The sequence below is a fragment of the Colius striatus genome, chromosome 1 (assembly GCF_028858725.1).
Source record: "Colius striatus isolate bColStr4 chromosome 1, bColStr4.1.hap1, whole genome shotgun sequence".
In the NCBI taxonomy this organism is placed as follows: domain Eukaryota; kingdom Metazoa; phylum Chordata; class Aves; order Coliiformes; family Coliidae; genus Colius; species Colius striatus.
The window spans coordinates 108,815,479-108,942,009 of record NC_084759.1 but is presented as its reverse complement, the minus strand read 5'-3'; the positions used below and the strand labels follow the sequence as shown (position 1 = coordinate 108,942,009).

The window sequence follows — 126,531 nt, the reverse complement described above, 5'->3', positions numbered from 1 at the left end:
CCTCTGTCAGCTCTGTGTAGCCTGGCGTGTTTCTCTGTTTCTCTCCCCGCCACGCAGCCCTCCCTCTGTGCAGCTCTCTCCATGAAATGGAGCTGAACAATTGCACCGGAGCAGCTTTTTCTGTTCCTGCCATATGTCCGTGTGCCGAGGCACCATTTCTCTTGCGGTAGTTTGAATGCATTCGTGCTGGAAATACTAGGACAATAACAAAACTCTGAATTCCTGCCTGTGCCTTTTTGAATTGTAATGAGATTTGAAATCCAGTGTGAATGAGACATGATGGATGGCTGTACTGATATTTTGAGCTGGTTTAGTTTACTGTCTTCTGAGATGCCCGGGTTGGATACTGACGGGAGGCCCTTGAGGGAGGAAAGGCAAGCATCCCCCTGAATGTTACCTGCCACCCAAACACCCAAGAGGACATACCAAGTCACTGAAGTGGCATCATTCTTTTTTTTCTTTTGAAGAATGATATGGTTCTACAGTCAAAGAACCTCTAGTAATTGCTCAAATCCTTAAGTAGGAAAAGATGATGCCTGCTTATGTCTGCAGGGTACCAGAAACAACAGTAACTGTGATCAGTGTACACTTCCTCATTCATCTAAATAAGGTTTTAGCTGAGGCTGCCTCTGTAGCACAGAACTCTCTCCTTTTATCACCTAATCTGCCCCCTCAAAATCCCTGCTTGAGCTCCTCATAGGTCTGACCCCTGTCATGCATGAGGGACACACAGCCCTGCATCCCTCCTGGTAAAAAAAAAAAAAAAGAGCTTTGAGACTGGGAGCCGTACTGCCCTGTAATTAATGCACGCTCAGCCTCAAATACACAGTGACAACAACTTAAATGTCAACATTCCTAGTTAATCTCTTGCTAACAAAATATGCCTGGAAAGAGATGGCTCTGTGTAATCTCCAGTGAATAAGATCTTATTTTAGCAGTACAAGCATTTGGAAGACTTCCTCAGTTTGACCAATGAAACTGAAAGATTGGCTTTGATAATCGCAGCTGTAAATGATGTGTTTGATCCCCTTGGTGAAGAAACCCACTGCATGTGGCAGAGCTTAGAAGCCCTCCTCTGCCCAAGCCCTCCTCCAGAGCAGCAGCAGGCTGGTCTTCCTGGGTGGTGTCTGTATGACACAGAATGTGATTTCTGCTCTCTGATGTTTGCAGCCCTCCTCTCAGCTCAGCAAGATGTCCACAGACTCTTCCTGAGTCACATTTTCCAGCCCAAACATCTAGTGATATGAAAAACGAAGTTATAGGGAGGGGAAATTTATTTTAGTACTCTCTCACAAGCATTGGAGTGGGGACCATGGACAAGTGGTGTTTGGCTTCCTTTCTCTATGTGTTGAGGCCAGACTTGTGCTTCTCCTGGGGAGCTCAGGTAGACCCTGAGTGGTGTTACGTTTTCTCCCTGCAGCTGTTTCAAGCCTTCAACGTAGGTGAAAGGCAGAGCTCCCAAGGTGAGGAGAAGCAGCTTCTTGCTGTTCAAAGCAGTCTGATGTGTCAGCACCCTGGGTCCCCACAGGCAAGATACCTGCGCTTCTGGGGCTGGCATGCTCAGACACAAGACATCAGCACCCCCTCCCCAGCAGGCTGCAGAGCCTTGGCAGCACTGATAGAGTTTCTTACCTGGGGTGGATTGGTGCCTGAGCTCTAGGCCCAGTACAAGACAATACAAAAGGTGGTGGGCCATTCTTCTGAAGGTCACCCTGATTTAACACGCATCCTTTACACCCCTGGCTATTTTTGTCTGTGGCGTGCAAGCATGTGTTGGGAAATTTCAGCATTCTGCCTATTCCATGGTTTTCAATCCCTGCATTCCTGCATGCCAGCATCGCCTTGCACTCTATGATAAAGTGATATCCACTTCCTTCCCTTGCATGTTACAAGGTTTTTCTTTTCTTTTCTTTTCTTTTTTCTTTTTGTCCCTTCCTTTCTGAGGGGTGCTCTTCCCCTCTGTTATTTCAGTCTCTCATTTCAGCCTGACTCTGTTCACACTCTCTTTCTCACACCACCTCTTTTTTATTCTGCTTTGTTCTTCTGCCACCACCTGTCACCAAAGCCTTTTCCTTCCCTAATGTGTTATCTGGTAGAGCTGTATCGATCTTCTTTTACTCCATGCCTAATATCTCCCTTCCATTGTTTTCTAAAACATCCTCTCCATCTTCCTCTTCTTTCCCCATTGCCCAATACTTGCCCATGCCTTAGCCATCCCTCACCAGCTCCCTGTCACCCTTCACCGCGGTCGTTCCATGCCTGTTGTAGGCCAGGGCAGCAGTTGTTGCCCCTCTCCACCTCCCTTACCCACAGCTGCTTTCCTCTGCCTTCCCTGCTCCTCGCCCTCCAGGCCCCAAGCCTTGCTAGAGTTCCGTGCTGGTGGCACGGAAATGAGAAGACCTTCTTCAGCTTAAGACAGTGTGGAAAGATGTGACTTCTGGGCTAGGATGGCCCTCCTAATTATTTAGTAATTAGTCTAAAGTGCTTGAATCCCAATAACTGCTTGAAATGGCTTCATGTAGCCCTGAGCCACCCTCTTTACCATCTTGCTGTGTCAAAACTAGCATGCAGCACACTCAGGCTCTGAAGATAATTGGATATTTTCGAAGCCTCCATTCTTTTGCAGGACTTATAGTGCTTCCACCTTTCCCTGTCTTCACCTTATTCCTGACTCTCTCTTCCCATCTACTGTGACTGTTTTCTATTTTTACTCTTGACAAAAGGTTGTGGGCTTAGAGGCTGCTCTTGTAGCTGTAGATGTAAAATGCCTGCTGTGTGGTGTTTGTAATGAAAAAAACGCTCCTGGAAGTTAACTAATTCTCTGACCTGACTAATTAACTCTGCAGCCACGTGGAGCTGTGGAAGAGTGTCAGTGTGGTTTCATTGCCAAGGGTGCTGGGCTGGGCAGGAGGGAGAGAAGGGAAACAGAGGCACTAATTTCTGTGATCCCAGCTCTTCCCCCGGCTCCTGCCATCATAAGCAAGTTGTTTCCCATCCCCATCTCCCTTCCTCATGCCCTCACTCTCTTCTTCAGTCAAGCTGCTCAGGGCAGGAGCTGTTTCTCATTAGGCCTATTCAGTGCCTTGTACAGGGGAGGCCTTGACATTGGCGGGAGCACTAATCGCTGTTGTTGTACAAACAATAAATGCTGGAGAGACAAAGAATTATGGAGCCAGATAACTCCAGATGATAGTTTGTCCCTTTCTGAATTTTTTCCCTTTGCTATCTCTGCCTCCAGGAGAATAGCTGCATGGCTTTGACAAGGGCAGATTGATTCCTCCATGGTGATACCACAATCCCATCTCTTCTCCTTCTCTCAGGCCCAAACCCAGTCTTCCCTGGATCCAGTGAAAAGATTCCTGCAGAAATACATTGGAAGTAGTCCAGGCTCTTCTCCCCTAAGCAGCATGGTTTTGACATCAACCCACCAGTGTTTAGAGTACACTGAGAGCCAGATGAGGTTGCCTGTACTATTTCAAGGCTAGATGTTTGATAGGAGAGATTTTCCTCCATACATCCTCCCACAGAGGTTTGGTATATCCATGCTCTTTGCCCTGGCTCACTCTGCCCATCACACATGCCACTGGAGCTCCTTAGGGAGCTCTGTTGGGCACCTGTGAAGTGATTGCCAGCAGCACATGCTTTCTAGGGACTTGCTGGGAGACTATCAGGAGCTTCCCTTACCCATGGGAGCATCACCCCTTCCTTCTGCCCATCGCCTGCCTCCAAGTAGGCAGCACAGTAACCACAGCTTTTCCTTGCTGGGATGGTGGTTAAGAGTAGGGCTTGCTGAGTAATTCACAGCTCGGATGGGTTTCTGAGGCTCCAGGTGGCCAAGAACACACTAACTAGAAAAATCCCATTCCACTGAGTCCCAGCAGGTTGAGGTGGTGACAGCTGGTGCTGTTTGGGATCAGAGATCCCGGCTGATGCTGCGGCTGCATGCACTCCCAGTTGACACACAGGGCTGAGCGCTGCTGGGACTACATCCAGCATGCAAGAAGGCAGAGGCACTCAGGCTGGGGACCTAGAATATGAAGAGGAAGCAAAATAATTGCTGAATGAAGGAAGAGATATGTTCAGCTGCTCGACTGAAGTATGCCTTCCCACAGGATTGCTGGGCTGTGCCTGCCGAATGTGAGCTCTGGCCACCAGGGGCAACAAAACTGGAGCTTTTCTGGCAGTTGACAGAAACTCGAGGAGGAGACACAGAGCCAAGCAGTGCTCACTGAGGGGACATGACAATGACTGCAAGGCTGGGAGTATGTGAGTGTGCGTGTTGAGGCATACCTGGCACTGGGGCAGGTGTATCTGAGATCACTTTGGGATGAGCCTTCTGGATTCCCCCGAAATAAACAAATCTCCTGATGTCACTCCTTCCTCCTTTTGCTCCCCATGGTACTTGCAAACATCTTGACACTGTGACACAAAAGGTGGTGCAAGGATGTTTGTGCCAGTGAAGACCCAAGTCACTATGCCTGTGCAGCACCATGAAGCCCTGTAGACTTCAAAGCTCTGGTCTTGATCCCGTGGAGCCGTGATAGCTTTTTGAAGCTGTGCACAGAGCAATAAGGATAAGGGTTGTTACAGAAGGTACACTGAAGAACTGAGGAAGCTAGACTAGTACTGAACCCAAGCCAACTCATGTTGCTCCAGCTCTGCTATGGCGGTGTGCTGTGGTACAGTTAGCAGCAGCAGAGCTAACTCTCTGTACTGCATAAGTGTCAGTGTCACCAAGGTGGCAAACACTGCAGAACCATGCAGATTGGCTCTTTAGGGCATTGGCTGACCTGCCAGATGAACGAAGTGTAGCTTTCACAAGGATTGCCTTCTTACCAGATGTCATCCCTACCGCTGTAGAGGTGTATCCAACTGTGACTTCCAAGTACCTTTGGACCTCCCCCTGGCTTCACAACCCTGCCTTGCTTCATGAGAATCACTTTAGTTATTGCTCTGGTTGGTGACTGGGAGCCTGTAGAGAACCCAAAGAGAAACAGAAGTAACTGCAGTGTTGAAAGCCTCTGCTTCATAATTCCATTCTGCAGGACTTTACGTGTATGTCAGAGCAGGTGGTCAAAAGTCATCTCCGAGGGCAGAGCCAGAACTGAGGAGAACTAAGGATTAGAGCCTAGCTAAACCACTATCTGTGGTTCAAGACTACTTGTGTCTTCAAGTTCTGCTGAATCACCTAGGCTGGAGGTGATGTTGGTCTTCTGTACCCAGGTCACACATGACTTGGAGGATTTGCTTCTTTTCACACCAGATCTGCCAGAGGTCTGAAGAACTAACTACCGTTCTAGTCCTTACACTGCCCACGCAGGTAGCTGGCTCACTCTTTTGACCTAGCAGTGCTCAGCATTGTGCGTTACGCCACTCTGGGCTTGTACCCCGGCAACTCTGCAGCCTCTTAGATGATCTACATACCAGCTCATGCTGAATCCAGAGCAAGTAGCTCAGGCTAAAAACAGCAGAGTGCCATTACTGCAGCAGAGGAGGTTTTTTTCCAGCAACAGTGGTTGTTAATTTGCCTGATAATAGCAATGTCTATTTGGGCAGGAAAAAAATCAGCAGCAAAACACCAGTTAGCAACTTGAAGTTTTAATTCTCTTACTGTCCCCACTTGTGGCACCCAGCTTCTGGGTCCTAGATATGTGCTCCAGCTTTGCTAGGTTTCTTTGTGCCACCACACACACACAGGTACATGCCATTCTTCTGCCTCATCCCAGCCCCGATCTGTTGTCCTGCCTGATGCGTGCCCCTGCTTGTCCTGCAGCACAGTACCATCTCAGGGCTTCCTGGGTGAAGGCTTGGGCTGGGGATCATTGGGGCTGGCAAGAGGGGACACAAGGGACCCTCCTACAGCACAAACTGTTCACTTGCAGATGTCTTTGGAGCACTCTGCCCCACCTCTGGGAGCAAGTGGCTTAAGACTTGAGCACGATTGTTGGGAAACTTGTCTCTGGTTACTAGCTGTAACCTAGGTTCATCCACTTGAACCTGAACACGGACCTCTTTGCCCATTGTTTAACTGCTGCTGTGTGAGACAAGGGACCAGCATGCTGCCAGCACCCAGGCTCAGCACCTGGAGGGTGCACAGCCCTGCCTGAAGCCCAGTGAGCCCCTGCTGTGCAGCACTGGTGCCAGTGGCCTGCTGCCAGGGCTGGGTGCAGGCAGGGGAAGGTGGCTGCTGGGTCCCACTGAACCAAGGGCATGGCCCTGCTGAGCCAAGGGCTGAATCCCACTGAGCTGAGAGTTGGGCCCTTTTGAGCCAAGGGCCACCCCCTCTGAGCCGAGGGCTGAAACCCACTGAACTGAGGGCCTGGCCCCACTGAGTTGAGGGCCGGACCCCACAGAGCAGAGAGCTGGGAGCAGGATGGCTCTCAGCTCCAGCCAGGGCCTCACCAGCACAGGGAGGAGAGTGTGCGCAGCTGCAGCGTTGGGCAAGATTTGCTAATGGGAAACAGAAACAATTCAAACTGCATGGTAGTGGGAGAAACACTAACAAAATTATGAGCTTGGAGCTTGTAACAGTCCTGCTAGTGAACTCACTGCCGGTGAAATCACGTTTTTTCTTTCCTTTTCTTTTTTTTCATTAGGACACAGAAGTTTTCCAGTTTGTTATAGCAGGGACAACAATACTCTTCAGTGTGAACAGGGTCTTGGGCAAGCCAACATTTTTTCTGCTAAGTACTAGCAAAGAAGAGCAGTACTTTGTATTGCCTTCCCATGCACTAGTCACTAGGAACATACACTGTCTCCTTGGTCCTTGGGTAGGCAGAAGGTGCAGAGGGGTCCTTGGAAGAGCAGCAATAGCTCTCAGAGATGTGCTCTTCCTCTTTCCTGGCAGAAATCCACAGCGCAAGCATGCTGCAAATGGCAACCTTTGTAGAGAGAGGCTGGAAGGGCTGGAGCAAGACTTTTTTCTTCCTCTGGGAGGTGGCAGAGCACATTCTGGATAATTGTTTCATGCTGCTTGGGAGTGGTGTGTAGCTTGGTTTCTCCTTAGTTGCGTTAATTGTGTGGTAAGGTGCCTAGAGCCTTCTATTGGCATCTTTATTTATTTAAATACAAATGAAGAAAGCATTAAATCAATTGTTCCTTTTTCTTTGCTCTCTCTTGTCTTATCATCCTTTCTATCACCTACTCTTAGCTGTACCAGGCTTTCGCTTTTTCAGCTGAAACAAGTACACCAAGTAAGAGTCTCAGGCTGAATTTCCTGCCAACTCAGGGAGGCTGCACTGAAGAAGCACACTTTAACATTGCTGGCTTTCCCCTACTGCTATTTCACGTAAGTTTCAGGGTGCTTCCTAAGCTTATTTGCTGGCCAAGGCTTCAGTCTGTGACCCTTTGCGTGCCCAACCCTGTCACACTGCAAAAATAAAACACCTACACAGTATGGCATTCATTGAGACTAGCATACAGTTCTCTGACCCCTTCAGCTACTCTGCCTTTCATCTCGATGGGTTAAATTGAGACACATATGTCTCGGGTGGACCCTCTGCTATTTTAACCTATTTAGATCCTATAGCTAGGAGCAGAACCCAGGATTCCTGGATTTGATCATTCCTCTGCTATTAGGCAAATAGTTTGTAACCAAATGGCAAACTATGAGTCGAGGCCCTCTCCCCTCGCCAAACTCCATAAAAGATAATTGCTCCTGGAGTTCAAGTGGTGGCATGTTTTGCAAGAGATCTGAAAGCCTAGTATGCAGCTCTCAGATAGACATTTTAATTGTGCCTATGATTACCCATTCCCCTTCCCCCCCCCTTTTCTTTTTTGTTCCCAATGATTCAGTAAATTTGTACACTGAAAACTTGCTGGAAAACTATGACATCTGTCAACAATCTGCTCATCGTTGTGTGCCAGAGGTCGAAATACCTGCATTGTGCTTTGGGGGCACTTGTTACACGTACAGATTGGTGAAGTCAGAAGCTCATGGTCCTGAGGGCTGAGGAGTCTGCACCTACCATTATGTGCCATTAGCAAGATGAAGGCAGACTTGGTCCTCTCCAGTGGTACAACTCTATATGTCTGCACCATGCAGGGGTCAGAATAAAGGATGCTCTTAATTAGGGACTGGATCCCTCTGCTTGGGAGTCTACACGTTTTCTTTTAAACTTTGCCTCCTCTTTTTCTCTGGTGTTATCTCCTGCAGATGGATGCTGGCCTCTTTGCTTGCCCTAAATTCTGTTGTACTTACCTCATTACTCTCCTAATGACGAATTGACAAATGCTCTTGCTTGATTTACTGGCAGTGTTACAGGTGTGCAGAACACTTGTCAGTACCTTGCTACTACATGCCTAATTTTTCAAACGGCTGGGTGTGCTAGCTTCCTTTGCAAAACATCCCTGCACGTTCACCTGGTATTATTCCCCTGCCATGGGCTTTGCCACATACTTCCACCCAAAGCTTCCAGAGCTATGCCCCAGGATTTCCTCCCCTGCTCCAAAGCAAAATCAGGCCCTACATGCAGGCATTGATGTAGCCAGACCTCTGATCAGGAGAAGCGAGCAGAGAAATGACATGACACAGCAGCCCTCCAGCTGGTTGTGGGTACTCTGGACCAAGTATGATTGTCTGTTGCTCACCATGCGACAGGCAGCAGGGTAGCATGCATGCCAGCTCCTCCTGCCCTTCGAGTTGCTCCTGGCTGCTGCGACCCATGGCACAGGTTTGCGCCCCATCTGTTGCTTCTCATCTGTTTGTCTTTTTTAAATCAGAAAAGAACATTTTCACTGATCAAATCCCAGATCACAGATCTTGCCACCACCTGAAAGAGTGCATTGCTGAGATTAAATAGAGGCTTTGGAATGCAGGAGCAGGACAAGTGAGAGGTCTTGAAGCATTCCAGAGCGATGGAGCGCAAACTGCACGGGAAGGGAGGAACATCAACATTGTGTGCACACATTTCTTCACCAGTTGGGCAGAGCTCTTGTGCTCTTCTTCTGGTTGTGTTGCTAGGAGAGGAGTGCTCTGCCCTCTTCATGGCTATGAATAGCTCACCCTTGTTTATTCAGCTCAGCTCCGCCTGCTGGTTACAACCACAAGCGGCACCATCTCATTGCATGACACCACCATAAAACAATGTGACTGCAAGAGGAACGGTTCCCCCTACACCTGAGAAAACTTCAAAGTACCTCTGTAGTGCATTGCTCCAGCACTCCTTTTCTCCTTCTATCACCACTATTCACTGCACATCTTCTGCCTCCATCAGAGAGGTCTAAAACCAGCCAAACAGCACACTGTCACCCCCAGAAAGCAATGCTGAGAGGCAAATCAGGGCATGAGCTCAGAAATCTGTCCTGAAAATACATGCACAACCACTTCACCGTCCTTTCTGCTGTTCCAGTGTAAGAGCCTTTCATGAGCTAGAAAAGTTACTTTTGCTTTTTAGAGAAGGCTGAAATTCTTGCTTAAGCCCATGAATCCCAGATCAGGGACTTCAAGAAAGTAACAGATGGCTTAAAAAAATTGGCAATAATGAGATTCCTGAGATTTTCTTAATAATATTTTGTCTGAGATCTGACGGGGAATGAGGCATTTATGGCAATGGAATTAAATGGGCTGTATTGACAATGGAAAAAACTAATGGGGCTGAGCAAAAGACTCTCCAAAGTGCTGCAAAATGTGACCAAGCACAGCATTTCACAACATCTACTGCAAAGGACAGAGGGAGGGACAGCAATGACAAATCAGCCTACACATTTATGAGATGGGATGTGTGTGTACGGGCAACCACAGAAAGCCATACAAGTACAGAATAGCAGAGTAGATAGAAAAGTCCCAGCTTTTGGAGCAGCATGGACACTCAAGGCAGAGCAGCATAGATTGAAAGAGTTATGGATGGCTGCTGCACAGCTACAGAGAAACCTCCCCTTCTTTTTCAACATCACGAGCTTCCACGTGTGCATATTTCCCTGGACATCTTGTCTTTCTCCACCTGGGAATTTTGTTTGGATGAAATCTCAGTACTGCATACATTTATTCAGAATTTCCACATGCCCATCTTTCAGATAGCTGGGCTGCTGAATATCCAGAAATTCAGGATGGACTGACTGCACACAGGAGGTGAACTGTATAGCATGCACACACCATGTCTAACGAATCCAAAAATTGTCAGACCTGCCATGCATATGCTGCGCAGACAATCTGCATATGTACAGTATGCCCAGGGTGCTCTAAAGGTGTCTGATCTACCCTGCATGAGCAGAAAATCTACATGCTTGGGAAACAGGACAAACACAGGTTTGGGGTGTTTTTACACCTTCTTGATGTATTCGTAGAGGAGTGAACAGATGAATGCTTCAGTGCAGTAGACGGGGAAACTTAGGTACATTCATACATATGGAGGCTATATGTCCTAATACACACTACTTGTTTTACAGCAGCCACCTAAACAATAAACCCTAGTGGGCTGGGGTCCTATTGCACAAGACATTGTACACGCAAAGCTTTATTTCCCCACTCTCCCCAGAAAACCCCCAACATATAATCTAAATTAATAGAAGTGTAAGAAAGGTGCATCATAATTTCTGCTTGGACAGACAATGAGTGAAATAAAAGGAAGCTCTTACTCCCCTAAAGCAGGACACGGGTGAATTTTAGACATCTGAATACAAATTATGATCCTGCAAACCCTCTTTCAGCTTAAGCCTGGTGCTGGGGATGCCCAGAGCCCTCAGGTCCACCAGATTTGACAGTGAGGCCCCACGGCTTCAGCAGCTCTGCTCCGTGCCTAATCTGGGATAGCCTCCCACTTGACAAGGCTAAGCAAAACAGCAGCAGGAGGAGCTGGACATGAAACACTTTTTTGCCTAGAGGTACATCCCTCCAGGATGATGTCTGTGCAAGCCCTCAGAGAGGATGATACTTCTTTTTAAGGTGCAGTGTCCAGAGGGGTTAAAACACTCATGGAGGATATGGAAGACCAAGACTTCACTGTCTCCTCTGCCCCAGGGCTTTCCTGTCTGCATCTCCCATGGATGTGCTCCAGCTCCCAAGCTGTCGGCTGTTTTGGAGACAGAGGGCACGTTCATCTCTTCTGCCAAAGGCAGAAGATTTACTTAAAAGACTTGTGGCTTCCCTGGGCACACATGCATACTGGAGAGGAAGTATCTGTAGGAGTCTCCACCCTGGCTGTTTGGGGTTTTGGTGCAGAGGAGGGGTTAGCCTGTGGACCGGTCAACTCTTGAGCAACCACTTCTGACTTTTACCTCTTGTTTCTAACATAAACCTCATAAACAGGTGCTGGGCAAAGGGACTCGTGTTTTCCCTCGTTCATGGAGTGCCACGAGATCAATGAGATTAAACATGTGCTTACATGCTGTCCTGAATTGGGGCCATGAAGAGAGCAATGGGAAAGTAAACAGGAGAGAAACGTTATGGAAATGAAGGAAGAGGGAAAATCCACCCTGCCAAGAGAAGCAGCTCTCAGCAGTTGCAAGAAGATAGATTCACCCAGAGCTGATTAGCCATTAGGAAGTCCAGGGACTAGAAAAAGAAGACTAAGTCATTTTCACCAAGGTTCAAAAATGATCTGAAAGAGCGAGACTTGGGCCAGTTGAGAAAGGCTATCTATTGGGTGCAGTCGTTCCCAGAGGAGGTAAGTTTCGCCCTGGGCTGTTTTTCCCCATTAGCGGAATGCAGGTATTTGAAATGATCAGGCTTCAAACCATCCAATACAAGTAGCTCTTGTTCTCCCTTAAAAGACTCAGAAATCTTATGCTGAATGTTAGGCTCTGGAGCCTTGTGCAGACCCTCTACACTTGTAGGCAGGGCTGCTGCCCTACATCTTATTGCAGGAGACTGCAGAAGATTATGCTGGACACGGTGACCACTCTGCATACAATCTGATTTTGCTTTCAACAGGTAGAGTGTATCAGTCATCCTCTCCTGTGGACCTGCAGTGCAGCTCCCTGTGCTCACCGGGGTGAAGGTCCTGTTGAGGACCTGGGCAGCCTGCTTATGGGGGTTGGCTGACAGGTTTGGCCAAGGCTCTGTCTGGTCAAAGCACACTCTGCTCAATCCCAAGTGCTTGACTGATTTGGTTTTCCTGCCTGTCAAATTCTAGGCTGTATGTTCTTCCACCTTTTTATATTCTCCACATTGCCTTCAGTCCTTTCACCCAGATCTCTTGGTGCTAACCTGCCCTTCCAGTTGGGAAATTGGTAAGAGTGTCTCTGATTTTCCATCCTTCTCTCCTGCTCTTCCCCTTCTCGTTTTGCTCCCCAGTCATTCTTGGTTTCAGTCTTCCTTCCCTGCTTGACCTCTATTTCTCTTTGCTGGGAAGAACCTCATTTGCATCTGTCCCAGTATCCAAGCTACAAATTAGACCTGGTTAAAATTTCACACAGTGAAACCCTGACTCGTAAAAAACTCTTGAGTTTTGGGAGGAGTGTAGGAGCTCTATTTGGTGTGGCTTTTCTGTTGAGCACTTGGGTTCAGAAATGTGCATTCTCCCTTCTGCAACAGGTTCAGAAAATGACCTTGGGTAGGTCACTTCATCTATCTGGGTCTCTTTTACTTGTTAAATTTAGATAAAAATACGTGCCTGGGTCAGTAAAAATGTCTTTGAGATCATAGGGGAAAAAACTATCCAAGTGGTGATTACTACGATTAGAATAATTATTTTTATTAAATGAATCCAGCTGATGCTTGTGCAACACTGTTCTGGGCTCAACAAGACCTTTTCTGCTGAGACTCACGGGAAAAAAAAAACTCCAACTTTTGTTGTCCCTGGACAGAGATGTGTTTTTTGAGATTGAGTTTTGTGGTTTTGTTATGAAATGTATGACAGTCGGTCATGTGGTTTGCTTTTTGGGCTGACTGAACCCTGCTGAACCCATACGTAAGGCAGCACTGAGTTTAATGATTCACGCCGGTCGTGTTTTGGTTTAGCTTTTCCTGGATGGAGGGCGTATAAACCTGCAAGTCCGGGGAACTCTCTCAGCTGACGCCACTAAAAAAAAAACTGCCCAAATGTTTGCAAGCCAGACTCAACACGGCCTCTCTGTTGGGCCAGACCCTTTTCTGGTGTCTTGGGTTGCAACTGCTGGGCATGCCTGGGGACACCCAGACTGGAGAACTAGGCTCCCTTGCCCCTGCCATTTACAGTGCCGTGGGCTGCAAGAGTTTCCGGGAGCCCACCCGAGCTTGTTTTTCATGATTCCTTGCTCTTCTTCTCCTGCCACCACATTGCCACAAAGTGGACTCATGGCTGCAGGATGAAGTTGACCCGAGACCGTTTGGTGTGTGCAGTTGTTATTTGTTTGACCTTGGGGTAATCGGGCAAATTCCCTGCCAGCTCCTCTATTGTTAAGGACCTCCGAGGAGCGGTTTGGCTGGAAGACATGGCTAGCGGTCAGGGGTACTTGAGAGGGAGGGATGCTGCAGACCCGTGCTACTGACTTCGCGGGTTTACCGCTCGCTTTTCAGCAGGCGGCTCACATGCGAGCTGAGGGAGGCTGCAAGTCCCCCACCCTCCCGGCTCGGCCCGGGCCCGGCTCGGCAGGGGAACACGGCCGCCCGGCGCCTGCCATTTTCCTGGGGAGGCGGCGGCCGGCCTTCTCCCTTCCCCCGCGTCCCGGCGGGTGCGGGGCGAGGCGGCGGCCAGGCCCGGCCCGCCCGTCACTGGAGTTGGAGTTCGCGTGGAGGAGGCCGGAGGAGGAGGGAGGAGGCAGGAGGAGGAGGGAGGGGGACGTCTTGTTTGTGGCTTGTCAGCAGCCGTAGGAGACAAGCCTCCATGTGTGAAAGCCGCTTGGCATGAATGCCTGGGCCGTACCAAGCGCCGCGGCGCCCGCGGGGGGAGGCCGCCCCGCCGCCCCGCCGCCCCGCGCAGACAATAGGCCCCGCAAGGGTTCCCCCTAAGTTGCCTTGATGCTGCCCTAGCGCCCGGCGAGCGCAGGCCGCGCCGCCGGCAGCCTCCCGCTCCCCGCCGCCGCCCCCCGCCCGGCATGCCGCTCCGAGCCTTCACCGCCTGAGGCAGGTAAGCGCCGGCCACGCCGCCCGCCCTGGCCCGGCTCGGCCCGGCCCGGCGTGGCCCCGCCGCCCGCGGGCAGCCTGCGCGCCGCGCTGCCGGCGGGGGGCCGATGGCTGGCGCCGCCGCCCCCGGGGCCGCCTCCCCGCCGCCGGCTCCCCTGGCTCGGCGCGGCGCGGCCCGGCTGCCAGCAGCGGGGGGCGGCGTGTGCGCGCCGGTATGTGTGCGTGCGGGCAGGCGGCAGCCTCTGCCGCAGTCAGCCCCGACACGCTGCCCGGCTCCCCCGGCTCGGCTTGGCTCGGCTCGGCTCGGCGGGGGGGCGGAAACTTTTGCAGCGGTCGGTTGTCCGCCGTGCCCGCCGCGCCGTGCCTCAGTTTCCCCGCGGCGGCAGCGCGCGGGGAGGGACCCGGTGGCCGGGGGAATGGGTGCCGGGACCACAGCCGGGGAGGGGGAAAGAGAACCGGGACTGCGCTCGAAAAGGACAAAAAGCGCCTTCCACCTGTTGGCTTCTGTCCCGGCGGCTTTCGGGGAACGGCGGGCCGAGGATGGGGTGGGGGGCAGCGCCGGGGGCGGCCGCCCTCCCCGCTGCCCTGCGCCGGGGTAAAGCCCGGGCAAGGGAGGAAAGCCGGGGTCTTTTGTCACTCTTCCATCCCTCTGCCTCCGGAGCCTTGCAGAGCCGGGAAGTCTGCCGCGGGGATGAGAGAGATTTTTTTTTTCCCTCCTGGATGCTGGGAGATTAAACGAGATGTATTTACAATTGCCATTTATCAGCAAGTAAATATCTAGCTCGGCGTGAGAGCGGCAATGTGAAGCCTTCTTGCTTGCTGGAGGTTTTGTGGCTGTTAACCTACTGTTGGTGAGGTGATAATGTGCAAGAGCAAAAAAAAAAAAACCGAACCCAACCGAAAACCAAGGCAGAGAGAAACCCCGATCCTCACACCCGGCCTCATTACAACATCGGCACTGCGTTTGGTTAAAATTCAAAGGGGTATTTTTACCTTTTGGCGTGAGACACAGGAAGCCTCCCAGTACGCTGGGTGCATCCTCATGTGGTCTTTTAAGTTTGTCATCTGCCATCATTCAGGTTTCACTGATTCTACTTGGTTTTTTTTTTTTTTTAAATAACCTACAAGAACCTGAGCTGCACAAATGTTTGTCATCCTAATGTCCTGACACAACCTATGTGAGGCAGGAGCTGAAAGAGGGGGAGAGAGTGAGGATATGTGCTTTCCCAGTCAAGGCTGGAAGGAAAGCATCATGTGTTGAAGAATATGAGCAGGAATGGGAGATGGGGGAGGGAGTCTAAATTGTCCTGAGACCCTATTCAATCCAGCAAGGAAGATGGAGGATCTTGCTGCTGCAAAAAAATGTACGGCAGAAATCTCTGCCAGCTTCTCTCTGACTTGTTACCTCCCCTCAAAAAATAAATAAATAAGCACAAAAAGAATCAAAGCAAAACCCCATGATTTGTTGTAATGTTTTGCCTGATACCTTTATCCCGCAAGCTTTACAGTCAGAGAGTCCAGTGATGGAGGTATATGAGAAGCAGGAAGAAAGACTATGAGGTTTATCGTCACAGGAGGGGGAGAAGTATCATGTTTGAAAGGAGACTTGTCAGGCAGTGAGGTAGGGAAAAAAAATATCTGTTCCAAGCAGCTGGACCTGGGGAGGAGGAAGAGGAGGTGGCTCTGGCACCTACAGTTCTGATGCTGGGTGGAAAACCTGCAGAGAGGAAGGATGTCCAAGGAAGATCCTGGATTATCTCTTTGGAGGGCTTTAGAAACGGGGGAATTTTGAACTGAATCAGGACATGAGCAAGGATGGAGCATAGCTAAGCTGAATGTGATGTAGCAGGACTTTTTAGCATGGAAGCAAACAGAGGCAGAGTTTTCTGTCTTGGCAGAGTTTGGGGCAGTTGGTAGGGGGAAGAGATCTTTGTAGCCAGGTCAAGGGGTGGTAGTGACTTGGGCAAGGGCTGCAGCTGAGGGGATGAGGACGAAATGTGTGGTTTGCCTTTTCCATAGGAGGTTTCTGTGGTAGGAGGACCCCCTTTTAAAATGTCTTTGTAAATTTCTGTTAATTATATTGGAATCTGGCAACAGCAGGGACTAAATATCTATCCCTTGTGAAAATACGTGTGGGGATGAAATGAAGCTTTATGGTGAACTCTCCCTCACACCCAGACCCACTGCATCCACGGAAACAGCAAGTTTGTGCACACACCTGCTTGTGTAGCACATTCTTCCTCCTGAGGGGCAACGTGCACACATTGTAAATATGGTTCCTGTGCAGACACGGCACAATCCTTGTATTTTCCTCAGTTTACATAATAGCTTATTCTATCAGCCTGGTAGCAGTAGTATTTGACAGCCAACTTTGCAATATCACGAATTACGATGTGAGGCAGCTCAGACTAAAACCAGTATGTGCCATGTTTTAGCTTTTCCTCTCCCGGCAGTGTTCCTGTGATGGAGGAGGCACATACCACAGACATCGCATATGTGAGCGATGCCATAAAGATGTGATGCACATACATATGCTGAGGACTGATCTTGGGTCCGACATCCTTAAAGTTGCTCTCTTTGGGAAGAAGCTGAAGCAGTGCCTGCTTGTTGAGTAGCCCACATGCTGCTCCTGTGCATGCAGATCACACATGTGCATGCTCCACTTTTCCTCTCCAGCATCACCTGTTTGAATCCCAGCAGCGCTGGCAGCTCAGGGAAGTTTGGCACCCCCCTCGAGGGGGATTTGATGCCCTTTCTGTTCCAGCTTGGCTTTGGATGGGCTTGATCCACAAAAGCTTGACAACAGGGAACACTAATGAGCCCCAGCTTGGCATGCTGTGAAGAAAAGCCAAGGGCTGAGCAGGCTTAAAAAGAGTGGTGTGGAGCCCCCCAGCCAGAGCCTGAGCCTTGGCATGAAGGCTGGAAGGAAGTGGAGTGGCTCAAGTCGGGAACAAGACGGCAGTGCTGCAGCAAAGGCGCGAGGGGAGACCATCTTGGGGGGGAGGAGAGCAGGCTGCTGTTTCCACATCATCTGAAAACTCAACCTGCTGTCAGGACAGCAGGAAGGCTTGTGCATATTTTATGTCACTTTTCTCCTTCTAGAACAAACTGCTGATCTGATGGGCTATGCACTTTAAAACCCTTGACGCGCCCGCCGATCAGCGAGTATGACTCGAGGCCAATAACTGGCCTCGGCCTCCTGCCTCTGCTCCTTTGTGGACAGTCCGTCGCATCCCGTGCCGCCCTTCCCCGGAGAGCATGTGCACGGTTAAACCCTGCATGCCACTCCTCAACTACAGCATGGGATGTGACTAGCTGCATGGAGACAGGGACACAGAAAATGGCAACGTGTCAGGGCCGGGGGGCGGAGGGGGAGGCGGGGAGGGGAGTTGGCCATTTCTTAACGCTGTTTGCTGATGTCTAGAAGGAGGCTGAACGGGTATATCGGTTTTCCTTTGAACTGGTTGTGTGCATTGCTCCAGTCGGCTGCACTCGCCTGTGAGATCGTCTGCAGCAGCTCAGGAGTTGGTGGGGCTGGCAGTAAACAAAATGTGTTTTACTCCTTCAGCCTCGATTTCGTGGTGTTGAGGGCTGTCAGGCAAGAGGATTTCTCCTCAGCAGTTGTTTGGTGCTGCTTCTGCGTGGCAGAGCCACTTTGAGCCACCAACAATGCTTCTCCTCACTGGAGATGGGAGCACTGCTCCCTGATGCTCCCTGCCCTACACTTAAGGGTGCAGGCATCTCAGGTATCAGAGTCTTGATAACAGTCTCGCACACACAGACACGTTATTCCTGTGTCCTGTAAGCAAACTCATTGTCCTAAACACCATTTTGGGACACCCGGGGAAGCAAATATTTATACTATGTCACGTGGACTTTCATACGTAACTGATCATCCTTGCTTTATTTTTCACTGGTCCTGTTTGAGAAACAGTGGTCTCAGACACGGAGATCTCACAGAACTTGAGATCTGGACACGGTTTTGATGATCAGCCTTAGGCAAATCTCTCTAAAGCTGGGGCAGATCTTCCTGCTGAAACCTGTAAAATGGGAGCACTGCTTGCCCACCTTCCAGGGAAGGAGCAGCACACCCAATTGCTCGTGTGGGGTTGTGAAGTGCTGCACGCTCCTGTGCAGACACTACGGTGGACTCGCAGGAACACCATCAGAGGAACAAAGCATGCAGTTTTGCACCAAGTGTGACTCATGCTACGATAAATTTTGCTAGAAGTATGTGCACACTCGGGTGCTCTGTTGGACGGTGAATTCTGTTTTGTCCTCCCAGCAGAAAACAGCACGACTTGCCAGTGACATGGACTGTACATGTATTCCCATAACAACAGTATTATAAACATATGGTAAACCTGGTATAACAACTGTTGTCCGTGTCTCCACACAAAACAAGGAGCCGATTAACAAAAACTTGAGGCTGTCTGAGGTTGTATCTCCCCTAGACTGTGATCTCATCAGCTTTCTCAAGCTAACCGCAACCTGGTTGCTGCTCGGATTGTAAACTTGGGGTACGGGGGGAGGAGAGCGGTTTGCAGGAATGGCTATTTGTGATTCAATCTGCTTCCCTCTGACTCAGTACTGAACTATCCCTCGGTAGGGTATTTGGGCATAGTACGCTTAGGACATTGCGCATCAGTTTAGTTCTTGGAATAAATTCTACAGTGCCTGGCCTTGCTTACAACTGAGTTTTGTCTCGGCATCTTTTGTGAAAACAAAACCCCAAAAGCTACTTCTGACTATTAAAAGACGCCATGGTAATTTTTGCCAAAAGAAGGGGGCGGGGGGGGGGGGGGGGGGTGGTCTTAGCCCTAGGCACTTTGCCAGACTCAGCTCAGGAAATTGCAGTCTATCTAGGTAAAAAACTCCCCTATAGTTTAAATGAAAAAAGGTATTCATCTCTTACTGTCTTAAAGGGTTAGCACTGTATTTCTGTAGAGCCTTAAACAGACAGTACATTCTAGCTGGAGAGGTGGCTACAGTTGCTTGCTGGGAGAAGAATTTTTTAATGCAAAAACTGGTGCCTTTTTGCATTTTTGGGACGCTTCTAATTGCAAAATGCTATATATGTTTCAGGTTGTTGCAGGGCTTGAATGGATATGTGGATCAACATACAAATACAAGTGCAGGGAAATACGCTGGTGTGGTTTTTGTGCAGGAGGGCAGGCAGCTAGCAAATACATGTTTTCTTTCTGTAGCAGAAAAATAAAGACCTTTTTTTTTAGTCTTGTGCGTATGCATCTGAGGGCTGGATTTTGTATGTTTAGCAGCAATTGCTTTTGTAAGCTGCTGCTAAGGCACGTAACTGGCCGTGTGCAATTGCAGTAATGGAATGTGAAAATGCAACTACACACAGACCTGTAATCTTGCATGCAAAATACTGCTGGTCTAGTTCTCCAGGTACAAAAAATGGCCTGATATTGTCCTTGCCTTTCCTTTTAACTGTGTTCACCTGCATTTTTCAGGTGACAGCTGTGTGTGTGGAGTGCTGAATGATTATCCTTGCTATTTTTGCTCCAAGAAGGAGGAGGAAATGAAATCATTACTAGGGGCTGGGGTAGTACATGTGTTGTGGTAAGCACAGGATGAAGTTGAGTGGGGGATCGCATTGTTAATTTCATAACTCTTTAAAGTCCTGGGGAAATGCATGGTTGAGGAAGGAGAGAAAGGAGGTGAGCTTCTGTTCCTGCTGCAGACGAGGAGTATTGAACCATTTTGCTCGTCACCGGTGTCAGGATCTGACTTCGCCTTCTGCCAAATCTGGTACTTAGAGGGCCCCCAAAACAGAACGTGCATTTGGGCACAGATGGATGCAGGACTGGATATTGACGACAGTGAGAGTATATTTGGATATTCAAGTCCAGGGCACTGCAGACCTCCAAAGTGTGAAACAGGTTTCCTCTTCTTCACTCAATGAGTGGGTCTCAGCCCTGCCCTGGAGAGGTAGAGGTAGCCGAGGGCAATGGAGGAATAACTCACTTTCTCTGCCACTTCAGTCTCCAGCTTCTCTGGTGACAGCGATAACAAAGGGCTTCTCGGCATTAGGTGATACAGATCTCTCTCAGCCAGCTAAACCTGAGTCCCTCAGGCTTCTCACTAGCCTTGGGGCTTGGATGTCACTGTCCGCTCACTGCCCAGGGTGGCCTGGGACAATCCCCCTGAGACTGAAGGCTGCACCTTCTCTGTAAGGTCTGGAAGCACGGATTTCTTCCTACTGAAAACCGTGATTACGTTTCGAGGTTATTTCTTGCCATCCAGGGTCCTTGTCTGCAGTCACTTCCATTTTGCATGCTGCTCTTTGTAATTGAATCTATCGATGTATATTTAATCCACTTGGCACCATGGTTTGTAACTAGGCACTGCTTCCCAGCCTTCTGTCACTTGTTTTCACAATTGCCATCTTTAAGTTAGGATGGGTGCCTGGCACTCAGCTTTTTGCCCGATTGCTCTACTGTCTTGAAGGACCTGTGCTTGACAGTCAGGTCCAGTCAGCACAGCTCCCATCCTTTGATCTGGACATCAGCCAGGTATGTAGGACTTGGGTAACGGAAGCTAAGTCCGTTGGGTTTAATTCTCCTCTCTGCCACCGATTTGCTACGTGTGATCATGGGCAAGTCCTTTAACCTCAGGTGGCCTCAGCTGACTTATCTATTCCAGAAAGGAGTTGTAATGCTTAATTATTGCCAGCTCTTCAGAAACCCCTGGGAGAAAAAAAATGCATTTTATTCAGAAATGTCTCTGACCTCCCTGGCCTTTCTAAGCCATCTTGGTGGTGTTAGGAGATATTCTCATTCCTCCCTTAATAATGTTTCTTCAATTTTTCATCTGTACATTCACCCACTCTTTCAGCTGCATGTAAAAATGCCAAGCTGTCTGAAGTCATGGAAATATTTTTGCAAACTTGACAGCCATGACAAACATTCCTCCTCAGCAATAAACAAACAAGGTACACAACCTGTCATTAACATCAGTTTATAGCAGAGACCTTTGTCACTCATTGATGAGGGAATCCTAGACAATTCCTGCTCTAGCAAGCCATAGTGTTGTTTGAGGATAGGAAAATACCACATCCTTTGAGTTCCTGTGTGCAGTGAGTAACTGGGAAGCTCTGTTTGCCCATGTGTGTACGAGAGTGCAAGCAGGCACCAGGTATTTGGTTTATTCAGAGCCCTTACAAACTATATTTGGCTCAGGTATATGTGACATCGGGGGCTTGGTGTTTGCTTGTACGCACAAAAAAACTGTTTTCCATACCAATGGTTGAAACATAAATGTGGTACGAGTTAAACTGTGTAAAAATATTAGGCACCTGAAAAAAAACCAAAAGAAGCTGCAAATGCAAGATGTTAGTGAGTGTTGCAGGAGGAGAACCCCCATTTTGCAGCCTGGCACGCACCCCTCTTCTCTGTGTTCCTTGAAGCTGATTGTCAGCTGGTAGGGTTGGCAAGTACCTGAACCTATACTGCAACATCTTCTCCAAGCGGCTAATTCACCACGTTAAGCACTCACACAGTGCTTGTTTTGGTGCTTTCTTGGTTCATTCACACTGAATATGTCTAAATCTAGATCTCCAGAGTCTTTGGTACAGGTGCTGCTCTTTTTCCTGTATGTTTTTTTAGGTTACCTCTTGTTCTTCTGGCAGGCTCTTTTCTTACCATCTTTGGTAGTGGGCTCTCTGGTGTGCTCAGGAGAAAAAAGTTAAGACTGTTCACCTGTGTCTTTGACATAAGACTCTAAGTATGGGGCTAAGCTCCATTCTACCATTTCACTCATTCACTGCCTCTCTGTCTTTGCACCTTAGTTCCTCCCTTCTTAAAATGAGGACAACAACTCTTCGCTCTGCTTCCACAAAACCTTTGAAAGCTAAGGAGAAAAACATGCAGGGTTTTCATCTTCCTTCTCTGGGAGACTATAAATCCCTTTCCTCTCCTCATTTTAAGAGTTCTTATTATATTCTGTCCCTTCAGGTCTCCTCTACTTCCACCGCTCTTGCAATCTGTCTCTTTCTGCTGTTTCCACATCCCCTTCTATTTGCAGCTCCCTTCCTTCTGTTCATGTCATTTTCTTCTCTCACCCTGTATCTTCTACCCTCCCCCACTATTCATGCTCCGTAGTCTTCCTATCGCCTCTCTCCAGTTTATCCTCCAAATTCCTCCCTTGTGTGTCTCTGCCGTGGACTGCTTTCTGTTGTCCCGGCTGTGTGTGTTGAGGCCAGCTGGCCGGGAGCTGCCGTGGGGGCTGGCTGGACAGCCGGCCAGGGCCTGAGTGAGAAGGACGTGGTGTGGGATTGGATGGACAGCCCCTGTGGCTGTGGCCTGGCCGGCTGGGGTGGAGCTTGCCCTCCAACAGGACAAGGTGAGGCTCTCTCTGCCTGTGCACCGCTGGATTTGGATGGGGCTGCCACAGTCTTGTTCTCAGCTGCAGCACAACTGTCACTTCAATGTCCGAGTACTTTATTTCTGTCTGGGAGCCTGATGGGGTCTATAGTCTCAAATTTTGTCTCCTGATGTCACTTTACCTCCTTGGATGTGGCCTTGTGAATTGTTCTGGTCCTGGCCCATTGTCTTTCTCCGGTTACCCCAACTTGCCCCTGGCTCCAGATACTCTGCCACATGTGGATGGTGTTCTGCCTGGCTGCTTGGAGACACCTGTGGCTGTCAAGAGGAGGTCGACTGTCCCTGAGTGTCATTCACAGCTGAGTTTAGAGTCCTACACTCTGTCAGGGAAAGAGGAGGGAGAGGACTAGCACCAAAGGTCTGAGGAGGCCTCTGCATCTTGTCAGAGGGTTGCACTGAGCCCCTAAGCCAGTGCCTAGCAGGTCAGGACAGCTGCACTTTGTTCCTGGGAGACCTGTGCATAGCCAGGGAACAGAGTTTCTCTTCCTACAGGACAGGAACACCAGTGTGTTAGAGAGAACCCCTCTCACATCTGCCCAAGAGAGTCACCTTATCTCATGAAGAGGCTTTCACACTATCTGAGACGGGATAGAGTTTCCTCCAAGTCAGCTAAAGTGGATGCAGCCTATTTAACCACCTCCCTGCAGGGACAGGATTTTGGCTACGACAGTGATTGCTGGAGTTGCAAGGTGACCTTTTTTTTGGATATCCCTTCATGAATTCTGTTTTGCCTCTCACAATGGGGACATATGGCGTGGAGAAGTCCTTTCCCCAGGGCCGGGAGAGGTGGCTGCTGCTAGACTGGTGAGAGAGCCTGCCAAATCAGGGCTCATCAGGTGTTCCTGTCAGCAAAGCACAAAGAGGTCACGCAGATGGCCGTGCGTTGAAGTTTATCCAGTGTCCTACAGAACAGGGCATGGTGATTTTCTGGCCTCCAGTGGAGTTGAGCTCCATTTCTGGGTAACACCGCATTTGCCCCTGCCAGGCATGACTCAGTCCCGTGCTCATGAAAGCCGTGAGCCACAGCTCTCTTAACCAGGCAGTCCCCAGTTTTTCCCTTTTGTCTCTGCAACAGACTGACCCTTCCTTAGCATGCTGAGATGGCATCCCTCACCATATACCTTTTCCTATTTTTCCCACAGCTGTCTTTCTCTCTCTCTCCATACCTGCTTCACCTGTTTTACCTGCTCTTTCCTTCCTGCTTTGCCTCTGGACTAGGTCTCTCACCACACTCTTTCCAAAATGGTGTTCCTCTGCCTCATTTGCCCTCCTATGTGGCTTCCTTGTCTCTCCGGTCATGCTGTGAGCTGTCAGCAGCTAGGGCAGAAGGACCATTGCAAAAACAGGGCAAAGACCAGAGGGTTTCTGGTAGAGCAGAGGGACAAAGCAGAGTATTACTGGATCAGGGTCCATTGTTTGCTGGCATATTTGACCTCTCCTAGGTATTGTTAGCAACATGACAGAAGTCCTCTTCCCCCAGAAGAGTGATTTTGTCATTGCTTCTACTTCACTGTTGGCAAGTTTCTGAAAGGTTAATGAAATCATTCACCGCAAAAGAAAAAGCACATCTTCCCGTGTTTTGCATAAATTAATCTTGAAGATTATGGAACAGTCTATGTACGGGGCACAGGACATGCAGTTATGTCCTGAGTCTTGTCACCCAAAGTGCAGCTCTGGGAGTATCATGTAGGTGACACTGTCTACTCCAGTCCTTGAGATCAGCTTACGTTAAAATTTAGTAAAAAGCTGTGGCCTCCCCACCCATCTTTATTCATGTTTCGTTGTGTGTAATGGGGACTGAGGAGGAAGTACCCAGGAATGCCCACAAACCTCCCCTTCCTCTCGTTGTGGTGGATCCTTGTTTCCCACAGATCCTCTTTAGAAAATGCCCTGTATCAAGTTTCATTCCCAGTGGATTTTTTCTCTCTGAGAAGTGTGGAAAAAAATAATTCAATTGGTTTTGGATCACATGATTGGGAACAGGAACCAACCCCAGAAGATAAGTGTTCTGACCTTTACCACACTCAGGTAACTGAAAATAATAACAAATAAATACCTCTTGTTTCTAAACCTCAGACTTAGAGATGCATCCTTGCTTTATGCAACAAGAGCCTGAGCTAGGGCTCTTGCTCTTAGGAGGGTTGAAGATATGAACTTTGCATCTGCCTATGGTAAGAAGCAGCCCCTTTCCTTTCTGTTAGGAAATGCAGCTGGTACCAACCCAGACTTTGAGGAAGGAAGAGTCCCCACTCTCCTGCCATCTTGCTTCCAGGATCCTGGATATTTTCCCATGGCTAGTGCTCCTAGAGAAGGAGATTTTGATTATTCTTGGCCTAAGTCCATTTCCTTATATTTTCTGCCTCTTCACATATAGAGCCATACAGGGTTGGCCACAAACTAGACTTCTGCATGTAGGCAGGCCCTGGATAAGAGTATGGTGTTTGCTCTGGAAAAAAAAAAAAAAATTCAACAGTGTTAAGACTCCCAAATCACTGAGTTTTTGAAGGTGAGAAAACCTGTCTGAAAGGAGGATGTATTGAGCTGTGACTCAGAGTGAGCGCTGCAGGTCTGGGTCTTAGGTCACTGATTCAAACCTCCATCATCCCCTGCAGATGCCCCTGGGGAGGTCCATCTGAGATAGCCTTTCTTTGCAAGCTGCTGATGGCAGTAAATATTTGTACACTGCAGTGCTGATAGAGGACTGGGGTCCCATTGTGCAGTGTGCTGTCCAGACTCTGGAAAGAGACAGTCCCTGTCCTCAAGGACTTATTGTAGTCCCAAATGAGAGCGTTCATGGTGCTTTCTGTAATGGTTGTGATTTGATGTTCCTCCATCAGGATGTTGCTTCCTTTCCCTCCTCTGTTACATAGGGAGCTTGTTTGCTTGGTTTCTGCCATCCAAACCACCGGCAACTGAAGAGGTGCCTGTATGCAGACCTTGGGGAGGATGTTAGGAGGTTTCTGGCAGTCTGTCAATGTGAAGCATCTTATTTATTAGAGTCTAATGCCCATTTGGGATGCACTTCTGATCTAAAGCTCCTGAATTCCTCCCTTTTAACACTAAAGATGCCATTCAGAGAGGCCTCCTGGGCCCAACGTGTGCTTCTGCTGAACATTGTCCTGATCATATATTTGCCACTGTCTTACTCAGACTTTGGGTTCAGAGATTTGTTTTCCGTTAGATCTCCTCCAACTCCCCTCTTTCTGCAGGGGTTCCAGCAGATAACCAAATAAATATGATTCAATGGGCTGTGGGCTACTGTGTTGCGGTGTATGGAGGCATGTGCGTTTTCCATGTGCAACCTGATATGTGTATGGATGCTTGCATTTGTGTCTGCTAGTGTATTTGGGCTGGAGGAGGTAGCAGCAAAGGCCTTGGCAGCTGGGAAGAAAGGAATGACAGGCTTGCCAAGGGAGGGAGGAGAGAGTTTGGTAGCTGAGATGAGGATTGAGTAACAACTGGAGAGGGAGATCAAATTTAGGATCCATGTTGCTCACTTAAGAAAACAGGAGAAGAAGTAGTACATTGTTTATTGGGGATTGTGTTATTCCTGTGCATTATTTATTAATCTTCTGCTAATGGTACTGCATAAAGAAGTGGCACTTCTACAGCAATTTCACAGACAGCTGGAGGATCAGTTCCAGGAGGTATTGTAACCAGGTCAGGTTAGTGTAGGGAATCCTGCTGGGCTCAGTTTTGACAGGCTTTGGAAAAGAGAAGATTGTTCAGGAGGCATTTGGAGGGGAGAAGAAGGGGGGTGTCTGTGACTCACCAGGGAACAATGAATGCTGTGAGGATAAAGGGAAAGGCTGGAAGAAGACCTGGAGACAATGGTGAATTCCTGGGTTCAGTGGCTTCAGGGTTCCAGCCTGAAGTATGAGAAAGCGTGAGAAAATTAAGTGTTTAGGATAAAGCTCTAGGAGTAATAAAGACAGCTGGTGAGAGAAAGCCAAATGTAAAGAGAAAGCAGGTTTTGCTACATACGGCGCCTTGAAGTGGATCCTGGAAGGCTTGAATGTGAGGCAGGAGTTGGAAGGAGGGATGTACAGAAAGAGATAGCCTGTGCACTGAATGTGACTGAACAATTCTTGACTTATCCATACTGTTCCCTAGCATAGACCCACCACTTTGCAGCCTCAGCAGACCTGATGCCTAAGCAGAGGTGTTGAGGTACTGTGACTACCCAGGGGCAGGAGGCTTTGTTGGTTTGTAAATTTCTCAAGTGCAGATGGATGGGTGTTCCCAGGCAGTTCTTGGGTACTAGTCCTTCCTTGCATTTGAAAGATGCCCTGTCACTTTGATTGGTGGGGCTGGTGTTTTGATAGGTAGCATTCTTCTTTCACTGAGCCATGAAACTGAAATCAGCAAATACTCTAGGAGGAAATCACCATGCTACTGATGCAAACTGTCTTTGAGTGAGAAGCAACTGTTGAAGTACTGGCCAACTTGTAGCCTCCCAAATACCCAGATGAAAATGCAGTGCTCAAAGGTTTTGTTCTTAAGCTTTGTTTTATCCACCAGTTAAACCACATCATCTAGGCAGGGAACACCCAACTTACTGCCTGTGACTGTTTCAATAAGCCACAGGCAGGTCTAAATGGTAGTTCGTGTCTCTTCTGCCTGAGAATCTCAGTGCTCAGCTGGTGCAGAAATTTTTGGGCTTGGAGGAGAGGAGAAGCTGCAGCATAAACACAGCTTCCTGGGCTGTCCCTGATTTTTCTGACTGCAGTGTGATGCCAACTTTGTTAGATATGGCCAGACTATGAATATGAGGAGTCTTGTGGGAAAGAGAGACTTTGAAAGAAGCTCCATTAGCTAGTCAACCTCTTTGCACAGCCCTCACATACAGCTGAGCTACTTGTTACTAGACAGTGTTGAGATGCAATTTCTAATAATATGCAACATTGGTGCAAATCATGCAACAAGTACCTGTGGTTATTGGCACATTTAAGATTTTTTTTTTTTCTCCTTTAAGTTATTGTACTGCACAGTACCCTACAGCAAACCTCCTTGTTCTGCACAATCGTGGCAGTACAGGCAGTGCTAAGAGCAGTGAGAGTTGTAACTGTAACTGTGTGAGCGGCCCACAGGTTTTGGATGAACCAGACCGCGATGGGACATAGCTCTGTTAATCCACTGTGTCTGCTAAGAGCAGACGGTGCCTTGGGCCAACCAACTGAAATGCCTTCAGAGAGCATTTCTCTACCTTGGGAGAATCTGAGATCATCTGAGAAATGGGACTTGGGTTTTAACACAATTTATCCATTGGGGAGGGACAGTCCATTTTAAAAGCCAAGTGCTGATGAGTCCAGGAATGATAAAATCACCCTTGGATTTTTGCTTTTTTAAATGTGTGAACTCCTAGAAGTCATCTATGTTGGTATAAATGAGATCATTTGGCCTAATTAGTTCCAAGCTTAATTAGCAGTAATTATCCCAACATGGGAGTAATACCCGAGTAGGAAGTACTGAGTCCTCGATTAGATAGATCTCTAATTGGTGTTACAATATTGTAATTAAAGCATGCTTATACGCCTCTGCCTCTGCAAGTGATTTGTTTTATGTCTGATTAAACAGGGAGTCCGTCAGCCTCAAGGAGGCCAGGACATCACCACTGATTGAAACAGTGTATTATTCTTTGTTATAGGGAAGAAATGATGAATCACATATACTAGGAAACACTGTGGGCCAAATTAATCCTTTGAGTAATTGCTACTGGAGTTAGGGAAATTACAACAGAGGTGAATTTGGCCTGAAGTGTCTAAGCTCTATCTGTATATCACACAGTTAAACAAATACTCATTTGAATGTGCAGTCTGGCAATTACACCATCAGACAAATGCAAGTAACTTAATCTGCATTTGTGATCAGTGGGTTGCATGGGTGAGTTTGTTTGGCTGCTGGCTGATCATTATTAGATTGCACATTTTGCTCAAATCTTGCAGGAGGTGGTGCCATGTGTCCCACGAGGTGCTGCACCTCGAAGCAGTCAGCTGGGTTTCGGGTGGACGCTGCTGACAGCAACATGCTATGCTTGTCGAGGTGAGACCAGAAAGGTACCACTAGGTCACCTGGAGCACCTTGCAAATGGAGGAGGTGCATGGACAAAGTGTCCTCTTTTCTTAGGGCATCCTTACCTTTAATCTAGCCTATCTGACCCTCCCTCTCTGAAGACACTTCAGAAGAGCTGGTAAACAGATGTTTTTTGAAGAAGTTTAAGAAAAAGAGAGTGAAATGGGAACTTTCTGAAATTAGTCAGCTTCAAAACATGAAAGCTTCCTATGTCTTTTTAAGAAACCACCTCCTTAGGAGTTGGCAAGTGCACTGCTTTATTACTTCTCTGTTCGCTACATGAGTGGGCGACTGTACTTCCTGATTTGGTTCTTCAATATAGAGAGATCATCAGCATAGGTCTGTAGAGGACAGTAACTCCTCGCCTACAGAAAGTAACAAATAGGAATAAGGATGCGTGTATCTTCTGGCTGTCACAAAAGATTTCAAAGCACATTTGAGTCATATCTGAAGTAAAACATCAGCTTATTTCCACTTTACAGTTGCAGAAACTGAGGCACAGATCAATTACTTCTGTTGCTGTAGCTCATGGAAATGGTGTGTATGGCAGCACCAGGAATGTGGTGCAGGTCTCATTGCCTTCTGTTTCACCCACAAAGACATCTTTCTTTTCCAAGGGGGAGGGTCCAGAAGGAGGGAAATGACTTGAGCAAGGAAATAAAAGACACAAAATTCTGTTAATGCAGTATCAGGGTTAAGAATTTAAACACCCTATATACAGCAATTCAAAGCAAGGGTTTCCATAGCAGCATCACTTGGCCATATTGTATGTACACTATTTTGCATTGCTCTCGTGATGTCAAAGGCATATTCTAATATCTATGTGTGCAATATGTCTGAATCAGAGTTGCTATGAAATTTAAGACTGAATTACACCATGGAGGCATATTCTTGTGCAGTGCTAGGAGGAAATAATAGAACTAAGTTTTGTTAGGATTTTCCTCCAGTGATACATTTTTCTTATAAAATTGCTGATTTGCCAAAACTGTTGCTATTTCCATGAAAAGTTGGTTCTGGTTTTGTGTCCTACCTTGAAAAAAAAATGGAGAAAAGTTTTGAAGCTGTCAAAATAAAAAGTGAAATCTTGCATTTAATTCATTTGGTCGTAGTTTCTAGGTATAAGTTTTGAAAACTGTTTTTTTTTTTTTTCCTTTACTCTGATATAGAACAATGATTTGAAATCTCTGAAAATATTGAAAGAAAAAGAAACATTCCCTTTCACCCTACATAGTCCCTATGAACTGTCCTGGAAGTGGAGGGAGATAAGTGAGTGACTGCATCACTCAACAGCATATGTAGCTGCTTGGTGCATTGCAGTGGGAGCAGTAGGAGAGGTTATCTCCCTGAGTACCTCTCTGCCTACTTAGTATAGGCAGCTGTAAAGCAGCAAGAAAGGCCTGTACAGGACTGCTTATTTTTTTCCACAGAGTCCAACTCTCTAAATTCCTCCAGTGTCACCTGGGTACGATAAGGTTAAGACTTTGGACTGGGAGGTGTTTGGGTGGCAGCCACTGTCTCACATCATTTAATCTCCCTTCAGCAGATGATGGGATCTCAGTGAGGGGTGAGCCACTGCCTATCCTTAATTGACGCTCTATAATAGGGATGGTGGGACCTGCCCTCACCTCCTAAGGCATGGGCAAAGAGCCTCCTATGTAGCAGCGTAGCTCTTCCCTGCACTCGCCCCTCTCTGCCCACTGCGTTCAGCACCTCGTCCAAGCTCTGAAGCTCCTAGGGGGAGAAGGAGAGATGTCGTGCCCTGGGCTGCGAAGGAGTGCTCACACTCATGGAAAAGCCTAGTGAGGTGGTTTGGTGTCAAGTCTTCCTGCTGGCAGCAGCTTTTCCTTACTGCCAGTGTTCCCAAATGTTGGTGTAGCCTGTATGCCAAGATCTCCTTTTTCCCTGCTCCCTCACATTGCAATTGGTAATCCCCATGCCTGTGCTTCAAGAGCTATGATTTAGACTAGCTTTGCCATGCATTGAGGCCATTCTTATTCAGGAAAAAAATTGCAAAAGAGGTGTGAGAGAGAAGGAAAAAAAAAAAGAGAGCTATGTTTTTTCTTATGTGGCAGTGATGGATGCTGGGTATTAGAGAGAGACAAGCTGACAAACATCTGAATGAGTGGAAGAGACTCCTAACCCAAAGGGAGGAGTTGTGGTTTAGGTTAAAGCCACAAAGGAAGTGAAGGAGGTTACCACTTTCCTGTCTGTGGGCAGGAGGTTCTCCTTGTGCTCATTTGAAAGCTCAGCTGTAGCTCATTCTTCCCTAGGAACATACTCATCTGTGTTCTTCTTGAAAAGCATCCTATTTGGCGTCTGATCTTGGGAGTGACAAACATCCCCTTTATCCACAGAAATCAGCAGGAGCTGGGAGCTAAAAAACTGAGAATCACAGACTGGTTTATAGAGCCAGATATTCTAAAGCATCTCATTAAGCCACGTGTCTTGTTTGATGCTGGAGCATGTAGTGTATTTCTCACTGAATCTTCCCCTTGCCGTAGCCACTTGGATTTTTTGCCGTAGATGCCCGTACCTCTGGGGCCTGCTGGCTGCCCACAGGTCTTACTTCTCCCTCATTCCTGAGTGACTGGCCAATTGTGTAGCCATCCTGCCTGAATCTAGCATTCTCACGTGTTGATACAGGGCAGATTCTGAATGCCATGGGATTCCTACCAGCATGGCCTGTGATGAGTGTTTTCCTTGATTTTCACTGCATGCTTTTTTTTTTTTTTAATGGCTCAGAGGCTCTAGTTGTACATGGTTGAAAAGTCTGTTGTCTCAGCTCTATAGCTTCACTCTTCATCTGCGAGGAGAGGATGAATGGTGGTTAACGCCGGTGTGCTGCAGAAGGCGTGTGAGGAGGGACATGAAAGAATACAGGATTGGTCTGACAGGAGCAAGCCTTACCTTGAGTCTGAGGAGCATTGGTGTGCAAGCTGGCTATCTTAACCTGAGCTGTCAACTGGTGACTGCACAGTTGGAACCACTGTCGGTGACAGTGCCTTCTGATCACAAAAGTGTGCTACTGTACATGAAAAGATCATCAGAAAGGTACTCTCCGAAGAGCTGTTATGTGGTCTCTAACCTATTAACAGCCTACCTTAGTCCCTAACCTTGGCCTCTGAATACAGCAGAGTAATTTCATTTACCAGGTGTGAAAACAATATTTTGCCATGTAAGGATGGTTGCTCTATCAAGTATATTTCAGTATCTGCTTTGTGTTTGTTATTTTTTTAAAAGGCTTTGTTGGAACTACAAGATATCATTAAAGATTTATATGTGGCAAGTGTGTCCTTTTCTTGCAGAGTGTTTCCTTTTAGAGACCTTCATGATATTGATTTCAAGTAGATTTTCCTCCTCTGTTTTAAAACATTTCCTTTGCCTATGGATTTTCAACATTACTCACTGGATCTGTGTGCAGTGTGTTCCCCAGACTATATTATGAAGCCAAAGTCCCTTACTGCTGGCCTTCAGGGACCACTTCTGAAGCTGGAAAGACCATTCATTTACTATGTTCACTCAGTCCTGAACAACTATCCAGCATTTCATTCTTCTTACTTCAGGATGTACGCTGTCATCTGAGCCATGGCTCTGCTTTCAGCATGTGCCAGTGGATCCCAAACCTAGTTTAGCAGCAGCCTCTAGGTATCCCTTATTTGTAGTGAATGGTGTTTGGATGTTTTAAATGTAAAAGGAAAAAGAAGCTATGTGATGGGGAAGTGAATAAACTGGAGTTGTAAGGTCATTTGGTTGTGGTCAACTGTAAGGTCATTTAAGGTCATTAGGTAACTGTAAGGTCATTTATGGTCATTAAGTAACCGTAAGGTCATTTGGTTTTAGTATAAGCATTTTATTGATCAGACTCATCCTTGTGGCTATTAGAGTAGGGCACGAGTTTTCTTTTTGGAGAGGGGAAAGGGCTCAGCAGGGCAGCTGGAAGTGCTCATGCAGCACAGAGCCTAGAGGAGTGAAGTGCCACTGCCTTTTCAAGGGGAAGGGCCCATGAGGAGCAGGCTAAGGTCAGCTCTGCCTCAGGATGAGACCGTAGCATCCATGTTCTGCTGCTGAGTGGAAGAGCTCTGTGATGGCCAGCTGAAGGTCTGAGTTCTGATATCTTTTGGTGGATCATATGTGTAAGACACTGAAGAATTAGATTCAGACCTTATAGTGTCTGGCTTACTGTATTTGGCTTTGTTTACTATAGTGTTATAGCCTTAGGGCCACAGAAAGTGCAGCTTTATTGAACTCGTTGGAGTTGTGCTTGCTTATGGCAGCAGGGAGCTGGGGACAAGTTTTTCTGGAACATGTTTCCAGAATCATAAACCCTTTTCTTTGGGAGATGCATTGTAAGTGCCTGGGAAACATTGTCCTAATGGAAATGAGATGCAGACACGAGAGGGTTTCTGAACAAGTCTTACTTCTTCCCCACATCTGTGACTTTCAGTGTCCACCATCCTAAGGCTCAACCCTCTCCTTCCTCATTACTACCAAATCTTAGTTTTGAACACTGTATACACTACCAAGAGCTGTGACGCCCTGGGGTACACTGCAGTCTTGAGGAGAGTAGAGACCTGGATGAGGAAGCCAGCTGACTTGTGTGGGACCCAGGCAGGCTGAAGGTGTGTTACTGGAGAAAGCACCGATAAACTTTGTTAACAGATTAAATGGAATGTAGCCGTGCTTCACCATTTAAATGGTCACAAGAGATACAGTCTTTGATGCTGGATACACATGTAAAAACAGTTGCCAAAAATGTAAGTGGTTCTTAAAGACACTGTAGCCAGAGTATCACCTGCATTCCTCCAATGCTGTCTGGACTGCTGGCATTAATTTTGTCTTGGTTTGACAGAAAGGACAGGCAAAACATGCAGGTTGTGTGCAGGAGCAGCCCATCTTGTAAGCAATCCAAGGCATGGGGAGTATATCTCATCAGAGTTACGTTACCAAGGCAAGTCCCCTGTGCAGCACTATCTCACCATGTTAAATGGATGCTCTGAAATATAAGGATATAGACAGAAAAGAAACATGCTGTCCTGGGTGTCTCTCAGGACCTGCAAGGCAGGTATTGTAAGCAGATGTATTCAAGCAAGGGAACAAACAGATACGATTTAAAATAAGCTGGCAGATTTTGTGCTCAGATGGACTAGGAACATTCACGCAGTCTGTTATTGCAGTTCAGCTGTGAGAGGCCAACACCTTCAGCAGAAAGAGACTTGCAAAATGTTTGGGCAGAAGTATGTCCAGTCATGACATCTTTTGCTAAAGTGATTCAGTATTCGCTCCGTAAAAGTGCACAAGTAAAAATGCAAAAGAATGACAGCAAAGCTTTTATGTAGCTAAAGCCAAAACTCCCGAGTGCCCTCTAATAATGAACACTCCTGATTTTGTTGGTATTGTCCTCTGTCATCTAGGATCTTGCAGATCTGAAAGCCGCCAGTGATTATTACAGAAGAAAGCCAGCACCACACTGATGATAAGCTGATGTCTAATCTAAAGAGCAAGGGCAAAATTCTGTTTGTTTTCTTTGGAGGGATCTCACTGTTTTGTGTCATCTTTGTACAGCACCTGTAAATCACTGACTGGTGGTTTTGAAATGTATTTCCTTCATCAAAAGTTATTTGAAACAACAGGTAGCACCTATCCATTCAGTCTAAGCTCCCTTGACGTTTTTAAATGACAGATAATGAAAACTGTCTTCATTATAACTCAAGCGATTTCATCAGACTGTCACTAGCAAACAATGGCAAATTAAAGACTTAACAGCCCCCAATTGTACTCTCCTAGGTACCTGTGTGAGAATACCTGATGTCTTTTCTACAGCTTCCGGGAAATATAAGAGGTGATTTCTCAGGTGGGAAGGGTTCAGGTACACGAGGCACCAGAGTTCAACGGGCACATGTTAAAATGTGTCTGGAAACCAGTGGTGCTGTGGCAGAAAAAATGGAGCACAAATGTGAGAACGATCGTGGGTGAGAGACACGGCTTATCTAACAGAGTGCTGAGTTCTGCACTGCCTTCAGTTTATGAATGGATTTAAAGCGTGGTGCCAAACAGAGCATATTGCAGTTGTCTAATCCTTAGGTGATAGAGGCAGGCGTGATAGTAGGCAGAGCGGCATCCAAGAGGACTCATCAGAAAGAACAGCCCAGCCAGCCTGGCATTATTGCTACCTGATCTGTGGGAACTGGTCCAGGCCTCTGAATCTGAACTGCTGAAGGGAAAACTAGTTGAAGGAGCATGTGTTAAGTTATGATGCTAGCTTGCCTTGCACTGCTTGTCTCTCCCCAGTCAATGCTGCTTCAGGCTCACCTGGCCTGAGCATGTCACCTAGGTCCTTCTCCCCTCGCTCCTCCTACCCCCAAATCCATAGAGTTAACTGAGCTACCACCCACAGTCAGATGAAAGGGAGATGGAGAGCAGAAGGGACATTTCGCAATAAAACATCATTTATGTGAGATGGCCGCAGTATGGAAAGAGGCTAGCACCAGGGAGTGAATTATAGGGGTCCAGAGAAGAAAGAGACTGTGGCAGAGAGAAGGTTGTTATTGGAGGACATGGGGAGTGAAATGACTGAGATAGAAGGTGTAGATAAATAGTTAGAAATAGCCGCAGTGCTGTGATTTGGAAGGAAAATCAGTCACTACTTCAGTCACCAGCAGTGTTCAGTTTAGGGAACTGAGTGGTAAATTACAGGCAGGTTAAGACTCCAAGAACATCTGTGACCCTGTGAAATGCTGGAGAGGGAAAAGTTGTGGTAACAGTGAGTAAGATTCAGATCTCATCTATCTGAGCATGAGTATCTCAAGGTGAAATAACAGAAGGAGAGGAGGCGGGAATATTGATTTCTGCCTCACAAAACAGACAACAACGCCTACTTTTTCATAGCAAGAATTTAACCATTCACTTTAATGGGCCAGTCTGCAGTATAGTGGGGGCTTGGTTTCTTCTTCTTGTGTGATCTAGAGGGCAAATCATGCTGAAGTTATTTTTATTTTATTGTAGCTTTGCAAGAGAGACATGAGCAAAATTTTACCCTCAAACACCTGTGCATTGACTGTAGGGGCAGCTGCAGCCTGTAAGTGTAATCTGTCTGTGGTGCTGCCTTGTTGTATAGCAGGTGGGTACCCTGAGCAGCCAGATGCTGGAGGAGTAGCACTGAAAGGTATAAAAAGCCTGTTATGCCAAGAGAGCTGCTGTATGTGTTGGTGACAGATGATTTCTGTCTGTCTAAGGGCAGACTTAGCCTCCTTCTATTTATCCTTTGAGAAGGATGCTCCTAATGAAAGGTGGCTTCTTCAGTTGGTCCTGGCTTTCTCAGAAATACTTCTTTGAATGAAATCTCCCTTGGTTGGTTTTACATCACGGAAGCACCTGCTTGTGTGCTCCAGTGTTGTGGGGCAGGCATTACACAGAACGTAGCTGTATGGCTGTGCAAGGGGCCTTGCTGTCTTGAACTAGGCTTAGCAGGTGGCTGAATAGAAGCAGGTGACTTTGACAATTTTCTGAGCTGCTGATGTGTCTTTTATCATTGAAGTAAAAGATGGTCATATGCATACAGAGAGAGCGTAAAGTCATGGTTGAGGATCTGGCAGTTCCTCAGCCAAATTATCCTGGTGGCACCACAGCACGTGGAGTGTGTAAGTGGTTCTCTGTAAAAGATAGGGTCAGTGTAATGGGAGCACTGTTCCTGAGCCAACAGTGATTTTGGTGTCCCCTATTTGCTGAAGTTTCCCTTCTCTGTTTAGTATTCCTTCATATTTTTGGTGTCTTGCAAGAGCATATGTTTCCCCAGATTCTGTTTACCTGGTTTCCCTTCTGATTCAGTATCTCTCCTCTCCTCCTTCTTCTTCTGCTCCCCTTTTTTTTTTTTTTTTTTAATCATAGGCGATAAAGCTGAGCATTTATCTCTATGGCTGCACAGTATTTGCCTCATACCTGCTTATTGACTTGAGAGATGACTTTATAAATAGAGCAAGAGCCTCCTGCAATAGGAATGTTATAATACGTGGGATCTGTTCATCACATCAGAGTTTTGATATGGGGAGAATGTCTTGAAGGGGGGCGCATCAGCTAGAAGGCTCTCTGGAGATACAGAAGAGTATTTCGACCATAGGCCCAGATCCATGTTCCAGCTTAAACCTAGTGAAAGCTCAGATTATTTGAATGTTCATGTGCAAATAGGAAAACACAAGATCAATCGTTTCTCACTTTTCAGTGTATGTAGGGAAGGTGAGAGCAAGACCGTTCTTGCCCAGCTGCATTTGCCATCATCTATATGCCTTTGGTGTAGGGTGATGTGTAGCCAGTGCTGGTCAGATCCATCAGTCTTCTTCCTGGCAGAGCTCTGTGCAGTGTGCAGCCAGCAAGACAGGAGTTATTGGTATAGGTAAGCTACAGGTGGTCTTGTGCTAGCAGGGGGGACAGAGGTAGGGGTGTGTGTATGTGTTTGGAGATGTGGATACTGGCTTTCATCTGGATATATATGCATTTCCTTCCTTGCTGTGTTTGTGAAGTCCCGCACAAGTCAGGGTGCAAAGGGACTCTTCACCCAGACCAAGTTACAAATGTTCACTGTTGTTTGCATGCAGAACTGAGGTTTGACACGACTGGAGAGACTCAGGGTAATGTCTAATGTCAAAAGACACTGAACTAGAAAGAAGGCCAAAACACTCCCTCCACCTCTCCCAGGCCTGATTTTGCTTTGGGAATGGTTTAAAATAAATAAAAGACCTTCTGAAAGCAGAGGGGTTTTTTTTTTTCCTTAAGTTGACAGTGGATGTTAAACTACCCTTCCCTGTGGTCTTTTCCCATCTCTTTTACCTTGTCCATCTTTAGACTTCATCCTGCAGCCAGCTGCATGAAAGCACCTCCCCTGGTGCCCATGCAGAGATCACTGCAATATGTGAACTATAATCACCTGGATTCCTTACAGAAATGGGTTGTTTCTTTTGGAGAAGGCTCATTAGAGGAGGCAGCCATGTAAAACCTAAAGCTCCCACGGAAAAGGTTTCATAGAGCCTGATCTCTCTCTTGTCCTACAGCTCCTGTGATCATTTGCACCTGAGCAAAAAAATGGAAAAAAAAAAAAAAAAAAAACAACAAAAAAACCAAAAAAACCCCACCCCAAAACAAAAAAAAAACCCAAACAAAAAAACTCCCAAATCCTAAAGCAAACAAACAAAGCTAAACATCCTCCTAGTGATGTGTGTTCCAACTTCCAACAGTGATAGTGTTTTACACCCACTTTGTACAGGTACACATGACTGCAGAAGTGGAGGCAGCACAGAGAGCAAAGCTCTTAAGGAGCTATTGGAGCTTCCCAGCTGGAAGGGTGTAATCACACTGAAAGAGGGAAATGTTGCCTGAGCGGACAGGAAATATGTGATACAATTTCAGCACAGAGTTGCTGGAGATAAAATAGCCCATAAACTGAAAAAAAAAATGTAGGGATCACTTTGCACAGCCCAAATGTGTCACGTCAAAGGTAAGGGCAAGGGATCTTTTGCCTGCAGAATATGTGGTGCATCAGCTACAGATGTGCATGGTGCCCGCATCCTTTACCTGCGAGGAGGAGTGCACGTCCCTTGTCCTGGGTATAGTGACTGTCTTGAGGGAAGGTTTTTAAGCATTAATGACTGAAAAGGCTCTCTCTACTGTTGCATTTGAGGTGAAACTTGTTTCATGTGGAATGACTGTGTTGTTGGGGAAGAGGCTCTGCTTCGGAGAGTGGATGGTCAGGAACAGGGTATAGCTTCAGAAGAGAGTATTGCCTCCAGACTTTGTATGCTAAGGCTCCATGTCACTACTTCACCTGCTCTCAATCCTGTCTTCACAAGTTCCCGTTCCTCAGATGTTTCCACCTCTTCCAGTTGTGCCAGTTCAGCCGCTTGTGGGTATGAAATCTACCTTGGAGCTGGTCTGGTGTTAAGGATTTGTTGTTGTAGTAGGGCTTCTTTTTAAAGAAAAAGAGTTGGATCACTTAAACAGCTCACCTATGAGTGTGGTTACATAAATAGTTTAACTGGCACAAATGAGTGGCAATAACTGTGAGAGAGCGCAGCAGGATCCTCTTAAACTGGGTCTGCTGCAGATGGAGTAGTGAAACAGCCACAGCCCTACATGCTCTTTGCGTTATTTGCATGAGTAGCTCCGTTGTGTTTCAGTGGGACTCTGCTTACACATGTAAAATTAAGTGTTTGCAGGGCCGGGCCCTTAAAGAGAAGAAAAGCCACGATTGGGGTGTGCCATGCACTCAACCATATATAGAAAGTGTAATGCAAATGTATGTTACTGACTGGCCTATCTTGTCTGATCTGTCCGCTCTGCAGAACTGGAGCTCCTGTAGCAACTTTCCTTAGGCTTGGTTTGCTCTCATCAAAGGCAACCCCGCTTTTGAATAGAAAAGCCCATGTTCTGTCCCTGCTGCAGCCAGGGAGTCATGAAGAGAGTGTATGCAGTGTGGTGAGAACTCTAATGTTTCCAAGATGTTCTTGGATTTGCCGGAGTTCTCTAAAGAGCCCGGACAGCTGGCTTCTCTGGGGCAGCTTTTACAAGCTTGGCCGAGGGAGGGCAAGGCCTCAATGAGGGGGGATGCTCTCGAGGTTGGCAGACTCATGGTCTGGGGCACCACCACCCGAAGTCCTGGCTTACAAACTGTCCTTGCAGTCAGGATCATTTGGGAGCCTGATGTTGTCAGTTCCCATGGTCAAATCTTTCATAGATGGCAGCAGGGATTTCTCAGCTGAAAACTCCTGTCTTGGGAATTCACTGCTCGTGGCAGTTTGCTGTGGCAGATTCCCAAAGGTGGTGGCTGAAGTAGCAACTTAACTCTTGAGAGTGAAGCAAAACACCTTGATAGTTGCTATCTGGAGCCCCAAAGAGAGGAAGGAAGAGACATAAAGCCGTTGGAGGGGAGAGGCTTGGTGTGGTTATTTGAGACCGCTGCCTGCAGAGTTGCACAGTCATTTATAACTGTTTGAAATGTGGGGGGATGGGGTTGGGGGGATGGGAGGGGAGTTGAAGGAACCACAGCATCTGCTAACTAGTAGCATTTTATGCTCCTTTTCCCTGATCTTAACTCCTCAAGGGCCAAGAGAGCGAAGTACTGGGTCAAAGAAGGGAGTAGAATAAAAACGTTCCCTAACACCTGGGTATTTTATCGCTGCTGTTTTGTGTTGGGATAGAAGCATAGAGTCAGATTTTCAAAGTTACCTTCAAGAAAGGGAAGCTGGGTGTCTGGCGTCCTTATGAAAATCCCAGCCTCTACTGCCCAGGGAAAACAAACTTCCTTTTAAGCAAACCACGGCGGGTCCCTGATGCTAGTGAGAGCAGGACTGAGTCTTCTGTCACCAGAAGGCATCTGTTCCTTACATTGTGTTTTGCTGCTTGGCTGTTCTACTCTGTACAGCTACTGCTATTGCAGCCTTTCCTGGACTCTCTCCCCTGAGCCTTCCCTGGTGCAGGGGTGTAAAGGAGAAGAGGAATTGCAGGTGTTATATTAAAAAAAGACCCATATCAATGTGAAAAATAGAGGTCAGGTAAAGGAGCAGGATGAACTGATATCTACAAAGGTGGTGGTTCAAGTGGAAAGGTACAGGTGGAGCTGGTTTCAGTGGATGAATTGGAATGACTTGCCAGAGACCCAACAGTTTCCACCTTCTGGACATGGGTCCTGGGAAGTTGTAGCCTGAGGGATGTGGGTGGGAAAAAGTAACAGAAGCATCAGTGGGCTGAAAGCCAGTCCAGCTGGAAATGGTGAGGGGCTCTGGTCTGCAAATCAGAAGGAATTGAAAACCACTGTTAAGAAGTATCCCCCTGGAGGAAGAGTACCTAGGGTAAGAGGTGTGAATTAGCTACTGTGGCAGCGCTCAGGAAGCTGTAAAGAATTCTTTAACGATGTTACTAAGTGGGCACAGACAAGGGGAGGAGAGGGACAAAAGAGGAAAAGCCCCTTAGGGATGGAGGGCTGAGGAGAGAGAGAAGCTGGTTTTATCTGCCAGAGCATGCCAAAATGGTATTCTTCCAAGGAATTGGGTTATTTAAAAGTGAGTTGGACAGGGTAAAGAGTGAGTTGTTTGAGGATAAAGGGAGACTGAGAACACACTCTGCATTTCTAGTCACTTACGTTGTATAGGCAAAACAGGTTATTCAGGCATCGTGAATACGCAAAAAATGATCAGCCTGCTTTCTCTCATTAGACTGCAGCGGTTCTGCATCTGTGTGCCACTGGTGCCTTGGAAAGCTCATGCTTGCAACCCAGAAGCTCGCCCATTTTAAAAACATTTTGTGGAGGTGAAGGATAAGTGGATGTTGAAAGCACTCTAAGTAAGTCGCTGACTGAAAAGGGTGAGAGATTGCTACGAACCTTCAAAACTCTTAACTGCCAGCCGGCTTCAAACTAGTTTGACAGTTAATTCCCCCAAACGTGGAGCATTTATTCAGGATAGGGCCCTGGAATGTGTTTAGATAGGTTGCGTCTGTTTGTCATTACTGTCTGGTTTCCTCCCTGTTGCAAGCTGCTGCTTAACCCAGTGCTGCCTTCAGAAAAGGCCCCTCAGAGCAGCTCCACCAACCCGCTGGCAGCTGGTGGGCAGTCAAGTTGCTCACCCACCAGGTAGGAGAAACATGCTTCTCCACAAGTCCCCTCCCGCTTTCTTCCTGCCTTGCCGAGGGCCAGCCGTCCCCTTCCTCCTTCAGAAATACGTGGAAGGGAAATTCCACGCCGGGTGTCAGAGGGCTGAGTGAACATAATACTCCAGCCGACACCTCTGGGCTGCGCCCCTGGCGAGCTGATGGCTGTGCCCGTGGCTGGTTGCGATGCACGGTGCCCGCCTCAGCTTCTCGAGGCGGAGAAGCCTCAATGCGGGCAGCTGGCGTCTGCTGTGGTGCCGAGGCGGCGGCCAGCGAAGGTGCCATGGCACAAGCTGCCTTGGCAGCCGAGGTGGTTTTGGGCAGGACGGTGTTGAGGGGGGCTGGCAGGGCGCTCGCCTCGCCCCGCCCCGCAGCCACCCGCCCGCCTTCCCGCAGCCCCCCGGCCTCGGCGTGCGCCTCCCCCGGGGGCCTTGCGAGGCCTCAAGGCTTGGCAGCGAGCGAGCGGGCGGGGGAGCTGCTTCCCCCCCTCCCCTGCGCGGCCCGCGCCGCTTCCGTGCCGTTAGGGGGCGGGCCCCGCGTGCCGCCTCAGGGGAGCGCGAGGCGCTCGCGCAACGCGAGGCGGGGTGGGGGGCGCCGGCTCCCGCGCTGACAGGGGCCCGCGCCGGCACCCCCCCCCCGCCGCCTCAGCTCACAGGGCGCCTTCCCTGCGGCTGCAAGCACCGGGGCACGCGGCGCCCCCGCCGCCGCGGCGCGGCCCCGCCCAGGGAGTGGTGTTCGCAGCGCTCGACTCCGCGGAGGGAAGTTTAGGGGGGGTGGGGGGTATGCGCGGGAAGGGCGGTCTCTTTAAGAAGCGCCTTGGGCGCGCGGTCTCTTTAAAAGGGGAGGAGGGGGTGGAGCTGCCCCGAGGCGAGGGACAGGCTATGTTAATGGCGAGGGCGGCGCCGCGGCCATCGGGGAGGGGTGGGTGATGCTTCCCGCGGGCCCGGGGGGCGCTCGCCGTGGCCGGCCTGTCTCTTTAAGAGCCTGGCTGCTCCCACTGTGTAGGCGAAGGCGGGAGCAGAGCGTGTGCGAGGGGGAAGGGATACAGTCTCCGCCCTCTCGCTGGGGAGGGGCGGGGCGGGGGGCCGGGCGAGACCACTGCCCGGAACGGGGAGTAGGAGGCGGTCCTGCCGGCGGAGTGAGTAGGGGACAGTACCATTCCCGGGGCGGGGCGCGCGCGACGGGCGGTACCATTCCTCTCTCTGGGTTGCGGGACGCGGCGGGAGGGGGGAGGCGGGGGGGGGGGGGGGAACGTTGTGGAGAAAAGTGTGTGTGTGGGGGGAGAGGGCGGGGGGGAGCGGGTGAGAGGGGCTGCGATGGGCGGTACCATGTGTGCGGGAAGAAGAGGGGGGAGGCGCTGGCGGACAATGGAGCCTGTGTGTGTTTGCGGGAGGGGGAAGGACCCGCCGTCGCCGGGGGGAGACGCTGCGCCGCCCCCTCCCGCCCGGGGCTGAGAGGAGCCTTGGCCCCCGCCCCTCCCCCACAGCCTGGCGGTGAGTGAGGGGGAGGTGGCGCGGCGGGCACCGGCCGACCACCGGCACCGGCTACCGCCGCCGCCCGCCCAAAGTTTGAGAGTTGGGGGAGGCCCGGGGGCGGCGAGGGGCCGGGGGGCGCCGCGGGGAGGCTTCGCTGCCGACGGCTGAGGGGAGCCCTGACCCCGGGACGGCGGCGCCCCGGCGGCCCCAGGGTGCTCGGGGCTCTGCTTGGTCTCCGCGGCGTGCCCCGGGGGCTCCGTGGTGCTGCGTGGAGGGGTGCGGGGTGCCCTGGCGCTGTGCTGCGTAGCGAGGGGTGGGGGATGCTCTGAGGTGCGTGGGGCGCCTCGGTGTTGCGCGCTGTGGTGGCCATGTGGGGTGTTCTGGCTTGCGGGAGGGGAGCAGAGGGGCCCCCAAAGCAAGGGGTGCGGGGTGCTCCATGGAGCAAGGGCTGCCTGGGAGCTGCCCTCTGTGGGATGCAGGGGATGCCCGGGGGCTGTGCTCTGTGGGGATACGTGTGGGGTGCAGGGAGTACTCGGGGGCTGTGCTCTGTAGAGGGACGTGTGTGGTGTAGGGGATACCTGGGGGGCTTGCTCTGTGGAGGGATGTGTGGGGAGTAGGGATTGTAGGGAAATCCCGTGAGATTATACTATATGGAGAGGCATATGGAGTGCGTTGCATTGCATTGTGGTGCATGGGATGCCTTGGGCACTATGCTATGTAGAGTGGAGTTTGGGTTGCTCTGGCTTCCTGGGGATGCTCTGGAGGTTGTACCATGTGGACAGATGAGTGGGGTGGCCTGAATTGCATTGTGGTGCATGGCATATCCTAAGAGCTGTGCTGTATTGAGGGACACGTGAGATGCTCTGTGGTGCATGGGATGTCCTAGGGCTTTTGCTTTGCTGAGAGATGTGTGTGGTGCTCTAGGTTGCACTGTGGTGCAGGTGATGGCCATGTGGCTGTGTTGCGTGGAGGGATTTAGGGTGCTGTGGGTTGCAGCCCTGGGGTGCTCTGGAGGCTGTGCTGCATAAGTAGGTATGTGGAGTGCTCTCTGCTGTATTGAGCTGCACTGATATGCTTAGGATGCCTGAGGGGCTGTGCTGTATGGAGACGATGGTGTTGAGTGGATTAGAGAGGTAGTTCTGAGATTTTAATCCAAGTGAGGGATTGGGATTTGAGAAAGGAGGGGCTGCAACACCAGGACTAGGCTATTTGGATAGAGGAGTGTGGGCTGTACAAGGAGAAAGAGGCTGATCTGAGTGGGGTGAAATCTGGATGTATGGATTCTGAAGTTAGGGAGTGGGACACAAAAGGATGTAAGTGGGTTATGAGGGGAAGCATGCAGTGCTTGATGAGAGAGGATATGTGGGACATTAAGTCTTGTGGGATATGCTGGGAGGAAGGGCTGGGGGACTCTTTTCTCAGGAAAAACTGAAATAAGGGTGTCTGTAGGAAGGGATGTGGAGAGGTGGATGAAGAAATGTGGAGCGTGAGGTTTGCTAGGAAGAAATAAATTGATAGAATGGGGGATGGATGAGATGGGAGAATGTGAGCAGCTGGGATTGAAAGGAAAATGGGAGTGGGATTGCAGTATATGGAGTCGTTGGGAGACAGAATATGGGGTAGGAAGTACTTTTAGCACGAGAAAGGGTGGTGCTTGTGGTTGGAAAGGGAATTGTAGGGTTCCAGAGCTGGAAAGCAGTGTAGATAAGATAGTTAAGAGGAACAGGAGTCCAGGGAAGCCACCACATGGCATTTCAACACTACGTGCTCATAGTTGTGCAAGAGGAGTTTGTAGGATACTAAGAGTGTGTGGGGGGATCTCATATATAGAGAGATCATGGGGAAGAGCAATGTCTGACAAGGCAGAGAAATGTGTTTATTTGGAAGTGTTTCTGCTAGGCGGAGAAGAGGTGCAGTGCATGAGATGGTGTCTGTGCCCTGGCCTACTATAAGGGAGTATATGGGAGGCTTTCAGTGGGATGAGAGACTAAATCTGTAGAGATACCACAAGTTCATGTGGGTAGAGGTTGGACAATGGAGGGAGAAAAAACAACATTGCAGGCTCCAAATGCTTGGGGAAGTGATGGGACTGGCAGATGCATGCAAGGAGCAAGTATCCACTTCTAGAATGGGAGCACCTTGTATTTCTGTGTTGCCTAACTTTCTGTCCCTCAGGCCACTGTACAGGCAATGGGGTGATGGGACTAAAAAGGGCTCCAGTGACTAAATGTTTGGGATTTGGAAGGTAGATGTTACTCTGGAAGGGTAGACAAAGCATAGGGACACAGATGGGAAGAATTGTAATGATAAAATATGAATGTGGGATGATTAATTGTTTAATAGTAAACAAAATGGGAAATTGCCATGCAGCAAAGAAAGAAAATATGAAACAAGTGGCAGAAGGGAGCTGGTTGTGGAACAGTTCTAACCCCACCAATATGAAAGAGAAGATACTTCTAGTTTCTGGATGCCAAACGTACCTTGAACTCAAGCTGCTCTGTAAATAACCATGAACTTCACTTTCTGGGAGAGAAGCATCAAGTCTTGCAGCTCTTACCTTGTAAAGTAACGTCATCTCCTTGGTTTGGGCATAAGCTTCACTGACTTTGAGGCAGAGAAGAAAAGCTTGTGCCAGGTCAAGTTTGTCTCATTAAGCTTCCCTGTTGGTGACTAGTTGCTCTCCTGCCAAAATACAATTGGAAAAAGCAGAGGAGAGTTCCTCCAGTTCTGAGAGGTTCCAGTAACATTCTTATTTTCCTCAAAAGTATTTTGTCCTCAGTTTCCCTGTGGAAAGCCCACACAGTCATCATAGGATGCTCTGAAGCATCCTTAAATGTACCAGGCTTTAAAAGCAGGAGCAAAAAATGTGATGTAGGTTTTTGTTCTTCTGTTTTCTTGTAGGATAAGTACTTGGTCAGTGATTGCTCAAAATATTACAAAAACAAGTGTTGCAAAGCTAGGCAAGACATTGAATGAAATCAAGGAAAATATCACAGGGTATGGAATTAAAGAGTTAACATACGGCTTTATTCCTGTCTTCTTTTTGTTTACCTCTTTCCTGCCTTATATTAGGGCTGTTAATGCCCAACCAGTTTCTACAGTGGGATGTTACAGGTGTTGGACTGATAAAATTGAATAGAGACTAATAGAAGTAGAGGCTAACACACAGTTGTTTTGTGTTCATCCTACACTTACAGCAGAGCTGTGCTAACAGAAGTGCTCATCCCCATATCCTGTAGCAGAGCAGTCTGCTTCTTCCTGGGAATCACGGGAGCTGCTTTGGTGAGATGATATAGCCATTTTGGACAAATTGGCACTATGGCTCTGTTGTGTGGTGTGGGGGTACTTTTTGGAGGTGTGTCTTTTTTTTTCTTATTCTTATTTTTTTTTTTATAACAGTGATCTCCAAAGAGATTATTTTTAATGAATGTGTCCTTTTTTTCTTACTCAAAGCATAAAAATGGCTCAAGGGCTCATATTCTTTCCCTGTCTCCCTTGCTGGCCCCTCCTCAAACAACAAAAGAAAGGCAGCTTTCTTTTTTTAAGTCGGAGTCAGCAAAGATGTCACTTTTGGGATTTTGGAATTTTCCCAGTGGAGTGGGTTTTTTTGTTGATCTGGGCTGGTTTTTCTTTTTGGTGGTATGTGAGGTTCTTGGTGTGGTGGTGTTTTTATTTTCTTTTTTTGTGGAAAGGAGTCTGGGGATCTTGGGTCTCACTGCACTGTTGTGAACTCTTAACACCTTAATTGAAGGGGTGGAGATGCTGAATCACTAACAAAGACCTCCTTTATCCAAAATGTTAATCAATCATTGACGTTAAATAAGTGTGAACAAAACCAAACAAAAAAACCCCACCCTAAACATGTTTTTGTCTAAGTCCCCCTCCCATTCAGCTGCTCATCTTTGGTCAGGTTAACATTAGAAATTCTTTTAGGGGTGCATTTTTTACGTGTGTATATGTACTTGGTTTTGGTAATGTTTGGTAAAAGTTCTGTTGCTCACTTCCCACTGTAGTTTTCACAATACAGAGTATTTAGCTCATGGATGAAATAAAGATGTTTTGGGTGAAACTGTGATCTGCTTTCGTGTGAGGGAAGTAGCTAGACTGTGACAATAATGTTGTAACCATCTTTTTGTGGCCTAGAGGTGTGGGTTTAGGGAAGTGTTTTGCTTTCCTCTCTTGGTATCAGTTAATTCATTTATCTGTCTTCTAAGCTAGACAGGACCTGAATTTTAATGTGAAAGAAAATAAATTTTTCTATTCCTACAACCAGAAGCTTTGTTATGAATACAAAGGGTGTGGACTCTTTCTTCCCTGCACTTCTCCCCTTTCCTCCCCCCTCATCTTGCATTTCATCTTTACAGTTCATATACTTGGATTGTTTTCAGTTAGTTAGTCTGCAGCCAGAGAAGCTACATTTGTCACTAAATATCCAAATATAGAAACTAAGGCAACTATAAGCCACGAGGCTAAAATATTCATACATAACAGCTTTTCTGAACAGTATCAAGGTTTGAGGTGGAATGGAGTACCTTTGATCCATATTTGCTTGCTATTCAAAGGCTTGCTACTCTGTAATACGTTGACTTTCCATACCTATTTCTACATGTTTCTTTTTAGTTTTTGTTTCCCTTTTGAATTTCTGCTGACAGGCTGTGTCAATTCTTTTGCCTTACAAACTGTGCCTATGGCTTAGGAATTTCGTTGATCTTTTATAAATTCAATGGAAAAACCCTCAACCCACAACAACTTTATCCTGTGGAGTAATTTACACTCAAGTGAGTATTCAAACTAATTCCCATCTTAAATGTCAGCTGTGCTACCTAGCAGGGTTTGATCTCTTCCACTTTCTATAAGTTTAGCAGTACTTTTTCAGCGATGCAGGCAGCCTTCATAAAATCCTTCTATCTAGTGCACATGGCCTTGGACTTCACAGAAATCTCTGTGCCTCGGTTAAGGTCTGTGGTCTGTTTACATAGATATGAAGTCCTTTAACCCAGCAAGATTTGCTGTGGGCTTGGATTTCCTGCTTACAAGCTCTGCTGGAGTCCCTCTAGCCTTCCTGCTGGCAAAATAAAGGTGTTAACTGAGGTTTTCGGAGCAATTTGTGAATTGAAGGAGATTTCATTGGTGAATTCTGGTCTGAACACTGCTCTGCCTGCCATATTTAAAATAGCATTACCCCCTTACCTTTATACGCCTGCTAGGCTTTTCTTTTCTGTTTTAGAACTACAGTAGTTTTTGAGCTGGATCCTCTTTCTGGTAGGGACTGTACAAATGCAGAAGATCAGGGACTTTATTCCTAATTATGACTTCTGGATAATCTTGAAGAACTTGAGCAAAAAAACCCCATCTGCTGGGAAGTTTGTGAAGGGTTGCCCTTAAGACTGTACAAACACTGTCAGCTCAATAACAATAGCAAAACATAAGATGATATTGTAATCTGTACTGAATCCAAACCAACTGTTCCAATGTTGAATTTAATCTGAGCCTTATTCAATTTTTTAAGAAGCAGAACTGAGCCTTGTGACTGTATCTTTACCTATAGGCCTGTCTGCTTTCCATTCATATACCCACGAGCCTTTCTTTCAGTGCTAGAATTGGCTTTTGAGGTGTCCTCATTGCTTACCTGTTTTGATTTTTGCACCACCCCTCTGTGTGTGCTGGTACTTCTGCCAGAGCAGCTGTATGCTGAAATGGATCAAGGAACTGTACTGGATTATAAGTAGCTTGGCAAAAAAAAAGAGAAAAGATTATGCTTGGCCTGCATCAGTTTGCCAAACTGTTTGGGCAAACAAATGGTTCTACAGGCACATCAGACAGCCTGGTGCAGGAGCGGAAGTAAATATTGGTAGCAGCAGTTTTTAGCTGGCGTTGCTGCCAAAAGGAGTACTCATCTAACTGTACCTCTGTGAGTCTGCTAAACTTGCTAAATGTTATTTACACCTATTTGTTACAGCTTCTCTTGTCTGAGAACAGTTCCTTCAGCTTACCTTGTTCTTCTTGCCAAAAATGTTTCTTATCTCTGGACATATATGCAATGTATAAAAAGAGAAACCCTCTTTAAGAAGCTTTAAAGAGGGCAAACTGAAGAATATGATGGTTTAGCTATGGAGAAGTTTCTGCTGCTTCGAGACTGATGATACAGAACATGTAGTGTAAATTGATGATAGACTTTTTAGTGTGGTTGCAATTAAGCAGTGAAACTCATGCTGTGAGAGTCATCAGGAGCAAGAATTCAACAAGAGTTAAAAAGGATCAGATGTCTGTAGGAATATGAAGAATATTCAATTATTGTAATCAGTGACAGTAGAAATTTTGGAAGAGGTATTAAGCCTATGGTCTAAACCTTGATTTTTATTCTGCTGTAACAGATGCCTCTATATTGAGAAAGAGGGAGGGAATAGCTGCTTATACCTGGGTTTGCTGTGGGGTTCTCACACACTTTTCTGGAAACATGATTGCAACCAGTGTGTGAGATGCCATTAAACTCCACAGGCTTCTGGTTGGATCCTGTGACCCGTCCCAAAATCTAGTCCCAGCTACTGATCTGTAACTACTGTGAAAAGAGCTGCCACTACCTGACTTTTTACCTTTGTTTTACTCCTGCTTCTGTGGGTTGTTCTTGCCTGTTCTTGGGCAGAGATGGATCTCAGCACCCTGGTTTTTATCTACTTTGACAACGCTCATTTTATTTTATTTTACGATATCTGAAGAATGAATATTATCTCTTTAAAGTAGATAGATATGCTTCAAGATCTATTTTCCAGACAGACTTAAAAGCAGAGGTGAGTTTTTTGTTGTTTTCTCTCAGAGAAGAAGCTTGTAGAATAGGGAAGGGAGATGAGACGTGGAACTGTAAGGAGGTTGGCTTGTTTGTTCGTTTCAAATCCTTTTGGAGGAAAGAAAATGCAAAGTATGCTGTACCACTGACATAATTTCTTTCAAGAAAGCAGGACACAGAGGTGGTAAAGCAACATCCTTTGAGAGTTCACTGAAAATTGGGTGCTGTAGCTTGAAAACAATACTGATTTTTAAGTGCTTCTTAGTGGTACAATCAATGGCAAAAAGAGAGTCTGATATGCACAATAATTTCACTGTATATGGAATTGGAGGAGAGCTTGCCACTTTCTATATTGAGTTCAAAGCAGTTGTGACTTGAGCACAGGTAGCCACATGGCTGCCTGCTCAACTCCTAGCGGTTACTCTGAGCTGGTAGGCCTATTGGCTTATGAGAATGCTGGCCTCCTGAGAAAGCAGTGTCACTCTGTTCTTGCTACTTAATTTTTTGGTGGGGCTGTCTGCATAGTAGTAGAGCAGGGGAACTTTCAATTTGCCTTCTGAACATAAAGTGCAGATACCCGTTTTACCTTATCAGTAGGGTGGCCGGGACCTGTGGGCTCTCTTAAAACCGGGTTAGATTGGGTTTGGTGGTGAACTTGAGAACAGAACCTGTCTCTTAACGTGCCTGTGATTTGTCTACTTGACCATTTTACTTACACTCTACAAATTGCTTTAAAACTGGAGTCTACTTGTGTATGTCGTATGGAGCCATCTTTGCAGTGTGTATAGAATTATGCAAAACCTGATGGGAAATACTGATTTAGTAGTTCACTGATAAAAACACTGGGTAAGATCGAGCAGTGCACCCTTTTCCAGGTTGCTCAGAGCTATGCTCTCTACATTTTGCTAGACTGACTATTTCAGGTGTCTTGATACTGCCATTCCACTGGCTATGAAATGGCAGTATTTTATCTATGTACCAATCTGGTTTTATTTGAGGATTGATTTGAAATGTATTTGCAGTGTAATATAAACCAAAGCTGTAGCCTGTTGAGGTGAGCAACCACAGCTTCTACAGTGAGAGCTGTAATGATGGAGAGTTTAGGCAGTCTTACATATGGAGAAACTTTACTTGGAACTTTTGCTAGCGAAACTGAAGTTTTCCACCACATTTTATATTATGTATGAGAAGGGAATAAAGAACTTGGGGCCAAAATGGCATGACAGCTTGTTAGCAAGAAAATGCTTTCTTCTGTCTCTTTAAAAAAAAAAAAAAATAACCTTCTTGTGGTTGGGGATAGAAAGTTGAAACTGTCAGGCAAATAGCCACCATCCAGCAGAAATGCTTCTGAATGTTTGCGTGAAAGCTAGCTTTGATTTGACAGTTACGAGTCTTTGAAAATAGTGCTCTGTTTATACAGTACAGTAAATACTTTGAAGTACGTTAGGCTTTGCTGTACATGTGTGGCTAACTGAGGAATATTAAACGCGTACGTCTTGTGTTGAGCGAGGGAGGAACCTGCAGCAGTTGGAATTGCATGCTCTTCATACTTTCATAAGATCATGTCAAAGCAGTAGATTTGATAATAGACTTGATTATACGATTGCTTAATTTCTTGTCAAAATAACATTTTTACATGTGGTGTTTTGAGATCTTTAAGGTGACCTCATGTTATTTATCAAGTGTCAGTTTTCATCCCAGCAGCTTTGATATAATCATGTAGCATTGTGGAGTACTGTGTACCAGCAGTCTGCTTGCTGGAGTTGTTTGAAGTTCCTTACTCCTTAGAAGAATCACTGTTCTGTTAAAGATCCTACATTTAACAACTAGGAAACCAGTATACAAAAATACTGTGCTGTGTCGCTAAATGTCATACTACATCTAAGATGCCTAATGTGGGTCTAAAACCAAAGACACATGAGGTTCAGTGCAACCAGGAGTGTATACCCCTTGAAACACATCTTACCCAGAGGCGAGTTGCATGGGATAGAGTAACTTTCTCCTCTCCAACCCTGTGGGAATGCCCACTTTGCAGCACAGAGTTCACTGGGTGCCTGATGCTAGGAAACAGCAGGAGGGCTTGTGTAAGGGGGAAGAGCAGAGGGCTGACTAGTGGTGATGGTCCTGAACGAAAACTGGTCTCGCGGTCAGTGCTGGAAGGTAGCAATGCTTAGGGGAGCCTTGCAAAACTGCTCCTTTGGGATGAGAGAACGGACAGACATCTGTTAAGGTGAAGGTTAACATGAAGGAGGGTATGTAGGTTGCTCTCGGCAATTATGACAGGCATGTGATGTCCCCTTGCAGCATACTGGGAAAGTACTTTCTACTTGCTGTAGCACTGGGTTTTCCCCAGAGGAGGTCTATCCTATACTGACCCATCCCAGCCTCACGTAGCTTATGAAAACTTGACAAGATTGCAGCCTGAGGAGTTATGCCTGAGGACTGTTTCTTATCTTTGATTTGGGAAGCCTGGAGAGGGATGCTGAAATGAAAAGTGCTTGTTTTTGCTGTACTGATAGGTGGCTTATTTCTCCCAAGCCTTCTGCTTTAAACAGCGTGGTGTTACTACATGTTGAAGAAAAAAATTCCCATTATTTCTGCTTTTTTTTTTTTCAATTTTTTTTTTTTCTTCCCTCTCTGCAGATTAGTTTCTAAAGAATGGGCTGCTGACAAGCTTGATACAGATGTTTCTTAGCTATGGTTGTTCATGCTGATGTCCCTATTTGAATTTCAGAAAAACTAGACCCAAAGAAGTAAGAGAAAAAGAGATCATGTCTGGCTCCAAACACATTACCTACTGCAGAAAGCTCAAGTGTTGTCCATTAGACTCCTGCCTGTAATGCTGACTGATGCTGGGGCTGTGAACTACTTTCATGGTATAGTAAGCTGCAGAAGCCTGTATTAGAGAAATATTGTTAAAACACTTAATGAAAAATCTCTTATTGCTAGAACTTTTGATCTTTATCAGTGTTAACAGTAGTAGGAACTCTAGAGCAGACTACCTGCTAAGACTAGAGCTGCTAAGGTAAGTGACATCCCACGTAAAGTGCTTCAGACTCCAACTATAATGTACATAGACTGCTCCCAGCATTGCTAACATAGGTGGAGCTGAACTGATGTTGGCAGCTGCCCTGAAGAACACTGAGGCAGAGCTGAGGTTGATGTGATGTCATGGTGTGTTACAGGTTACGCAATAGCATGCCCAACACCCTGGCAGCCGTCCGGCTGACCTGTACCTGCAAATGCCACTAATGCTGGCAAAGCTGAAATGGTGTGAGTAGCAAGGGACAACGTTCATAGCATTCCTGTGGAGAAGCAGATAACTGTAGCTTAGGCTTTGCTGTTTTTTTTTTTTAGGGTTTTTCTTTTGTCTTATTTTTTCCCCTAACTGATTTCTGGAAACTGTAGCAAATTTTACCAAAAGATTGTTCTAGTCCCAGCTGGATGAGTAGTTCAAGTTGATTTGTTTTACATAATAGCAGCTGGGAAATGGAACGTGAGTTCAGGTATCTGGATGTGTACACCTTGAATTTGCTCACCAGTGTCCATAAGTGTCTACCTCCTCTGTTACTTGGGAAAGAACTGTACAAAATCAGAAACTGTCTAGGACATCTGTTGATCCCCAGTGTATTAAAAACACACTGAAGTGTTGTTAGATACACTAAAAATGAAGTTCAATGGGTGTGTAGTTGTCTTTTTGACAAAAAGTTAGTGTTACAGCTCTTAAAAGTCGTGATTATGAGTGTTGGAAAATATTATTTTAGAATGATTTATGTAAATGGCTATAAAGGCAGCCTTTACGTGATGGCTGCTGTTGGTTATCTGTGTACTTGTCAGAAGAAGGAAGAGTAGTCAGTGGAGATACCATTGTCTGAGAGCAGGGGATGGTTACGTGAGAAATGTCATAAACCACTTGATTCTCTGAGCTTTTGGGTTTGTACTGGGCTTTGTCAGTGATTGTTTTGATTACAGTTTTTTAAAGATAGAGAGCAAAAGCTTGGACTTTCTTTGTCCTGTTTTGAACGGACTTTAGGACAGACTAGTTCTTTGGGAAATGTCTGTATGTGTGGTGGTAGAAGATGGGGGAAAGCGTGGGAGAAAGTATCTGCACTATCTTACTCAATATATGCAGATGGGCAGGCACAGGTAGACTGCAGAGCTACATTATGTGACCATGCATGGTGGGGGGTTAGGTATATTCTTAGAGTTTCTGGGAGGTTTATCCCATGGTCTTAATTTTTTAATTAATCTGAAATACTTGAAGGGATTTCTCTTCCTTGTAATAGCATAGGGTCTTGCCTGCTCTTTCCCTGTCTGTGCTTGTAAGTCATCAAGGTGTTAATTTTAAGTGAGCCTGCCTTTGCTCAGTCCTTTCTATGTGCTTCTAGGCACAGAAATAGTTTCAGGCAACAGAGACAGACAGAGAGATGGATATATCCACCATGTGTACAAGCAGAGTTGTTTTATCTGCAGAAGTTGTAATGGGACCGGTGAAGATTGTATAGTCCTCACATTCCTGTAGCAAAATGAGTTTAGGTGACAAGTTCTCAGTTGTTCTTTATATTGTGAGACAGCTCTGGTACAAAATCGTGAGGAAGGGGGTAATGCTGCACAGACTTGGGATTAACAGTGATTTCTCTGATGTGTGTAGGGAGGAATTGACTTTGGGAAACTGTGAGGATTTAGCACATGACAATGTTTTTTACTGTCAATATATCCTGAAACATTATGGCCTTTTCTACATTTATAAGTTAGGACCATCTAGAAATGGGTGACTGTCTGCGAGTTGCTATCTAATCAGCTTAATGCTAACGAGTTAGCTCTTCATGTTGAGAAAATGGTTTGTAAGTAAATGGGATTTGTGGTTTATTAGAGAATGACAGAACATGACATTCTCCCCAAATTGGCAGCTGTTTCAGATAGAGTATTGCCCATGTAGCATATGAGGTGCCCTTGGTGCAAGTGGCCATTGCCTTTACAGCAGATGCAGCACATGAGCAAATCATCCAAGGGTTTACTCTGTGATGACTATGTAGTCTTGTTAAAGCATGAGGTCTGCAAACATTGCAGTGGAAAGAGCTGGGACAGAGTATAGTTGGGCCAGCTACTGATTGACAAGTAGACTTGTGTTGTGTCCAGACAATACGCAGATTGGTAGTCTCTTTGGCCTCGGGAGTTCTTTAGATATCAAATGTGTTTTCTGTCCTTGTTTAAGAAAAAGAGCAGAGGGACCTGGCAGTAGAAGGATGCAAGTGTGTTTGAACAACCAGCTTAAACCTATCCATACCTGTGCTATCAGTCACTGCTGCCTCATTTGTGCCAGCACCAGTGAGCATGTGGCCACCTGGCTGGTTGAAACAGGAAGCTTGTCTCCTGAAAATCAATCATGTCCTATTTGGAGTTAGTTTTTAGCTGGGTCACAAGTGCTAGTGATGGCTGGAAGGGATAGAGTTGAATAGATGGAGGCTGGTTAAAGTTACTTTCCTGGGTGCAGCACATACCTGGTGTGTAGCCAGTGAGGCAGCATTTTTGACAAATCTCTTTGAATGCTGATAGATCCAAAACTAGTTGTATTGCAAGCACATGGTTTATGCATTTATGGAAAAGGATGAGGAAGACAGCTTTCACTAAGAAGTAGGGGCAGACTTAAAGATGTAGTTAAAGCCCATAGTGGAGGCCATATCTAGAAACTGGGACTGGTCCAGGGGATCAAAGAGTGTCCTGTGTCCCTGTATCAAGCGTCTTGGGGAGATGTGTGGGGGTGTAGAATAGTCATGTCAATTTATCTATTTGCTTTTACTTTTATATGATCTTAAGGGAGTCTGATGGTTCAATAAAAGCATTGAATAACACTTCCTGCATCCTTTTTGTTTCCCAGTTGCAGTCTTTATCAATGAGCTGTGTAATCAAGTACTTCATTAAACAGCAGCTTATTAAAAAGTAACATGTGCAGTTCATCTACAAGTATGCAAAATAAGCAAATGCTTAACAAAACTAGTAAGTACAGCACGTGGTGAAAAGCAGCAGTAGGTCTTGGGGTGTCTGGGATGTCGTGGAGTCGCCTCTTGCCAGTGCAGCTGTTCTCTTTCTTATGTGGCTGAATAAGGGTCAGAGAAATAAGATGTGCTCTTCCCAGTACAATTGCACTGAAATAGCACCAGCTGATTCACTGAGGGGAACCACACAGGGACTCAACTGGTGCACATGCAGAGGTTTCTTTCCTGGGGGCTGTTGGGATGCACAGTTGCCCAAACAGCTCCTGCTGCTGTAGTTCTTGGTCCCTCCTGAAGCTACTACTCTTGCCATAGCAGTCTCATACTCTACTCTCTCTCTTTTCTTGCCTCTTCCACTGTCACAGCTACAGTTCAGGGTGCTGGCTTAGCTTGTGTTCAAAGTTGTCATTTGTTTTCTGTAGCAGCAGGTCTCTAGCCTTTTTTCTTTTTCCATGCTGACTTTGGGCTCTCGCCACCCTCAGTCCAGCACAGACTGACAGTCTCAGAAAGTCCGTGAGGAAGAAAGAAGTGTATTCTTTATTGTACATAGAGAAAGAGGTTTCTTGCCTTTAATGCTTTGTGTCACAGTAAGGCCACAGGTTTGATACTTTTATCTACTTGGTATGCCTTTATTTCATCTCTCCACATTCTTCTTCTCAAAGAGGGAGAAAGACTGAAGTGAATTGTCAGTAACTGCAGCTGTTCCTGCTGAAGCAGCCATAATGTTGTACGCTGCCAAGTACCTGACCACTTGTCACTATCAGGCTTCTGCAGTTTAAGGACATAAAGGGGGAATAAGCTATTTTGGATGTGTCTTTTTCCTTCTATTTACAGTACAGTAATGTGGGTGTTAGTTCACAGAAGTGCAGGAATGATTCATGAATAAGTTACTGAAAGGTAAGCTAAGATGTGCATTTATGTCTTGTTAGTTGCTCTGTGGTAGCTGGTTGTATACATGAACTCACCCTTTTGCACTTAAATTTGCTGTGAGGCAAGTTGTCTTGTGCCATCAGTGGGCTAAGACCATGTAAGTGCGCAGCAGAGACACTGAACTAGGGGATGGAATTATATTGGGATAACTGTCTGGGTAGCCTTAAAGATGGATCGTGTCTGATCATTTGTGTGCCTCTGGCAGTCCTAGCTGTGGTCTGTAAGTCTGTCCTGCTTTGGTCTGCCCTACCAAGTTGGACTTGAACGTTTCAAGCAATAGAGTCTTGACAATTTTCTGTGATAGGTTCTCTCCATCCTATTGCAAGTTGGTGTTGCCATGTTTTCCCTTTCAAAGGAAAAGGTGATTTCTGTTCCTGCTTTGATAGAGGTGTGTCAGTATTGGCACTGACATGGCTTAGCCTATATTGTTTTCTTGGGTGGGGTGAGAGAAAGGGGAGAGGAGATACAACTGGGTAATTGGATTCGGGGATGATTGTGCTGCTATGGTAGGTTTTACTGGATGAAGCAGCTTGTTGGGATAGGTGTTTGTTTCAGCTTCTGTCTGCAGGTGTGACTTGGCTAGATAAGGATGGTCTATCGCGTTGATGATTTCATTGTTTGATTTGGCTGGTCTGGGTGGAGATTGTAGCTGCATTGTTTGGGACTAGCTTTGTAGTTCAGTTTTGTTGAAGTAGATTACATGGCAGTGCATTGCTACATTATTAAGGTGAAGCTGCAGTAGATAATAGTTGGAGAGTGTTGGAGGGAAGAAAATATGCACAGTTTCACAATGCGTAACTAATTAAGCCTCGCAACTGCTCCTGTGTTCCTGTTGAGAGATCTGGTCAGCAAAATGTGTTGGGATTACACAAAAAACCTCTGGTAGTGCTTTCAGTTTGCAGTTGTACTTTAACTGCAAGGCTGTCCGTGCTGTGTAAATAGCTGAGAGTGCTCTAAGAGACCGTGCTGGCACCAACAGTGTGAATGTTGTCTGGATTCATACAGTTCTTGCAGCCTCTCCAGTTTTCACAGTGGATGAGGGAGAAGCTGTCGGCTAGCTGCCCTGTTGTTCTTTGCTGACCATTAAGCTGTGCCTCAGCATTCACTTTTTCTTGTGTTATAGAACTTTCAGGCACTTAAACTTGGTTTGGCATGTGAGTGAACATGAATCGATGCAGGTTTATCTCCATTGCTGAAGGTGTGGCTGATCAGTTCTTGGGCCATGAACTCTTTTGGACCTGTAGGAAATGACCATAGTTCAAGGTGGGACTAGCCCCTCTGTCTTGGAACAAGCTTGCAGTATGTCTTGGGAAGGTACACAGTTGGATTCCCTTCTCCCTGTAGTGTAGCACAATGATGTGAAGCAGGAGCTGCTAAAACAGTAGACGGCGCCTCTTCCCTCTCAGACCTGCCTGGTTTTTCCCTAGATGTGACCGGGCAATTGCCTGGCGTTACCTGATGTTTGATGTTTTTTATTTATGTGTTGTCTTGCTGTGGAGGAGGTTGTATACGTCAGGCACAGGGGTTTGGCAGAAGTTGCTGTGCTCACAGTGAGGGGAAGGTGAGACTTTGAAGAGAAGTGGATGCAGAGAAGGGGAGGTTATGTGTCCAAGTTTTACACCAGCTTCTCAAAAAAATGAGCTCATGGGAATGCAGCTAGCTCAAATGTGGGAGTGCTAAAGCAGATCTGATCTATTTTTCCTCTGTGTACAGCATGTATCTTCAGACTCTTCCAATCTGATGGTGGCTTTTCTGGTGCTGACAACTTTTGCCAGTCTGATCAGAGGCTCTCACTTATCATTGATTCAAAGCAAGTTTTGATTTCTTGGCTTCTGTGGCTGTATGCATGGGAGGGACACACAGCTTGGATGTGCATTCATGTTGGTGAAGCTCTTCCTCTCTCTTCTTTTTCCAGGTGATCTTTTCTTGTGAGACTAATGGTTCACAACTCATGGCCTCTACAATGAGTACTGCTGTGTCGTGACACCAGGGGTCTTGCTTGGTAAGCTACTTGTTGGAAAGGCAAGGACCTGTCACATCTCCACAAATGTGGGTCCCTCTCCTTTGCCTCTGAGGTTTCAAGTAATTTTAAGCTGTCCAGATTGTAAGCTGCAACCAAGCAGGTGAGGCTATTTTTCACCTGTTCTCACCTCCTTCTTTGAGCTTGCAGTGGCACTGATGTGGTTATGTGATCAAGCAGAAGGCGGCACTAATCCAGCTGAATAGTGATTTCTGCTGTTTCCCTTGGGTTAGTTCCCATTCAGATCTTTCCCTAATCTGGTCAGGAGAGAGGTGGTGAGAATGAGTAGCCAGTTGAACCATCCCTTTTCCCTGCAACCATTGTCTGACATACCTTCAAGCAACCTTGAAAACAGGGCATTGGATGTAGCTTGCCAATGTCTTGAAAATTGGCTTGACCATTCACTGTCAGTGACCCTAGCTCTAATTTTAGAGCAATGCTAAGGGTTTTGCTATGGCAGGCAGACTTCAGCTGCAAAAATACATTTCTATAGTGCTTTTCCATTATTGAACCCTAGATTCTTGGACATACATATGTTAGAAGTGCATTTAGAAAAATTGTAAGGCATTCAATTTCGTATTATAAAAGGTGGTACGTTCCCAGTGTGCAGAAATGAGAAGCCAAGGAAGTTGAGTGGCTGTTGAACCACCGATGAATATATTGATGTATCCTTTATAGCTCTCTCTAGTAAGAAGAAATTTAAGCCGAGATTGGAAAATACAGTTCCCTTGCAGAGCACATCAATTCTAATAGATGGAAGATATGTGTACATAGGATAATAAAAATGGAGTTAAAAAATTGGAGGGTTATTCCCCCCCACCATGAAGTATTTGAAAGTTTAGTGATGTTGGAAATAGTGTGCAGCCAGTGTGATCCTGATTCCATTCTTCGTGTTTTCTCATTGCACTGTGCAAGACTGGGAGTCTGAGAAAATTCACATTGTATCATAAAAGGTAACAAGATAACGCATAAATATCAAAAGTGGAAAAGCAGAGGATGAAACAACTTCATCCCACTGACATCTAAATCCTGCTTTTAGCATTGAGCTCTGGTCACTTTAATGCTATTGTTCCTTTTTTCTTTTTTACCTGAAATTTACAGTATTTTTAGTCATACTTTCACCTTAAGTGAGGACCCCAAAGTATCACAGAATTCCATTGACTTTCATAGATGTGTAAATCTCTCCTGAAAAATCTCTTCTGAAAATTAGGGTTGGGTTTTGTTGATAAGGTCATGATTTTGTTGTCAAAACAGACATGGAAGCCAAATTTGCATGCAAGGATGGTTTAGATACTTGCAAAGATGTTCTCTCTAATGTATCTGTATAGCACCAGCTACAGTTATGGCATGATAGTAGTAACAATAGTAGTAGAGTAGCTCCAACATGGTTCTCAAAATCAGTGGGATAACCAGCTGATAGCACCAGAGGGGCATAAAGATCTTGCAGAATGTGTGGCTCAGAGTGGAGTTCATCTTATGCCTAATAGGCGGCATTAAAGATGAGACCTTTATTGCAGACTCATTCCCCATGTTAATGGGTTTGTGCAGCACAATGCATGTGAGAAAAGGGAGCAGGGTGATTTCTGTGGCTCCTGAAGGAGACATGGTAGAAAAGAGGATTTTTGGAGATGATATGGAACTTCATGGAACAGCTGAAGTGTGGAGCACTGTTAAAGTACAGCAGTACAAAGAAAAGTGTAATGACACAACCTTGCAAAAGAATCAATTTGGGGAACTGGAAAAGCATGGTGCCCAATACTACAGGTTGCTGATAACTCTCCTTGGCCAGAAGTGATCACATTGTGCCCACATTTCTTAATCCTCTGGTGTGACGTAAACCAATTTTTGTTTTCTAAATACAAGTTGAAAAGTAGTTTCTTCATAAAATTCAAGATACGCCCTGTCTGGTGAGATTTATTTTGTTTCAATTGATATACACAGGAAGAAACTGCTTCTTTGGTGCTGAGAAGGAATACTGGGAGTATTTACATTTGAATAATATTTAACCAGCAATGCTTAATACATTAACAATAAATCTTGGTCAGATTCTAAATTAAGCAGATTTGCATCTGAGTAGGTGAGATGAACAGGAGAGATTTTGTTAAAACATAAACAAGACAGAAATTTGTTCCAAAATAATTTAGCCCAAAGAACATAAACAGTAATGTTCAACCGTTTCCTCCTCCAGAAACGGTTTTATGTGCCTTATTGCCTGTGTCATGCATATTGTTTCTTAGAAAGAAGATGAAAAGGTGCTTTTTTTTTTTTTTTCTAAAAAGCCTTAATAGCCTGTATAGTGTTGCTGAGCAAATTTATAGGGGTAGTTCTCTAGTGATCTTTTGGCCTTTTTAATAGATACGATGAGTGACTAACTGCTGGTATTTTCAGAGTAATCACAGCATAGCTGGCTGCTTACAGGTGGTCAGGAAGGCATTTTATTTTATTTTCCTCCCTTTGTGCAACCCTTAGCACACATCATTGAACATATGTCTAGTTATATTGGACCAAGGAGACAAAAGATTTGAGAGGAGTTTATGTTCTTAAGAAATATCAGATTACGGTCATTCACAGGGGGATTCTGGCTAGCTAAGTCATGTCAGGGATTTGTGTTTTGGCTTCCTACTGACTTGCTGTGAGGTGTCTTCAGGCTGAGCACAGATGCAGAATCAAAGTGTCCAGATACAAGTTGTTTTGTTGATTCCAGAGTGATTTGCTTCAGATGAAGGGAAGATGGCCTCGCTGCCTGTAAACTAAATGGCCAGCCAGGGCTGCCTCTGGTTTGAAATGCAGAGGTGTGCTGAGCCATCTGAAAGCTATTCTCCAGTATCTTCTCAGTAAAGGGCGTAGGAAATAGCCATTTACTGCTTCACACCAGCTTGGGAAGTTCCTCACTGGTTTTCTGTTCTCTTTTTGTGGGGTGGTTTTAACAGCGTGCCCTGGAGATGCGAGACTTCCCCTGGGCAGCAGGAGGCACGCGTCTAGAGAATGCTGGAGCTGCAGGAGGGAAGCGCCCAGTGCAAAACCAGAGAGGAGCAAAGAGAAAAAAGGCAAGCAGACAGCCAGCATTGAGAGAAGCAGGTGGCAGAAAGTGCTTCGACGCTGCCTCTGGCGGCACACTCCCCAGAGGAACTTGACGAGAGTCCATCTGCATGCGTGTGAGACTGTGAGCTCAGGATTTCTGTCAATGCATTCCAGTAACCCCAAAGTGAGGAACTCCCCGTCAGGCAACACACAGAGGTAAGGAGAAGAGCCTGCAGTCAGCTGCTCTGGATTGGTGCATGATCGTCTCCCTGCTCTGCTGCAGCATTAGTTGGTGCATGTGGTCTTCCTTTGTGCTCCCTTTGTACCTGCCGAGTACTTGAGCACTGTCTGCACAGTGCTGACAAGCCTTCAGGTTTGCTCAGCTCTGGATGAGCAGAAAGCTGTAAACCCATGAGGTGCAGATTCTCCATTCCTCATACCTTCCATCAGGTGTCTGAATAGGCTGTAGGAGAGAAAACATGCCGTTTTCTATCCACTTTGTTGTTTTGTTTTTTTTCTTCCCCCTTTCTGTTTCCCTGAGGAATAGTTGAGCAGCAGCAGGTCTCTCTGTACGTTCACACAAAACACTTCTGCCTGTATTACTGGCCTGCACAGCCTAGAGAACTGATCAGCTGTGCACCGAGATCCTCTGCATCATTCACCTGCCAGTGCAGCAGGTCAGAACTCTCCTCTGCTAATTTGGAAGGAGAAAAATATGGAAGCAAAGCAGTGTCCAGAACAGTGTTCTGATTGACAGCATTCTCGAGTTTGATTATTTACTCCTATAGGTCATTTGGAGCTTAATTCAGAAGGAATTATTCTGAGTCAGATATCTGTCCAAAAGAGGAAACGTCTGTGTGAGTCCCACAGTGAGGGTGCTAACGAGTGCTGCCTTTTGGAAGTGGTAGTGACAATGAGAAAACACAAGGCAGGAGATCTGACAGCAATGGAGTAACTGGAGGGTGAGGAGGAAGGGGTGACTAATATACGTCTAAAGCCTAGAGGAGCAAAATATTTTTAGGATGCAATTTGCTGAATGGAAAAGGGAAGGAAAGACTCTCCTTTGGTAGATTAAAGCAGCTTCATCTGCCCCATTTTGCAGGAGTGTGCAGGGAGTCAGTATCCTTCTCTTTGCTTATTCAGAGGCAGGTTGTAGCTGGTTTAATTGTTTTCACGGTCAGAGGTTTGTGTTTTCCTGGCAGCTCGCCCCAATGTATGATGAATGCTGCAGTAATGCTGGGTTTTCCTTGTGCTCCCTGTGGAACTGGATAGGGAGGCGCAAGGGAGGGGGTGTGTGTGGGGAGTTCTGAGTGTATTGGAGCTACAGTGTATAGTTGGGGTCCATGAGAGTGGCGAGGTGAACTTTATTGTGCCTTGTTTGTTTACTCTGAGCTGGTCTTAGTGTGAGGTGCTTCTCTGTGCACATAGAAACCGTTGTCTTTATTGACAGAAGCCCCAGAGGTAGGTCCTCATGTGACAGCAGTTTCTGGGATCTGGCAGGTCTGTAGCTTGCCCTGGTGCCTTCTTGAGCAATGAGATCCCGTCTTGGATAATAACCCTTTCAGGGCATGTTCAAAAAAGCACCTGCATGACTCTCAGCTTGCAGGCATTTTTTATTTGTCAGCAGTTGTCTTGGCTTGCAAAGGTGGCAGCGGTTGTTTCTGCTTCTCTCTAATCTGTTCCTACAGGGTTGAATGAACCAATGGTGTGATTTGTCACTCTTCTTTTTTTCCTTTTTCTTTTTGCTCCATCCCTAGTAGCCCCAAATCAAAGCAGGAGGTGATGGTCCGTCCCCCTACAGTGATGTCCCCATCTGGCAACCCCCAGCTGGATTCCAAATTTTCCAACCAGGGCAAACAAGGGGGCTCCACCAGCCAATCCCAGCCCTCTCCCTGTGACCCCAAAAGTGGAGGTCACCCCCCCAAAGTGCTTCCTGGCCCAGGTGGGAGCATGGGGCTGAAGAATGGGGCTGGAAATGGTGCCAAGGGGAAGGGGAAGAGAGAGAGGAGCATTTCGTCAGACTCCTTTGAGCAGAGAGAAGCTGGGACTCCTAGTGATGACCCCGAAATCAAAGGTATGTTTGCTAGGATTTGTGTGCAAGTGCAGACGATTAGTCTGAGTCTTCTGTGAGATGGAGAATCCCTCTGCAAGTGTTAGAGAACCACAGACAAATAAATGTTTCTCTAAGTTCCAGCCAGTGGAGTCTAAAGGTCTTGAGAGCAGACAAAGAGGAGAGGTTGTCAGAGCTGGCATTGGTAAACGTCCTGTTCACGCTCAGTTAAAGTGCAGATCTTACTCTGGTGGGAAAGTTCCTTTGTAACTCTGAAACTCCCCCAGAGGATTTGAAAGTACAAATGCAACCTGTTGGTTTCCTTCTGGCCTTTGACCTTTCAGGAACTGCTCTGTTGTAACTGGGGTTTTGAACAATATGCAAGCCTGTTTTGTCAACACAGATACATAACCTGTAGCACCCTGACTGGTAACACAAGCCAGGGAGTTGGGATTTCTGTGTTCTGTTCCTGGCTCCAATATTGCTTCTGAGAGGCAGCGCAAAAACAGGCTAGGTGTGCAATTGTCCGTTTTCCTTTGTTGGCCATTTACTAGGCCACTTGGCTAAGGTGACTAAAGGGAAAAAGAGTAAAGTTTTCCACATAATGTTCTCCTTAGATGCAGGTATATTTCTATTTGTTCATTTTGATGTGTAGTTTTTCTGCTGTTCTGTGTGGCCGTTATAGAATTCAAAGTGATCAGCTCTGGGGACTATCACTTGTCTTGGAGAAGGACAAGATAAGCTTTCTCCTAGTGGTGCCTGAAGGACAGCATGGTATTACAGAGAGGATGCCCGATGTGATAGGAGAATTGCCTTTAGTAGTGCTTGAGGGAGAAGTGGGAAATTTCAGAAGGGGAAAAGCTCTGATCAGTTTCCAGAAATGGTTTCCAAAGAGCTCCCACGGTAGTGATTCCACTCTTTTCCTCATTCTACCCTTCCAGACTGCAATTCTGCTGATCATGTGAAGTCCCAGGAGTCTCAGCATACACCACACTCCATGACTCCTTCAAATGCTTCAGCCCCAAGGTCTTCCACACCTTCCCATGGCCTGACTGCCGCTTTGGAGCCAGCAAGTGGGCAGAAGACTCCATCCAAAGTGGTTTATGTCTTTTCTACTGAGATGGCCAACAAGTAAGTAGATAGATGCCTGAATGTCTTCAGGCAGCAGGGCTTGTACTTATGCTCCCTTTTTAAGAGATTCTCAAGTGCACTTTCTCCATCAAGTGGATTCTTGTAGCAAAAAGTCATTACTTGTTTTGGGGATGTTGAAGGGACTGGAGTGGAAAATGTCACTACCTCTTGCCCCCTGAAAAGTGGTTGTTTATTCCTCCCAGTTGTGGGGTGGTTTGGATTTTCTTGTTCTGTTTTTTTGGTGGGTTTTTTTTTTGGTTGGTGGTTTTTTGGGTTTTTTTTTTGGCAATGCTGGTAGATGTTGTTTTGCAATCCATGCAGTGAGTAGCAGCCAGGATAGTTTAAACTGGGACATGACCCCAGAACACCGGGTTTGTAGATGTAAGCACTTTTCTTTTGCTACTCATCAAGAGTAAAATGTGCATGGTTAAGTCTTTCTCACTTCTGCCAGGTGAAGAATATAAGGGAGACCAGATAAGAAAAAATGAGTATTAGCTTCAGTTGGATATGTGTATCTGTCTGTCCATCTTTGCAGGGCTGCAGAAGCTGTGCTGAAGGGACAGGTGGAAACCATTGTGTCCTTTCATATCCAGAACATCTCAAACAGCAAGGCGGAACGAAACACTGTACCCTTGGTAGGGAATACCTGCATGTGGAGGGGGAAGGGAAATGGTAAATGTGCTTGTGTGTGTGCTTCAGAGAGACAGGTCAGTATTTACGCTCTGAAATAAGTTTTAGGATGAAAGGAGAGAGGCAGTTGTTAATTCTTTTTCAAATAAATTTCTCATATCATCCAAATAAGAGCCTGAGTCTTGCAATGTTTGAGTATTGTATTTCCATCCCACTGCTCAGGCAGAGCTAGCTTAGAAGCAAGGGGTACCTGCTGTAATGCTTGAATACTATAAGTTTCTGCATGGCCAAGGTGCTGCTCTGTAGTCACTGCACAAAGGGTACCTACCCTTCCTTGCAAAGCATGGGCTGGTAGGGTTGAGACATGACATTTTGTTTGTGCTGCTGATCACATGACATGGCTGTATGAAGAGTGAGTGATGTCATGTGACTTTCTCTTCCAGAACCCCCAGATCACTGCACTTCGGACTGAACCCAAGCCCCTGCCGCAGCCCCAGCCTCCTGCTGCCCAGGACCAGAACCCTCCCCAGAATGCCAAAATGCAGCCGACTCCACCCGTGTCAGCGCCGGTATCCAAATCCACTGGCCCCCCGTGTCCCATAGATCAGGACAGTCCGAGCGTGGAAAACAAAGTGATGTCTGTGGGCAGCCCTGCCAACTCTACCCCGTTGCAGACAGAAGGATTTGGGCAGAGTTCAACCCCCAACAACCGGGCAGTTAGCCCGGTTTCCCAAGGTAGCAATAGCTCTGCTGCAGATCCCAAAGGTCCTCCCCAGCAGGTGTCTGGTGGGGACCCATCCAGTTTGGGGGAAAATCCAGATGGACTGTCCCAGGAGCAGCTGGAGCATCGAGAGCGCTCGTTGCAGACCCTAAGAGACATACAGCGCATGCTCTTCCCTGATGAGAAAGAGTTTGCGGGAGGGCAAAGCGGGGGCCCACCCCCAAATGCTGGGGTGCTGGATGGTCCTCAAAAGAAACCTGAAGGGCCGATACAGGCTATGATGGCTCAATCCCAAAGTTTAGGCAAAGGGTCAGGGTCTCGGACAGATGGAGGGGCTCCATTTGGCCCTCAAGGACACAGGGACATGCCTTTTTCCCCAGATGAAATGGGGCCGCCACCAATGAACTCCCAGTCAGGACCAATAGGCCCAGACCACCTGGACCACATGACTCCCGAGCAGGTGGCCTGGCTCAAGCTGCAGCAGGAGTTTTATGAGGAGAAGAGAAGAAAGCAAGAGCAGGTGGTTGTGCAACAGTGTTCCCTGCAGGACATGATGGTCCATCAGCATGGGCCTCGTGGGGTTGTCCGCGGCCCTCCCCCTCCCTACCAGATGACCCCTGGGGAGGGCTGGGGACCTGGGGGTCCAGAGCCCTTCCCTGAAGGCATGAACATGTCACACTCTCTGCCCCCCAGGGGCATGGCCCCACATCCCAACGTGCCTGGGAGCCAGATGCGCCTGCCTGGTTTTGCAGGAATGATGAACCCTGACATGGAGGGCCCCAGCGTCCCGAATCCTGCCTCTCGACCTGGGCTTTCAGGAGTCAGTTGGCCAGATGATGTGCCAAAAATCCCAGATGGCCGAAACTTCCCTCCTGGCCAGGGCGTCTTCAGTGGCCCTGGCCGAGGGGAGCGGTTCCCTAATCCGCAGGGCCTGCCTGAAGAGCTCTATCAGCAGCAGCTGGCTGAGAAACAGATGGGCCTCCCTTCTGGCCTAAACATGGAAGGCATCAGGCCCGGCATGGAGATGAACAGAATGATGCCCTCCCAGAGACACATGGAGCCTGGGAACAACCCCATCTTCCCTCGCATGCCGGTGGAAGGGCCTATGAGCCCTTCCAGAGGGGAATTTCCGAAAGGAATACCCCCACAAATGGCCTCCAGCAGGGAGCTGGAGTTTGGGATGGGCCCTGGCACCATGAAGGGGGACATGGGCATGAATGTCAGCATGGGCTCCAACCCACCCCTGGTCCCACAGAAGCTGAGGGAGGCAGGAGTTGGGCCGGAAGAGATGATGAAGCTGCGCCCCGGTGTCTCGGAGATGCTCTCCTCTCAGCAGAAAATGGTGCCGCTGCCGTTCGGGGAGCACCCGCAGCAGGAGTATGGCATGGGTCCCAGGCCTTTCCTTCCTATGTCTCAGGGCCCAGGAGTCGGTCTCCGAAATATCAGAGAACAGATCGGGCCTGACCAAAGGACTAACAACCGGCTCAGTCACATGCCGCCACTACCTCTCAATCCCACCAGTAACCCTAATAGCCTCAACACTGCTCCTCCTGCACAGCGCAGCCTCGGCCGCAAGCCCTTGGATATCTCTGCAGCCGGTCAGGTGCATTCGCCAGGAATGAACCCTCTCAAGTCCCCCACGATGCGCCAGGTCCAGTCTCCCATGATGGGGTCTCCCTCGGGGAACCTCAAGTCCCCTCAGACACCCTCCCAGCTGGCAGGAATGCTTGCGGGCCCCACTGCCGCAGCTGCTGCTGCCTCCATTAAGTCCCCTCCTGTCTTGGGGTCTGCTGCTGCTTCTCCTGTCCACCTCAAGTCTCCGTCTCTCCCTGCACCTTCTCCTGGATGGACTTCATCTCCAAAGCCTCCTTTGCAGAGCCCTGGGATTCCCCCAAACCACAAAGCGTCTCTCACCATGTCTTCTCCAGCCATGCTGGGGAGTGTGGAATCGGGTGAGTGCTGCCTCTGCTAGCCAGGTTTGGCTCTTGAGTTTGTATCAGCTTACCCTGAGGTGTGCAGCAGGGGGAGGGAGGAGGTTTCTTGCAGGGTGGCAGAAGCTAGAGGGAGTCTGGTGAGTGGAGTGCGAGTGCTTTTCCTCTTGTTTTGTTTGTAAGTTTGCACTGTGCTTCCTATGTTTTGAGGTGAGGGCTGGTCACTCCAAGGACATAAAAGTGAAAAGGATGATGTCGAGAGGTGTGAAAAGATGTGAAGTATTGTGAGAAATCCCTCCTCGGAGAGATTTTTTGCTCTTCAGCCTTAGCTCTGGGTGGTTGTAGCTTGGTGGTCATCCTGCTGATGTTCTGAAAATGCTTTGAGATAAAAGGCTCCTACAAAGACAGACTGAGCATACTCAGGCAGTTGTGTATCTAGCTACATTTCAGGTACGGTTAGTGTTTTCTAGATTGACCACCACAGACAGGGAGGTGTGCAAATATTTGTTCAGGCTTCAAATGTTTTGGAGAGAGCTAACCACCACCAATATATAGTATTTGGTAGCACACTGGATCTGTGCCATGGCAGGGACCTCGGGGGTGCAGGGTACCTTATCCACTGCTGAACGTCTCCAGCGTGCCGCTGCCTGCTCCTTCCTGTTCCCAGAGCCTCCATCCAGGTTGCCAGTGCCACAGTCCCGGGCTGCCTTCACGTGCGGAAGGTCTCTGTGCTGGAGCCGTTTACCCACGTTGCCCTCTAGTGCTGCTGCTGCGGGTAACAGCAGAAACCCGGAGGTGCTGGCCAGGGCAGCGGGCACCAGTGTCAGGGAGAGTAACCCCTTGCACCAGTTGTGGGGGTTCCTGACTGGGCCTCTCTGCTTGGGAAGGGAGCCTGGATGTTAGTGTCTGTTGTGGGTGCCCAGCGTGAGTCCAAGTGCTCACAAGTCAGAATCAAGTGCTTCAGTCTGTGTCAGATATGCTTCATGAATGCTTTTACATGCAGCTCTTCGAAAGCATAAATGTTTTGGCATTTCAAAACCACATTTTTTTTTTGGATCCTCTGTTCTCTATTCTTGTTTCCTGTTTCTGGGAAGGGGCTAAAGAACACGCAGGGAGTTTTCATTGGCAGTTCAACTTCAGTTTAGCATCTTTCCTTCGTTTGTGATCTGAGTGGCATGAAATTCATTGGTGAAAAACAAAGGAGATTGGAAGTTCAGTGAAGTTATTTCTAGTTTTGGGACAGAAAAGGATGTTAAGCTAGTAGTTGAAGAGAAGGCTTCTTTAACTGGAATGAGCAGTAAATATGTGTATATAAAACCTGAAACAAAACATAAACTGGGAGTTTTACTTGTAGCTGCTGATGCATCTTGTCAGAAATCTGCTTACATGTCTCGGCATAATATCTGCTACAGCTTTCATTATGTCTTTTGTGCTTGTTTGATGCCTCCCAAAGAAAAAAGGAAAGGGGTTACAGTTGGCAGTTGGTGAAGGAACAATTCATTGACTATAGATTTTTTATTTTTATGGCTGGACCTGGTACCTAAGGCTGTCAGCAGCGTGTGGAAGCTTAACAGTAGGATTTTTGAGATTTATGTGATAATTCTTCATGTAGATTTGTAGAGATGTACAAAAGTTCCAGTAGAAGCGTAGAATCCAGGATAAGAAATGTTAACCATCCTGAGCATTAGGCCTGTTTTTCTGATTGTTTCAGAGGCATTGACTGCATTATCCGGGTGGTCTCTTGAAATAAAACGGTTTTCTAGTTCTTGAGATTTTTAGAGGAAAAGGGTGGGATTTAAGGAAAAACTGGTAAGAACGAGAAAAAAATAATCTTTTTCTTTCTCTCTTTTTCTTTTTTTTTCCCTAAGGTGGTCCACCTCCTTCCACGGTCAGCCAGTCTGCTCCTGTGACTCTCCCTGGAAATCTTCCCTCTAGCAGTCCTTACACAATGCCTCCAGAGCCGACCCTCTCCCAGAATCCCCTCTCCATTATGATGTCCAGGATGTCCAAATTTGCCATGCCCAGCTCTACACCGCTCTATCATGATGCCATCAAAACTGTGGCCAGCTCGGATGATGACTCCCCTCCAGCACGCTCCCCAAACTTGCCACCTATGAACAGCGTACCAGGTAAGAAACTCAAAGAAACATGAGCCCAAGCTATCAGGCAATATGGTGGGGGGTAACATTTATGGAAGCTTTGCCTAATTATGATGGTGAGAGAGGAAAAACCTTTAAGAATGTAGAGCCATGAGCTGGTTTTGAGGAACGTACTTCCAGTTCTCTGAAACTGGGAGGTGGAAATTGTCCTGCAACACTTTTTTTTTTTTTTTCCCCCTGTTCAAAAAGTGTCTTAAGAGTCTTCCATATTAGACACTTTCTGATGTATAGGAGAGATTTTCACTTGGGCAGACTGGAATTACTTGTCTGAATGAAGGGTGCTTATGGGAATAAGGGTCAGACTTAGAACATGTTATCCAGAGAAAGCCATTTTTCCCTTGTTTTAAGGCAGTGTCATAGAAGCTTCACAGGTATTTTGAGTTGTTTTCTTTTGACACTGAATCATTTGGTCTTTTCCTGGGTTTTTGGATTTCCTTCATTACAGAATAGAGTGTTAGAGTACTTTCTTAAAACATCTTTTCATGTAGGGAATATGTAATGGCAGGTAACTTCAGCCAGGACTGAGGGAAACTGTCCTGGTCACTACCCGAGAAAGCTAAAGGAAAAGTAAAATAAAACTTGTCCTTTTCAATTGTCTTGTGGATGAGGTTGTTTAGTCAAGAAATCCAGTCACTACTGATAGCTTAATGTTCCTGCCTACATATTTAATGCAAAAGTAGACCATAGCCCCTCCACGCAATTGAAAAAACATAGTTGAAAGAGGCGATGAGTGAATGCTTCATGAATGGCAATTAGCAATGAATTCTTGATGAGTTTACCTGTAGCTTTGCCGTCTGTTTCATGCAGTAACAGAGTGGCTGAATATACCTGGAGAAGCTGGCTAATTGAATAAGTTCATGATGATAACTCAGTAACCTCATTGATTGTCATCTCCTAGTCTTATGAGGGTTACCTTATTTATCACTGCTTGTGTTTTGAAGGGAGATTCAGTCACTTCCCAGTGGACAGGTGTCCATATGCTGATAATTTGCCACAGACATGTTTGTTACTGCCTACGTCATCTATACTGCCAGCAAAGTAGTAAAGGTATGGGTTGGGTTGAGATCCTACTTAGAGTGTTGTAGTTCAAGCCGAGCCAGCAATGAAGCCCCAAGCAGCCACTCACTCACACATCTCCTGTAGGATGGGGAGAGGAGTCAGAAAAGAAAACCAAGACTTGTTTGTTAAGATCAAGTATAATAGCTAAAATAAAATGTAGTAACAGTAAGAAGAATAAAGTATAATAATAGAATCTAAGAGAAAGAGAACCCAAGAAAAAGACAAGTGCTGCCCAATGCAGTTGCTCCCCACCTGCTGACCAATTTCTCTGCTGGGCATGACCTCCTATGGGGATGGAACAGCCCTTTGGCTAGTTCAGGCCAGCTGTCCTGGCCATGCTCCCTCACAGCTTCTTATGCACACCCTGGCCTTCCCCCACCCGCCCCAGCCTGCTCACTGGTAGGGCAGGGTAAGAAGCAGGAATGGCCTTGATGCTGTGCAAGCACTGCTCAGCGATAACCAAAACATCCCTGTGTTATCAACATTGTCTTCAGCATAAACCCAAAACATAGCCCTGTAGCAGCTACTAGGAAGAAAATTAACTCTATCCCAGCTGAAGCCAGGACACAGAGCAGGCTTTAGCTGCTTTTTGGTGGGGCAGGGACATACTCAGGGAGGCAGCTGTGCAGGTGGCATCAATTTTTCTGATAAAAATAACATTTTTCCAAAGCCATTACTGATGTGGATGGGTATGCGAACTTGGTAACCTTGCAGAAAGCTCTCTGACAGCTTTATTGATTATTATTGTCTGTTACCTAAATGTGATTCCTTATTTCTTCCCTAGGAATGGGCATTAATTCTCAGAATCCTCGAATTTCAGGTCCAAACCCAGTGGGTCCAATGCCAACCCTTAGCCCAATGGGAATGACCCAGCCTCTTTCCCATAACAACCAGATGCCCTCTCCAAGTGCTATGGGACCCAATATACCTCCTCATGGGGTCCCCGTGGGACCCGGCCTGATGTCACACAACCCGATGATGGGGCACGGTTCCCAGGAGTCTCCAATGGTACCTCAAGGACGCCTGGGCTTCCCCCAGGGATTTCCTCCCGTACAGTCGCCTCCGCAGCAGGTGCCATTTCCACACAACGGGCCCAGCGGTGGACAAGGCAACTTCCCAGCGGGAATGGGCTTCCACGGAGAAGGACCTCTGGGGCGTCCGACCAACCTGCCCCAAAGTTCGACAGATCCAGCACTTTGCAAGACTGGAGGCCCTGGCGGTCCAGACTCCTTCACTGTTCTCGGAAACAATATGCCTTCGGTTTTCACCGATCCAGAGCTGCAGGAGGTGATCCGTCCCGGAGCCACAGGAATACCTGAGTTTGACCTGTCCAGGATTATCCCGTCGGAGAAGCCCAGCCAGACACTACAGTATTTCCCTCGTGGGGAGGTGCCAGGCCGCAAGCAGCCGCAGGGCCCTGGGCCTGGGTTCTCCCACATGCAGGGGATGATAGGAGAGCAGACCCCGAGGATGGGACTAACGTTGCCTGGCATGGGGGGCCCTGGCCCAGTGGGAACTCCGGATATCCCTCTTGGGACGGCTCCGTCCATGCCAGGTCATAACCCGATGAGACCGCCTGCCTTCCTGCAGCAAGGCATGATGGGGCCGCACCACCGCATGATGTCACCAGCACAGTCGGCGATGCCCGGCCAGCCTGCGCTCATGAGTAACCCCGTGGCTGCCGTGGGCATGATCCCGGGCAAGGACCGAGCCCCCGCGGGGCTGTACAGCCACCCGGGCCCTGTAGGGTCACCTGGTATGATGATGTCAATGCAGGGCATGATGGGACCCCAACAAAACATCATGATTCCCCCCCAGATGAGGCCCCGAGGTATGGCTGCTGACGTTGGCATGGGAGGATTTAGCCAAGGCCCTGGAAACCCAGGGAACATGATGTTTTAAGCTGCTACCGTAAGACTGGATGTTCCGATCCTTGTCAAAATGAGATTCCAAGTCCTGAGGGCTTTTTTGGGAGCTTCAGGAGTACAGTTTGGCCATGCAATAGGTGAAAAGAGACCAGAGGACGCTTTGGGAAATCTCGAATGTATGGAATTACCTGAAAAAAAAATATTCATTTTAACAGGTTGGTTTTTTTTTAAGATTTATTTTTTAAAAATTATTTTTGTGGACTTGGGTATCCCGTGACGGCACCTGCTTTGAGAATCTGTAGCTGTATTTTGAGAATTGCCATTTGTCACAAGTTGCACCATTCTCTGTATGTTTACGTCCTTCGGACTGGCTTCTCCCAGGACTCTCGGTTATTTTTGGGGTTTTTTTTTGTGTACTGTACTATATTGTAAAAGGGATTTTAGCAGAGACTTTAGTCTTTGGGGTGAGAGGAGAATGGGATTCTAGGCTGTTTACTTTAGGTGGAGAATCCATCTTCAGAACTTCGGACTATTTTCCTTCAACTCCAATGTATAGAAAAACCAAACTACGACCTCAGAGCAGAGTATTAATGAAAAGCACAAAAAGGAACTTAAGTTCAGTGAGGGGAATCTTTTAAAAGAAATAAATAATAAGTTAAGGACATATTTTTCAAATTATGGCGTGCTGTCCAGCACCTTCTGTCTCTCCCTCCCACTCTTTATTAAATAGGCCTCTCTCTCTCTCTGTCCCTCTTCTGTCTCCTCCTATGGCAGCTGCAATACATTGTGTTATTTTGGAGAGTAAATCTAGAAGAGCCTCTCCTCACGTGGGGACTCTTCCCACTTTTAGGAATGGGCTGGACTTGGACACTGTTACATCCTACAGTAGTCTCTCTCACTGTTTCCTATTCTCCTTTTCTTAGAAACCCCAAGTGATTTTATTAATGTGGGAGTGGAACAGACGCTAAAAGTTATCCAGGATTTTTTTTGTGGTTATTTTTTTTTCCTCCCCAGCGTAAAACGTTCTGTGTAACCTCCATTAAATTTGGTACAAAACCACTCGCCAGGGCTGTGGTGTCAGAAAAAATAAAATATATTGTTTCTTACAAAAATGAACTGTTTTCTTTATCCAATCCAGTTGTTTCTGTGTACATCAGACAGCTGACCAGATGACTTGTTTCCTCTTATGATCACAGCCAGCCTAGAGGCCAGGTGAGGTAAGCTTTGGCAGCTCCTAAAAGTCTGGTCCGTAGGCAACCGCGTTCTTCTTGTGAGGCACTTCAGTTCGCTTAATCCTGAACTGAGCTTGTTTTTCCTGGGAGTGAGGTTTTACTTCAGAATGCCCAGAGGTGATAGTTAAAGTCTTTATTCCTCAATTATTTGAGGCTCAAGGAATAGATGAAAATTGTCGTCTGTGTCGCTTCTTCCTGGTGAGTGTGTGCAGCGCTACAAGGTATGTGGTTTTGAGCTTTCCTTAAGCAGCGACATCTGTGTGCCGAGCGTTGGGAGCCCAGCGCTGTGTGGAGTGCAGGGGTTTTGAGTCCCCCTGGGGCCTTTGGATGGGATAGGGTCTCTGACTGCTAGCGCTCAGAGGCTGAGATAGTGGGGGGTGGATGAGCCTAAACCACAAAGGTGAGGGAGAAGTCCTCAGTGAGCTGATTTTTGTCAAGACGGCCCTGCTGGGTAAATTGTTGCTTTGCCACAGCTCTCATTGATCGCTTCCTAATCCCGTGACGTTTCTAACTTGCCTTTTGAGAGAATTTCAGCAAGACGGCTTTGTGGTTTTGTCTGAGATGTGAAAGATTGTATACCAAAACAGGGATTGGAAGTTGAGCCCTGCTTCTGGATCCAGAAGACCAGGTAAAGCAAGATATGGAACCGTAGGACAGGCTTTGGGCTCTGTGGCTAGTTGCTCTCTGGTCCCCCAGCACTGTACATGGAGTATGTAACCTCTTTGTCTTCCTTCCACTTACTGTTAACATGAAATTATTTCTGTGAGTAGTTTTCTCAAAGGGAGTTGTGAGAATGCATGTGGAGAATGAGTATCTAATATGCTTGTGTGTGAGTTTGTCAGAGTTAACTGATGCTTAAAAGGCAGAAAAAGCATTTCTGTCGGTGACTGGCTTACCAAAGTTTTGTTGCTAGTGTTACAAAATGAGTGAAGCCATGTGCTGTTTGAGGCATGCAAGCCTCAGAGCCTTCTGTTGCCTGTTTCCAAATTCACCTTTCTGCTGTCATGCAAATTTACAATGATTTTGGGTGAAAATTACTCTTTTGACAAAGTGTAGGATGTATGTTGTGGTGCTTCCCTCTAACAAGACAAGCAGCGTGCCTGAAGCATGGGCTTGTCAAGATTTTAGAAAGAGCTGACAATGACATAGTAAGTGTTATTTCTGTAGAGCGGAGTTACCTCTTCTTTAAATGGTTGCACAGCACCCTTTTGAGGACCTTGCACAGGAGCTGTCACAGTGCAGCCTTTTTAAGTGTTGCCACTTCTGCCGTGACTCCTGACTGTTTTTACCACATTGAACAAAGCAAACTACTTGAACAACATAAAAAAAACCTGGAGGGTTTGAGGGTTTTTTTAACAGTCTTTCTCATTGCCTCTTATGCCTATTGAGGTGTTTTGAATAGCAAAGGATTTGAGGTGACCGTGATTTATTCTAAAAAAATTAGCATAGGGATTCACTGTTTCAAAGGCACTCCATAGTGCAAGGATAGATTTTTAAAAATACAGGATAATTAAAGTTCCTTCGGTGTCTGTTTAACTTAAGGTGCTGGCACTTGGCATCTTAACTTTTTTTTCCCTTCAGAAAATGTAGATGACATGGATTCTCCTGAGTCCACGTAGGTGCAGTTGACCTTGGTGGTGTTGCTTCGTTTGCACCAGCTGATGAACAGGAGATGCTAACAACTTAGCTGGCTCTAGTCAGAAGAATGACTTCAGTAGGTGTAGACTGAACTTCCTTTTCCAGTCTTTCGTTGCTCTGATTCTACTTCTCCCTTTTTTTGCTTTGCAAACAAAAAAGCTTTCTAGCTGCCAGCCTTGCAAATTCACCTTGGGATCTGTAAGTCAGGCTCTGTTCTCTCCTGCTTATTTATAATCAATAGTAACTGTGACTCAGCTCTGGCAGTCATGGTGCAGTGGAAGATGGAAAGTTGAGGTTGCCATTTTCAATTTTCTTCCCTCCTCCTCCTTTTTTTTTTTTTAAAAAAAAAAACCTTTCAAACCATCCTCCTCCACCTTTGTTTGAAAGAATGAAATAGTCTTTATTCATACATGCTTGGCTGCTCTTCCTCTCTAGTAACATGGGAGGAAACAGTCTGCTGTTCAAATTATCTCATCCCAGATGGCTGCGCAGCCGGAGTGTAGAGAGACTTAAAAGGTAAACCCGGCAGATGGTGAACTTTTGAAACGCAAAGTAACGTGCCTGCTAAATCAAAAGTTTTAAATATTTGGAATCTGTTTGTTTTAAAGTAGTAGACTGTTGCAAACAGGTCATCTGTGAAGTACACTGGCGGTTTTGAGCACTGTCCAAATAAACCCAAGCTTTGTACCTGTATTGGGGGCGAGCTAATCTACCAAAGACCACGATAAGCGTGCAGCCAGCCTTATGAGTTTAGTCCTGACCTCCTGGTAGGATCTAATGGGTAACATTTCAGAAGACAAACCGGTATGTGGAGATATAACTCTGCATCAGCCTTGGTCGAGATTTGAATGCTGGTGGTGCTTCTAGCACAATATGTTTATCCTGATTCAGAGTAGATGTGAGTGCCTGACTCTTCTTGAGAGTAAGTGTGAATCCTAAACCCACTTCTCAGACTGTTGGAATGCAGCATTTGTTGCGCCAGAGCGGTGGGTCTGCTACAAGTTTGGTATATGCTGGGCTTAATTTTGCAGTGCTTGATATACTATCTGCTGGGCTGATTTTCATTCTGATGGTGGAAAGGGCCATGTTTCATTGATGGTCCTCTTCTGCACTCGTGATGGTGAATGCTTTCTTCCTGCAGCCTTGGCAGGCTGTTGCTTGAAGCCTGTTCATTAATTCAGTACTTCTCGAGGAGGAATGACTTGGGTTTCATAGAGATCTGCATTTAGTAGACCACACTTCACTGTATGGATTGGTAGTAATTCTTAATCTTGAAAAAGGTAAATTGTCTTGCATAGGTGATGTGTCATCTTTCTGGTGAGGTGGCCTTTAATTGAGATATTTTTCAGTTTTCAGACAGGCCACAGTTTCTGATCACTTCTGTTTCTGCTGTTGTGGTGGATAACTTTATGACATTCTTTCTGCCTAAGGTTAAAGTGTGCTATCAGGTGTGTTCTTCAGGCCTTGAAGACCCAAACCCAAACTGCTACCTTTATTATGTTAAGTTTATTGACAAATATACCAAGCTCACCGTCCCCTTGATCTCCCTTCTGACTTTCAATGAACAAACCTTTTATGCCCAGAGATGTAGATCCTTGTGGCTCATTGTACACTCAGGTTTTAAGCTTATGATCACTATTGTTTTAATCAGAGCATGAGGCCAGAAAGAAAAGATGTTGTTTTGTCTGGGATACTGGAAACTTTAAAAGAGGATGTTTTACATGAGAAAACAAAAACCTAAATTTGACATCTTTCCTGCCAATTACTTATGGTACTAACATTGCCTTAAAGAAAGCGTAGTGTATGAGGATAGGTTTGCAATGCAAAATGAAAAAAAAAAGTCTTTTAGGCTTAAGTTTACTAACCTGTGTTAACTGCATTGGAGTAAAACAGCAAGGGAGGTTGACTGATGTGGGTTGGCAGCTCCAGTTCAAGTTTTTTGAAGTTGGACATGTTAGCTGGTCATGTCAGCAGTTCTCGTATTAACAGCTCGGAGTAAGAAAGTTTTGGATTTCTTTCTCTGTCCCCTGGGATTTATGTCTTTCCCAGTTGTTGCAAAGAGTCAGACTTGTTTATCTAAATGCACTGGTTCCTTGAGAAATTGTTGATTTCTGGAGATTTTTATTCCATGTTCTCAGAAATGCCTCAGTTTTTCTATGCTATGTTTGCAGTTCAGCACTTCCCACTTACCTGTGGCTTTGGTCTTTAACTCTTCCGGTGTCCCAACAACCCTTTTCTGGAGGATTACTTACACTAGTTGTGTTCAGAAGTAACTCCTCCTTCATATTGTGAAACATGGCTACCATGGGTACTCAGTGGGATGAAACCAATGCGTGGCCCAACCACTTCCGCACCGAGGGGAAGGGTAAGGCTGGAGCCAGGGTACAGGGGGGCCACTGCAGAAACCCCTTAAGAGGCAATGATGAAGTAACCTGTTCCCAGTGGAGGCTTCTTCCTAGCCATTGCCAAGAAGCTGGTCTTGTTTTCTGAGGTCTTCTGCTGTTACCAAAATGCACATTATCCTGCCTAGCCTGATGTGAATGCACGTTATCCTGCCTAGCCTGATGTGAATGCACATGTGCCTTTCCAACAATCTTACGTGCACCAGGACAGCTCGCTCTGTGTGGCTTGTCCATGTTGCAGTTTTTAACCTGGTTGCTGGTCAGTTTTGCTGGGAGGTTCTCCTAGCTCTTGTTTAGGAGAAGGTATGCAAATTCCCCCTTTGTCTACTGGCATGACCAAAGCTTCTGATGCTGTTCCCTGATACCCCTTTCCCAAGCAGTCCGTGCCTCACAAATTACTTGCACTTGTATGCTTAGTGTTTCCATCCAAATGCTTTATACCGTGCATAAGAGAAAGCTTGATTAGACCAGAACATGCTGTTCTTAAGCAAGGGTAGGCCATTGATTTTTATATAATGGCATTATGTTTTTAGGCTGTATAAAAACTCGGTGGAAAATAACAATGTTTTTGTTTGCTTTTTTTGACAGCTGCTAATAGCGGTTCAGTGAGACCTCCAGCAATGTATTTAGTATTCAAATTATTCTGTTCACTGTGCGTGATATCAACATGTAATTGTGGTGGGGGCAGGCTAATGAAAGAGTAGAGGTAAATCCAGCCCACGCTTCTCAGGGAGAAGGTTCTGTAGTGCCTCCAGTCACATATCTGTCAATGACTTACATTAACGTGACTGCAGTCTTTTTTTTGCTAGGTGGGAAGCAGTAACAGAACCCAAACTGCTGGGCCATTTTAACAAACGCTCCACTCATTTTTAGCCTTTAAGTTCAGAATCCAAGTTTTATTTACTGATTAAAAAATGGGTATTTTGGCAACAGTGATCCTTGGTACTGTCTTACAGCAATAAGTGTCATCTCAGCTAGAAGTACTTCGGGTGGCTATGCTGGTGGTGTTCCTGTTCCAGCAAGTGCAAAATAGGTGCAATGCTGCCCAAAGTTGAAGTCAGTAGCAGCTCCCTGGACTTCCTTATTTAAAGCATATTGAGCAGCATTCACCAGAGTGCATGTTCTTGTACTTGTCCCACTGTGGTTGTTTTTCCTGCTTGCAGCAGAATTTCCATAATTACAAGAGTGCAGGGAAGAGGTTTGGAGGCTTCTGTCTCTTTGGAGAGGTTTTATGTACACAAAAAATGCCCTCAAGAAGATGGGGTGTCTCAATGCTCTGCAGTTTAGGAGGTTCATCTGTCTGCAGAGCAATGCTCCACCAGGACAAAAGAAAGGGAAAAACACAGTGACTTCTGCAGTTTGCTGTACATAAAAGCAATTATTATGTCAAAGTTCTCAAGTCTGGTAACACAGAGCAAGATGGGTTTCATCTCACAGTCTCAGCATATTGGGAACAGGGATATTTCTCTCGTGTTCCTGAAGCAGCGGAGCAATTTTAAAAGGCCTGTTCTCTTCCTTGCTGTTTTCAGCCTCTCCATGCTAACCTGTTGTGGTTTAACCCCTGCCAGCAACTAAGCACCACACAGCTGCTTGCTCACACCCCACCCCTACCTGGGATAGGAAGGAATCAGGAGAAAAAATCCCCAAAGTCATAGGTTGAGATAAGAACAGTTTAATAAGTTACAATAATAAATTATATGTAAAATAATATATATATTATATATATAATATATATATTGTGACTTGATCTAGGTGCACTTACTTTTGCAGGGAGGTTGGACTGGATGATCTTTGTAGATCCCTTCTAACCCCTACCATTCTGTGATTATTATATTTTATTCCAGTTTATTGTAATTAAAAGGAATAAATCAAAAAGAGAGAAGTAAAACCCAAGCAAGGGGAGAAGCCAACAAAAAAACACCCCAAGTGCTGCCCAGTGCAGTTGCTTCCCCCCCTTGTTGAGCAATGCTCCAGCAGCAATCTGTCCATCCTGGCCAACTGCCGCCAATTTCTTTACTGGGCATGACCTCCTATGGGATGGAATAGCCCTGGGGCTAGTTCAGCTCAGCTGTCCTGTTCATGCTCCCTCCCAGCTTCTTGGGCAGCTCCTTGCTTGTAGAGCAGGGGAAACTGAAGAATCCTTAACTCAAGCACTACTCAGCAACTAAAACATTGGTGTCTTACAAACATTATTCTTGCACTAAATCCAAAACACAGCACTGTCCCAGCTACTGGGAAGAAAAACCAGCTAGTGTGGTAGAAAAAACAGGACACTACCTCAGAAGTGAAGTTGAAGCATTCCGTTATGCAGTTTCTATCATCTTGCTGCTTAGAGTGAAAAGTGACACTGTGCCCCTTTATGTCTGACGGGAAAAAGTCCCCTCATCTCAAATACTTTTAGAAGAGAAAAGCTGGCAGGAATAGAAAGAAAAATAGAAAAAAGATTGTGACAATAAACTGATTTTAATTTTGGACAGCTTAATTATCAGTCATTTTTCTGATTTCCTGTGGGAGCACAGCTTATTGTATTTCTCAGGAGTGACTGAGTACTGTGAAAGAACTTCTAGAAATTCTTCGAGAGGGCAGAGCCCTGCTCTACATCCTTTCACCACTTGCTCCTGCAAAGGCAAAGAGACAAAATCACAGATCTTGTGCATGGTCAAAGCCATTTTTTCTTACATTGATGCATTTGGCATCAGAGAAATATGTTAGTCGAGGCAAAGACACAGTTGGAGGTTCAAGTCTTCAGCTAAACTTGCACTAGCTCAATAGCTAGTGGAAAAGTATCTTGGCTACCATGGGTGGGCTCTAGGTGTCCTACTCTGTTACCTAGCTTGATGTCACACTTAGAACAAGTCTTGTTCCAAGCAGTTTTACATGCTTGCACAATAAAATCAGCCCCCTAAGATTTGTAGGAGGGGCTTCCCCTAGATCTTACCTCTCCGTGGTAGGACACGCGCACAAACCACTCTTTTGAGTGCCGGTGCTGATACAGTTCCAGGGTCACATCTGCAGCATATGCTGGCCACTTCTGATCAAAGGTTCCCAGAGCCAACAGGAGAGGAATGAGAGTTGTGTCATGAGAAGCATACAGAATGAGCTTTCTGATTAAAAACGGAAGGGAAAACAAACAAAAAAATCAAACCTAAAATGTTAGCTCTATTCCACCATGGATAGTCAGTAGCACTCATGCTTTTTTCTAGCACCTGAGCGCTCTTTACCCCATATATTCAATGTCTTTCTGAACCAGCTTTCCACACTGACAGCTAGTCAGAATTTATATAGCATTTGGAGGAAGAGATCTGTCCTGTACCTGGCGTTTTCAGCTGGAGATGAGGGATCTACTGCTTCTGTAATGTTCTTCTGTAAGGTGTTGAAAAGGAGACCAATACTCATCTGAAGAATTTCTCTATGAAAGAAGCAGAAATAAATCTACTAGTTTTTAAACTTTCAAATTAAGTAATTTCAGATGAACACTTAGGAACCAGGTTTTCTTTTAGAAATTGGTACCATATATTGAGTATAGCTAAGAACTACTAAATGCAATTCCTGTGGTTACTTTTTATTTCAGTAGCTGCATAGTCACCACAGATTCTAATGTGATTGCAGAGGGGGAGGGGGGAAGTGTTAAAAAGCAGTCTCGTGAGGTGTGGCCTACATAAAGGGAAATCTAGAAGTTCCTTGATGTTCTCTGCACTATTTTGTTTCCCTAGTTGTGGTTTTTTGGATGTATGGTTTTCAGCTAGGGAGGATGACTGTAGCTGACTGCAAAACACCAGCTGAAGTGCTTGGGCCCTTTAGCAGGAAGAGGAGGGGCACAACTCAAGAATGTGGCAGCTATGTTTAAAAATTGGGGTTTATCTCTCTATTGAAAAAAGGGGACATCTTTAGACAACTTTTCTGATGTGAAGAAACTCCCCCTACATAAGGAATGCATCAGTTGGAATGGAGAATAAGTGTGACTGTAGCTCTCCTGCATGTTATGGGAGTGGGGGAATCAATCTACTTGAGATCTCTAATACAAGAAAAGGCTAATGGCAACTTCCTTAACAGAAAAGGCAGTCCTACATCACTGCCTGAGAAGAGCTGGTGAATATGGCAGCTGCAAGTGAATCTGGAAGGAAAACGTCTGCTAGGATAGCAACTGATCCACCTTTACAAGCAACTGTGGAGGAGGTAATTAACTGCCCGTATCAGCAGATTCCTTTGCAAGTAATTACATGTGTGCAGGGCCTGGCATTACCTTTTCCACTAGCACCAACACTTCTTAGCTCAGCTGTGCAGGTGCCATCCCTGGGATAAGCTTCCCAAGTTGGAACTCAGATGGTAGTTGTGCATCTGCAAGGGTGGCCTCGCCTGTGCAGCATCAGCATTCAGGCTGGAAGCATCTCCTATTCTCTTCTGCTTTTGCCAGACTCACAGAAGCGTAGCAACCGAGGCATTCACTGCCCATCTCAGTGGCTTACTACTGTTCCTCAGAGGCTACTCTCTCAAGGTCTGTCAGCAAAACAGGACCTAAGGCTACATCTTGCCCTCCTCAGGGTGGACTTCTTTCTCCTAGCTCATGTTCGTGACTCCAGGCACTAGACTTTACACTGAGGTGGCTGAGGCACTAACTTCATGAGGGGGCAGTACCCTCTGCTGGGGAATGAGAGGAGATGAGAGAGGACTTCTGTCTGGCACAGAGAGCTGGTGCTGCTCACCCACCCTGGGTAAGCCTATGACAATCCCTAAGGCTAGAAGCATGGATACAGGCAATCACCTTGAACCCTCTTCCAGAAAGAAAAGCATTGACTCAACAGATCGATGCTCAACCGTCTCCTCAAAGTTCTTCAGCACAGGGCAGCTTGGCAGATTGTGCACCTAGAAGGAGAAGATGTACGGTAACAGTAGAGTTTGATCCCTTCTGAACTCAGCCTGAAGACACATGGATGACTGCTCAGAGAAAACAGCTGTTCTTGTCACAGAACTTGTACTACACTATTGTACTACAGTATTTATGGGGGTTCTTAGGATGGTTTTAAACATTCAGACTTGCTCTGTGTACCAAAAGGACGGATGTTTGTTCTTGAGGATATATTTCTATTCAAAGGAAGTGCAATGCATTGAGTTATTTAACTGACAGACCAATTACCATTACCTCTAGAAAAGAGAGGTGTTAAGGGGGGGGTACAAATATGCCCAGCTGCCCTTCAGTGGCAGAAGCAATCTGGCTGGAAGCAGAATTAAGATGATTGTTAGGTGCTGACTGACAAAAAAGGGAAAGCAGCTTGTAATGGGGTAAGCAAGGCTCCCTTCCTCTCTTAGTTCTACTTGAAAAGGATGCTGGATTTCAAGGTTAGAACATAAATACTGCAGTCGAGCCTTCAGCAAGGCTGACTCCACATCTTCCTTTTTAAAAAGGCCATGCTATTTCTGTTTCTGGCTCGCATAGGAAGGTGCTGGGGTACCCACTGGTATCAGCAGGTGTTGGCCCTTGTGCTTTCCTCCATATGTACACTAAAGGGATGTTTCTGTCTCTGACACTGCAACAGAACTGCTCATCTCACCTGCTCAGCTCGGAAGTTATCAAGGAGGAGAAAAAAATCCACAGACTTATCACCACCAATACCCATCTTCTCCTTAATTGTTTTCAAGTCATCAGAGATACCTGGCTGTTGCAGAGCATTCTTCAACTTATGTCTGTCAGGGAATTAAGAAAACAATTAAGACTTTTCACATATGAGATTTTCTGTCTCTTATGGGTTTTTTTTTTCATGACCCCAGCTTTGTCTTGTATCAGCAAGGGGTAAAAAAAAAAAGCACCATAGGATACAGAGGCATTCCTGGCATTGGGAATCTAAGTTAACAAACAGACAGGCACTGTGTGTCTACATGTCACAGATTGGAGCTAGCTCCCTGCTCTCACAGAGGTGAGGGAAAAAATTAAGATGAGATATGAATACCACAAGTGGTTCCCATAAGCAAGAGCTGTGCATCAGTTAACAGATCTGGTCATACTGGAACTGCACAAGTTTGTCTTCTAAAGGAGGAACCTTTAACTGTCTCATGAAAAAAGAAAGCTTTGAACTGATTGCTAGCTGTGGGAAAAGAGAAACACCTAGGTACTCACTTGTAGCTTAAATTCACCTCTTCTGTTACAAGCTGTTTGCCTCTCTTCACCATTTGAAATTTTATTTGAAAAAGTTTAGCTGAGAATATCCATGCTGGCCATGTACTTCAAGCAAAATACGTTGTAAAGTTTTTGTTTTCCCTGACCCTGATCTCCTGGGGAGGAGGTGGGAAAAGTTCAGGTTTTTTTAAGTTTGCTTTTTTGTTTGTTTTAGGAACAGCTCTAGTTTCTGTTTGAAATCAAATGTGCTAAAAGTTCTGGCACAGGTAGCATGTAAGCTGAGGCACTGCTGCTTACTGCAGCTTAAAAAATCTGCCTTGACATGGTCACAAAACTTGCTTCGTGGGAGGGGGCAGAAGAGTTTGCAGTTTACTCTCTTTGGACAATTGATGTTACTGTAGAGGAGGCTGAATGTACTGCTTCTGTGGGCTGTCACCTCACCACTGTCAGGAACAAACCTTTGCCTGCTGAGTCAAGCGTTATATAATGAGCTTTTGCAAGTGAAAACTGACAACTCTTGAATTTTGGACAAAAATATGCTAATGCATAATTCAGCCAAACTGTGATACATTTGCCTCTCAGGCAAAGGGACCAGGTTCCACTTCATGCCCAACCTGGCACAGTCATTTACAGTACTTGACTCCGCAAACGTGAGAGGTCTTCTCATGTAGAATGTTCCTTATTTTACTTCATTAGTCTTTGTTAAAATGTGTCAAATCTGAGTACATTTCAGTTTCTTCCAGGTATAAATGTGACAGGAATGCTGTAATAAACCCCAAACCAGAAGCTGAATATAAAAAGGAGGCCAAATATGTTCACACTTGAAAGGCTTGTTTAAGAGATGTAGATGACATTCATTCTGCCCTGCAGCGATGCCCAGTATAGCTGCACATTAGTTAGTAATGAGTGTTTGCTATACACAGGCTAAATTAAATTGGTCTTTCAAGAAAAAGTCTCCATATTTTTTCCTTCTGGTGCCTCTGCTTGGTTATATGACTCCACTCACTGAGTCTTTTATACAACTAGCTAACCATTCCCAAAGAACAGTAAGTGGCAGGTGAAGGGACTGGGAAATGAGAAGAAAAGGCAGTATTTTATTACTGCTGAAACGAGGCAGTGAAATCTTGTGGGGAGGCAGGGCTGGCAGTTACCTGCTCAAGCATTTCAGGCGCTGGCAGTTGTAGTGGTTGGGGTAGAGGATTTCAGAGCTTGCTTCATCAGTGACAATGACAACAGATCCTGCAGAAGGAGAAGGAAGCTTCTGAGATTGAGATCAAGACATCTTTCTGTCTTTAGACTGAATTAATCACTCCCACAATCTTTGTGCTCAAGTCCATTGTTTTCAACTAGCAATTCCCCCTGAACCACTGTGCTTGTTTCTGTGCACACAGCATTTAATTCCACGGGGATGTCTGCTGTGCACCTTGTAAAGCTTTCAGTTGTTTGTCTGGGTTTTTTCTAGTGCTTGTACATGCCAAAAATTGGTTTCTTTGTCATGAAGTGTAAGGAGCTTGGGCAAGTCACTTTTGCTGTTTGTTCCTGGAACTGAATAGAAAGGGAGCAGAACTGAGATCTTGGAAACCCAGAGTGCATTTCTAGAACACACAAATAGCTGTTGTCTGTGGGATACAGCTGAAAGTTACTTCAGATACCAAATGTGTAAAGGATCTTGGCCGAGACACTTGAGTTTCTCTGAGAAACTGTTTTCAGGTGTGCATCTCATGAACACTTGACCTGGAACTTTCTGCCCTCTTGATTCTGAAGCGGGTTAATGCTAACCTCCTCAGTGGGTCTGAAATTGCAGCATTCATGGCAACAGATCCAAGCTGAGCACCAGCAGAAAGCTACACAAAGAGAGGGAGCAAGTGACAAGTTGATAAAAAACACACAGAACCAGGAGCATATGGGGAAGAGGGCCAGGCTCAAAGAATGGGGGAAGAAGTAACAACCAGGGGGCAGGGAGGGTTGGGATAGGCAAGGCGTGTGCATCTAGGGAAGAGTGAGAGAGGAAAGGCACTTGTGAGAAGTCTCCCCAACCTTCTTTCTGCTGTTGGTACAGCCCAGCTAGCAGACACCGTGTGGACTCCAGATTCCGGAAAATATTAGTGGAACGCACTCTGAAAGAGAAAAAGTAGTTTGTGAGGTAGCACTTCCTCCTTGGCCTGTGTGGGGCTGCAGCTGGGGTGAGGCTGCAGCTGGGGAGGAGCTGCTGGGACTGAGGGTTCTGCTTTCACTGGGGCTCTGGAAGCCTGTGGTGGGATTTATCTCACCTCGCTGTTGCTGTCTTAAAAACACGGACACCTATATGTGAACTGCCCTTTAATTTCCCTTCAGACAGTGAAGATGAGGTGTGATTTTTCTCTAACCCTAATCCAGGCACTCCCAGCATTACTGATGTGAACAGCAGGGGAGCGGTCCCTCTCACTACACTTTAGCTATTTAATCCACAGTGAGTTAAACTGTGCCCCAGAAACACCTGTTTATCTTTGCTCATAAAGGGCCATAAAGGCCCATAATGTCTCTGCCCACAGCTAAACCTAGGCAAGGTGAATCTGTTCCTGGCATCGCTCTCAGCATTGCTGGGAAATTGGAGGCTTCATGTCAAGAGAGAGTTCTAGTACCAGGCTTTGCAGGCTGAGAAAGATGAAGGCCCAAGGACCAGCCTGTCTGCTGGTGAAATGTATGCTGGTCAGAAAGCTTTCCTAACACAGGGCTACTTTTTAGGAAGGAGGAAACAAGCAAATGTCCAGCAGGGAAATGAGAGACTCACAAGACTTCAGCAGGCTTAAATGTTGGTGAGAGAAAGTTTGCTTCTTCCACATAGCTTCTCCTCAGCCTTTCTCCCAGGGCAAACATCTGCTGCATCCCTACTGTTGTCAGCTGTCCTGCAATTGCACCACCCTAAGTACAAAGAAAAGGAAGGGTCTCCAGTGGAATATGGAAATAAGCCTACAAGGAACATGAAGCCACTATGAAAGACTGCCTCACCTTGAATATGATCTTTTTGTATTGCTCATCGTCGGGCGAGTGAGGCTGAGGCCCTCCATGTAAGTCAGTCACTACATAATCAAACTTCGTCTGAGCAGGTATGTCTAAAAGAGTGGGACTCCATTCCACCTGCTTACAAACAAACAAACAGAGCTTCTGTGGAAAACGAAGCCTTTTAAGAGCATTAAACCAATGCCAGGCCATTACTCTGTGCTGCCTTGCCAATACCACAACACCGAGCCAAAGAGAACCACTCTCTTCATCCAGCACACACAGAAATGACAGCAGTGCTACATCTCAGATGTGCTATCTGTTGCGCATTACACACACATGATGTGCACGAAATGCAGCACTTGCTTTCCTTCCCTCACAGGAGAAGAATCTGTAGGAAATCTCTGTTACTGCTACTTGTTACACACTGAAACACTTCTTCAGCAAACTACCAGCACTAATGCCTGCCAGCTCAAGCACCAGCCTCTTTGGAGGCCGCGGGGAGACAGATCAATCGCAGTAACTCCGAGGCAGGCGAGCGTACCTTTGCCAAGTACCAGTTGTACGGCGTAGCGCTGCCGGGGAACCGCTCGGCGCTGGGCATTAAAGGGCAAAGTCCCAGAGAGGAGCAGTACCGTGTGCTACCGCCGCTGCAGCCCCATCCCCGCGCCCTTACCCCGAGGGCTGCCGCGGCCGCAGCGCAGGGTGCTCCCTCAGACAGAGCTGACGGGGCTTCCCTTCATCTCCCAAACTTCTGTGACACCCACAGACTCTCGGTAGCGCCGCGGGAAGACGGAGATGCTTCCCATGTGCAGGAACCGGGTAGCTGGCAGCGGGCACCTCGCCGGATGCCCGACCGCGGCCCCACGGGCAGCTGCCCCCGCGCCGCAGCCCGGGACACCTAGCCCCGGGTCCCGTCCCGTTCCCACTCCTCACCAGCCCTGCTCCTGGGAGCGGCCGCAGCGGGGTGCGCGCCCCGTGCCGGAAGACCACCTGCACCAGCTTCAGCTCCAGGTCCCGCCGCTCCCTGCCACCGCCGCCGCCGTCGTCGCCGCCATCCCGTCCGGAGGCCGCCGCTGCCCGCCGCCGCTGCGCCCAGAGGGCCAGGCCGCCCAGGAGCCCCAGCCGGAACCCCCAACTCATGGCGGCGGCGGCGCTCGCACTGCCGGCACCCAGCCGGGGCGCGCGGGCCGACGGGAGGCGGAGTCTCCTGCCGACTCCTGTTACTGGCACCGGCCCAGCGGCGGACTACAGCTCCCAGCGGGCGTCGCGCCGCGGGGGTGGCTCGCCGGGGTAGAGCCGGACAGCTGGGACTTGCGCCGCCTCCGCCCCGGGGCCGCCTCGCAGCGCCCGCCCCTGCCCCTGGCGCTGGGGAGGGCGCGAGGCGTGTTCGCCGCCTCAGCCAGGCGGGCAGCGCTGTCGCCTCACGGACCGGCCTCCCGCCCGCCACCGCCTCCTCCCTGTCATTCCTGATTGTTTTTTCCTGGAGGAACGGCTAGGCGGGCGCTCCGTACGAGATAGCTCAGAGGTGCACGCCTTCCAGGGGGGAAGAATCCTGCCGTGTTAGGTTTTGAGTTTTTCTTTGTCTTCCCACTTTTCCCCCTTAAGGTGCGCCTGGCCGCGGGCGTACGGTATTCAGGCGGAGGGGCCGGCGCTGGTGCTTAGTGGTGGGGTGCATTTGGTACAGAGGGAAGGGCCTGCCAGGACAGAGGCACAGAGGTCGTCTCCGTCTGGCTGTGAAAAAGTTCATCATCTCTGATCTAAACCTCCCATTGGCACAACTTGAAGCCATTTTGCCTTGTGCTGTTCATTACTGGGGAGAAGAGACTCACTCCCACCTTAATACAACCTCCTTTAAGGTAGTTGTTGAGAGCGATCATGTCTCTGCTCCTGCTTCTCCTCATAAGACTTGTTCTCCAGACCCTTCAGAACCAGCTTTGTTGCCCATCTCTGGACGTGCTCCAGCACCTCAGTGTCCTTCTTGTAGTGAGGAGCCCAGAACTGGACACAGTGTTTGAGGTGCAGCCTCGCCAGCACCAAGTACAAGAGGACAATCACTTCCTTGGCCCTGCTGGTCACACTATTTCTGATACAGGCCAGGATGCCATTGGCCTTCTTGGCCACCTGGGCACACTGCTGGCTCACGTTCAGCCGGCTGCTGATAAACACCCCCAGGTGTTTTATCTCTCTGGAGGTGAGATCTCCAGCTACACATCCCCAAGCCTGTAATGCTGCATGGGGTTGTTGTGGCCCAAGTGCAATAAGGAAGTTTGGGGAAGAGGGAATGTTGCATTCAGATCAACTCTCCCATGGACCAGTCAGTCCCCTGTGCATATTGCTATGGCCTTTAATCAGCCTGTTGGGGATGCAGCATGAGCAGCTGCAGAAATGTCCCTCTGGTCATCCCCTCCAGTTCAGGTGTTAATGACAGCATGTTGCTGAGGGAGTAAACAGCTTTCCCCTACGCCTCTAGCTCCTTTCCTCTCCTTGCCTGTACTTGGTCACCCAATTAACCTCACCAGCAAAGATTTGGAGCTGGTGCTCAATGTGTCAATGGCAACTTCGTTGTTCTTGTTGAAATGGGGGCTTTTTCTGCCATGAGTTTGGCAAACAAGGTCTTGTTCAGTTCCGATGCCCAAGTGCAGACACCTTGGGAAGGGCACAGTGAGCATTGATCTAGTCTTGTTTGGCCCCTTTCTCACTGTGGCTTTGGGAGAGGGCTGGAGGTGAGCTGTGGCAGCAAGGCAGGTCAAGGCATGGTTCTACCTGATTGTTAGCTAGAGGGCTTCAGGGTTGTTTGTAACGTTGCAGCTGCCTCTTGGCATCCCCTGGCAGCACCCAGCAAAGCTGTCTCAGGGTGATTGTGAACCCAGTGCCTAGAGGTGCACATTCCACTGCTCGTCTCTTCAAACCATTGCTTCTACATTCCAGGCAGTGTTGTGGAGGACCAGTGGGTCTGTACAAATTAACACCTCAATGCTATTCAGCATCTTTAGCATCGTAGCTAATAACTTTGATATATGTGAAAGCTAGAGAGCTGTGCATTCATAAAGCCTTTCTTTGACGTTATAAAACAAATCAACAGGTTCCCATCTCTTTGGTTCCTGTGAACCTTCTGATTCAGGACTTGATGGTGACGTCATTCTGGCATAAATAATATTTCTATCAGAGAATAAAGCAGTTTGCTTGTTCCTTAGACCACATCCATCTTACTTAGGTTTATTAGGGATTCCTGTATTTCCTGTTCTCTTCTGTCCTGCCTCTTTAGGTATGTTAGAGGCTTCAGTACTCCTTTTCCTGTAGATTTGGATCTGTACTTTACTCAGGACCCCTTTTGTCCCCCTGCATCTTCCTGCTTGTGCTGATGGTTCTTCATGCCCTCCTTTTCTTGGTTACCCTTGTCCTCTGTCTTCCTCTGATTTCTTATTACTCTTTCAAGGTGTTAACATTTTAAAACTCCCAAAGAGGTCAGGGGAAGTTTTATAGATATTTGGGATATTGATGGGAGCTGTCAATAGAGATCAGTCTATAGTGATCAGTTACTAGTCCGTAGCCAGTTGCAGACCTAGCTATGCTCACTGTCTACCTCTTTTCAATATCCCTGTTTGGAAGCAGGCACTGTCTGTTGGCAGCTGGAGCATTCCCCGAAACACTGGAACTAGTGGATGGTGGTTATTGAATGGTAGCACACAAGAAAAATGCAGTGGAGACCGGGTCAAAGAGGGTGTCTACAGTAAACAAGGCCTTCAGGAAAGCTACTCAGTGGAGATTGCTGCAGTGAGGCGTTGGTGTCTCTGGGGATTCATAAAGTGCCTGCGGCTTGTTACAAGGGTTACAAGTCCCTTCTGAGCTTTGTTGCTGCCCTAGTCTGGAGCATCCCTTTCTCTGGGGGGAGTCTTGCCTCTGTTTTTAAGATTCTGGTTTTCTGCTTGGTCTGAAATGTGCAGGTCTGTTGTCTGCCAGCACTGGGAGGTTTTTGGTATCTGTATGCCTCCTGCTACTTCTGCCTTGGCCTGCTGCCAGTGGCACACCATGGGTCATGTAGATGGTGAGTGTCAGAAGGCCACACCTGACACTTAACACTAGGGCTGACATCATGGTTGCTGGCCTGGCATCAGCAGCCCTCTGTACCAACAGAAACCCTTTTCTTGGCCCCACTGATTAAAAAAAAAATCAACACCTACAATGAGTGCTGGCAGCCTGAAGGGTATCTGTGCTGTCTCGGGCCAGCTGGGACAGTGAGGATGAGAGGACACAGTGCACCCTCCTATCCCATCTACCTCTCCCTACTGTCCTGCTTTCCATTTTTTCCCTGCTGCTGGCAGTTAAATCCTGAAAAGAGAGACAAGATTGTTTCCCATGAGATCCCCCACGAAAGAGGAGCCCCATGTGAATACAAGTGGCACAAGTGCCAAGCTGACACCTCGGCTGGGGAAGAAGCTTGATGTAGGCTAAATGCATGCACCTGTAAAGGTCCACTTGGCAGACCTGGGATCTCCTGCTCCCAGGGGGACCTGCTGGGAACTCATCAATGACTCGTCACCAGAGCAGGTCAGTACTTGCCAGACTTTAAAGACAAGCATCCTCAAATTGTTTTGGAGTACAAATACCATGTTACAGATAGAAATCTGTGGCAAGGACAAAAGAATAATTTGCGTTCTGTCGAGAAGAAGGCCTGGGCATAGACACCAAGTCCCTTGAGTGTCAATTCCAAGGATGCCTTTATCTGTCTCTTAGGAGCAGTACCCAGCATTGATTGAAGCAGAACTCACAGGACCTTAGGTTAGAGAGGTGGTGGCAGGAGGCACTAGAAAAATCACAGAGAGCAGGACAAGGGTGAAGAAGCAATGGGAGGGAGATGATGGTGACCTGTGCAAAGGCCAGAGAGAGGAGGAGCTGCAGGTGGTACCAGGACATGCAGCTGGGAGGATGTGGAGATCTTCTTGTGATCTCAAGACAGTGCTGTTCTGAGAGTTACCTCAGTTTTCTGAGCTCAAAGACTGTGGAACACAGAGGCATAAGAGCAGAGAGAGAAGGAAAACATGTTTCTGAGCAATAAAGGAACTGAGCCTCAATCTTGTGTTATGGGAGGGTGAAGAGGGACAAGGATGCTGGGGTGAGAAGAATAGGAAAATGTAATTAAGGGGAGGGAAGGAGGAAGAGAGCGAGAGGTGATGTGCTAGAAATGAGCAGAGGTGGAACAAGGAAAGAGGCTCCCAGTGAATTTATTTGAATTTCCATTCAAATGTTACTCTGGAAGAAAACCCCAGTTCCTGTGAAGACTGGGGCTGCAGAGTCCCTCCTGGGGGGACTTGGCTGCTGCCAAGCAGCGTTACTGTTGAGATATATTTTAGAATATACCATGGCACAGCAGGTGCGTGCAATTAGAGGAGAGCTCTCCAAAATAGCAGGCGGCTGTCAATTTTGTCACAAATGGTGCTGCCCTTTTTTTTCCTTTGTCCAACTGTGTAGAAATTTATTCTAAGATGCATCATCTTTACAGAAACACTTTCAAAGGACCTGTTATTTTTACCCTTCTGTTGCTTTTTGTGACCAGACATGGAGCAGAAGGCTAATCCTGTGGCTACTGCTGGTGAGCTTTGTTCCACTGAGGGAAGTTAATGAACTCCAACAAATGAGCGAGTTTCAGGAAACCTTCCACTCTGAAAACAGAGCGCAAATTTCCTCCTGGCTGACATTTAACCAAATTACAATGATCACTACCTAGGTGAATTATTGCTGTTGCTATCATTTACCTTTTTATAGGGCTTCACAAACCTATTGCGCTCCAGAACACTCCTGTATGATAAGGGTTTTCTTGAGGAGGAAACTGAGTCATAGTGAGTTTATAGTTTGACCGAGACACAGAGTCATTGTGTAGCTGATATATTGGTAAGGCATGCGACCAACTATCATGATTAGATTTTTATTCCATGATGCGGAGTAAAATGAACTAGCATTTAAAATTAAATTTAAAAATTACCCACCAATGATAAAAAAATCACCCCTTAACCTGATGAATTCCAATGTTTTATTGTTTCTTGGATTAGGTGAACATCTTCTCCCTGAACAAAGGGCTATTACCTTGTTGTGGCATAAATCAGAGATTTACCATAAAATGCCTGTGTGATAGAGACACAAATAGCATTTGGGCACCCCTTAGGCAGGTGGGGATCAGAAAATAGACTTATATTGGCTTGGCTGTTGTGATGAACCAAAGTTGGCAGCTCATGCCAAGCATGACATTTCCCTGTCCTGGTCTTGTGAGGCATGTGCCTGTTTTAGGGCAGCTCCGTGAACTGCATAGAGTGCGTGGAATATGTCTTACAGACCAGGTTATTATGGCTATTGAAATCCGAAGTGGTGTAACTGGCAGGTCTGTGTTCTTGCACCATGGGCAAGAACAGATGCAGTATTCCTGTTCAGAATCGCAGACTGCTTTACCCTATGGCTGAAAGAGCTTTCAACATTCCCAGCTGTAGAGCTAATGATGGTGTCTTTTTGCAAGGATTGGTGACCACAGTGACTATTATAAACTAGTCAGTCTGGGCACATAAGCTTTACTGCATTCACAAAAAGCAGAAATTTATTTAGAAATTTTTCAAGTGTGCTGTATTGCTTCCTGTGGAGCTGTCTCACTCTTGTCTACTCCTGTCTGTTGGTTGTTGTGAACGTTGTAGCCAGCTGCTTTGTGAGCAAGGCGCCTGGGAAAATGGAAGGAATGTTTCCACTCCTAATTTCTGTGATCCTTTGGGGTGGAATCGGCAAAAATAAACTCCTAAATGCCATTGCAGACCAAGCTCTCCCCATGAGACACCATTCACGGTACAGTGTACAGATCTCTATGCATCTTGTCTTCTTTCCTGCATGCTTTCCAATCAGTGATTTATCTTCCAGCAGTGAACTGGGGTGTGTCAATACGTGCAGATCATCATTTTATCTCTTAATTCCTGTAGGTTTTGTGGGACAGTCCTGGAAGTCAGAGTCACGGTGTTTAGGGTTGGTATCATGAGAACGTTTTCAGAGATTTTCTTCTGTGTATTTTAGAATCAGGGTATCAGTCAGTCAGTTTTTTCATGTCCTTTTTGCCTGGAAGCAGATGTTTTCCCTCTCTTTTTCATTTAAGTTACAGGCATGGGCATTTGGTCCTTGGTGTGGCAGTGAGCGAGCTGGCAGCCAGCTCTGTTCTGGGCACTGTACGGATTGTGTGGCGATTCATCCCCTGTCCTGCAACCCAGCTCAGAGGATGTGCTCCCTGCCTTCTGTTTTGCTTTTGTTCGAACTTTGTCATCCTAAACTGGATGATGCCTACAGCCATCTGCTGCATTTGGTAGTCTGCGGCATCACGCCGACTCAATTATGCGCCTCTCTGGGATAACAGCAGGCCAGTTTTCAACCTTGCAAGAGCGTTTTTTCCTGTGCAAATGAAGGCTGAGATAAGTAGGAGCCTCCAGAGGCAAGCTGGATAAGCTGGTCCCAGCCATGCCGGGTGGACTGTCCATGTCTGCACAGTGCAGCGGTCAAGGTGTTTTGGGAATGCTGCCAGTCTTTCACCCTGAGATGCTGCATCCTGGGGCTCAGTGCAGATGTACTTCCCTGTGGCAGCATTTAGCCATTTGACACTTTTAATCTTTACCATCTCCTTTGCTTTTTGTGAATATATATTACACCAATATCGTTATATATTATATATTACACAATTACCATTATATATGTTATATATTACACAATTACTGTTTGGGACAGTATGAAATTAAAGGAGATGGTGCAAGTGTAAATTGCAGTTGCATTTCTTTCTGAGCACCCAGGGGAGAAGAGCTAGAAAGAGGTCATGTTAAACCTTACAGCGGGTTGCTAGCAAAGTTGTTTTGTTATGCTTTCATACTCACATAGATGTGACCAAGCAGCAGGATTTGTATGTGTGATACAATGATACAACCTGTGATCACAGTCTTCTTCCTGTGGTGGGCTGGGGAGACATAACTGAAATCTGAGGTAAAGTGTTATCTTTTTATTTTGCTGCAGGCTTAGGATAAATTTTGAGACTGCAGAGCTGCTTCCACTTTTCTCCTTTGCCTTCCCTGCAGGTGATGAACCTAATGGGTTTCAACACACAGTCATTCAGGCTTGCTGTTTGTGTCCTGGGCTGTCCATAGTGCCCCGATCCTTTTTCTGCTTCTGTATAATACTCCACTTTGTTATATGAGGATATGAGTCAGATAAAGTGTGTGTGTCAGGGTGGGGAGGAGGTGCTAGAAGAGAGGACATAAACCTCATCTCAAGGACCTATGCTATTTACATTCAAGACATTTCTGGCCCCAGCAGCTGTTCCATGTGTGTTATTTTCAGAAGGGAAATAATCCATGGGAGGTCATGAGGGTGGCATTGTGTGAATACGTTGGGTGAAGAAGATCAAAACTCTTGGGAGTCCTCAGGCCTTGTCATGACAGCAAGTCAGGATCCCAGATGATGATGTCTTGCAGACTGAGGGAACTCAAGGAGAGCTCTGAAGGTGCTGCTCGTGTGGCTAGGAAAGACTGCCTAGCTGGGCGTTTGTTAGCTGTTTTCAAGAATCATCTGTGTCTACACTGCGGGCAGGACCACCTGTTCTTTTTTGAACAATAATATATACATATATGTGTGTGTACATTGCTGCATTTCTGCATTTATTTTTAGCCCTTTCTAAAAACCCCCAACAGGTTTGAAAGATGCTGTGGATTGTGAGTGGTGCCTGGCGGCATTGCTCACATTGACGGTTGTCAGAATGTCCATGATAAATCTCTGCTTTGAAAGGCTTATAACTCATCCTTCTATTCTTGTTCCTGCAGCTCTCATATCCTGGAAGAAAAAAAAAAAAGAGAGAAAAAGAAGCCCTTTTTAAAAACTGCATTTCCCCCACAGGTTTGTGAAAATCAGTTTTGTTGGCCTAAACCAGAACTTTTTCAAAGCAGACATTGAGACTTGCTGCTTTATTTTTCAGTGCCTAATTGCAAATGCGTGGCAGGTCTCTTTAATGTGTTTCATATGGTCAAGTGGAAGAACTATTTTGCATATCAGACTGACACAGACATGTGTTACATGCAGTCAGGAAGATAAATCTATTACAAATCAGCAGCTGAATAATTTTAATGAAGAAATACATAGTTATCCCTTACTAACTCTATGCTTCATGTATCCACGGTGTCTTCCATCCGTGCAGTGCAAAGCAGCTCACAGTTTTAGTCTGTACCATTCCCCAGTGAAGTTGTACACACACCATGGTGATTTCTGGTGTACACCTACGAGAGACAGTGTTGTGAGGAGATTTAACAATGTGCCTTTATGATGCCATGAATGTATGGCAAAACAGAGAGTAGCACACAGGAACTTGAGTCATGCAACAGTACTGGAAGGGCTGAGCTGCATCTCTTCTGAGAGTTTTCACAGCTTTTGAAAGCTGTTGAAATGTTAGCTGCAAATAGTACATTTGTATGCAGATGGTAGGTGCTAATTCAAAACATGAAGGTAATGAACTTGAAACTGGGTCCTGACACACAATGGGAATTGTGGAGGGAGCACGGGGAGCTTGAGCTGAATCAAAGTCAGTGTAATTTCACATGCAGCGTTCAGTAGGCCATTCAAACTCAGATTATCTTTTTGGCAGATGGGAATAACACTTATTCCCTGTCTCACCAGGAAGGTAACAAAGTACATGGAGAAGGCCTTTGTGTATGCAAGAGCTCAGCTGTTTTTCAAAAGATATTAGTAGCTGTTTGAATGATGGATATGACCTTTCCTTTAGGTCTTGCCTGACAGCTCTAGACCCTCACAGTGACAAAACCACTGTTATTACAAAATGGAAATACTTTGGTGTTGCTTTTGTGCATATCACATGCATACATGTACAGTGCCATGTCTGTGTTTTACTGTAGCTCCAGACACAGAGTTCAAACTTTTTTATCCTGATTTGTCTTCCTCTGCAACTAATTTTCCTTTAGACGCAAAGATTTGGGTTTTTTTTTTGTTCTTGTTCCTCTGTCCATCTCTTGTCTAACTCAGGAAGTTGTATTTCTGTAAGATCTCAGCACCTCCTTTGCAGGAGGTAAGGGCCACTATATTAATTTCCAGATGGGAATTTCAGGTAGAGGAAGACTTGGGTGACTTGCCTATTATGAGACACAAAACTTGCTGGAGTAGGAACCTGAGGGCAGTCTCTAAAGTTTCAGGCCAGTGCCTGAGTTACTTGTCCAGACTCAGTGTTATCTTTTGTTGCTGCTCTGATCCCATCTGGCTGTCAGCTCTACCAGCCAATTTTCCGTGGGTATTTATGCTGCTGCCAGTTCTCATGTCTCAATTGGGAGTCATTTAATGCGGGTGACTGAGATTCCTTGAGAGGAAGAATTTGAAGTATCCCAGACAATGCTATGGTTAACATCAGTTTTGCCGAAAGACTATTTTTTAGTATTTATTTTAAGGACTGTTAACACACATAACCTTTTCTAGGGCTTTAGTATCTGTGGTTTCAGCCATGAAAAAGGGTCAGAGGCAAAAGAGTCTTGGCATCAGAGCTTAATATCCTTCCCTAGGAAGATGATAGAATAAATCAGAAGATGGTTTAAGACCTTCAGTGATAGTGAGATTGTAAGAAAGGGATAGCATGACGTTCTTCACGATGCATTTGGTATTTCTGAAGAAAGACTCCTGGTAAAACATGACTGCAAGGCAGTAGAGTCAGCAAATGAATCAGAGAAGAGAATGGGGCATGTCTCCTGTAGTAAAAAAACTCATTACGTATTCTCTTACTCTCAATTACTCTAATTTGAATTGGGGAGCTAATGAATATTGCTAAATGGGTTAAAACAAACAGCAGCACTGTGGACAAAAAAATAATCATTATGAACTGTAGTGTATCAACCACAATGAGTTTCTCCACAGATTTATAGTTTTAATGGTAGGTGACTGGTCTGACTGTTTGCTTAGTGTAGAGGAAAGGACCTTAACCAATAGTTTCCGATGGAATCGGTAACTTCCATTAGTGCTGACGCGTGCCTTCTAAAACCCCATTGCAATAATTAGAAATTACCTCATCCCCAGAGGGTGCTTTCCAATTATTAATTAAAATAATAGTTCTCCTGATAAGAGTGCTCCTGATAGAAGAGCAATCGGTTGTCAGAAATGTTGTCCCCGTCTCAAGTACTTGCATATCAGGACTGAAACGCTTCTTAAGTTTGTCTCGGTAAATGAAAGAGAGCAAGGTGTAGACTCCTGTTGCAAGCCAGTCTGTGGTGCAGAGGTGCTGGGGATAACCTTGGAGCTGGTGCAGCTGGGCCTGGCCATATTTGCATTTCTGGGCCTGAGGTGGTATGGCTGTGGGATGCTATGATGTGATGCACAGCTGCATGTGCAAAGCAGCCTTGCTGCTTGCTTAGAAATACACATGGGGTGGCAGCAGCCTGGATTTGACTTGCAGGGAGGAGCACTTTATAGACCATTTGCAGCATAGGAAGCAGGCTATTCACCTTACCCACAGGTATGCAGTGAGAGAGGAAAAGGGCTAATGTATCATGATGTGCTTCTGAGGATCCACTCAAGCTCTCAGGTACCTCACTGTACCTGAGCTGGAGCTGTGATGAGCTATGAGGAGCTGTGATGTGCTTGTCTGGTTAGAGATATCCATCAGGAACCAGCCAAGGTTGTTCTGACTTCTCTTTCATTTAATGAAAGTCTTTATTGTTGATTTAGAGCTGGGCACTTTAATGTACTTTTCAGAAAGCCCTCAAATTTGTCATTTCTCTGGAAATGCCAGAGATAAAAGGAAACTGGAGAAATACGATGAAGAAAGTATAATTCTATCCTGAGAAAACACAAGACCACAGAGCGTGCTAAAAATAATCCAAAGCCCAATTTCAGAGGTAAAAAAGGTGGGCAGAGGATCTTCCCTGTAAGGAGAAAGTGAATTGAAAAAAGCCCGTTTTTTCCAGTGGAATACCAGTTCCAAACCATATGTGCTTTTGGGTTGACAGTTTGTGTTGTGCAGCAAAGGTAATGACAGGTTTTGCTTTACATGTGTACCCAAGTGTTTTCTTGAATCTGGGCTGAAGTGGAGGAAAAGCAAGGTGGGAATGGAACACAGCTTCGTTGGACTACGTGATTTAGCGAAGGCTAATTTTAGGCACTTGTTTCTGAAACGAGTCTTGCCTGGCACCATCAAACTAGTTCTGTCAGGAGCACTTTTCAGCCTCAAACTTTGTTCCCAGGCTGAAGAGCTGGCACAGCATTTACTTAAAAAACAAAACCAAACAAACAGCAGCAAGTTTCTGACCTCAGGCTAGCCTCTTCCCGCTAATCTGATTCCTTTTAAGGGTACGAGCTGGTGGCTAACATAACTTCTAGTGAAACTCTGTGTCTAGCTGAATATGAGCCTGTTGGGTTTTGCTGGGGCTGCTGTTAAAAATGTCACATCCTAGCAACCTGTATCCAGTTTCTAGAAAAATTGCTTGATGTGTTTTTTACTTTCTTTATATCGTCATATAGCTGACCATCCCTGACATGCCTTTTTAAGGTCAGGTTCATGTCTAACACAAGCAAGAAAAGTTGTGGGTCCCTAACAGTTCATTGTAATGTGTAGTTTGACTGCATCAGTCCTGACCCTTCCCATTAAAACTAACCTTACGATAAAGAGAAGCTCCTGTGTTTGAAGAGTGAGTCACAAAATTCAGCTCAGAGTAATCCCAGAACGCTTTCCCGCTGTCATTCAGCCCTGAGATATGGAGATGTCCTCTAGAAAAGTAACATCAGTCTTGATCCCACAAATGCTACAGTTGGGCTGTTGCCTCTCAGAAGTTCATTATGGGCTGGCTGAATGGAGTTTGGACTGTAGGAATGAAAAAAAAAGTGCCTAATCTGCCAATAAGACGTAGCCACCTCGAGGGAGGAAAGTGTCTTAATGTCCTACAGGTGTCAAACCAGAAATAATTTGAAAGGAATATGTAAATATTGCAGCTTTTATGAGTTTTGCCTCTTGGCTTGCTCTGGGGGAATATTTGCCAGCATAGTGTGATTGCTTTCATTCATCCAGAGACTGGTAGTTTTGTGTTAAAAGCTAGGCTACGAAGCCTGTGGTGGCAAACTGGGGATGGAGGAGTTTATGTTGTACCAGTGCAATAGTGCCTTCAAGGTGCTTTTGCTACATTTGTGCTTGGGAAGTGTAAGGCCTTGCAAGGGAGTGATGAATCTCCATGTGGGAGGACAAAATGGTGAAAGCTGTTCAGGTGGAGAAGCTGCTGAAGGACTGGAACCTTCCCGTGGGAACTTTGTGAACAGTTGAGAAAGGGGGGTCTTCTGCACTCCTTAACCACATCCGTCCTTCTGTGGGATTCCTGCACAGGCATCAAGGATTCGCAGACATATCTCTGGCAGCACCTAGGGCCTAGTGGGGGGGACCTAAAAATGTGTTTGAAATAACCACTGTTTCCACTAGCCGGTACGTCATGGTTCTCTCAGATGTTAGCTGTTACTGATCTGATGAATAACTGTCTTTAGAACATCTTTTGGTGTGTGTTTATTACGCTTACTCTCCAGTGGAGGTGTGTTGTTTGATTTGTGATTGGCAGGATTGGTTACACAATGTACACAATTGGTTACACACGCTTCTTGGTGGCTGGAGGAACACCTCTGGGGCAGATATTGGCCTGTATGAGGATTTAAAAATTTGTTTCCATGAGCAACATTCGCTTTCTGAGAACTCTGCTGCCCATCAAACTCAATTGCTCAAACATCTGTGGGAGACTAGTGCTGGTATGTGAATGTGGTTTCAGCAAAGTGATTTTAAAAAATATATACCAATGTTGACTGGAGGGAAAATGAAGCATTTCTGCATTATCTGGCTAGAGTGAGTGTTACAAGCTTATTTGTTCCTCTTTCTGTAATCACATTTTCATGCCGATGTGTATATATATACACATGGTATTACAATTGCTATGATCCCCAGAAAGATCTTTAATCACCTGGGCCATATAAGCGACAAACACTTAAGGTGATAGCAAAGATATTACTTTTGCACTTCAAAGTCACACTTTTTTCCCCTAAAAAGTGTATCTTAAGAAGCTACCACTCTCCACCCTCATTCTCAACCCATCTGCACCTCTGCTGCAGCTAGTAACCCAATCACCGAAATGTTGTGCTTTATTCACAAATACTTGCAAAAACTGTCATCAGCCCCATACAGGCTTCCCTCCTGTAAGCCCAGCTGGGAGGAGGTGCCAAAATCCCGTGGGACAGCCAGATCCTGCTGAGCCTAGGCTTGTAAAGAGCCTAGCCATCCTTTTGTTGCCGAGAGCTTCCCCAGAGAGCAAGGACAGAACTGAGGACTGCAATTCCCCTCATGCCTGTCCCAGGCTTCCCAGAGGCAGCAGCGGCACCAACGTTGGCAGGAGAGCTGCTGCTCCACAGCTCCTGCAGATGCTGGCAGTCAGCAGTGCTTGTCATTGCTGTGGGTCAGGCTCTCTGTCACACTATCCTGGCCTTTTGAATGGTGAACTTCTGCATTCTTTCTACTTTCGCCATTTTTAGAACAGTCAAGCACGTTCTCATTCCTAGGAGCACACAGTGCTTTTATTCTTTGGTTTTTGGATATTCACAGTTCCTTGACCTCGGTGGTATTTCGTGGAAAAGTGTTTGAGGAAAGATGGTGTAGTCTGACATCTTTTTACCTGTTCCCTTTTAACAGTCTGAAAAGTTATTAGCTTTGAGTTTGCTTGAGTACTGCCTCGTTCACATATTCTGAAAGGGGAAACAACTTGCTCTACTCACGTGCTCTAGATCAGCCATGACTTTTAACTATGTCTCATTTTCTCCCTCATTTGTCTCTCAGCCTGCTCAGCTGTCCCACTATGCTGTTTGGGGAGAGGGACTTACAGGAATGACCTCGTCTCGATTCATTGCTTTGTTAGTTTTGGCATTCTATATATTTTTAAATATAGCTTTTCCTTTTATAGGATTAAGTATTTCTGTTTTAATGGCTTGATGAAATGCATGTTTCCCTGTTCTCCTATCTTAGGCTCTGCAACTGATCAGCACAAGGCTGTAGATCAGAACCAACTTGTGCCTCCTTCAGACACCAGTTACAGGAGGTGATGCTGAAATGGTTTGAGGGGTGCTGACCAAGGACATGACTGCGAATGGTATTTCTGTTAAATGTTGGTTCCAGCTGTGGATAGAAAATTCAGTTTTGAGAGGCTAAGTGGACTGCAACAGGTAAGACTCTGGAGAAGAGGGACAAGAGCAGAATGAAAAGCTTTCGTGTTTTCTTTCCCTGCCCGCCCAACCCCCACCGCTCTGAACATTGTCTTTGTAATGTTGTCATTTAAAGACTGAATGCCTATCCAAGGGCTGAATTTAATATATAATGTTGATTTAGGTTACAGCTGTAAGATTGTCCATCCATCCATCTGGTACAAAGCAATAAATATAAAATCTGTCTGAAATGACAGGCCAGCCTCTCTGCTGAAGTAAATGTGCTTCTATCATGATGGGATAGCCTGGCCAGCCTTGACAGTGGATTCCAAGAATCATAAGTTCATGGTCTGTCAGCCACTGCAAACATCCATCCGTCAAATATTCCTCACTTGTTATACCTAGAAGACAGAACCAGGGATGGATTGAGAAATGAGTGACAGAGGGAGTTTATCTGCTTTTACACAGGTATTCTCTAGGCTTGGAGAGAGAGAGCTGGGATGGTTGTGCTCCTGTGATGTCAAAGATCACGAAAACACCACTTGTTACATGCAAGGATCTCAGAGGTCTGAAATGGCATAGAGGAGATCATTATCTTTGTGTTTTGGCTCTACTTTGTTCTCCATTAGAGACTATAGCTCAGAGTTCTTAAAATTAGGGCTATTGATTGTTAGAAACCAAGAATAGTTTATTGAGCTTGAGTGCTTGAATGACCCTATGAAACAGTAAGTTTGAAACAGCTCAGTTTTCCGAGGAGAGCGATCCTGATTTACTCATCGTGTCTCTCTCCTAGCACCCTAAAGGACAGGCATGCCCAGGGCTGTGCATATGCCAGTTAAAAACCCTGGGTCTCCAGGACTAATTGTGCCTCTGTGCTGCATTGTGTGGCTGTGAGTACTCAGGTGACATCCTCCTTTCTGGGCTGAAAATCCTCAAACCAGGACTCCTTTAATCTTAAAGGGTACCTGCATTTTTAAACTTAGTTAAAGGTCCTTGTCCTGATGTCCTCATTGAATTCCAGTTTCATTCTTTATGCTTCCTTTCAGGGTCCTTGCTGGGACCAAGTACTTTATTGGTCTCCAGCTTCCCAGCCTGCAGTCTTGTGGGATGGGAGGTTGTGTGGAGAAAGGAAGGTAGGACAGTTCGTTTGGGCATACAGGGGTATCCAAGGTCGGAAAGAAGGAACCTGTGAAAGTCAGAGGGTGAGAGCAAGGGATGAAGTTCAGAGGAGAGGCATCGTCTGGGAGAAGAAAGACTTTTCTTTCAGCTGGGCAACTACCGTATAGAGAGCTGAGTATTCACAAACCTCTTTGCAGAGATGGCTAGTGGTGCTCAGGGAACATGTTTTACTACCCTTTTCCTGCTGAGCTGGCCTCACATCGCAGGTGGCCTCTCCGGATGTAGAGGTGTCCTAAGGGATACAAGGAGGGAGCGTTTCCATTGCAAGAAGATGGAAGCTCTGTTTTTTGGCCAGGTCTTCTCAGTCTTCCTTGGTAGTGTGGAGGCAGGCAGGGGAGCTGGAGGGGGTTCCTGTTAGCCAGTCAGTCAATCTTTTCCCGATGTCTATTATTTATCCCTCTGGCCGAGCCCTCCCCTCATCCCTGCCACTTCGGGCAATGGGAATGTTTGTGATCTCTGAGCAGTAGAGGCTGGCAGGCAGCCTGATTGCTGCTAGCAGCTCATTCTCAGCCACGTGAGAGGAGAAACATCAACAAAGAGAGATGGAATTAGAACTTTATTAGGAGAAACCTAGGCACAATTGACTAAAATTTTGTGTTAAGGAGAGCACACAGGTATTTTCGGGATTAAAAAATACACATGTATAAAACACCTTACAAACAAACAAAAATGAAATGGATTCCCCCCCTCTGTGTGTGAATATGTATGTATATGTACAGGGAATTGTACCAAAGCTAGCTATGTATCAAGAAGCAAGGATTCACAGTCCCTTCAGAGGCCCTAAGAGATGAAACAGTCCACTCATCAGCTGTTCCCCAGCCATTTGCTCACGCAGTCCTGTGTTGGGAGCTGTGGCACATCTCTGAAAAGGCAGCAAACAACAGGGAGCAGCTTAACTCTGTTTAGCAAATCTCTAAGAGGGATGTCAGCTCTGCATTGAGAGTGGGAGCTGCCTACAGATCTCACCCACCAGACTCACTGTGCAGTGTTGGGGCTCAATGACTGCTCTGAGAGGCTACAGTGGTGGAAAGAGCTGGTCCATGGGTGGTTTCTTATGCCACATGTGATAGGGACAGAGTAAAGATGATGACCTGATGGCAGAACAAGGACTTGCTGCAGGGACAAATATCTTGGCTTGCATTGGCTGGCAGTCTTGAGAGAGCAGCCAAGAGCTGAATGAAGTACAGGACCTGGAGAGGACTCTTACTCATTGCAAAAGATGTTGAAATTTTGGTAGGTTAGTAAGGAGAAGAAACAGGCTGTACCTCCTCTGCAGATAAACAGAGGATGTTTTCCTCTTTAGTTGGCAGCTGGCACCACCCTTTCAGTAGCATTCAGGTTGCTTGAAAGATGAGTTTTAAAAGGGGGAAAGCTACTTTGTTTCCATGTGATGATTCCTCTTTTCCACTAGTAAGATATCTGTTCTCACTGGAGAGTCTCAGTTACTGTTAATGGATACCTTGCTTGGAATTGATGATGTAAGCATCTTGGGAAAATTCCCTAGTGTTCATCAACTGGTCATCTAAATGATACCCCCGGGGCCGTGTGCTGCGCTGACTTAGGAATGAGGAAGGGGTTCCAACGTTAGACGTGAGGCAACTGTGCGTGGGGGACCGCAGCCATCCTTATTTATGGGGAAGAGTTATATACACAGTGTCCAAAAATTCAAGTAGGATTTACTGTATAGGTAAACTGGTATAAAATATCTGGGTTCAGGTAGAGAAAGGGAGGGTTAGAAAGAGCAAGAGCAACGCAGATGAGAAAGTTGTTCTTTCAGAAAGGCTACCAGTGTGTTTCTGCTCTCTGTGGGTGAGAGAAGCTTCAGCCCAGCATAATTGCCAAGCTGAAAAGACACCAAAGAAGATGCAAGGGGTTTGAGGTCCAGACAGTCTGTTGAATACAGTGTTGACGTGGATAGCTGCTGGGCAGCCTCAGGAGTCACCATCTGAGGATGGTGAGTCTCCAAGCCCTGTGGGTCCCTTGATGAAATTGCTGAGATATTCACATCTCCAGGTTGGTGCCTCTCTTCAGTCTGTGTCTCCCAGAGGCTGCCCCTGCCTTAAGCCATGAGAGGTGCTATCTGCAATATAATGGTCTTCACTGAAAAGGATCAAGAGAGTGTTAAAACAGAGAGAGGTTAGTGGCAAGAGTCTGGAGTCCGCTCTGTGGAAATTGTACTAAGAGTTGAGACTGCTCCTTCTCCTCATCCCTCTTTCGCAACAGGTCACACAGACAAGTCGTCCGACCTTGCCTTGCTGCTGGCACGGCTGGTCTTGCTGAACCGACGTTTCTCATTGAAGTAGTTCTCGGGGAAAGTGGGTGCTGCACATTCGTTGGCCACTTCTGGGCTCTCCATGTAGCTGGACTTAACAAAGGGCCCTTCCCCAGCAGCATCTTCCTGGCCATGGACTCTCTCGGTGGCAAAGTTGGCGGTGTTCTGCTGGGATGCCATCTTGTTGCTGAAGGGGCTGATGAACTTCCCACTGGGACTTGACAAGCACTGGTTAAAATCTGGTGGAGGTGTGTACATCTGGGACCTTTCTATTTGTGGGGCAGACTCCAGTCTGCCGGGGGCTGTGCTGGAGCTGGCTTTGTAAGACCGGGAACACCTCTCCTTGGCTTTTTTCCAGCCCAAGTGGTACAACTCAGCCAGACTGAGGAACAGGGAGAGCACTGCCACAGCCAGCATGAAGACGATGAACACGTTCTTCTCTGTGGGCCGGGAAACGTAGCAATTGACAGGGTGGGGACAAGGTGCCCGCTGGCAGATGTACAGGGTCTCCAGGAAGATCCCGTACAAGACGTACTGTCCCACAATGAAGGCCACTTCCATGGCAGTGCGAATCAAAATGCTGTAGACGTAGGTGTTCAGCAGACTGCCTCTGAGTATAATTTTGCCTCCTGATTCATCCCAGCAGGACAGTTCAGCCTTCTCTACCACGGGGCATTTCTGCTGGTAGTATGTGTCACCGCTGTTCTTCATCTCCCGGGCCTCCATTTCTGCCTCCTTCATCTTCCTCTTCTCCTCCATGCGCACCGTGTGCATCGCATGGCCCATGTACACCAGCGATGGGGTGGAGACAAAGATGATCTGGAGAACCCAAAACCGGACGTGGGAGATGGGGAAGGCCTTGTCATAGCAGACATTTTCACAGCCGGGCTGCTGGGTGTCGCACATGAAGTCAGACTGCTCATCCCCCCAGGAGGACTCAGCTGCTGTACCCAGCACCAGCATCCGGAAGATGAAGAGCACAGTCAACCAGACTTTCCCTACCACTGTGGAGTGTTTGTGGACCTCCTCGAGGAACTCTCCCAGGAAACTCCAGTCCCCCATTTCTGCTCACCAGGAGGGGTGAGGAGTCTTGAAGGGAGAACTGAACACAGCCTCTGTGGGAGAAAGGAGAAGAGAGTGGTTCTAAGGAGGGTTAGGAAATGTCCAGCTAGGAATGCATGGAGTGAAATGGTTTGTTTTGTGTCAAAATAAATGTTTTTGTTTGACCTGAAATGAATGAGGTCTGGTTTGCTGCAAACTTTGTTTCATATCCACTGAAAACAATGTGTTAAAGTTTGGGGTTTTTATTCAGCAGTCGAAACAAAAACTGATCTTTTTTTCATAATCCATCTACAACCTGTTAAACAAGCTGCCAAAACTTTGAGAGTGTGCCAGATTTATTCTTGGTTCAGAAAGTCCTTTTGCTGCAGTCTGCATATTGCATCCTCTGTGGACCATGTCATTAAAGCAGCGTTCATCTGTCTGCAAAATGTGCTCTTGGTGATCCCCTGGGAGATGAGACTGGAGTCTACAATTTAGTCTGAGCAGTGCCTTGACGCTTTCAAATCATAGAATCATTTGGTTTGGAAAAGACCTTGAAGATCATCAAGTCCAACCATTACTCTAACACCGCCAAGCCCACCACTGAACCATATCCTTCAGCACCTCAGCTATGTGTCTTTTAAATATCTCTAGGCATGGTGACTCTACCACCTCCCTGGGCAGCCCTTTCCAGCGTCTAACAACCCTCTTGGTGAAAAAGTTCTTCATAATCTCCAGTCTAAACCTCCCCTGGTGCAACTTGAAGCCATTTCCTCTTGTCCCATCTTTTGTTACTTGGCAGAAGAGACCCACCCCCACCTCACTACAACCTCCTTTCAGGTAGTTGTAGAGTGTGATCATATCTCCTCTCAGCCTTCTCATCTCCAGACTAACCATCTCCAGCTCCCTCAGTTGCTCCTCATAAGACCTGTTTTCTAGACCCTTCACCCTTCAGGGTCATTGCCCATCTCTGGACACCCTCCAGCACTTCAATGTCCTTCTTGTAGTGAAGGCCTCAGAACTGAGCACAGTATTTGAGGTGTGGCCTCACCAGTGCCAAGTACAAGCGGGACATTACTTCCCTGGTTCCGCTGGTCACACTATTTCGGATACAGGCCAGGATGCCATCGACCTTCGTGGCCACCTGGGCACACTGCTGGCTCATGTTCAGCTGGCTGTTGATTAACTCCCCCAGTTTATTTTCCTCCGGACAGCTTTCCAGCCACTCTTAACCCAGCTTGTAGTGTTGCATGGAGTTCTCATGGCCCAAGTGCACAACTCGGCACTTGGCCTTATTCAACCTCATGCAATTGGCCTTGGCCCATCTGTCCAGCCTGTCCAGGACCTTCTGAAGACCCTTCCTGCCCTCAAGCACATCTACGCAGCTGCCCAGCTTGATGTCATTTACAAACTTACTGAGGATGCACTCAATCCCCTCATCCAGATCATTGATAACAGGCCCCAACACCGAGCCCCGGGGAACACCACTGGTGACTAGCCACCACATGGATTTAATTCCATTCCTCACCACTCTCTGGGCCTGGCCATCTAGACAGTTTTCCACCCAATGCAGAGCAGGTCCATCCAAGCCATGAGCAGCTAGTTTCTCCAAGAGGATTTTGCCCATGGTTTGGACGGACGTACTCTTCATTGGGTGGAAAACTGCTTGGATATGTTGCTTTTCTGTAATACCTGCACCAACACCTGTCATGTGAAGTGTTTGCAGCTCTGGGCTTCATTTCTCAGCTTGATGCCACCACTGAAGGAGAGAAAACTTTCCTGCTGCTCACAGGTTTTGCTTCGTTTTTGCAGTGTTGCCAGTTGCAAGTGTTTCATTTATGAATTGCAAACGTTTTGGGGAGCATAAGGGCTTTGGTGAGCTGTGCTGGTCCTGTAAACCTAATATGCTACCACCTTGTCATGCCTCTCCAAAAGGGAACCGTTGGAACAAAGTGGTGGATCTTGCTCCCTTCTCTTTTCTCTAGTGCTGAGACAAAACTCAGAGTTCACATGATACAGACAAAGAAAAAAGGACAAGCAGCTCCTGGGAAGTGCTGTTTGGTAGGTGGTCTGATGAGAGGAAAGGTTTGGTGGGCTGGCAGTAAGATTGCAAATTGAAGATGTAGGAGAGCCCGCTTCAGTTTTGTTTCTGGCTCTGATAGACTGTTTCTGGCCAAGTCACTTAACCTCATGGATAAAAAGAGAACAATAGGTTTAATCCATCTTTTGTGGTTCTCTGTGAGACTGCTTGAGCAATTGTTTGATCAAGCTATACTTACCTTCACAGAGCATCACAAAGCTCTCCCTTGTGCATGAGTTGAGGGCTAGGTGCTATAAAGTGTGCAGTATTACTTTGGAGATAATATTCTCCCACAGTCACTCGTTTTGAAAATGCCCTTTTAATAAATAGATGAAAAACTTAATAATGATCATAATGAAATATTAAAAGCACTAGACAAGGTAAATCCCAAAGCTATAGAGACCAAATTGTTAAGTCTCCTTCTTTATTGTCCCTTGTCTTGTCTTTAAGAGCCAATTATTTTTACTGTGCAAAGAATGTCTGTGGAGAGTAGACACTGTTACAGGCTGAAAATTTACTGGAGCAATATTATGTAGCTTTTCTGTGAGCAAAAGCTGGAGAACAGAGAGAGACTCTTGTTGAGGGAACAATATCCCCCCTCTGGTTATGTGAGTGATATAATTTAATCTATCAGTGCACATGATGATTTATGCCTTCACTTGTTTATATGCTGTGTCCATCTGCAAGGATGGATGGGCCAAAGATCAAAAGTTTAATCCTTAAACTCCTGGTGCTGCTGAGGGCTGCCATGCAGAAGGATGAAGATTGCCCAGGGAAGGAGACAGGTAGGTGACTGCTTGCTACCTGTCAGAGGCCACGTGAGGAGGGAGAAAGGGTGTACTGGAAGCAAAGGGTGGAGTTTGGCAGGCAGGCTGCAGTCCTCCTAATGTAGATCCTCATGGCTGCTTGATGGATGCAGCAGCTTTCATCTGCTGCCAGCCCAGAACCGGAGGAGCAGTAGCACAGAAAACCAGCTAGTCTTTCTGACTCCTCTTGTCTGTACTGGTAAAAACTGGGTAATGTGTGAGTCTGTCTTCTGAAATGACTTTAGGGCAGTTACTGCATTTTGGAGAAATTAGCATACAGCTTCACTCTTCAAGAACCAAGGGATTAAATATAGGCAGATAAAGCAGTAATGGGAAATAGTTGCAGATAGTTGCATTGAAATAAGGGGGGTTAATTTTGGTTTTTTTCCCCCAGAGTGCAGACAAGGTAACCAGCTACCTGCAGTTCAATGTATGGGTGCATCCCATGTCAATATGCTGTAGCGCAATTGATTGTGTGGAATGTTCCTTCCAAAACAGTATGAGCATCAGGTGGGTGCTCTCATTCTTCCAGGTGAGTTTATGTTGTTTGCAGGTGCTCCTGTTGCTCCTTCTCTTGTTAGCTGACAGCTGCTTTTTCTTAATTCACCTCTCTCATTAGGGTAAAAATGAACAGAGTTCTCCCTGGTTGTGCCAAGGCTGAGTTTTCCTTGTGCCATGGGCATGTACAATCACAAAATAAATGCCTTTCCTCATCAGTTCTATCATGCACAGGCAGTTTGGAGTTTTACCATGGCTTGTTTTCCCTAGGGAAAGCTACTAAACCTGGACACTTGCAAATTGTAAAAATCATCGTGTACAGAACACAAAGTAAAGCAAATGTAAGTGCAAGAGAGGTCTAGAAACAAAAAGTGCTAATGGATGTGGGAATAAGAGTAATTGACCTGCCTCATCCATGCAAAAAAATTCCAAGAGAATGTAAATCAGAAGGATCTGAGGTTGACAGCCCTGAGGCTTAGCTAGATAATAGGACTGTTTCCTCTGCTCTCTCTGCTGTCTGCTCCACTGCACAGGCTGTTTAAAGGAAAAGCTGAAAAGCTGCCCAAAGATTCCTTGTGATCATCCTGCTATAGCCCCACAGAAAGCTGAGGTGGCTACTGCAAGGGAGTAGATGGCCATAGGAGAATGGGTTTGGGAAACTAAGAGAAGGAGCTTCCTTCCTAAAGTACTGTTTTTGGCTTGAGTGTCTTTTAGCACCATATTAGCAAACTATTCTTTCAATGCCAGACCAAGACCCTTCTATAGCAATAGAAGAGAACATCTAGCTCTGCTGCCAGCAAGCAAAGAAGGGTTGTTGTCACCTCCTGACAGCTTTTCCTGGCTATACAGAACTGCCTCTGATCTAGCCTTTCTCCTCGGAGCTTTACTATTCTTGGGAATTTTCCATATAGCTCCCTTTCCTCATTCCCAGACTACTGTTGCCCTCGCATGCTTTGACCTCTTGACGTGTGAGCATCTGCAGCCTTTTATATTCCTAGTTTGGACTCAGTCGGACAAATCTTCTCTGTCTCTGGCATGACTCAGCGAAAAACACCTCTGGGTATCTTTGTGGGGTCTCAGCACCTGATAGAAGACTATTGTCACAACAGAGTCATGCCTGTTCATGCAGAACAGTGGGCTGTGCCACTGCCTGGCCATGCTTTCGGCTGACAGCTTTCTGCTGGATTAACAAAGGAGCTGTATGGAGTCACGGGATCTTGGCACTGGGGAACGTGTATGTGACAAAGACCAGCGCTGCCTGGCACCAACCCAGCAACGTGTCTCTCCTGGCTTAATCATCATGCTACTAAAGCTGGGGAAAACCAAATATCACACTGTAGACCAGGCGTGAGGTCTGCTCAGCTCTGGGCTGCTTTGTGACTGCCAAATTCCATGATAAAAATACCCCAGGGGGAAGGCACCTGCTAGTATACCAGGCTGGCTCGCCAGACATGGGCTGCTCTTTGCCGTTCCGTTTTTCCTGCTACCTTTTTTCTGCGGGAGGGGAAGCATCCATTGCTCTGAGCTGTTTTCTCCATCCTCCTGGTGACGCTGCATGCTCTAAGGGACAGACAAGCATTTGGCATTGCTGCTGCTTGCTCCGGCCACCGCGTTCATTCTGGTAGGACTAGCCAGGGCTTTGAGGAACAGCTAGGAAACTCACACTAGAGAGCCAGGAGGTCTGTTTCTGTGCAATCATCTGCTTTATATGAGTTTATTTCCCTGGGGGTTGCTAGGAAGAAAGTTTTCCCCTCTTTAGAAGACAGGCGAGACTATCAGCGGTGATATAAATAGCTGAGCTCGACACTTCATGCTAACTTTTCCCACAAGGAAGGTGACAGGAGGTCACCATCTCTGCAGGAGGTTTCTAAAATAAAGTGGAGAGCCTGATTATAACACTGTTTCTGCTCTCCCTTGCTGGGCTCACCTCTTGGACCTTGGAGCCCTTGGCAGGTCCCAGGGACACATGGAGAGGCTCTCCGAGGAAGGCTTCTTTGTGTCTGTGGAGCATGGTTCCCAAGGACATGGAAACTTAAAGAAAGCCATTGTATTTTTGCCCAGTCTATGTGTGTGATTCACTCAAATGGATACAAATGTGTGTATATGATAGTTAATCAGATCTCCCGACAAACTGGAAGGCTGGGGGCCAAGGTGTTTTGAAGAGGTTCACACACCAGACATGGGACTGTGTGTGAAGGCAATGCAACAAGTCCATCCTCTCTGAGCTGCTGAATGGGGAGGCAGCTGTCTCCTTTACAAGGTACACGAGAAGGGACAGTCCTGTGCAGTAGAGCATCCAGGCCAGCTGTGGCATGGTCAGTGCCTAGGAATTGTTTGTGGCCATCCTTCCTCTAGTTGTGTCACCCTGTACCAGGTCCAGGCCAGCACAACAGATAGCTACCATGGCGACTATGTGGCCACAGGTCTTTCTCCCTGAGTGGACAACTGTCAGGTTGCAGCCAGACCTGAAGTGGTCCTTGCACTGCAAAACTAGCCCTTCACACATGTAGAGACTTGGGAAGGACATTTCCAGCTCTGCACTGGGGGTTGAGGCTGCTTTGCTACACAGGTGTACCTTCACTTAAGGATCTCCAGTCCCCTGTTAGCAGCAATCTGATCATACAGAGCAAATGTTGTCCTCTTTATCTTGCAAATGGTGGTCGCTGGGGAACAGAAAGATCAAACTACTTATTTGACGTCACTATGTCAGTGGCAGTCTGGGATCTGAGCTCAGGGGTTGTGACTTGCAAAGTTGTGTCCTTTTTTTCTGTGCAGCACCGTGTCTTAGATGTGGTCATAGGGACACAACACTGCTCCTACAGCACAAGAACTTCTGCTCCTACAGACTGCAGCCCTCCTCGCCTGTGCCCCAGGACAATACTGTCCTGGTGACCTGAGAGAAATCCCTCTCACGCTACCTTGCTATAATGGGTACACCTGGCAGAACCAGAGGTTCTCCTTTCTTTTTTTCTCTCTTTTTTTTTTCCTTGTGCTTTTCAAAGAGATGAACATATTGTTATTGCTGGCAGAGCCTGCAGCCATGGTCAGGGCCCAAAAGAAAGAAGCAACCTTTTTGGCATACATATACGGTGCTCCTTTGTTGCCAGGACCTGATCAGGAAGTATTTTAGGGGCACATGGCTTATAACACTAAAAGATGAGTAAAGTTAGAAATGCACTGTCTGGCATGGGTGTGATGCTTTGAATTCCAGAGGCTTTTCTTAGCTTTGTAACATAAGTGGATGCTAAAACCCACCTCAGCAGGTATCTTTTTGTTCACTGTTCGCTGACATCGGCTCCTTCATGTGTGTATACAGCAGATAAGCAATGACCTATTTGGCATTTTTATCCAAGCAACATCCCCCTGGCTTCATATATGCACACATCTGCTTATGGTAATTTTCTGCCTGAAATAGGCCAGTTCCTTAGCCAAATTTGTAATCTGCACATAGATCTGGACTAAATAGATTTGTCCTTCTTTATGCTTAAAAAATTTAAATCTGATATGTTTGCATATGTTGCTTTCCAGTTCCTTGGGTTCAAAGTCCTGTGCTAAAACAGTATCAGTCCAGTGCTCAAATCTAACAAGAGAGGCAGAGTTCTATGTGAACATCTCCAATGTTTCTCATCTATCTGCTCCTCCTGAGTTCGCTGCAATTTCTAGAAGGGTCCTACTGGTATCCAGGCCACCAGCCCTGCTCGCAGTTGCAGACAGCTTGCTATTCCTTGATGAGGTGTGCTTTCCCCCTCCTCTCCAAATGTGGAAACTCTCAGAGTTCACAAAAAAGAGAGTGGGTGAGAAGATAAGGGAGTTGAATGACCTGTCACCTTCTGCACACACACAACCCTGACGCACACAAAGACACAGACAGAGGGAAATCACTCAACACCTCCAAGTGCATACATCAGAGATGTGCTACACACAGAGATGACAGTATTATGTAGAATATTTTCACCTGAAGTGATGGCGGAAGCCACAGACTTCCAGTTAGCTGGATTTTTATTATTTGCCTATCTAGGACATCTAATGATATTCTCATCCAGTCCTTCCCTTTGCCAGAGTCAAATTGTGCTTTCATATATCCAAATATTAGGACCAAGCTCTGCATGATGTAGATACGGAGACCAAGACTTTGAACTGAGATGAGTGAAGCTGAGGAATGAGTTTGTCCCACTGTGTTTGAAAAGTCTGCATCAAATAGTTACATGACACTTGTATCCAGGCTTACACTTAGCACGCAGGGAGCATCCTCTAATTCTCTTGGGATTCTCTCTCTTTGCCTTGGAGAAACATGGGTCCTTAGAGAGCTCAACAACTGTGACAAAACCAGACTTGGGAAAAGATAAATGGAAGCTCACTTGTGCTTTTTGCTAGGAAAAAAACCCATCAATTCTCTCTCAGATGTAAGTGCTGGAAAGAGGCTGATGGATATTACTCAGTATACTTCTTAACTAACAGGATGAAGATCATCCAGTTCAGGAATACAAACCTTGGTGCTCTTTCCAGTTCCTTTGTCTTTACAGGAAGAATCTGACCTACATACATTTGTAGATGATGTTCGATTGGGCAGTACTATATACAGGAGAGAGAACAGCCAAACAGGGCAGAGGGAGCTTTGGAAAGCAGAAACATGCTCAGAAATCTGGAGACTGTTGTAGTAAAGCTATTCCTGAGATCTGCTAAGAGAAGCTGACCTTAAGCAACGCTTAGTCGGTGGGGGAAGCTGATATAAGGAGACGTGGCAGTGATGGCAGGCAGCATGTTTGGCCTGATACAGCAGCAAAACCCCATCAATGTGATTTTGGGCTGCTTCATAAACTGCATGAGAGGCAACTTGTTATAGCGTTGAAATAAAACAGACTGGAGATGTGGTGGAAGGAGGAGGCTCTCATTCAGACTTTTCCCATTCTTTCTTGTCTCTGCTTTCCCCAGTATCACCCTGTCTATCACAACTCTGCTGTTCTCCTACAGCCAGCCTTTCCCCACAGAGCCTTGCCTCAGCTTTTTGGCAGTTTTGGCCAGTTAACTCTCTATGGCACCCAGATTGTCAATGCTTTCAGCTTTAGAAAGTGGAAATTTTCAGTGACTACCTACTTCCCACTCAGTACTTCTTTGTCAAATCTCATTTCTTCTTCCTTTCCAAAAATCCCTAGGATTCTCCTCACACTTCACCCTCATTGCTGTATTGTTACTTAATTTCTCATTTATGCTGAAGTCTGGCTATAACTCGTGAGTGGATTATTTTGTAGACTCGGTGTATGTACATATATATGCCTGCCCCACCCCCTCTCTCCCAAACAACCAATAATAAATTTGCAAAACACAGTAGTAGGGAGTTAGGAAATGCCAGAGTTACTGTTTTCAGTTATCTCAATTCAATCTCTTTGTGCCTGTCACTCATAGCTACAAGTCTTTAAGCACATCCTCACATTGTCACCTCATTCTTTGCACAGGATGCCTGCATTTTTCTGTGCCAGCCTGACTGGGGCTTTCTTGAACAGCAGCTATTCAATGTTTTGTTTTCTCCTCATTGTTCAGTGGGTGGTCCGTACCTCATTTACTGTACATTATTCAAGTCCAGTTCTAAAGACAGAATTATTAGTTTCCTCATGGGTTTTCCTATGGCTTTCATCACAACAGTAATTTATTGCTTCACAGTTATTCATTTACTTATTTTCATAACCATCCAGAGGTGAGAAGCTGGTATTAGATCAACTTTAGGCAATGACTGATTAAGATAAAAAATGTTCATTGATTCTGGAAGCTTTTTGGAGATTTTTTTTTTTTCAGCATGCTTAGCACTATATAACATATGTTCAAAACAGAGCTCTATCTGATTCATGCTGGAGAGGGAGAATCTATCACTTCCCATGAGTTGCACCACATCTAGAAGTCAGACATCCAGAAGGTGAGGGACACACACCACTGAGGGGCTACTTGTGAAGGAATGTGGCTTAAGTAATTTGCCCCATCATGACAGAGGAAATTGGAGTAAGAAGCAAGAATTAACTCCGGTCCTCTTGGACAGCTTTGTCTGATCTGAAACTGGAAATACTTTTCCTCTAATCCTACTATGCCTTCCCTTGTTCACCAGACATCTGAATGCAGCTGAAGACCCTGAAGCTCTGCAGAAGTCACTCTTGCTATACTGCTTCCCTTCCTGAGTGATCCTGTGCCCTGAACAAAGCGTCTGTCAGCTCTTCTGCTTCTAAGGGAGAGCAGTTTCACGTGGAAATTCTTGATCATTCTTAAGGCATGTCCATAATGACAAAAATAATGAAGAAAGATGAAAATGTGAGTGTAAACCCCTTAGTTCTTACACAAAAAGCCACTACATCCTCTTTAGAGAGATTTAGAAGCATGCATATCTGTGCTCATTACTTACTGTGTGGCATGGATATTTCTTTGTTTCAGGAAAGAGCTGGCATGCTACAGTATTATTCATAGAGAGATATCTGTTGCTTATCAATAGCTATAAAACGACTTCCCCTCCCACCTTTATGAATTCTTAGCCCAAAGACTGACTTTTCTCTGGCCTCTCCTGGGAACTATTTCTAATTTTAAGCCTCTGTCCTCGTGCCTCATACAATAATACCCGAGGTGAGGAGCAGTCTCTGAAACGTGCTGCTAATGACATGCTGTAGTGCTGAATTACTCATTCCTTCTCGTCTATTTTCAATGCTGCCAGATAAGTAAAAAACACAAGGGCAAATGTACAGAATGCACAAAATCTGTCTGAAGGTTGAAAAGCAAAGAAACCTAGGGTATGAAGTTCTGTGTTTTCTGGCAAGGTTTAAATTTTTCATGTGAAAGCCCGATCTACTAAAATATTGTGATAATATATACTGTTGAGTGGAAAAAAACCAACAACCCCAAATAGTTCTAGTAGCAGGAATACTTAACATAGTTCCCAAGCGACCAGAGCCTGATGAGTATTTTAAACCCTGAAGCCTCAGGAATTCTGCTAAACTACATTTCTATTCCTAAGGAAAGCAGGAAAGAAAGTTAGAAATCTTCTGCACTCTTCTCAGAGCAGATTTTGAAAAGACCAGCAAAGACAAAATTCTTTGGCTTCTGGTACAAATACTGAATATTGCGAGGCTTCTGAATAACAGTTTAACTTCTTCCTAGCTGCACACACACATATTACATGCATTAAGTTCTTTAGCCTTAAAGAGAGGATCAAACAGGCAGCAGAAAGGAAAAGCTCTCACATATACTGCTTCACTGAGGTAGTTTGTTAGGATGGAGGAAGGGTTCAACAATTAAGGCTAACTCAGCCTGTGACTCGTTTAGCTGAGGCTTGTCCAGAAAGGCTACTTACATGATCCTCTCATGGTATTTATGGTACTTTAGGGGCAGAGGAATTGCCTCAGTTTACTTGAGCTGTTAAAACCAGCATGCCACAAAGCTCATTAGATACAAGAAATGGACAGTAAAATAACCCTTAGGAAACCAAAGCAGTCACCACGGATCAGAGGTGGCAATTAGCAGACAACCTTTAGACTTGTTGCTGTTGCTTCTTTCCAGGTGGGTGTACAGAGATACTGTGTTTTCAAGTGAAAAAATGCAGTAGCAATTCTAGAAGTATTAAATCATGGAAATGCAAATGAATATTATTTCAGGTTCAAAAAGGGGAAAAAAAGTTATGAAGCCAAATAAAAAGAAGAAGCAGCAGCTTCTAGTAGGAGAGAGCATTTGTCCCTCCAGGTCTACGTGCCTCTCTGCTGAGGCTGCCCTGGGCAGTGTTGGGATGGAGAAGAAAGACATTCCCTCCATGGCACAAGCAGTATGGGTGACTGGGAGATACGAGTAAAACACATCTCTGCTTTTGAGTTACAGTCCCAGGCTTCATGTCACAGACCAGCCAGGATGCAATACTCTCAAGGAAAAGTAACCGCAGCATTTTAAATCCATCCCATGCGCTCCAGAATACAGGCAGTTCACTCAGACACTTGCAAAGTGTTTATGCCCCGAGAACCTCTCATAGGTAAGAGTTCCCTTCACCACCCTCCCAAAGCAGCCTGACAACATGCTGAAGTGGGATCCAAGACAAACTGCAATTTGTACGTTACATTGTCTGAAGATACTGGGGGCTCTTATCCTGCTTTCCTGAACACTGAAATGTATCGGTGCCCGTGTTCATCGCAGGGAAGCTTCCTCATCATTTCTGTTGCTGCTTGTGGCAAAAGGAGTTTAATTTTTAAAATGTCCCCAGCACATCTTGTTACTAGTGGGAATGATTTGGAGAGAAACTTAAATATAAAGCAAATTTCTGAAGTTATCTTTTCCTGCCTCACGAAGTCCAGCTCTCTCCTTGTGCTGTTTTCCCCTTGGGTGTAACAGCTTGATCTATCAGAGCTTCTGCAGTTCTTTTATTTCCCCTTCATGGTTACTTACCTGGCTTCTATTATCTCGTCTTCTATCTCCTTTCTTTGCTTTAGCACTTTTCCTTTCTGAAGTTGAGTTGGACTCCTTGTTCTTCTCAGTTGCTTGGTTTTATTCCTTTAATATGGTTCTCTCTCTCTTCCTCTCTTTTTCTCCACCCCCTTTCTGTGTCACTTGCTGTCTTCCTCATTGCCTCTCTGCCTTTCCCTCTCTTCTTTCTTCACCTACTTTTCTTGTCTCTCTCACCTCTTCCAGCTTAATCTCTCTTTTCACAAACCTAGTTTCCTGTTGTTTTTCCTTTAAGGACCATGCATCTCACTTCCCTCTCTCCCTTCTCAGTCTCTCCCTGTGCCATCCTCCCCATGCCGACAGGATGCACTCCCTGCCAGCTTAGCCCTGTCCCTTCCAGTTGCTGCTGCTACTGCTTCTTGCACCTCCTCCCCCAGATAACATGCTATGCTGGGAAGCTTTTTCCATGCAAGACAACTACAAAAGACGTTTTTCTGACTTGCTCTAGCTTGATCTGGCAAAGAGGAGCTCATGCGGAGCAGGGTCCTCCACCTCTTCAAATAACTTGCTCTGCTGGCTTGGACCAGGGCCCCAGCACAGCTGCAGCCTTGTCTCAGAGGGCACCTGATACTTCCCAGGAAAGTTTTACAGACACCCTTACTGATAGAGAATAACTGACCTGTCAGGAGAGGTTTTTTTTTGACACTCCACCCCTCACCTCCCTGCATGCAATCCAAGCCCTTCTAAAAAATGCTTTTGGCACATCAAGTGTCTGAAGGTCTTAGATTTCATCTGTGTGTCAAGTACAGTCTCTGGTTCTTGCATATCAGGCCTCAGAGAGGAGAATGAATCAGAGATGCCTTCTGGCTTTGATAAAGGCTGGTCTTAAAGAACCAGTGTCACGAGAGTGAGATTTGCACAGAAGACTCTGCTACCCTGAGAAATGGCTTGCTGCACACAAGCTTGGGCAGGTGTCCCTCAAGCAATTGGTCCCGGGCTAGATATCTCCTACCCAGAACAGAATTGCCCAGTGATCCCTAGGCAGCAGCTACTGTAAATCATGGATCAAAAGCAGTCTAGGGACTAAAACACAGGGCTGTCAGCTCTTCTAATCTAATCATTGTTCTCCCACTAATTTAGTATCCCCTTGAGTCACGAGATTGAATGCTGGCCTAGGGACACACAGGGACAGTGCTGTGCAGAGGCTGCCCCTGCAGGCATGTTCCATGTGGACATTCTCACTCTAAAGTTAAGACTGCAACTCCTTTTCAAGAGGGCCGAATCCTTACTGATTTTTAGCACAGAAAAAATAGTGGATGATAAATTCCTATGGCAGCTCAGTAAACTCTAGGTATGGAGAAACCCGTAGTAATTTGCTGCTTCATTGCTAATTAACTTTATTGAAAGGGTTGCTGTGACTTCAAAGAAAATGGGAACATTTCTGGAGTTGTTTCTCCCTCTCTTGCCTAGCAGTTGTATAGCTGTGATGGAATTTCATAAGGAGGAGAATATCACTGTGTTCTTTTGTCTTTCTGGAGTAATTTCCGTAAAGCATTATTGTGTAAATCCCTGTTGATTTTATGCCAGCCAAATTGTCAAGGACATCATCATAGAAGCATCCAAAAAAGGTGTTAATAATACAGATCTAGCTCACAGATGGCTTTGGGATAGGCTAGCTAAGGCTTGTCAAGTGTTTCTCATGTGCTATAGAGAGGCAGGTCCTGCGAGTGAGCTGTCTGAGGTGTAATCCCCTCCCTGAGTGGCTGACACTTTGCCATACACTCGGAGTGATCAGGTTGGAGTCTCCCTGCTCTCTTCTTTTTGTTTCCTGTCCCAGTATTGTTCCTGGGTGACATACTCATTCTCCAATAGACATAATCTCTGAATCCAGCAGATACGGCCTAGTTCTGTTGAACGAATGAAGGAGGGGAGGTTTCTGTCCCATATATGTATATGTGATGCTGGCAACAATTTGATTTTTGATGTACAGAAAGGAAATGAGTGAAGGCAGACAGGGGGGCAGAAGACAGAAAGGCGAGTAGAGATGATGTACAGATACCTCGGCCAGCCCCTTAATTTGTCTTCTTTACTTTGCTGCACTCTACCCTCTTCAAGGGAAAGCAGAAGTGTCATGGCAGCTTCTCCAGCTCCACAGCTAGAGAGCTGTTTCACCCACTGGTAATCTGTGAAGAAGGGTTTTTCCTCCCCTCCCCAAGAGACTGCTATGCAAAACTTGTATGACTTGAGTGAGGAGAGCAAGTGGAAGAAAATGCTTCCCCAGATAGTGGGAATGAGGAGAACAGCTGACAGCTTACCATGCTCAGCTTATGGATCTCAGCAGTTTATGGTGCTGTGGAAAGGATTTTGAAGGAAAGGAGAAATAAAGCCAGGAGGTGAGGGGAAAATAGGACAACATATACCATCTTTTAATCAAAGGTAAATTGCTTTCCTGGGGTAAGATTCCTGACTCTCTGTGTAAAGGAAACATAGTAAACTGTATCTTTCTGGACTTCAGTAAGGCATTTGATATGGTGTCACAGAAGAAGCAAATCAGTACAGAAGATTCAGCTGAGGAAGGCAAGGATTGTTAGAGATATTCTCAAGCTGGTAAGACTGACAGAGACACCAGTTCCCTAATAGGTTCAAGTTATCTGTACATTGTTCAAAGATTGCTCTTAGGACTGATCTTTTTAAATATTTGTGTAAGTTACCTTGGCACTGAGAGTACAAATGATAATGAAACCTTCTGATGGAACAAAGCTTGGAGGTATTGTCAGGGCTGAGGTGGATTCTAGCACTAGGAGAACTAAAGGCTCTTTGAGACTGGAGTGGTCGAAATGAGGTTAAATGGGAGAGTACAAAGCCACACACTAGGAACTTGCTGCTCAGAGAGTGACAGGAATCTCTCTTAGCAATTGAGAGTTCCTAGTTGACAGGACTGAGATAGGGGAAGTCCTGCCCCCAGTTGCAATGAGTGAGATTAATGTCATCCAAGAGGATGTGAGACCCCACCATAATAGTGTGTGCAGTGCTGCTCACCCATATTCAAGAAAGATATTTGGCCTGAAACAGGTGCAAAAAAAGGCAACACGATCATAAGAGGGATGGAGAATGTCTCTTGACCAAGAGTATGTTTACTCATCATCACAGGAGTGACTGCAGAGAGATATTTCAGATGATTTGAAAATAGATGTAGTACTAGTTTGAGCTTTTCTGTGTTAATTATTTTGCACTGAACTTCATGCTAGTGCAGCTATCCAAAGTAATTAAAACATGGTGTGATGTGCCTGCAGCATGAATAGTATAAGGGAGCCTAGTTACTTAGTTTGGCAGAACAAAGGTTAAGAGAGGAGATATTTGCTGCCTATAAACACATTTAGGAATTGGGGGCTGGGAAAATAAGTTCTGAGGATAGAGAAGAGCTACACAATCTAAAAGACAACGTGGCACAAGAATAAATAGATATAAATTGGCCATGAATGAATTTAGGTTGGAAATCAGAAGGTTTCTAAGCAACAGAGCAGAGAAGGAGGTGCTGGAACAGCATTATAGTAGCACAAGTGAGGGCGGAAACCTAATGAGATTTAGGACAGAGCTTAGTAACTTTAGCAAAGGCCATTTGTTTTGTACTTGGTTATTCAAAGGGATTGAACCTGATAAGCCAAGAGGTCCCCTTTTCATTCTATTTCCTGTGCTTGCCTTATTACCTTATCAGAACGGCTCCCTTTCACACAGAAGCAGTTATATCCTGAACAGAGTTTGTGTGATGAGTTTTTCAGCATTGATCCCATGGATATTTAATGGAGGATTCATTCTGTGTCAGGGATTTAAACAAACAAACAGAGCAAGCTGACAGAATGCACAGAGGAAGTTTGTAAATATGAAGTAGTATAGAGGAGAGCTCACATATGAATGCTTCTTTGCACAAAACAGATACTCTTAGAGCATCTGGCTTTGCTGGAAGGCTGTTTCAAATGGGAGTAGATGCTCTCCTGAGGTTTGAGAACTTCAAGAGACAGTCTGAAGGGAAAATGTCTTGTACTTTCCTGCCATTTCTGAGGAGTTTGTGCTTGAGGATGATATCAGGTTTACTGCACTGGGAAACTTCAGAAAAAAGCACCACTCAACGGTGTTTGGGATAGAAACTTCACCTCTGATGCTTGGCAGCAGCACTACACTTATTCCAGTCCTTCTTACTGTCCCATACTGGAGAGGCAGCTGTAGTACCTTCTCTAAAGCACCAACGGATGCTACCTTCCTCGTGAAACATTTTGTATAAAATCCCCGTGTATGGATATGGTTGAAAGAGAAGGAGGGAGAGAGGGGGAGGTTCTCTGGTATGCATTAGACCTCTGGAGACTGTTGGAAGTTGTCCTCCAGTAGGAGGCAAATTCAAGGACAGGCTCAGTCCAAGGGAACAGGAGTAGTATGAGACGATGGGCTCCAGAATGAGGGGGAAGAGTTTTACGGTCACAGTTTCTTATTTAGTAAAAAAATCCCAAATGGTTCCATTATAGATAGATGTTCTTGCCTTCCCAGCCCAGAGTACCAAGCCAGCATAGAGTGAGTAAAGAGGAAACGAGAAACAGCAAGGTGATAATGTCACTGTGCATCAGTCTCATTTGCCAGTAAAGATTTCAAATGGGAAAACTAGACTAGGATTTCATCCCATTAAAGATTTCATTCACTCGGGAGAAATGACCATCTATCCCAAAGTAAATGCTTAGTTGTCAGCTTTATGTTACTGGAATTAAAGCACACATTCTCACAGCTACTGCTTCCACTTCTCAACTCTGCAGCATCTCTGAGTAATTGAGAAGTGTTTTGCAGATGATAATGTAATTACAGTTCCTCTGAACACTTTCCTTGCTTTACAGGTGAAGGAACCAAACCATGGAGAGTCTAAAGAATTTGCCCAAAGCATCAGCCAGTGGTTTTCAAGCAAGAAGTCCTCATCTTACCTAGCCACCAGGCACTCATCTTGTCCTGTAAACGTCCAGCTAGATGAATTGCTGCTTTACAAAAATGTACCTATATATCTGTATGTATACATGTGTATACATCTATGTTTCCCAAAGTGAGAAGGAAGGAAAGAATAGACTTTTACCTCTTTCTGCAGAGCCTGCACAGGTAGACTGAAGAGCAGGTGAAGTTGCCTGAAGGATGAGCTTTGGCACAGCCCTTTGGTCTTGCTGGAGACCACCTCTCTGTTAGTGTTCAGCTCCCAGAAGAGATATGTGTCTGAAGGAGGACGCTCTGGACAGGGTAAGCAAACCCGAGTCAGCTCCCAGGAGCTCAGCCTCCTGCTATGGTCTGACACTGGCTTACTGGCTAGAGAGTCCCTCAAGCCTGGAGGACTGATGCTGGGGGAGACTAGCTCCTGAGCTGTTCCTGACATGCACTGGCAGCTGTCTGCCTGTGCTATTCTTTTAAAGAGTCTTCATGGATCAGGATAAAAATGTGATCTTACGCAGGCGGCATTGTAAGCACAACTTGGCTCAAGTTCAGCTCTTCCTTTGGCTCCCAGCTACTCTATTTTTATTGAAGGAATTTGAGGCTATCAGAAAGGAAGTCAAATTGTTTTAGGAAAACAATAGAAAGGCAACTTGAATTTTATTAGTTTCCTGCCCAGGGCCTGGGACCAACTTGTCAAACTTATTAGAGCAATGGCAGAGTTATTTATTTAAAAGGGCTAGCGACAAGACTCACAATTTCATTCCTGTTTAGGCCTCAGTGAAAACAAAGGAAAGACATAATATCTGAAGGGAGCAGATGGCTCCCCTGGTAAAGGGTGCAAGTCAAGTTGGCCTGTGAGCCGTTAGTGGTGTTCACCAGTGCAACGGCTTTTGTGGGATTTTGTAACTGAGCGAATGCCTGGGCTTGCATTCCTACACGAGCCCCATCACCCCAAATTCCTTATTGTGGCTCACATTTTCAAATGGAAGCCTCACACCTACAATTACAAATTTGTCAGGAGAAGGTCTTCATTTAATGCTACTGAAAGGAGTGAAACAACATGGCAGGTCTGCAGAAGAGCCAGGAATAGATCCCAGGTGTCCCTGATTCTGTTGGACTGCTGAAGCCCCCTGACTATAAAAAAAATATTTATATCCTTCAGAAGCAGCTGCAGTCTGCTTCCCCATTCAGCTACCCCAAAGTAGCAGTGCCATTAGGTCACTGAAAACACACTGGCATGCAGCTGACGAGAAGAATGGCCAGCCAAACTAGGAGATTCACATGCAGAAAGTGTCAGTGCTGCCTGAGCCTTTCTAAGGAGTTTCATCTTTTGCAAGGAAACAAGAAGAGACTAAAACAAGTAATTGAGACGCATTTACAAATTCTGCTTAATGCAAAGCCACATCCCTTTTTTTCTGAGGGCTCTCTGCTAACTGAGTGTTTAACCTGCTTCTGGGACCATGTAGGAAGAACTCATCTCTCCTTTCAATGCTGCAGTAGTAGTCTCTATAAAGTCAGGCAGTGAGCTCACAGAGCCACTCACATGAGCTTTGAGCAACTTGGTAACTGCTTCCCAGATGAAAGGAAGAAGAACCCACCTTAAAAATTACCTTCCTTCTTCTCATTAGTGTGACTAAAAGTGAGAATGCAAAGCTACACTTTGAAGCCTAGGACAATACTTCATCTTGTATAGACAAGTAGTGGAAGATCTTGGTTTATATGTTCCTTTTAATTTAACCGGGTTAGATGCTTATAAGAGGGTCAAAGTGAGCCCTCTTGAAGGGCCTAAGAAACTGGGTCTTGATAGTTTTAATGCAAATGCAAGTCTTGCATTTATTTAAGGCATTCTTACAGCTTTCTCTAATTTCTCTCCCTTTGAGATACTTCTTTGATAAACAAGCCAAAGAAGCACACAGAAAGTTGCAGTATCCCAGATTGTTACAGTCTGTAGGTGTTTACTTAATTTTAAGTACATTCTTGAGTTGCATTTATTTCAATGAGACTTAATAGCCTGGAAGTTAAGCATGCTATATTACCAGCCAGGCCAGCTTTGCTGGGGCAATTCTGAGGCAGAGAGGAGATAGTCTATATACTTCTTAGTTGTCTCTGCTGTAAGGGATGCCATGTGCAAAACACATGGTATTCTGGTAGTGAAAAGTATTTTATTTGCATTCATTTGGAATCCATGTCATCTGGAGTGGTATCATAATTATATCATATCACTCAATTTGTGCTTTGTTCTGGTAGGTAGCCTTTCAACCCCAAATGCTGTGAGAGTCTTTTTGTCAGTCATTCAAGACGGTTGGGCTTTTGGTAGTTCCCGAGGCTGGGATCCTGCAAAGACTCAGTCATGTGAGTAACTTGATATAGTTACAGCTTGGGGCCATTCCTGTGGGTAAAGATCTCTCTGTGTACAAAAGTCATAGCCTGGAAAATGTTGTAGATTGCTGAAACTCCTGTTTTTTTTTCTACTGGGAACCAATAAGATTGTTCAGAAACTTCTGGGGTGACAGATCTTATTAGCTGGCTGGACGCATGGATGCTGGGGGACCTCTCACCCCAGAAGGCTGCTACATGCTGTCAGGCAGTGCCAGTCCCAGCTCTAAAGCTTTAGAAGAAAGCTGCTTAAGCAATATAGTGAGAGCTGAAAGAATCACAGATACGTCTCACCATAAAGCAAGCTGGCTTTGCTGTGAGGTGGAAGGGCCTCAGCCCTCTCTATACATTCTCCTCGGTGGGAAGAGAAATTAGGAAATTAATCTGCTCTAAGGCCAAGTTCTCTACAGCTTTCCCTGGAAGGCAGCTTCAAAGGAAGAAACGGTAAACACATCTGAGGAAAAAGAGACATGTGCTTGGACAGTGGTGA

At 46.2% G+C, this 126,531-nt stretch overlaps 4 protein-coding genes across 16 annotated transcripts; 1 reads left to right on the top strand and 3 right to left on the bottom strand.

The window, feature by feature from the left end:
* Positions 1 to 13,211: 13,211 nt before the first annotated feature.
* Positions 13,212 to 42,933, bottom strand: LOC133626610 (collagen alpha-1(I) chain-like). Its single transcript, XM_062006836.1, has 5 exons — positions 42,416 to 42,933; positions 41,125 to 41,518; positions 30,084 to 30,189; positions 13,480 to 14,566; positions 13,212 to 13,341 (listed from the first exon to the last, which is right to left on the bottom strand). Exons 1-5 carry the CDS (start codon positions 42,931 to 42,933, stop codon positions 13,212 to 13,214), a joined length of 2,235 nt encoding a protein of 744 aa, XP_061862820.1.
* On the top strand, positions 42,224 to 73,934 carry BCL9 (BCL9 transcription coactivator). 10 transcript variants are annotated; one of them, XM_062002749.1, is made up of 10 exons: positions 45,103 to 45,198; positions 45,465 to 45,845; positions 58,186 to 58,272; positions 61,221 to 61,527; positions 63,069 to 63,385; positions 64,303 to 64,492; positions 65,028 to 65,127; positions 65,566 to 67,795; positions 69,643 to 69,903; positions 71,777 to 73,934. In XM_062002749.1, the coding sequence occupies exons 4-10, from the start codon at positions 61,475 to 61,477 to the stop codon at positions 72,892 to 72,894; spliced, it is 4,269 nt and encodes a 1,422-aa protein (XP_061858733.1). In that variant the 5' UTR covers positions 45,103 to 45,198; positions 45,465 to 45,845; positions 58,186 to 58,272; positions 61,221 to 61,474; the 3' UTR covers positions 72,895 to 73,934. The 10 variants fall into 10 exon arrangements, with proteins under 10 accessions (XP_061858749.1, XP_061858761.1, XP_061858733.1 ...); XM_062002757.1 differs by having other exon boundaries at positions 45,103 to 45,560; positions 45,761 to 45,845; XM_062002770.1 differs by having other exon boundaries at positions 45,108 to 45,123; positions 45,761 to 45,845.
* A 6,642-nt stretch (positions 73,935 to 80,576) lies between these two features.
* On the bottom strand, positions 80,577 to 88,384 carry ACP6 (acid phosphatase 6, lysophosphatidic). 3 transcript variants are annotated; one of them, XM_062002716.1, is made up of 10 exons: positions 88,160 to 88,384; positions 87,233 to 87,364; positions 87,015 to 87,145; positions 86,282 to 86,361; positions 85,396 to 85,483; positions 83,682 to 83,814; positions 82,895 to 82,995; positions 81,446 to 81,541; positions 81,071 to 81,236; positions 80,577 to 80,750 (listed from the first exon to the last, which is right to left on the bottom strand). In XM_062002716.1, exons 1-10 carry the CDS (start codon positions 88,364 to 88,366, stop codon positions 80,622 to 80,624), a joined length of 1,263 nt encoding a protein of 420 aa, XP_061858700.1. In that variant the 5' UTR covers positions 88,367 to 88,384; the 3' UTR covers positions 80,577 to 80,621. The 3 variants fall into 3 exon arrangements, with proteins under 3 accessions (XP_061858700.1, XP_061858707.1, XP_061858715.1); XM_062002723.1 differs by having other exon boundaries at positions 87,233 to 87,361; XM_062002731.1 differs by lacking the exons at positions 86,282 to 86,361; positions 87,015 to 87,145; positions 87,233 to 87,364; positions 88,160 to 88,384 and adding an exon at positions 86,024 to 86,275.
* Positions 88,385 to 104,158: 15,774 nt separating this feature from the next.
* GJA5 (gap junction protein alpha 5) lies at positions 104,159 to 124,097 on the bottom strand. Of its 2 annotated transcripts, none has more exons than XM_061988675.1 (2): positions 123,817 to 124,097; positions 104,159 to 107,002 (listed from the first exon to the last, which is right to left on the bottom strand). In XM_061988675.1, the coding sequence occupies exon 2, from the start codon at positions 106,947 to 106,949 to the stop codon at positions 105,840 to 105,842; it is 1,110 nt and encodes a 369-aa protein (XP_061844659.1). In that variant the 5' UTR covers positions 106,950 to 107,002; positions 123,817 to 124,097; the 3' UTR covers positions 104,159 to 105,839. The 2 variants fall into 2 exon arrangements, with proteins under 2 accessions (XP_061844659.1, XP_010206285.2); XM_010207983.2 differs by lacking the exon at positions 123,817 to 124,097 and adding an exon at positions 118,713 to 119,015.
* Between the last annotated feature and the right edge of the window lie 2,434 nt (positions 124,098 to 126,531).

Coding starts and splice junctions, on each gene's coding strand:
- LOC133626610 (XM_062006836.1), bottom strand. CDS start 42,933: ATGGCCACCACAGCGCGCAACACCGAGGCGCCCCACGCACCTCAGAGC. Junction 41,519..42,415: donor CTCTTCTTCCCGCACACATG/GTACCGCCCATC, acceptor AGGCCTCGCAAG/GCCCCCGGGGGAGGCGCACG. Junction 13,342..13,479: donor GCCCGGGCCGAGCCGGGAGG/GTGGGGGACTTG, acceptor CATGTCTTCCAG/CCAAACCGCTCCTCGGAGGT.
- BCL9 (XM_062002765.1), top strand. CDS start 61,475: ATGCATTCCAGTAACCCCAAAGTGAGGAACTCCCCGTCAGGCAACACA. Junction 63,386..64,302: donor TGATGACCCCGAAATCAAAG/GTATGTTTGCTA, acceptor CTACCCTTCCAG/ACTGCAATTCTGCTGATCAT. Junction 64,493..65,027: donor TCTACTGAGATGGCCAACAA/GTAAGTAGATAG, acceptor CCATCTTTGCAG/GGCTGCAGAAGCTGTGCTGA.
- ACP6 (XM_062002716.1), bottom strand. CDS start 88,366: ATGAGTTGGGGGTTCCGGCTGGGGCTCCTGGGCGGCCTGGCCCTCTGG. Junction 85,484..86,281: donor GTACCAACAGCAGAAAGAAG/GTTGGGGAGACT, acceptor CTCCTTCTGCAG/GATCTGTTGTCATTGTCACT. Junction 82,996..83,681: donor ATAACTTCCGAGCTGAGCAG/GTGAGATGAGCA, acceptor TTCTCCTTCTAG/GTGCACAATCTGCCAAGCTG.
- GJA5 (XM_061988675.1), bottom strand. CDS start 106,949: ATGGGGGACTGGAGTTTCCTGGGAGAGTTCCTCGAGGAGGTCCACAAA.